Source organism: Euprymna scolopes, chromosome 3 (genome assembly GCF_053919585.1).
Source record: "Euprymna scolopes isolate OS-2025 chromosome 3, ASM5391958v1, whole genome shotgun sequence".
Lineage (NCBI taxonomy): Eukaryota > Metazoa > Mollusca > Cephalopoda > Sepiida > Sepiolidae > Euprymna > Euprymna scolopes.
The window spans coordinates 150388251-150522322 of record NC_136484.1 but is presented as its reverse complement, the minus strand read 5'-3'; the positions used below and the strand labels follow the sequence as shown (position 1 = coordinate 150522322).

General features: G+C 34.3%; 2 protein-coding genes across 2 annotated transcripts; both read right to left on the bottom strand.

Annotated features, from left to right (window-relative positions):
* Positions 1–21125: 21125 nt before the first annotated feature.
* Positions 21126–72213, bottom strand: LOC145259778 (phosphoglycerate kinase 1-like). The gene is made up of 12 exons (XM_080117531.1): positions 72033–72213; positions 61086–61136; positions 58551–58703; positions 49244–49388; positions 41645–41748; positions 39114–39233; positions 36952–37066; positions 35868–36047; positions 33616–33692; positions 32587–32687; positions 31837–31935; positions 21126–21390 (listed from the first exon to the last, which is right to left on the bottom strand). Exons 1-12 carry the CDS (start codon positions 72092–72094, stop codon positions 21350–21352), a joined length of 1248 nt encoding a protein of 415 aa, XP_079973657.1. The 5' UTR covers positions 72095–72213; the 3' UTR covers positions 21126–21349.
* Positions 72214–91690: 19477 nt separating this feature from the next.
* On the bottom strand, positions 91691–107416 carry LOC145259771 (A-kinase anchor protein 17A-like). Its single transcript, XM_080117518.1, has 4 exons — positions 105911–107416; positions 103970–104118; positions 95585–95825; positions 91691–92117 (listed from the first exon to the last, which is right to left on the bottom strand). Exons 1-4 carry the CDS (start codon positions 106682–106684, stop codon positions 91824–91826), a joined length of 1458 nt encoding a protein of 485 aa, XP_079973644.1. The 5' UTR covers positions 106685–107416; the 3' UTR covers positions 91691–91823.
* Between the last annotated feature and the right edge of the window lie 26656 nt (positions 107417–134072).

The following is a 134072-nucleotide window of genomic DNA, read 5'->3' as shown; positions in this document are numbered from 1 at the left end:
CTCTGGGCCTTGATAATGTGGTGATGCCTTTGTAAAAAAAAAAAAAAAAAAAAGGTAGGGTTTTAATCAAGGTGTAGCAATGACTTTAACAAAAGAATCGAACAATGGATGTAGATATATTTAGAGTTGGTTTGTAGGCACATTGGGGATGGTTTGCAACAGTCAACAAGTTTTTATGATGATGGGGGACAATTGGCAGACTAGTGTTTTGTTTTACAAGAGTTTAATTGACAACTGTCCAGTTGATTATGGTTAGGCAAGCAGTTGGACATTTGACAACAATGAGAGTTGGCAACAGCTTGTGGCTTGAAACAAATAGTGAAATGAATTGATCAATCGACTGACAAACACAGCCTCAATAGTAGACATAGATGTAAACATTTGAAGAGTCAGAGGTGCCACACACGTAGTCAGAGTTCAACGAATATGTGCAGAAAACATCAGAATCTGTGTTTTCCTTTGGAGTTGTGTTTTATTTTATTTTTATGCTTGTGAACCCATATGCACCGTTTCAGAATAGACTAGATAATTCTGAAGAACACATGCCATAATAGTATTTATAAAAAAGATATGAGAAAGATTAAATTAAAGATACGTTTCTGCACTTTATGAAGAGCCCTCAAATGGGACAAAGATTCATCAACCCAAATATGACCACAATACTCCATACATGATCTTATAGTAAATTTGTAGAGATAGAGATTAGCCTCGGGTGTGAGAAAATGTTTAGAGTAATAGAGAAAATCGATTTTATGAGACGTAGAAAGAGCAATGGATCTATTTATGAACTCCAAGGAAGATTTGATAAGAAAGAAAGGACAAGAAGTTTTGTGGAAATTATCTTCCACCATCTTTCTTTCCTTCTTTCTGCTGTTTCTGTTCTTCCTTCCTTTCTTCTTAACCCCTTTCCTGCCCCTTTCCCTAGCTTCCCCCTTTTTTTTTATGTCACCTGACTCCCTTATGCCCGTTGATTGGATGAGACGTTTTCATGCTAAATTGAAGCTCGTGTGTGACATTTTTGAGTTAATTCGACAGTTGTGGAAAAGGCGTCTATGAGACAACAAGTATTGAAAGTATTCCTTTAAGGTCTCGGATAAAAGGTGACGCCTGGAAATTTACTAAGGCGTTGTACAACTCTGTCCTGACGAGACATTAAAGTTGTTTAAAAAAGAACCAAGAGAAGAAAATTCGCCGCTGAAAGTTTTCCAAGACACTTGAAAACTGAATATAATTATTGAGATAAAGATAATTGAAGTTTGAGAAGAAAATTCGCCGCTGAAAGTTTTCTAAGACACTTGAAAACTGAATATAATTATCGAGATAAAGATAATTGAAGTTTGAAAAGAAAATTCGCCGCTGGGAAGTTTCTAAGATACTTGAAAACTCCAAAAATATTCTGCCTCCATGGAATTTTAACCTTTGCAAAAAGGACTACGGAAACGAATTTCCAGGAAAGGGACTGACAAAAAGAACTTTTAAACAACACAAACTCAGAAAGTAAAAGCCCCAACAAACGAACTTTCTAAATGTTCCATTCGAAAAAGGGCGCCCAGAAGCTTCCAGTAAGTGCTCCCCCCCCTTTTTTCTTTCTTTCTTCCTCCTTCTCTATCTCTCTTTCCTTCTCTATCCCTTCACTCTCTCCCCTTTTCGGTTACTACTACAAGATTACTTGTAAGCCAGATGGACATTTTTGGCAGCCCATAGAGGTCACAAACTTTTCCTTTTGATATCATATTTAATAAATTCTATTTCTCCTAGTTTTCTCTTTTTGTTTGTTTTCTTCCTTGATGTTTCAGAGTTAGTAGTAACGACTAATTGATTAAGAAGAATTACCTTCCACGGGAAGAAGTGGATAATAAAATTTCTTCACTCTGCCAAAAATTGGTACTCATAGAGTTAATAACTCTGCCAGTTTAGTAAGCTACTCTCTGCTGAACTGGTCTGGGCTTTATTTGGTGACCACTGCTGCCGTTCATTGCGTAGATAGTACCCCCCCTCCCTCCTTCCTTCTTCTTTGTTTCTGCGTCGGCCATCTTGGCTTCTTGTTCCTTTGTTTTACAGGCATTTTTGGCGCCAAGAGGGGTTGTTGGTGACTCGCGCGCCAAGAGGGGAGTGGTTTAGCATTTAGCCGTTGATAGGTTAGAAGGGGTGGGGTTTAGTATTCTAAAATGACTACCTCTCCTACTACCTCAATGTTACTTGAAAAAAGAAAGATTAGAGACAAAATCTTAACTGTGTTTGAGTTCTTAGACTCGTTAGATGAAATCAACGAAGCAGGTTATACGTTGTATAAAAAGCAGATAGATGATTACACTGCTTCAGAGGATTTGTTAGATGAGTAAATTATTAATGCTTATTTAATTGAGGGAACAGAAGATGAGGAGATTAAGGCATTTAATAGGGATTGCGCTCTTCATCGAGTGAAGGTTTTGGAAAAATTGTCAAGACTCAAGCCTTAGGTAGAAGTAAAGGATAGTGCGAATCACAAAGTCTCACTTATTAAGGAAAAACGTCTGGGGATAACGCCCAAAATCGAATGTCCCAAGTTTAGTGAAAAGGAAACATATCCTCGGAAGGTGGCTAGTATACCTAAGAAAACATTTTCTCCTAGGTTCAGGGGTTCGTCGGATGCTAAAAAACCTTCCACGCTGGAAAACTTTCATATCCAGTCTACTAAGATTGGATTTAAGTGTAATTTTTGTAGAACCAATACCATAACGGTTATTCCTGCAAGTATTTTCCTTCTCATGCAGATCGGTTGAAGAGGTGTAAGGAGATTGGCTTATGTAGCAAGTACTCGAGCCCTTCTCATGCAGAAGAGTCATGTCTTTGCAAGGGTAAGGAGTATGGAATGTGCTGGCTATGTAATAAGAGGGGCCACTGTAGAGTGCTGTGTCCTTCTGTTGGGGGTGAATCTACTGCTTCTAATGCTTGTTGGCACTTGAATAGCTCTTCGTTGCTGCCTGTTGTTGAGGTTGCCATCAGCAATGGATCTGGTGAAAGTGTATCTTTCAACTGCCTTATCGACACTGGTAGTGAGCGATCCTATTTGTCTGGAAAAATGTTGGATGCTTTTTCTGATATTAATACTCCCATGAGAGATCGTAAGTTTCTGATTAAGACCATTTTGGGAAAAGAAATTAAACACTTGAAGGAAGTTAATCTTCAAGTGAGGTTCCCAAATTCCTGCCATTCTGTGTCGTTCTTGGTGGATGATGATATGGACCTTTCGTTTCGTGTTCACGGATTGAATTCTGTGGTAGAAGACCTTAAGAAACATCAGGTCAAATTGGCTGCCAATTTGTCGGAGTTGAGAGATGACACATTACCTGTATATGGTTTACTGGGCGTGGACGTGCTTAGGTTTTTGGGACCCATGAATTTAAAGGAGTTTAGAGAGGGCCTTGTGTGGGAATTTCCCCAAGGAATGGTTTTGTTTGGTGATCTGGCGGATTTTGGGTCTCCTTCTCCCAAAGACCAGGCAAAGGGGTTGGAATTGAATTATTCTCAATTCGTCAAAGAACACTCTGTGTGCGACCTCACTCATGTATATTTTGTGTTAAACCCCAGGTCTGTGTATACTGATCCGTTCAGTTGTTTTAAGGAGTCTACTGTTGAGAGAACTGTGGAAAAAATGCTTAGTTTGGAAACCATAGGTATTGTTGAGGAGGAATTCAGTGATTTTGATAAGAATATGATTGAGTCCTTTCGCTCCTCCATTCGCTTCATAGATAACTGTTACTATGTCAGTTTGCCTTGGAATGAAGAAAAACTAAAGTCGGTGCCTGCTAATCATCAGGTGTCTTTGTCAGTTTTGAATCGCGTATCAAAGAAGCTGACGGAACAAGGTTTGTACGAAGATTATTGTCAGGTCTTATTAGACCAAGAAAAGGAAGGAATAATTGAAAGGATTGTGGTTGCTCCTTCCGATTTTAACAAATATGTATGGATTCCTCATCGACCGGTGATAAAACAGGATTTACAGTGCACCACCAAGATTAGACCGGTCTTCAATTGTTCTTTGAGAACCGGTGGGAAACCGTCTTTAAATGACTGCGCTTATTCTGGTGTCAATATGTACACTGACATGCTGGATTTGCTTTTGCGGTTTCGGATGGACCAGTATGTTCTACTGGCCGATATTCAGAAGGCCTTTTTAATGATTCGTTTGAATGACGAACGTGACAGAAATAGATTCTGCTTCTTTTTAAGATTGGGTGATGAGTTGATCTGCTTTAGATACAACACTCTTATATTTGGCTTTGTATCCAGTCCTTTCATACTGAGCTACATGGTTCGATATCATGTGGAGAAATACCCTCCTAGTCCTTGCAGGGAGATGCTTTTGAGCCACTTCTATGTGGACAATTTAGTGAAAACTCATAATTCTGCTGAAGTTCTGATGCAGCTGTATTTGGAGGCTGTTTCTGTCAAGGGGGAAGGTGGATTTTCCTTGAGGAATTGCTGTAGCAACAATGAAGTGCTTGCTAAGCGAATGTTGCAGGATAACAGTCTCTCCTTCCATGGTTCTGACACTGAGAAGGTATTGGGCTATTTGTATAACCCCTCCTCTGACAAAATGCGAGCAAGTTCTTGCATTGAAGGAAGATCAGTATCCTCTAAGAGGGATATTTTGTCTGTAAATTCCTCTGTATTTGACCCCCTTGGCTTAATGCTCCCTGTTACTATTAAAGGTAGGATCCTTCTTAGTAAACTGTGGAAGTTGAAAGTATCCTGGGACCAGCCGGTCCCACCCGACGTTATGGTTGACTGGGAGAGGTTGTATAAGGATCTGGTACGTATCGGGGAGCTTGAATTCGACCGTCACTCCGTGGCTTCCGATTCTTCAGCCACGTTGATAGTGTTTTGTGATGCCTCGAACCTGGCCTATGGAATCGCAGTATATTTACATCAGCATGGTGAAGCCAGACTGATATTCGCTAAAGCCAGGGTTGTTCCCTCTGTTAAGAGAACCTTACCCACCTTGGAGCTGTTAGCGGTATATTTATGCATGAAGCACATTTTTGTTCTGGTGAAAATACTCCCTTTGGAAGTGCTCAGTTCTGTGACTATCGCTGTAGATGCACAGGTAGTACTATCCTGGGTTTTATCTGACAATGTCAATACAAAATGTCAATTCACTCGTAACCGGTTAAAAGATGTAAAAGCGATGGTAAAAAATCTTAGTGATAAAGGTTTGACAGTGAAGTTTAAGTATGTGAAGACTGATGACAATCCTGCTGACTTTGTCACGAAGGGTTTGTCCCTGAACAAATTTAAAATGGTTTTTACTCGTTGGTTATTCGGGCCTGAATGGTTGAGAGGAGATAACTTGATCTGGCCTAGTTATGACCTGAATTGTCTTAATCCGGCTAGCCAGATGTTGATTAGTACAGTTACTGGGCAGTTATATAATTGAAGTAGAGAAATTCTCTTCGCTGAAGAAGCTCATTGGAGTTTTGACTGCAGTTTTCTGATTTATATAAAAAATGAGAGGTATTGTTCTCGACTCTGGTATTAAGGCGAGATTGTACTTGCTCAGAATGACACAAGGACTGTTCCTTTCTAAGGAAAAGGATTATTTGTCTAAGTCTGATGGCGGTGAAGACCTCCCTTTGGTTTCTAAATTTAATTTATTTTTGGACGATGAAGGATTGATTCGCTCACGAGGTAGAATTGGTAAATCTACTTATTTTTCTGATGCAGTCCTTCATCCTATTCTGCTTCCCAAGTCTTGTCATGTTACAAGTTTAATAATCATGGATTGTCATTTGAAGTGTAAGCATCTGGGAATTGCTGCTACGCTTAGCAAATTCAGAATGTTGGGATTTTGGATACCCAAAGCTAGACAAGCTATTAAAACGGTGATATCTTGTTGTGTCATTTGCAAAAAATATAACACTCTTTCCTTTAGATATCCCAAGGTTACAAATTTGCCTAAACATCGGGTTAATTTAGTTAAGCCATTCTTGCACACCGGAACCGATTTTACTGGCCATTTGTGGGTGCATGAAGGTGATGAAACTAAAAAGATGTATATTTTAATCTTCACCTGCTTTAGTGTGCGAGCTATACACTTGGAACTGTTGCCTGATATGACCACTCAGTCTGTGGTTTTGGCATTTGTGAGATTTTTCAATTTTTATGGAGTCCCTTCTCACATTTATTCAGATAATGCAAAGTCCTTTGTGGCGGGTTGTGACCTTGTCAAACAGGTTTATTTGTCTAACGAATTTAGAGGGACAGTTGATGCCCATCATATCAAACACCAAACGATACCTTTATATTCTGCTTGGCACGGTGCTGTGTGGGAAAGACTAATTTGAGCTGTAAAAGGTTATCTTTTCAAGGTTATAGGACGTAGGAAGTTATTTTCAACTTTTGACGGTTCTGTCAGATGTGCAGGGATCTGTTAACGATCGGCCCTTGACCTATCGTTGCTCTGATGATTCTGGCTTGGAAGTGATTACTCCTAATGCCTTTGTGCATCCCTTCCATAAAAACTCTGTGTTTTTGTCCTTAGAAGAAGATTGTTTCCTGGATAACCCCTCTAGTAAAGAAGATCTTATTGAGAGTCTGGGATGTAGAGATGAATTCTTGAATCGTTTTAAAAGGCTATGGTATGAACAATATCTCTTGGGTCTGAGAGAGTTCTCGCAAGATCTTTTTTGAAAATATGATTAAGCTGGGCGATGTCGTTTTGATAAAAAACCCTATGAAGCCTCGCCCTTATTGGTCCTTGGGAAGGGTGGTTAATCTAACTTCTGGATCGGATAGCTTAGTTCGGTCAGCTTTAATCAAAAGGAGTGATGGCAGCACTCAGGAACATTCCTTAAAGAACTTGTGTCCTTTAGAACTTTCCATAACCCACTCTCACCAAGCTTCTAACGATGGAGAGGGCAATTCTTTGAGCTCGGGGACTAGTCAGTATAGGGAAAACTTTCGGTCTAGGCCTGTAAGGTCTGTTAAATCTTTAAATGAAAGAAATCCAGAATACGTTTGGTATTAGATTGTTGTTTGAGGATTTTTCTTTTTGTCCTTTTTCTTTTAAGGGAGAGTGTGGAAATTATCTTCCACCATCTTTCTTTCCTTCTTTCTACTGTTTCTGTTCTTCCTTCCTTTCTTCTTAACCCCTTTCCTAGCTTCCCCCCTTTTTTTATGTCACCTGACTCCCTTATGCCCGTTGATTGGATGAGATGTTTTCGTGCTAAATTGAAGCTCGTGTGTGACATTTTTGAGTTAATTCGACAGTTGTGGAAAAGGCGTCTACGAGACAACTAGTATTGAAAGTATTCCTTTAAGGTCTCAGATAAAAGGTGACGCCTGAAAATTTACTAAGGCGTTATACAACTCTGTCCTGACGAGACATTAAAGTCGTTGAAAAAAGAACCAAGAGAAGAAAATTCGCCGCTGAAAGTTTTCTAAGACACTTGAAAACTGAATATAATTATCGAGATAAAGATAATTGAAATTTGAGAAGAAAATTCGCCGCTGAAAGTTTTCCAAGACACTTGAAAACTGAATATAATTATCGAGATAAAGATAACTGAAGTTTGAAAAGAAAATTCGCCGCTGAAGGTTTTCTAAGACACTTGAAAACTGGATATAATTATTGAGATAAAGATAATTGAAGTTTGAAAAGAAAATTCGCTGCTGGGAAGTTTCTAAGATACTTGAAAACTCCAAAAATATTCTGCCTCCATGGAATTTTAACCTTTGCAAAAAGGACTACGGAAACGAATTTCCAGGAAAGGGACTGACAAAAAGAACTTTTAAACAACACAAACTTAGAAAGTAAAAGCCCCAACAAACGAACTTTCTAAATGTTCCATTCGAAAAAGGGCGCCCAGAAGCTTCCAGTAAGTGCTCCCCCCCTATTTTCTTTCTTTCTTCCTCCTTCTCTATCTATCTTTCCTTCTCTTTCCCTTCACTCTCTCCCCTTTTTGGTTACTACTACAAGATTACTTGTAAGCCAGATGGACATTTTTGGCAGCCCATAGAGGTCACAAACTTTTCCTTTTGATATCATATTTAATAAATTCTATTTCTCCTAGTTTTCTCTTTTTGTTTGTTTTCTTCCTTGATGTTTCAGAGTTAGTAGTAACAACTAATTGATTAAGAAGAATTACCTTCCACGGGAAGAAGTGGATAATAAAATTTCTTCAGTTTCAGAGTTCATTTCTTCTCAAGAATATTATGTCTCTATATCTGACTGCGTTTTGATTTTTATTGCATTCTTTTGGTAGTTTATATAATACAAAATAATGTGATAAATAAATAGTTCACATTCCATAAAGTCTTTCATCCGCAAAAGTCAACAATGTTTTTTATGACTTTTTATACTGTCTGAACTTAAAAATCACTGAACGATTGAATATTATTGTTGTACTAGAAGAACGAATTCCTTGAACAAAACAGTTTTCCACCATTTTTATGTCATCTCACAAAGATTAAAATCAAGATTTAAATATACTGAACATTATGCCTAGAATCCTTATTCTGATTTTAAGCAAAATTCATTGATTCTAGAAAATGTCTAAAATTTATGGCATAAGGTTAAGGCTGCTTAAGAGGAAACGGAAATTCAGAGAATCTCGTTTAATTCATGTCTACTGACTATGCAAATCTGAAATATTTGAATTTTCAAATGAGAAGTGTTGCCCATTATGCTCCCTAGATACCTGTCAAAATACTTCAAAAAGGAGTCTAAGATGTCTAATACCTATTGCTAAATTTCACAAAATTTGGAAATATCTGACGTTCTATTTTTAATTTGTGTCCCTCCCCGTTGCATTAAACTAGATATAGTTCACATTACCCACCCTTAGGCCTAGCAGCTGTGCTTCAAAATTAAAAAATGAATTGTTGATTTCTTTTAGCCATGTTTTTTTTTTTAACTGATGAGTCACCACTTATCAAAGCTAAAAGCCACTCAGAAAGATGGATATATTGTCAGTCGAATGATGATGGATATTATGAGAGGTTTGAAAATAATGAATGGAATGTATAAAATTTGATGATGCAAAGATGGTTTTGACAAGTTTTTCTCCAGATTTTATTTGAAGCTCAGTCAAGCATCTTCTATGGAAATAACATCAGACTATTTTTCTTATCTTCACAACGTTTCAGTCGATGTAACCTCCAACCATCTTCAGGTGTATCTTGTCAAATTTGGGAATGTTTCTGCTGAAAGGGATCAACTGCCCAAGCGAAAAGAAGACACCAATCAGCCAAGTGTCTTGTTTTTATCAAATCAGTCGTTACTCCTTCCACCTTTTTGGAGTTATTCTTTCTTTTTTTTTCCTTTCCTCTCCCTCTCTTCTTTTATCCTATTAATTTGTACTCCCTTTCCTTTTTCTTCTTTTGAATTTCCTCCCTATCTCTGTTTCCCTAATTTCTACTCCTCCTCTCAGCTTTATCTATACCAATTTTTTACCCTCATTGCACTGAGGTGTTAACTTATCATCAAATTAGGAGTTATTAGTCACCTCAGGTCGAACAATGCTTGGCGGCGACCCCTCACCCCAAGCTCTTTCATATCGCTCAACAGAGGTTTTAAAAACAACCTTTTCGTTGTTAACAGATATATAGCATCAATAAGATAAAAACAATTATCATTTGTTTGTTTTCTTTCTGACAAAATCCCATAGACATTTCTGTTTAAGACAACATCAAACCATCATCATCATCATCATTAGAATTCAGTCGTGCAAATTCCTCTGAATTCGTGTCGACTAGCAAGGTCACTCAGCATCGTTCGGTCCCCATTGGGTCACATGGGTTATAGGGAGGGTGAGGAACTGTCTTGATGCCTATCTTGGTCAAATAATCAGTGATAAGGATGGAACGCCCTTGGGACAAATTTTGTGCGAATATTCTACATCTTCAGTTCCTTGCAAATAATTTTATGTACAATTCCCACACTGACTCCCTGCTAACTTTGAATCTCTTATACGACTCAAAAACTGATGCTAGATTCATGCAAGATGGCCCAAAAGCAGTCTGTAGCATTCCATATGTTTTCGTACTATTTTTTCCAAGTTTAAAACAGAATTTTATTGCATATCGATCTTCTAAAGTGTCCTCACATACAGATTGCATTTTTGAAATTCACCAGCTGTGACAATCAGGCTTTAGTAGGGTGTATTCCAATTCCTATTATAGCTGTTCATTTGAACCTGAAATCATAAAAATTGATCAGTCATCTAAAAAGATGCATCGCAATAACATTGAATTTTCAAGAGTCTATGACAATTTTAAATGCTTGTACAAAAAAGTTAGGAAACTTATTTAAAGCATCTTGTAAATTGCATTGAGTTGAAAAAAATAAAATTGGCAAACTTTTTACTCCATATTTGAAAAAGTTAGATAGAAAATCATTTCAGTTCATTGAGAAAAGAGTAGTCAACGCCATTGTTGTTTAACACAAAATATTTATTTAGACAATACTGGAAAAGGATTAAAAATGAACAATAGAACTCTTTACAAAAAGTAGGACGCTATGCATTCTGACAGATCCTCATTTGAGATTGATATGCTGGATAGGACCAACCTTAACATGTCCAATTCTTTATATAGTCAGACTAAAAAAACTAGTTCAACAAACTGTATTTATACACCAAGCCATTCTATTATTCGATGGGTCAATTACTTGACACTAAACTCTGTCGATTTACATCAAGAAAAAAATAGTGCATCAAACATATGACTGCTACAGTTAGTACAATTTATTACTAGTTATGATATATCTAATTGTTGCTTTTATCACATTGTTCATGGAGGATACACTCTTAATTATTTTTTGCTAAGTTGTAGCATGTTATTAAATATCTGATTATATTTGATGACGCACACCGGATCTACACTTGAAATGAGGTCAGCACTTACACAAAAGTTGAAGCAAGTGAGAATACTCTAGAGATAGTAAACTCCTTTTGTTACTGAGAAGATATACTGAGAGCTGGAGATGGTTGCAAAGTAAGTTCGACCATCATCATAGTCAAGACAGCTTGAAGAAAGTTCAGCGAACACCCAATCCTAACATGCTGACCAACTCCAATAATTACTAGGGATAAGACCTATGATATTTGCATAAGAAGCATGATATTGTATGGCAGTATGTGTTAAGCCGTTACTCAGGCTACACTTGTCCAACTCCAGAGAAATGACAAGGTAATGATTAGATGGATATGCAACATAAAGCCAGATCAGATGACAAAAGTCAGATCAGGTACTCTACTTGAGTAATTGGCCATCTTAAAGCTTGATGTTCTAATAATGGCACATTGTCTTCACTGGTTTGCACATGTTGAAAAAAACAAACAAACAAAAAAAACACAAGGAGTATATGATCACTTGCAGACTGGATAGCAAAAAGAACGTTGGTTGCCATAAGAAGACATAGAAAAAAAACCATCAGTGACATTGCATTTTTTGGGGGAGGGGGGATAACAGATTATATTATTTTTCTTGTATATTTATTCAAGTAAACTAAGTTTCCTTTTGTTAATTTTTTAAGCAAAAAAAAAAAAAAAAGAAAAAAAAGAAAGTTTTTTTCCATCCCAAAGAAGGTATATTGACACTGAAGCACTGGACACGACTGTAGGGGCCAGATTTATATAGAGAGAGGGTGCTAACTTGGCTGGAGAGTAAGATGCTTGTTCACTTTACATTTAAATTTCTATATTTTGGTAGTTATCGAAGCAGGGAGCAGAAAGAAAATTTCAAAGGAAAGAAGCGATTAGAGTAGAAAATCTTTCGGCATCTATGAACCTTTATAGTGAAGGGTGGAATTTAGCAACTAGTTAGGTGGATTGGAAGTATTTTCATTTATGGGGTCTCTCTCTCTTGGGCAGTCCGTCAATTTCAACGATGACGCGGAGGTCGGTTGGTGTCCGTGTCGAAGGTGTGATGTGAGTCTGATCGGAGCTCTTCAGCAAGAGCACGACCATCATACTCCAATCGCTTGAGTGCAGAGATCACGCTGCAGCTTCCAGTCTATCAAACCTGCCGGTACGCCCTCACTCCATCTCTCCCAGCCTAGGCAAAGTAGGAATAAGCAGCTTGCCCAGTACTGCTAGCACCTTCTCTGCTGAAAGCAAAAGTACAGAGGCAAGGACGGGCCAGGACAGTTTCACAATACAATCAGCCGCATCCGATGGCTGAGGCAGACCGGAGTTGAGTTGTACATCACCCTTGTTGATCGTGTTGGCACTGCGGTTTATTTATGAGGTACAATTTCATGAAAGTACTTATAAAACAAGCTCAAGAATGCAACTCTGTGGCATTGTGACAAGAACTGGAAGTTGGAAGACCTTGCAGGATATATTGTTAGAAACTATTTTTTGCATCTTAAGAATGAGGAAGAGGCTAGTGGTTGGTGCACTAGATGTGGCAACAAACACTATGCATGGGTGAATAGCGAATTTTGAGAACACATCAATTATTGAACAAGATATGAGGTTATCCTTTTTGAAAAATGTCAAATTTGTCGATTCCATTGTCTGCATCAGTAACCATCAAACAACTTTTTCAAAGAAAAGTATATTTGACTATCGTGTTATCATCAAGATTGCCTGCTCTTTTTGACTTTTGGTTTCTGCTGTCCATTTGGATAAATAATTAAACAGAAAAGAAAGCCATTCTTAACATGGGAAAGGGGTTAGACTTTCTTTGGTTTCCATATATAAAATAAATTTCTCAGAGTATAAGGATTATTTGATACTGGTGATATTCATAGTCACACCCTATTTCCAAAAGAGGGGAGATATAACATATGAGAAATATTTATCATTGATATATATCTGATATAAATATAAAAAAGAATAATATAAAGAAATTTAAAATAATATAATAGAAGTTTGGAATCAAGTCTCCTCTTGCTGATATTTCAGATCATTTAGAATTATATTAGCAAGTTTAGTACCCCTTTCATCAAGGCCAGAGGTTTTGGGGGAAATATCAGATATTTTGTAATTCATATGCAAAACTAGAAAAACAGATGACTATGATTGAAATATTTTATGACTGTGAAATGAGGTATATAACTGTTATAAAAAATTAGGAGAAAATGGGCGTTTCCCTTAACGTGTGACATGAAGGGAAAAGTTTACACTTACTATTACAGAAATTAAGCTAAAGGCTGTTCAAAAAATGTAGTTTGTAAAAATCTAATGATTGGTTGCTTATTTCAAGGCTAAAAAAATGCCAAAAATAGACTGAATGATGGATGATCCCCTTAAGTACAACCATAAGGGTAAATGTCACAAAGCGCACTACACAATTCAGGTCATTGCCTTTCCGACAAGCCTTCATTTGTTAAATTCTGACTAATAGTCACAGAGATTTGGAACTTATAAATTTGCACAAAAAAGATGGTATATCTATGGATGGAGATTATATATCTATACTGATAGCCAAATTGAATAGTGAAATGTTCATATCTTTGGTTCTATGGGACAAAGCTACATGAAAATTTGAAGGCTTTTTGAAGATTATAATACTATTCTATGGCTAATATTTTGACAATTGGTAAAAACCTGTATTTTCAAACCAATAAAGTATGCTCAAATTTGCCTACATTTGTATGTATGGTGTCTTGGCAGGCCAACTTTAGTTTTATTGCTTTGTGGTGAATTTTGGTTACGGTTTTTCTGCTTTGTTGTTTCCCTTGGCCTTACCAGACCACTAATATACTAGCAGACCGCCCATAGTTGCCCGGTTGTAAAATACACAAATATTATATTTTTATTCATACAGAAACTGAGATATGTGTATGCAAGTATTATGTTTTTTCTAAACAGTTCACTTTTTGTAAGTAAAAAAAAAAAAAACTTGAGCTGAGATCGAAACCAAAACCTAAAGACAGTGAGTCATGTACGATAATCATTAGGCTAGCTTGACGCTTGACACAATTTTTAAAAGGTGTTTTCAAAACTACTATTCTTAACATAACGAAGCTGTTATGTGAATGATCCGTGGATGCGCAGTCGTGAAACAGTTATCAAACAGATAAAAAATCAGATGATCCCCCATGTACCAATTTTTCCATTTTGACCCCTTAGCATCCCGTTTTTCTAAAAGAAAAACCAATTAAAAAGTTTTCCACATGTCTGAATACCCTATACCAAATTTCAAGTCTGTAGATAAAAAAACCTGTTGAGAATTGTCCTCACACACATTCTCACTTTTATATATATATATGTATATAATTTTTTTTCAGCAGCCTAGTAACTTTTGTTTCTCTATTTGTATTTTAATCATTGAATAAGATTTCAAGTTACTGACATGGTTTTATATTACTTTTATTAATAGAATATACTGTTATAACACATTTAATTATCTGCATTCAAATCAACCACACAGTCCTGCTTCATAAACAAGCTAAAAGAGTTTTCTAGTGAACCGGTGCTACTTATATAGTAATCCCTCATTAAAGACATTCCTACTAGGACCTCTACAGTTTTCATATTCCATGAGTGATGTTTCTGATAAAGGGGCAGTAATTATTGTTATCCATCTAACACTTATTGTTGGTTAGTTTTTGACCTTGAAGTAATATTTAAAAAAAATCTTTTAAAAAAACCTCCTTACATCCAGTGACTTCATTCCATGTATGGGATGATTTTAAAAAATAGAGCAATCACAGGAAATACTATCACATACCAAACCTCACTGTGCTATTTGGAAACGTATTTACCTTTTAAATAATAGACTATTAGAAAATATAAACTACTTCCAGTTCCAATAGGAATAATCGCATAATCACATATGCACACCAGTTTTCATTAGATCATAGAAGTTATAAAATGTTGAGCCTAGTTGATACCAGATGAGTGATAAGAGAATACCAGGTGCTATATGTAGGAGAACCTTAACACTTCCATGCAAGAACTACAAAAACCTAACATCATCATCTCCCTGATCAGGATATACATGTGAATGGAACCGTTTGTGAATTTGATGGTCTTATGAAACTTCCTCTTTTGAATGAACTCGGTTCAACCATCTAGGTTGAACACTGTTTCCTATAGGTGAAACCAAAGATACAATTAAATAACTTTCCAGAACTTAATAAATAACTATTTTACCTATACATTTTATGGAACAAAATGACTTATATGGTTGATGTGTGTAAAACACATAATTCCAATTCTGGCTCTAAATTTAATAAGAATGAATACGGTGGACAATATTTTAGAAAAGAAAAAAAAAACAATAAAACAGAAACCAATTCAACAAACAAGATTTATTTATGTAATATGAAATTGTATTTTTGCTTTGTGTGAATTCTAATTTTTTTTTTTTTTTTTTTTTTTACATAGGCATCACCACATTATCAAGGCCCAGAGGCCACTCAAGGATAAGGGTTAAAGAGTGTACAGTAGAAATTGGACATTATAGTAATCATTAGTAATGAAAATTTGGTAAATTTGATAACTTATATGGAACGGCTCATCAAGAACTTACTTACTTTAGACTTGAACACAACCATATTGTAGTCAGCCAGAAAGCAGGAAAACGGAAGACAATTCCACAGGCGTGCAGTTCTAAGAAAGAAGCTTTGTTCATGGAATCTACAATTAGGTTTAGGCACAGATAAAGAGTGGGGGGAATTATTGATAGTGTTTACAGCTAGACGAGTGTTTCTTGTGAAAGTTTGGCGAGGGGGGACCATAGATTGAAGCTCAGTCGAACACTTTCCATGAAAATAACGATACATCAGAGACAAACTCGCAACATCTCTTCTGTGAGATAGAGGTTGCAAGGAGGAGAAAAGGACATCTCCTACGAGGCTACGAAGTCTATTTTGAACTCTTTCAAGGCAGGACAAGTCCTTTCTAGCAGCTCCTGCCCAGATGTGGCAACAGTATTCCATCCTTGGACGTACCTGGCTCTTATATAGATAGAGAATAGCATCAGCAGTGAGATATTTACCGGATCGATAGAAAGATCCCACCATTTTTCCAGCGGCCTTGGCAACAGATTTGATGTACGTGTTCCATTTAAGATCAGGAGTAATGGTCAAGCCCAGAAGCTTGTCAAAACTTGAGGCCTCCTGAAGACGAGAGCCATTCATTTCAATTGATGCCAAATGTGGATTAGAATGTTGATGATATAAAGAGAGAAGCTTGGTTTTAGATGCATTAAAAGTAACTAGCCACTCCTTTCCCCATTGTACTACGTGCTCAAGATCAGAGGAGAGAGAATAGGAGAGAACTTGGTCGTTTACTGTCTTAGATGTGCTACCATAAATGGTAGTGTCGTCAGCATAAATGTCTACAAATGATGTAAGGATGTGATTTGGAAGATCATTAATGTAGATCAGGAAAAGAGTTGGGCCCAGGATGGACCCCTAAAGCAAGAAAAAAGATAAAGAATTCAATAATATTATATCTTAGCAGGGAGACCTGACATTGCTCAGGAATGAATGAGGATCAACGAATGCTTCACCCTCCCATATTTTATTGTTATTGACATCCGTAAAATCATCCATTTTTCAATCCGCCCCACAGTTACTTAGTCCACAATACATTGTAGTTTGCATTGCACTGTTGAGAACTTACTGTTGATTTTATAAAATTCATTTTATATAATGGCTTGAATTAAAGTTTAAAATACAAAAGTTCTGTATGATAGTAAAATCGTGCTCTAAACAGAAACATGTATTTCAAACACACCAGTCATATCAAAAAACCTACTATTGATTTTATATATCAGACCTTTCTGCTTGTGCAATAATACAATTTCTCAAACACACTTGTAATGTTAGGTTATATTAGGCATTAACTTTAGTCAAAATCGCCTGTTCCTCCTTTCATTGGATTTTTTTGATTATCAATAGTGATTGAAGACATTCTGATACAAACAAGACCTATCTAAAAACTGTCAGGCATATAAAGTACATTTGTGTTAAATTTCCAAAGAAAAAAAAAATCAGATAAGCCATTTAGGAATCCATAGGGAACGAACTCGCACACACACACACACACACATACACATACACACACACAAAGTTCCTTTTATATTATAGTAGATTGTTATTTTGTGTCCAAGATTATTTGCTGATATGCCCCTACTGAATGGAGACAGTCTGGCAGTTATCTTTAGTGGATATTTTGAGTGATCAACTCCTGGGTGGGTGAATGGTGACCACTAACAAAGATTAGAATCAGTCAAGGGTGAAAAGATTCCGGGAAATTAGGAAGAGGAGGCAGTCGGATCCAGTTTTCCAGACAAGGAGTGGGACTTGAATGTTCAACAGAAGCATATGTTTTTTTCTGAAAGCTGCCAGTCAGTTGAGCCAGTGTCCCCCTCCTGGCAAGTTGAGATGATGTACTCTTCTAAGGCTCTTGGCTGAAGGACTGTGTGTGTGGGACTTAGATATTTTGGTTTGATCAGGCAGAAATCTCATTCTACAAATCTGCCACTCAACCTAAGTAAACAGGTAGCACTTGTAATCTCCCCCAAAAATAAACATTTATTGTTTATAAACTGGACTTATGATTTCAGATGGGAACAATTCCTTTCTTGCAGCGCTGACTGAATTAAAAAACTTTTGACTGGCACAATAAGGAGGATGATCACAGCCTGTGCAGTGTATGTTTATATTATGTCAATGTCTAAAATACAGAGCAGTTTTGTTCTATGTTCCCTGACTGCCTCCCCTTCCCAATCTCCTGGAATCTTTTCACCTCTGACTAATTTTGATCTTTGTTAGTGGTCACCATTCAACCACCCAGGAGTTGATTACTGAAAATATCCACTGAAGATAACTGGGAGACAGTTTCCATTCATAGGGGCTTATCGGCAAATAATATTGGTCATTACTTTTTTTCAAACTGATCAGTCCCAGCATGATCCCCAGTTCAATAAGATACTTAACTTAAAATAGAGAAAACATCTCTTGGGTAGTAACACTCCAACCATAAATGCTTTCAACTCTCTGCACCCCTCTTCTTCTTCTCTGAGTCAAACATTTAACACCTGAAAAGTCTGCCACTCATATGTACCATCTAAGCATGCAGTGCATGTTTACAATAAGTCAAAGGTGGTAACGTTTTATGTCACTTCATTAATGATCGATAGTGTCTGGTTCAAAGGCAGCAGAGATTTCATGTTGCAACATCTCTGTCTAATCAGTATTGCTTTGTGGAGGTAGGGGAGGGGAAAGCGTGAAAAAAAAGTGTCTCCAAGACACTGTTGGCATATTAAGAATTGGGTGAGTTCAACCCACCTTTAAATTCGAATCAATACTTTCATAAAGCATATCAATAATCTGAATCTTTGCAATTTATTTTTTTCGTGTTTCAAGATACTTCCCTCCTTCAAAGCTGGACCTTCAGCAGGATTACTCGATGGCATCCACTATCTAAAACCTGTATAAACCTCTGTATAAACTTCACATCATTACTTCGGCAGCGAGGGCTTTTCTTGTTTGGCACACATATACATTTTTTGATTGTTCAATTATTATTTACGACAGCTTCATGCCTCTGAGGTCCAGATATATCTCTATGAGCCTCCACCAAACATATTTCAGAAGAATAAATTAGTTTTTTTCTTTTCTAATTAAACTTCTTCGGTTTCCGTGAAAATCCGAAATTGTCCAGACAGATTTTTCTTATTTCTCTTTCTCAAAAACTACTTGCCTTCTTGGTTCCAGACAAGAAAAAGATTTGGTTATTAAGAAAATATTACAATGCAAATTACAAATGCATATTACAGAATATTAATTTTTTAGAAACTCTTTTTAAAAAAAAGAATGCAAATTAGGAATAGCTAAGGCCGTTTGTGATTGTTTGCAAATTACTATATATACAGTATTACAAAATGTACCACGGTTTCTAAATCAAACCTTGAATTTGGACAAAGACAACGAGAAGATGATCATGACCAGTGCAATGAATGCGCGTGTGTGTGTGCGTGTGCATGATGAAAATTATGGAAATAATATTCTAACTTGATGGAAAAATGAACCTAGAAAAAACAAAATTATTTATACATTCTTCAAATGTTTCATCTATTTCAAGACTTCTTCGGGATGATTTTCAAATATTGTACTTCTATTTTATTTCTTTAAATCAATTATCCCAAGGAAGTTTTAGAATAGAGATGATAAATATATAAATTTAGGCTTTACCTTTTTTTTTTTTTTTTTTTTTTTTTTACATGGGAGTCACCACTTATCAAGGCCCGAAGGCCACTCAGGGATAAGGGTTATTGCGTGTACAGTAATCAATGAGATAGTATTGTAGTAATCATTAGTATTGGGGGTTTTGATAGAGTGACTTACTTAAGGGGGCGGTTTGTCAGGAGTTTGTTTATGTTGGACTTGAAGACGTCCACGTTGTAGTCAGGTGGGAAACAGGCAAGCGGCAGAGAGTTCCACTGGCGTGCAGTTCGAAGAAAGAATCTTTTCTCATGGAATCTACTTTGGATTTAGGCACAGATAGAGAGTAGGGAAAATTATTGACAGTATTTTCAGCCAGACGGGTGTTTATCATGAAAGATTAGCGAGGGGGGACGAGGGATTGGAGCTCAGACGAGTACTTGCCATGGAAATAACGATAAAACAAATACAGGCTCGCAACGTCTCTTCTGTGGGAGAGAGGTTGCAGGGAAGAGAAAAGGGCATCCCCCACTAAACAACGAGGTCTATTTTGTACTCTGTCAAGGCAGGATAGGCTGTTTTTAGCAGCTCCTGCCCAGATGTGGCAGCAGTACTCCATCCTTGGACGTACTTAGCTTTTATACAGATAGAGAATTGCATCAGTAGTGAGATATCTTCTGGAGCGGTAGAAGGATCCCACCATTTTCCCAGCGTCCCTGGCAACAGATTTGATGTATGTGTTCCATTTCAGATCAGGAGTAAAGGTCAAACCCAGAAGCTTGTCAAAACATGGAGCCTCCCCAAGACGACAACCATCCATTTCAATTGATGCCAGATGGGGATCAGAGCGTTGATGATGTAAAGATAGAAGCTTGGTTTTGGATGCATTAAAAGTGACCAGCCACCTCTTCCCCCATTTTACCACGTGCTCAAGATAAGAGGAGAGAGAATTAGAGAGAACTTTCTCATTTACGGCCTTTGATGTGTTGCCATAGATGGTCGTGTCATCAGCATAGATGTCAACGAATGATTTAAGTATGTGTTTTGGGAGATCATTGATGTAGATCAGGAAGAGAGTTGGGCCCAGGATTGACCCCTGAGGGACTCCAGCATTAATACTGTGGGCCTCTTATTTCTGCCCATCAACCATTACTCTTATGAACATATCAGAGAGAAATGATTTAATGATTGAGAAAACATTTCCAGTAATACCGTAGCTGGAAATCTTGTGAAGTAAGCCCTTATGCCATACCTTATCGAAGGCCTTCGATATGTCAAGAGCAATTGCCCTGGAAAGGAAACCTTTGTCAAGAGATTCACTAATCCTATGTGATATAACCGTTAGCACATCTGCTGTAGATCTTGCAGAGCGGAAACCATAAGGCGTACATGAAAAGCTTTAAACATTGTGTATTACTAGACCAGATTAAAAAATAAATTATTAAAAATCCTTTATGCCTTAGTTTTTCTTATGCTTGAGACGTTTCATGCATTCCTCATATCTATGCATATATATATGTATATATATATATATATATAGACAAATATTACATAGTCATTACACTGAACATGCTAAGGTTTCAAACAATTGGTCAGTAAGAACCAAAAGTTCTCGTCAGGCGACGTAATAAAATTTCAGGACCAGACTTTTGGTCCTTACCGACCAATTGGCTGAAACATTAGCATGTTCAGTGTAGCAACTATGTAATATTTGTCTATATAAATAAAAATATTATAGTTTTCTCTTTTTATTGAGCACTCTTAATAACTTTGTATTAATGCACAAGTTTTCCTTCTTGAATACCTTTAATTTGGTGTGTATATATATATATAATTATTACTAAATTTTATATATATATATATATATATATATATATATATATATATATATATATATATATATATATATATATATAATTATTACTAAATTTAATTATCCACAAACACATGTTTTGTTATTCACAACTCATCAGTGTGACCAAGCCTATATATAAGAGAAAAACAAATTACAAGCTGGATTATATATTATTTATTTTAATTATTATTTCTTAATTTACAGATTACAAAACCATCTGAAATGGATGAAATTTGTCCAGTTAAATAAAACAAAATGTCCTTTTGAAACTTGCCAATAAACTAACATTAACAACATTTTCTTTTCATAAGTGTTTGTACTTCTATTCCATCTCTGGTGTTCTGTACAGAAAAATTTGATGAGAAGAAAAAGAGAGATTGATCTTAAGCATCTGTAAGAGCAGCAACACCAGGGAGAACTTTGCCTGCAACAAAGAAAAGATTTATTTAGTTGAATAAACAAATAGAAACAATGAGATGAACTAATATTGAACAATTTTTGGTTCGTGTTCAGAATTCCCCTATATTAAAAACAAAAATTAAGACAAATATCATGTTCCAAAAATCATGTATATTGATCAAGTAGTATTATTTTTATAAAGATAGGATGTGCAAAAAATGGTGAAATATGACAAGGTGTATGGTTACAAAAACCAGCTTATAATTTTTTTAATAAGTTTCTGGTTACTTTTTGATTGTGTTTGAAAGATAAGTTTTAATTATTTTTTTAGTGGATCTATTTTTTTTCAATATCATGCTACAATTAGCCCCTAACCAAAAGGCCATGGAAAAGAACATTGTCATAAGTCTTCAATAGGTTTGCTAGTTATGGTGGTTTGATAGAGTGACTAACAAAACCCAATATTAGTTCAAATATGTTGAATGTATTAAACAAACTCTGAAAAAAGGGAGGCAAGGAGTCTAACTCAGAAGGCTTTTGACTGGAATTTCCAAAGAAAGTGAAAAAGATGATTTTACAGATGCTGTCTTCTGACTGATAAAACTGTGAAGCTACAAAGAAGGCTGAAGTGCACAGAAGAAATTGATAAAAAATGGTGGAAGCTCTGTTTCATCAAGAGAAAAGAGGATTAAGTCAAAGTTACAATCTAAAACAAAACACTTTTTTGTTGAAATTATGAATATTACATAAACATTCATGCATACAAGGAAAATATTAGAATATTATAATTTGAAATTTTCATAAAAATTGTTATGATGATAACAAGAAATATTTTTCCATTATATTTTTGTGAAACTATTGAATAAACAATGCTTAATTCAATCATTAGTTTAAGGGTTTTTTTTTTTTTTAAAGTTATATTGATTTCATTTACACAGACTTTCGGGATTTTTTTTTTTTTTCATAATATGAAATATTTTTTAAACATTTCTAATTGTTAACATTTACATTTTCATACAAATAGCAAAAATAAATTCAGGCGTTTTTTTAGTACTTAAAACTATAACTTTAGTAAAGATGTTTTTTGTTTACACATAATACATTTTAATTAAAATTTAAAAAAAAAAATTAATAGGTTTATTATATTCTGTGATCGTTAATAAATACTGAAAATTTCATTAAAATTAGTTAATTTCTTAAATTTTGGTGAATATTTAAGTGAAAGGAGAGGTTTAAATGCTTATACATTTTGGGAATCAATCATTCATTTTGCAAGTACCTATATAAAGAAAACCATTTTTAAGTGATTAATGCAAATTTGTAGGCATTATGACATAAACTTCATAAATTTGGAATTATTGTTATCTCCATTGTATTTTTGTTTTTTTTTTAACGACTGGTGAAACAGTTACACCTCTGATACTCATAAAATTTGATTTTCTTTATAAAAATAGAACTACTTGATCAATTTACATAATTTTTGGAATATGATATTTTCGTTTTACCATTAATACGTACATTACACAGATTTTTCTTTATTTTTGTTTTTTTAATATAGAGGGAATTCTGGACAAGAATTCAAGTATTTTTTTCAAATGACACAAGTGTATAAATTAAGGTGATTAAAGTTCCAAATGATTAGGGAATGCAAAAAGATGAGAGTATAATCTATAAAAGTCTCTCTGGTTCTGAAACCTGAAGAGTCCCTATTTACTTGTCTCAATACAAGGACAGAGTTAGACATAAGGTTGTTTGTTTTTTTTTATGTGGGGAAAATCCAGCTCCCCAAAATAAGGTACTTTGGATTGGGACAAAAGTAAAAATTGACAGTCTAAAAAGATTGCTACTTCATTGAAGGCAAAAAATATAAAGTATATCAAAATGAATACTACAATTTGCTCCTAACCAAAAGGCCATGGAAAAGAACAGTGTCATAATCACTACCATAAAAAAATCTAGATCTTCATAAAGAAGTCTTCAACAGATTTGCTAGCTATGGTGGTTTGATAGAGTAATTAACAAAACCCAATATTAGTTCAAATATTTTGAATGTATCAAAAAAAAAAAACTCTGAAAAAAGAGAAAGGGGGGACAAGAAGTCTAACTCAGAAGGCTTTTGACTGGAATTGCCAAAGAAAGTGAAAAAAAAAAGATCCTGCAGATACTGCCTTTTGACGGATTAAACTGTGAAGCTACAAAGAAGGCTGAAGTGCACAGAAGAAAGTGATAAAAAATGGTGGAAGCTCTGTTTCATCAAGACAAAAAGGATTAAGCCAAAGTTACAATTTAAGACAAAACAACTCACAAGAATCAATCCAAGTGTCTTTTATATTCTATTCTACAATAATGAAGTTTCATAAAAAATTGTAAAAAATGAGTAAATCAGAAGAATAGGTGACCCAAAAGAAGAAGTTTTATGGAGCTAGGCAATGATAACCAAAAAATAGTCACCTGTGTATTTTAAGTCAAAAATTAAAGAAAATCAGGAAAATTTTAGTTCTAAGTAATCATATGTATTTTTTTGCTTGTATATTTTTTAAGAAAATAAAATGTTTATTATTTATTTGAAATAATTTCTTTTACAAAAATAAGTAAACAAGTATGTGGTTTGATTTTTTTTTTGAAAACTATAATAGGTTTGTTTTGAGGTGTTTATTTTAAATACTTTTTTAAACAAAAAGTAATTTTACAATAGTAAATTTTTAGGGCTTAAAATACACAGATGACAATTTTTCCGTTATCACCGCCTGTCTCAATAAGACTTATCTTGAATCACCTATTCTTCTGGTTCATGAAAAAATATAATCTAATTTATAAAACTCACTATGTCTGTGTTTGTCTCCATATTTTCAAACTCTGTCTCTTCCAAAACTAAAAGTTGCAGAGCGGCGCTAGGGCCTCAAATGATTGGATTTTTTATGGACCGTTCTTTCATGAGCCTTTAATCGGTTAAAATAGTTTTTAAGGGGTCAAAAAGGAGTAAAAATTGGAAAAAAATCGTTATACATTTTGTACGTTCATCTTAGTTTATTTTTAATCAGTTCATATGCATGTCACGTTGGTCCAGTGGTAACGTCACCAGCTTTGAATGCTACAGTTTTGGTTTCGATTCTAGCTGATGGCACCTAAATACTTTTTCTTTTTACTTTTAAAATCATGACTATAATAATATCTATGAAATCTAGACAAATTAAAATTAGCTTTGATCAATATGGAGGAAACCCTTCATATCAGACAATTGCTATTCATTTGGACACTACCAAAGCTCCCTCTTTTTGGGGAGGCGCTGGTTTTCCCCAACATTGTGGGGAAACAAATACAGCAGAAAGCGGAAAGCTTAACTGACCTACTGCCAGACTTAAGTGCGTGATTTCATTTCGCTATCCACTATAGCATAATGGTTGACATTGCTAAATTTGAACGCTTTATACTTCCGCTCACTCATGGCATAGCGGTAAAATATCAGGTTTTCTTTCACCTTCTTTTCCGCCTTCATGTCGTGAGTTCGAGCCTGCCTGCCTACTACCACTTTTTTTTTTACTTTTTAATTTTTTTTCTGCTAAACACACACCTACAAATAACAGTGCCAGGTACTCAGGCTAGTCTATTATCTAAAGGGCAAAATGGGCGCAAGTGTTTGTGTATGTCCACAAAAGGTTTTTTGCGTCAGGGTTCTCGCGTCGGTTAGATTCCGGGAGAAGTTTTTGCGTACTTCCTAGATCGGAATATCTCAGATTTGCAAACAGACATTGTCTCTATTTTTATTTTGATCGAGTTTAAAAAAAATTCCCTCAGTTTCAGTATTTGTTTGCCTTTTTCGTATAAATAAAGCAAAACTAATCGAACACAAATGCCTGGCTTTCAAGCCGGGTAGTATCTGTTCTGTAATTGGTCCTTGGTCAATGTAGGGGAAACCCTTCATACCAAGACAATTACTATTTATTTAGATACTGCCAGAGTGCCCCCTTTTTAGGGGAGCTGGTCTTCCCCCATTAAAAACGATCTTGTGTTTAATTTGCTTTCCTGAGGAAGCAAATAAATACCAACACAGAAAGTGGGAAGCTTAACTGGCCCTAGGCCAGGCTTTAAAGCAATATTCATTTCTGCACATGCGTTGTGACTCCTTTGATTCTTAAGTTAATTACTAACTCATTGAATTCACTATCTTCTTTGGCCTAATGGTTAGCGAAGAAGACTAATTACCCTACGTTTTTTAGTTTTATCCCACCTCTCTATCTTTTTTTTTTTTTTTAATTTTTTTTCACATTATTTTCCTCCTTTGCTGTTCGGGTTCAAGCTTGCCTGCCTACTACCACATTTTTTTTTTTCTTTTCAAACATCTGGGTAATGCCAGGCACCCAGGCTAGTTTATGAATAAAAAGGAAGTCATCTATTTCTAAATATTGTGATAACTTTACTTAAAAAGTTGCATATATGGAAAGAAAAAAAACCTTTGACGTTAACTGGTTGATAATAAAAAGTGCTTTCCTCTCATTTCTTATGAGTCTTGATAGAGAAATCAAACGAGGGAACAGGACATTAAGAAATTGTAACTATCAGAGCAGAACATAAAAACAATTTGTATCAGTGACCTACATTCAAGACCGTTCTAGAACTTCTATTTTCAAACATTCCATCAGAGAAGAAGAAAAAAGGGAGAGAAAACATTTAGTGAGCTGTGAGTCGGATTACTTTTTTGTGAAATTTATCTTTAGCAATTGCAAGTCAGAGTGAAAACTCTTCTCTGATAGACTTTCAAACATTCTTTTTCAAATATTTCTTTTGCTAAGAGTGTTTTATTTGTTCCTTGTGAGGGATGGTTATTACTTTTGCAATTATTGGTTCCTAAGAAAATACAGCATCTCTGATTATCGCAGTACACTGAGTATTCTGTATACAAGGTTGTGTAAGTTCTGTTATTGTTATCTATTGAAATCTATATGTCATGTATATGTCTGTGTATACAAAATTTTTGGTTTAGATATCTAAAGATTTTGTTGAATGTTGATAATGGTCAACTGTTTCAAACAGATTTTTATTAAGTTGTTTTTTGACTCTGAACAAGACACAGTGCTACTTGGACATAAGGGCTACTATTTGGTCCCAAATCTACAGAGACTATGTAGGGAGTTAAACAGCGAGATGGCTGTTCACATTACACTTGAACTTCTGCGTGTCAGTACAGTCAGAGAAGCAGGAACTCGGGAGGGAATTCCAAAGTTTAGCAATTCAAGGGAAGAAACTATTTGCGTCATCTAACGATCTCTACAGCCTTAGATATGTATTCATTCATTTTCCCCTCATGTCTGTTATAGAGTGTGGCCCTGTCATCAGCAAATATACCCATTTCAGAAACAATTTTATAAGGGAAATCATTTATTAATGTCAAGAATGATAAAAGTCCCAAGATTGACCCATACTGCACACCTGCATTTATATCATGCTTTGACGTACAACCATCGAGGACAACCTGGATTTTTTTCTTTTCTAAGAATTTGATTATATTAAGTAATCATCCGGTAATACCATACAATTTCCTTTTCATAAGAAAACCTTCGTGCTTAAATGTCAAAGGCCTTAAATATATCCAGGACCACTGCCCTTGCCTCCTCTGCCTTATTCAGTGCATGGTACATACATTCAGAAATTACAATTAAGATATCTACAGTAGAATGAGTCTGTTGGAAAGAAGTTTAGTATCTATGGGTTAGTGGACTAGTACCTAATTAATTAAGGACTCAGAGATTTTAGTGAAGAGCAAAAGAAGGCTAATGGGGTGATAATTAAGTGGGTCAGTTCTACCACCAGAATTCTTGAAAACTGGTACCACAGAAGCAATTTTCCAGCAGTCATGGAAACAAGATTTGGTAAAACATTTGTTGAAGAGTTTGGAGAGAACTGTGGCAACTTAAGCGAAGCATTTTTTAATAGTGTAACAGGAATGAGATCAGGCCCACACATCTTCAAGGTATCTAGGTTTTTATGATATCACGAACATAAGAAGGGGTGATTTTCAGATTATTGAATGTGGTTTCTGAACACAAAGAGAAATTTGGCAGGGAGTGGTTCATTGGGTTTAAAGTTGAGGTGGAGGCAAACCGCCGGGCAAGCAGATTAGTTTTCTCAGTTGCCATGCAAACAACCTCATGTTTATTGGATAGTTACTCTTCCGAATCGTTCACTTCTACTTGTGCAGCTGCCTTCCCTCAAAGTTAGTATGCATTTCACAGATTCATCCAACATAAGAGATAAAAATATATAAAAAAATAATTGTAAGAGTAAATAGCCAAAGCCAAGAGAAGGCATACTAAAATCACCAGAAAACACATTGAATCATAGAAATTAGAAACTTGCAATTTTTAGAAAATTTATAACAATATAGTAAATAATGGGCAATTGGAGTTGGAGGCAAACCGCCGGGCAAGCAGATTAGTTTTCTCAGTTGCAAGTAGAAGTGAACCCTTTGGAAGAGTAATTTTGCTATAAAATTTCTGAGTAGGAAAGTGTGTTTAATTGAGTAGTCTCATTTGCACACTCTTCTGCAGGAATGTTGTATTGCGGAGTGTACACTTAACAGGGATGTAACAACATTTATAATAGAAGTAACTAAACACCGAGATTTGTCCCCTGCAATATACAACAAGAGAAAAAATGCAACTCTATGGGGCATCTCTGATGGTTTTCCAGTCAGTCTTCTTGATGTACTTTCTTGTTTTGATCAATAACTTTTCAATTTGAGGTTGAGAGACTTGCAAAATTTTCTCCAAATATGTGCAAAATTTCTAGATTCTATCAAGATGTATGTTACTGAGATATATATATATATATATATACACACACACACACACACTAGACTACCCATGACCCATTGTTATATTAGCTATGGAATTAATGTATGAGTGTGACACTTGTGACAAAAAAAATAGTTTTTTGTGACATAAAAACATTTCTATGAAAGTATATTAAAATGAAAAAAGAATATAAATAGATTCTATGAGTTGTTCTGTTTATAACTGTTTATTTTTGAAAAAAAAAAACAAAACTCAGAACCATTGAATTATAAGTGGTTTACCATACTTATAGGTAAATGTGCACTGAATAATACTTAAAGTTAAATTCAAATTTTGATATATCTTTTAATTTAAATACGAAAAAAAACAAAAAACAATTGGAACTCTGAAAACGTTAACAGTAAAACAATACATTTTATTGTCATGTTGATTATTCATTTGTAATGCAATTTAAAAAAAACATATTTTCGGGGTTATTTATTTATGTTGGTAGTGTAGAAGAAAATGTATGAATGTTTTTAAGAAAGGTGTATTAAAAAATGGCAAATAAATTTTTTTAAAAAATAGGAAGGCGGTGGGTAAATTGCCATTGTAAAATGCTCTTATGGTTGTCAACAAGTTAAAGTAGATTTATCTGTAAGAAAGTTGCGTTAAAATAACTTAAACGTAATACGGAAATAAACGATGTAAAAAAAAAAAAAAAAAAAAAGCAGAAAGTATTAACAATTGTTTATTTGGATAACTTAAACGCAAAAAAAAAAAATTGGGACGCTGAAAACGTACACAGTAAAACAATACATTTTATTGTTGCATTGATTATTTATTTGTAACGCAAATTAAAAAATATTTTCGGGATTATTTATTTATGTTGGTAGTATAGAAGAAAATGTATGAATGTTTTTAAGAAAGGTGTATTAAAAAAATGAAGAATGAATTTAAAAAAAAAGGAAGGCAGTGGGGAAATCGCCATTGGAAATTGTTCTTATGGTTGTCAACGGGTCAAAGTTGATTTATTTGTAAGAAAATTGCAACAGTATAGTTGTAATACAGAATAGTTGCAAAACATTCCCACCCTTCCCATGTTAAATAATAATTTCTAAATAATACTGTTAATATTTCAGTCTGCAGGTCAAATTTTTTAAAAGTAGCGATTTGTGTTTATTTATTTACGCTGTTATGGGTTTATGTTTATGTACGCATGCGCAACCTGACGTTGTAAACTGGATGTGGGTTACAACACCTGTTACAAAGTCATTTGAGTTATATATATGTGTGTGTGTGTTCCACATAAACATTTCAATTATTTCAATTGTAGTTCTGGTTTTAAAATAAAAAAAAAAGTTTGATATGATTTGTGTCTAGTCATCTCTTTTCTTACTGAAAGTTGATTTCCTTTCTTTTAATATAGGCTTTATTTGTTGGAATTTTGTTTTTATTAATAAGTTACCACATATCAAGGTTAAAAACCACTCAGAAATTACCATGTTGTAGCCTTAAGGAAATTTGGGACACTATGTTCTACAAATGGAAAGTTCTTGGAAATATACTGTTCATGGAAATTCCATTTGATTTTAGACACACAGAGTAAGAAAGGAAAGTTCTTTGCAGTGGTGGTAGAGAGAGGAGTTCTTGCTTTTAAAGTTTTACCAAGGAATCCAAAATTGAAGCTTAGTGGAGTACTTTCCGTGAAAATAATGATAGAGTATAGAAAAACTAGCAAAATCTTTTGTGAGAAAGAGGCTTACAAGAAAAGAAAAATCATACTAAATTGTGAAGATGATTTTGAACTTTGCTTTCAGCAGAACTTTATTATTTTATTTACCTCCTTTCCAGGTGGTTAAACATAAGGCAAAGTGTAGATTTGAGAAAAGCGTTTTTGTGGAACAAACTGGATTTGAACAGCACACACACATTTTTAGCCTGTGTCCTTAACCATTCAGTCACCATTACTCCTTTAGAACATACCCAACTTTTATATAGACAGATGCTTATCAATTTTTGTCAGTAATTTGTTGATTTTAGATTGGTGTATTGGACTGAGTTTTTGTTGGCTACTGAATCAGCTGTGTGGCATGATATCCAGTTGAATAACTTTTTTGGTGTAGCTTGTACAGTTTAATTTGTTTAGGATTTTGATATTTAGTGGAATATTTAATTTTCTATTTTTAATGGTTCCTAGGACACTATGGATATTTGAGTTATTGGTGTTGCTAATGAAAATAATATCAAAGACTAAATCTATTGTAAAAGTTTTTGCTGTAAATATGGAGGCTTCTTTGATAAGGCATTTTTTTTTTTAGCAATTATGCCGTTGTGGACTACTCCAAATCCAGTTTCGTTATTTAGCGCTACCTTTGTAAATGTGAGAATACTTACAATATTTTTCTTCAATATTCTCTTGATAACTTAGAGGGCAAGTGTTTTTTTAGTTTGTTTGAATTTAAAATTACCTTGTTGTTTAAGTAATCTGGGGGAAGGGGGAAGGATTGTTGTATGGCATCATGGATTTTTGCAAGTTAGATTCCTGCTTTTTTTAAGTATGGGTTCCATGCACAAGCCAACTAGTTTTATTGTCTATTTTTTTGTTGTTGAATAAAGGTTTGTATTTTGAATTGAAAATGCAGTCATAGGCCAGATTAGTTAGGTTAATTTTTAGTTTAATGCAATATTATCAAATTAGTTTTTCGAATATGGCTTGGAGAGGTGGCTCAGGAGTTTTGATGTATTAATTCTTCACTGGGATTGGGATTGTTTTATGACAGATCAACACAAGACATTTTGTATTCTAAATAATGTATTTCTAAAATTGTCATTTAATAAGGTATATAATCATATTTTTGGATTTTATCTTTTTCAGGTATTTGTGAGATAGGTGCATTTTCTAACAACATGCTGATGTTTGGTGCAATTGATTACTGTGAATAGTTGATCGCAGTTGGTGCAGCTTCCCCTTTAAAGATGTGTGTGTTAGAGATGTATGTCCAATTCTGACTACTTTATACTTTACTCGATCTGATAGCATTTCCACATTTTCTCTTCCAACTGTGAGCATAATGTTCAGAGAATTTGTTGTTGTGGAAGATATCTCCTATTGTTTGCAATTTCTTTTAATTGTATTGTATAATCCTAGTTTTGAAAATGAGTTTTCTGGTAGTAATGGCATCTAATGAACAACTTCACAATCCACAAAGCTCTCAAATTCAGTCTCACAAATGATTGTAGTTTAAGATCATATCCAGGACCACTTCTTTTCTTTGTGTTCTGGATCCAATATTTCAGTACATCTTCAATGGCAATGCGTGATTGCACTTTGTCAATCCTTAAAGCTTTGGTTTTATTTGATAGCATTTAACACTGTCTTATATGATAGCAGTTCAATCATAGAGATTAGATAGATTGAGAATTTCTTAGATTTTGTTCATTTCATTATTAACTTATGTTTAATTCCATCACAAAGTTGCAAACTTGCAGATGAGTAACAAACTTCAAAGAAACCATTTTGAATGTTGTTAAAAAAAGATTGATAACTTCAATTTAGGATCTTTAGATAAAGCTCTAAATTTTCCTCTCAATATGACCAACTGCTAATTCTACAGTTTTGTCTTCTATTCTCTAAGACACAAGAAAAAAATTCTTATATGTTTAAATAAAAAACATGAAATATAATTTAAATGACTCACCTTCCAACAATTCCAAACTTGCTCCACCTCCAGTGCTGACATGGCTGACTTTGTCTTCAGTGTTAAACTTAGCACAGCAAGTAGCTGTATCTCCCCCACCTAAAGCAACATTATTAGCATTAATAACCAATTCTTGGTTTCCAAATTGTATAATTATTTACATTGAAATTGAATTTGTATATCATTATATTCAAAATTTAATTATAAATCAAGTATTAAAGTTTGGTTTTAAATTCACAAAAACATTTTATAAAACTGATTTAGAATGCAATAAAAAATAGTTAATCAATGAGATGTTCTTTTTACAAAGTAATATTCAATTAGATAATCATAGAACAATTGCATACACATGATGAAAGTTATTGTTCTTTTATTGTAAACATGTTATTGTAATCTAGTATTATTGTGGTAAATGACTCAACTTTAAATATAGAGATAAATTGTACACCAAATAGTATAAACTATATATTTATTAAATAGGATGTTTTGATAAAAAATTATTGCAAATAGAGCAAGCCTTTCAAAACCTGTTTTTATAAAAATCCTTTTACTTTCCAAAAAATCTAAAAGGTAACTCAATTTGAATTTTACAATTTTAATCATAGCATAGTTTTTACCAAATTGATCCTTGGAAAATAATCTTATTTCAAATGAAACCAATTTTTTCCAAATTTATTTGATCTTTGTCAAAGTAAGTTTCCAAATTGTTTCCCTTCTCAATTATTATGAGAGAAAAAACAAATAACTCACCAATAATGCTTATGGTTCCACTTTGAGTAGCTTTAACAACAGCATCCATCATAGATTTGGTTCCCTGGGCAAAATTATCAAACTCAAAAACACCAGGAGGACTGAGAAAAAACAATCAAATTAAAATGATTTCAATTAATATTGTTAAACATGTTCAGTTGAAACACAAATGACAACAATGCAAATAATATTAACAATGCTTAAAAATATGAAATGAAGAAAAAGAATAAAGAAAGTTCAAAAGAAAATCTCAGTGTAGTTTCGGTTGGTTAAAAGTTTATTCATTTTATTGTAAAATGGTATAAAATATTTATTTGTTTTTTTTTGGGTGGGGGGTAAATCAGTTTCATTTTGGTTGCTTTTAACAAGAGAAGACTACAAATAAAGTTCATCATAATATGTGTCGCTGTTGAAATTTTGCTGGAAAATAGAGTTCTATTTCCATGTAATCATATTAATTCCTCTTGCTACTATTGTTCTTATTTGTTTGTTTTTTTTTGTATCGCCTATCACCCTGGTCAAGTTGAGCTGATTTCCCGCAGAGCAAATATAGCATCTCTGACCATCACAGTCCACCTTCACCAATCCTGAGCTAGGTCACATGATATTGCTAGCTAATCCAGATTCTTGCAGGCTTAAATGTTGCCAGATCATCTTTGATTATCATCGTCCAGGTCTTAAACTGCCCACCAGCACGTTTGCACCAACAAAGAAAGGGGAAGGACCTTTTAGATGAGCTCTCTATCTGGGTGCTGAGCTGCATGCTAGAATCATCTTATACATCATTAGAGAAGGACAGATGCCAATGGTCAGAGATTTAGTCATCAACAGAAAACTTTAGTTGGAATTCAATCTGTATAACAGCAGTGTAGAATGCAGCAAAGTGTGTGTGTGCATATAATTGTAGTAATAATAGTAGAGACAGTAGTTGGTACAAGTGTTTATTGAATCAACTGATCATAGTTTTATCTAGGAAAATATTCTCAACCATCATTAAAAAAAAAACATTGTATAATAAAAATCACTTACCCATTCCAGACAATAGTCTTCGCTTTAGCAATAACCTCAGCAAACTTTTTGCTAGATTCTGGACCAACATCCAAACCCTAAAATCGAGTATCGATCAAAATGTTGAGATAATATTCAATAAAATACATCTGATATAAAAACAGATTTTTTATTAATATAATTTATTAATGACATGCATGAACAAATGTATTTAAATATAAACCTTTCAAGTTTAAAACAAAATAAATGTACTTATTTAAATAATTAAAAAAATTTTTTTTTCTTTTCATTAAAAGCCTAAAAACTACTTATCATCTGGCGGCTATTAATCTAATTCTAAATATTGTTTTTAAATGTATAACTCGTGTGACAAATATGGACGTTCACCACCCTCACCCCCAAGCCAATACTCTGGACAATGTGAGGAAATGATTGGTTTCATATTTAACTATTACGTTCAATTCTATTTATATATATTTTTTACATTATGCATAAATGCGCAACATTTTAGATGAAAAAGTTCTAACAAATGCATATATATATATATATATATAGTAATTTATAAAATATATATGGCGATTAAGCTACACTGAATATTCCGCATTTCATCCACTCTAGGACTCCTCAGGCTTATGCACGAATTCTGTGGTTGTTTATTGTTTTTATATGCTCCTCTTCTATTGAGATTTTAGTTAACCAATCAGCTTTTTAGTATCCACCACGCCTTTCCTATCAGCCAATGGGAATGCATATTATCGGACAAAGGATCTGTTTTAAAACTAGGTTAGTGTTTTTTTTTTATTGTTAGTTTATATATAAATATATATATGTGTACACACATATATGCACATATATATACATACATATATGTGTGATCGTTTATGTATATTCATGTTTATTTAATTTATTTATTTTTTATTTTCTATTGTTTTTGTTAGTTTTAAAACTATTTTGTATCGCTATCCTAGAGTAAATTTTATCTTGTGAACACAGTTATTTGCTATTTCTCTTCTACAGTTTAATAGATGTTGGGGTTCTTTAAAGTACAGGATAGCAAATTTTTCATGAAGGCATAATCTACATGGGTCGTCTAGGTCTTATTATTTTCCATTTGACTACCGGCGAATGTCCGCTTTCTTTGAGTTACCAGTATTTATTTGCTAGTGTTGTTATATATGTAAATTTCCTCTCTTTTAGAAATAGGGCACAATTATGAATATCTTCAGTATCAAATAATCCTTATACACTGTGAAATTTACTTTATGTATGAAAACCAAAGAGGAGAGATATAACATACGAGAAATATTTGGAATCAAGGCTCCCTTTGCTGTTATTTTAGATCATTTGGAACCATAGTAGCAAGTTTTAGTCTCCTCACCATCAAGGCCAGAAGTTTGGGTAAATATCAGATATTCTGTAATTCATATGCAAAACTAGGAAAACAGAAACATTTTATGGCTGTAAAAAAGTGTCAAAAATAAGCTCTGGATGATGGATGATCCCCTTAATGTGCAACCTTAAGGGCAAATACCACATAGCCCACTACATAATTCAGGTCATTACCTTTCCAACAAGCCTTCATTAGTTAAATTCTGATCAATAGTTGCTGAGATTTGGAACTTATAAAATTGCCAAAAAAGGTGGTATATATATATATATATATATATATATATATATATATATATATATTATATATATTATATATACATACATACATATACATGCAGATATCTAATACAGCTATTACTCCTGCGCATGTGCAAGAAAGAAAAAAAAATTCATAGCTTAAAGTTGCTTAATTTTTAACTTTCTTATCCGTCTGTTTATAGCTCAAATGGTAACGACACTAAATGCTAAATAATGACTAAGGCTGGAGTGTTGAATGTTTTGGTTTCAATTCTACCTGATGGCACTCAGGTCATTTTTTTTTAAATAACTTTTTAAATCATTACTACATACAATATAACAATCAATATAAAATTGACTATAATAATCATGAATATGAAATCTGCATGAATTAAAATATTTGTGTTTATGTGTATTTTAAAGCAGCTTGCTAATAAAAATAATATTTTAAGAAAGATTCTGCTAATTTATTGATTTTTTTTATTAATTGATTTTAATTACTGTTAATAGTGACATTAAGTATTTGATAAAAACTGAGAAATGCAAACAAAAATAATTTTTGAAGAATAGATAAATAATGTTGATATAGAAATCAGAAGAGACCATTGCTAAAGTGAAAATTATAAATTAATATCATAGAAACTTACCATATGTCCAGCAGGAATGCCTCCAGATACAGTCGCCTGACCAACAGTGGCATTTTCAGCAAATTTATCTCCAGTGACAAAGTCAACAGGCAATACCAATTCAACGTTTTTACTTTTAGCTTTCTCTATCAAGCCCTCAACAATTTTGGAACCATCTTCATCAAACAAAGAGCTTCCAATCTGAAGAAAGAAAACAGTTTAAGGAGATTATTTGCACAATCATACAATTAATTAGCACAGATATTCCAATAAAATGGTTGTATACCACAAAAATGTAAATCAAATAATGATTTTTGTTTACAAAACATAAGATTAATTATTTTCAATAAAACTTAACTTTATGATCATATAAGTTCTATTCACAATAGATGGTTTCACTCTATCACAGCTCTTCAGTGTGGTTAAACAGGCAACTGTTTCAAACCAGGATTGAATTTATAGCTGTCTGGTTGATAGTCACTGATTCTAACCATTCAGCCATCAGACAGATATCATTGGCAAATCCAATTTAAATTCTATTATAAATATTCAAAACTACCAGAGAGTGCTCTATTTGTGTTTACAAAGAGCTTTGCACTATTGCTAACAGTATTTAGAATATTTTTTGTGATGTCACTTACCACAGTACTCAACCAAAGAATGGGGCATATATATATTATATATATATATTAGTAAACATTTTGTCCTCTTCCCCCACCCTTGATGCAAGAATTGTTCAAATTTTAATTGAAATTTGTAAGTTTAAAATGCCAGTACAACACAGAACATTTCTTTTTAGATAAATATTTATTTGTTTAAAATCAACTAAAAACACACATTACTTTTCTAGCGACAACATGCAAGCCACAAGAAAGAATGAACAAAAAAAAGCACAAACTAATTATCATTCTAATGATGCCATTATCATATATATAATTAAAAAAAAAAAAAACTTGTTATACACCAGCAAGATTTCTGCTAAACAGAAAGCAGACGTTAAAAAAAAAAACCTGTTATATCTAAAATAACCAAAGATTTTAATCCGAATGAAGATTAAATAAATCTGATTGAATTAAGAATATTTTAAAGATTAGCAGCAACAAACCTCCATTTTTTTTATCACTTTCAAGAAAGTGAAGGCCATTCCTCCTCCAATAATCATGGAGTTCACTTTGTCTAACAGGTTCTCAATTAGTTTGATTTTGTCAGCAACTTTTGCTCTGAAAGGAAAAATAAATATTTAAACCCAACCATTCAGTAAATGTTATAAAATATTTGAAACATTCTATCATTAATAAATTGGTATTCAAATATCAAGATATTCTGCGGGGGGATAATCTATATATCCATAAAAGTGAAACTGTGTGTGTGTGTGTGTGCGCGCATTTCCCTACTAAACTACTCCTGTCAATTTTCAATCTACAGACTCAAGATTTGACATAAGGAGTATTGAGATTTGGGAAAATCTTTAATTGGTTTTCGGCCAGAAATTTGGCTGTCAAAGGGTCCAAGTTCAATGATTTGACCTTTGAAAAATCTACCAAACTACTCCGTCAATTTTGGGTCTAAACACTTGAAATTTTAGATGTAGGTTACTTGGACATGGATCAAACTTTTTAATTTAATTTGAGCCCAAAACAATAAATGTTAAGGTGTAAAAATTTGGGTCAAAGTTTTTAAAAATTTGATCTCTGCGGTCTCTATCAAATTATTCAGCCAATTTTTGGTCTAAACATTTGAAATTTTACATAAAATGTATTCAGACATAAGACAAGTTTTTGAATCAGTTTTTGGCCCCAAATTTGACTGTCAAGCGGTTAAAGTTCAAAAGATTTGACCTTTGCGGTCTCTAGCAAACTATTTAACCAATTTTGAGTTAAACATTTTAAATTTTACATAAAGGGTATTCAGACATGCAGCAAGCTTTATAATCAGTTTTTGGGGCGAAAATTTGGCTGCCAAGAGGTCAAAGTTGAAAGAGTTGACCTTTGCAGACTCTACCAAACTCCTCTGCCAATTTTGGGTCTAAACACTTGAAACCTGGACATGAGTCAAACTTTTTAATATATATATGCATATGCACATAAAGATCTGAACAGTACATAAAGCTCGAGCAAAGATGAGCTGAACTGCTAGTTATATATAATCACTGTATATTCAGTTTTCATGTTATTTAGAATTAAATTAAATTATGAATCTCTTAGTTTGCAACAAAACCCAACAAAACTATTTTTTGCGATAACAATTCTGAAGCATAAATATTTTATGCTCAATTGAACCATAAAAGAAATTAAATAAACATTTACTGTTTCAGAATTTTTTAAATGAAGATTGATAATTTAGATTATTTGGACTATTTTCATCCTGCCTGTTATATTCACAACATTTCTACCAAAGTAATTTCTTAAACTTAAGAATCTTCTATTTTAATTTAGGTTTGGTTTGGTTGTTTTATGACATATCAACACTTTTCAGGTTATTTAATGCTGAATCTAGTAATTTTGGAACAAGTTTTTATGCTTCAAGTTTTTTATATATTCAAATATTTATTCATGGTGTTTGGTTTGGTTAATTTGTAAAAAGAAAATTTTTTTCTTTTTGACTTTGCAGAACATGACTGAGTTTTGCAAAGAGAAAAAAAAACAATAACATAAAAGTTTAATGCATTTACGGTCAGGAAGTCAGTATCTTCAGACAGTCTAATTTGGTAGCAGCAGGTTGAACTTAGGAATTCAGGGATCTGAATACATTTATACTTCAGAGCATGTTCAAGCATTGCTGGACCTTGTGAACACCATCTGTCTAGCTATACTGTTCACTATACAGAAATAACATAAATTGTTCTCCCTAGTAGTAGACCAATATATATGAAGAGGAGATGAACAACTGAGAAACCCTCTACCAAAATAACTATTAAGAAAGCACAACATCAGCTCTGAAAAATTTGAATCAAACATCAAAGAACATTATCCAAAAGTGCATGTCTATTGCATGTGAAGATAAAAATTAAGATGATATGCAATCCACATGAAATAATTGAGGAGCAACTCAATTCTTAAAAACATTTTGCTAGTTCCAAGCCTCTACAGAAAACATGACCAAGAACAGTGTATTTCATTCCAAGTAAATATGGAAAAATGTACAAAAGAGTAGCAAATAAAAGTGTGTTTTAAATAAATAAAAAATATAACATATGTAAGATCTCAAAACAAAAAATATATATATATATATATATATATTATATTAAAAAAATCTTAATAAGCTTACCCTCCCAAAATTGCCAAGAATGGCTGTTCAGGATTATCAAGCGCCTTGGCAAAATAGGTAAGTTCTTTTTTAAGAAGAAATCCAGCAACTTTCTGTGGCAAATCACAGCCAACCATAGAGCTGCAATAAATATGTTGATAAAATTATTAAATACATTTGAATAAATAATGTTTTTTATATATATATATATATATATATATATATATAAAAAAAATAAATTATGGCATAGCATTTACAAGTTTATTTAGAACAAACTAAATAAAATCCAAAAACTTCATCAAAAAATCAAAACAGTTATGAAAAAAAAAATATTTTTATTTTATTTCGTTATTGATTGAAAACAAAAAAAAATATAATATTCTGACATATATGGTTGGATTGATTATTGAAAAAGAGTTAACTTGAATGTGGTATTATGTGTAACCAAAAATAGCAAGATGATTGTACTGATAGAACTTAGATATGAGAATGTGTGAAATAGTAATGGGTCATAAACTTTGGTAGGACAACTAGACTGGGAAAAGGAAAACTTCAAAATAAAACCAGCTACTGGCAGTGGTACTGTGTCTTATTTGTTGTGTTTTACAGTACACCAAGCTTACTATTATGGCATGTGTTATTCAGAATATTCTATTCCCGGTTTCCTTTGTTTCAGCTCGTTTAATTCATGGATCCAATACTCCCCACCAATTTGCTGTTTTGATACCTTATTATAATACAGCTTCACACTTGAATAGCTTATTTCCAAAAACTGCAGGTTTGTGGAACTCTTTTCTTGTGAACTGTTTTTCTCCTTCCTCTAGCTTTAATCTTTTTATGACTAAGGTCAATAGGCATCTCCTGTCTTTGCGATAATTTTTCATTCTTGTTAGCTTCTTACATCAAGTGGCTTCATATTTTGCCCAGAGCAATTTTTATATAAAAGAAAAATCAATCTTTTCCAGGTTATTTGCTACTGAATTTGGTTATTTTGGTAAAAGATTTTAATATTGAATATTTATTTATTATGTTTGCTTTGATCTGTTATCCATGACACATATGCATGGGTATACCATTGTATGGATTTTCATGTCATACCCAGGATAACCATTGAACATATAGATAGAAAATTGACAGTTGCTACAACTCTATCACTATACTTAAGAATGAACTCAATTATTGGAGGAGGCCTTCACTTTCTTAAAAATGGTTAAATATATTGAAAGTAATAATAACAAAGATGATTACATTCTCCAACGTTCCCAAGTTGGGCTTCACCAGCAGATGTTATAGAGGCCAATACTCTCTAATCATCATTCAAGGTACATAAAATCTGGTTTTTAAATTTGCTGATAAAGCATGCTGAACACATACACACACTAGTATATGGTAAAAATGATGGCATAATTAAATAAATAGGTACAAAAAAAAAGTCACAAAAAGTGAACTTAGGTCACAATGAAATTTTAGGGATTTAAAAAAATTTTTTTTTTTTTTTTTATTACATTTTCACCCCAAACAAGGCACATTGCCACTTTGGTGTAGGGGGCTACTATCAGGGGCAACAACTACTGGGGTACTATGTAGGGATTTGGGCAGCAAGATGTTGGTTCACGTTGCACTTGAACTTCTGCACGTCAGTACAGTTGGAGAAGCAGGGACCTGGAATGGAATTCCAAAGTCTAGCGGTTCTGGGGAAGAAACTACTGGAGTAGAAAGATCTTTTACATCTAGGGATCTCTACAGTGTGGGGGTGGGATTTTGCAGCCTGTCGGGTCTGTCGAGGGTGTTCACGTCGTGGGGGCACAAGTGCTTGCAGTTCGTCAGAGCATTCACCATTAAAATACTTGTAGAACAGGCAGAGGGATGCAACGTTTCATCGATGGGACAGAGGCTGAAGCTTAGATGCCAGTTCAGAGCCTATCAGATTTGCGACTCTCTTTTGAACCTTGTCAAGGAGCAAGAGACTAGTTTAAATTATTTGCAAACATTCTGAAATACAAAGCAATACATACACAAAAAAAAAAAAACACTTCACAATTTACAGTGGGAAATCAGTTTCACTTATAAACTTTCTGACCACATAGCATTTAAAAAGGTTTTCTGAAGGATATAAGTTTAGCTGTTCAAGAGTGATAGACAACATTACAGTTGCTTTGTTTGAAAATTACTGTATAGTCAATGTTTATGGCAAAGTATTGTACCATTTTTTTTCTTTTTCAAAACAGAAATAAGTCCCATTAAGTGAGCTTCATTGCCATTATACATCTGATAATTTTGTTTGATTTTTGTTAAGAAACAAACATGATTTAATGACAGAATTGATCCAACAGACTTTAATTTTGCTTATTTTTCTTTTATAATAAAAGTTATCCTTCTAATCAAATTACAGAAGCTCATTTGAGCATTAAAATTTTGAATCGATCTGATAGGTTATTTCTTAAAACTAGAAGAATCCAGAACACGATTGAAAAAGAAAATTAGAAAGTGATCTTTGTTCTGGTAGTTCATAACCATGTTGACACAAAACAAAAAAGTAAAATATTCATTACCTATGAGCTCTGTGAGCAGTACCAAATGCATCATTCACATAAATATCACCAAGTTTTGAAAGGGAAGCACGGAATGATTTAACATCATCTTCTTTTGCTTTCACCTGGTTAAAACAAAAACGTTTTTTTTAATTAAAAATGATATTAATAGTATTAGTATAAGTATTTGTAGTAGTAGTAGTAGTAAAATACACTGATTATCAAACAATTTGATATTTTTCTCTGTATTTGTTTGTTTGCAGCCATAAAGTTCTTCTATGCAAGATAGAATATATGAACAGGTATCATAAACAAGTCAGTTTAGTGTGCAAAAAATGGTTATAGTGAAATTCCTTTCAATTTCAACTTGTCATAACTCATTTATTTTTGGGGTTATTTTTATAAAATATGAACGTAAATACAATCTTATTTTTTTCTTTTTATGAATGTACAATTCTTTCTCTCGCATCATTAACAGTTTTCCCAAGTACTTCAAGTTAGGTTACCATTTTCAGTAACAGGAATTTATTTTTTAATGTTGATGTTTCTAAACTTAATGCACACGATATTGTGTCTATGCACGTCTCAAATAAAAACAGACACCTATCAATATGGTTGAACTTTATATAGGATTTTAAGTTGTCTTCTTCATGCAATCCACGTCCCCAATCTTCATTAACCAGGTCTCACTTCAATACATTAATCAACCACATACACAAGCCTGATAGGCTTTTCCCTTGTTCGACAGCGACAATGCTATGTTGGTTAGTCATGGAAAAAGTTATTTAAACTTACTCCATCCACTCCTAATTTTTGAGATCATATTAGCACCTGATCCTCCCTGTGTTCAAGCAGTATCACCAAGATAACAAAATTTCTAAACAACCTCAATATTTCAGCATCCAAATATACTTTCTCCATATCTGAGTTCTAATCCATCTCATTGTCTTACACTTCTTGCATACAAACGGATTACCATTTCCTAACCTATCTGTAATTCCAATGAATTCATGTTCAAAAGTATTATAACAGCTATCCTAATATATAATTAGCAAAATAGAAAGAGTAAGTGTAAAAACAAATACAGTAGAACCCTGGAATATGGAGACTAGGATACAGTTTTTTCATGTTATGATGTGGAATACAATGTTTTTACGTCCTCTGGTTTACAGTATTATTTATAATGTTATGTGTATTATATACTGTACTGTGTTTTGTTACTAATTTTTAATGCTGTATCCTGGGATTCTACTGTAAATAAGTGAAAGGATAAGTATTTTAATGTTAATTTCTTTCTGATTTTTCACATAAAAACCCTGTGGGATTCAACGGAAGTTAATCAAAAAGTGAATTTTTTTTTTTTTTTTAAATCAAATTAAATAGACATTAACGGAATGAAAATTGAAAAATAACTCAAGAAATTTATGCAAATTTAAAATAATATCATAAAATGTACAAAGTAGAAGATTTGAGTAGAAATCTATGAATGTGATGAGAAAATGTGGTTTGTTAATATAATGGATATCAGGAGAAATAAAGAGTTGCTGTTTGACAACTTATATTTAAATTCAAGTGTTTATAGATATTTTTATTTACTTACTTCTCAACAGCAAACTTAAAACACAAGGTTGTTTTTTAATAGGAGAGACATTCCACTACCTAAAAAATGGCACTCTGGATAAGACTACAAATAAAAATTATTTCTCTTCTTCTGAGGACAGGACAGATTTTGAATTATTTATCTGTCAAACTAAAACAAGTAAAATCTTACAAGTTAGGCAGAAGAACCTCAAAAGTCAGTAATTATTCTTTTTTTTTTTTTCTCATTAGTTTAAGAACTGTTCCTTTCTCTCATCATTTGTCCATTACTTTCACTTCAACAGTCACCACTTTACCACATGTACCCCATGAACTACCCTACTTAAAATATCCTCAAGAGCTTAAAATTGGTTTTATTTAAACAATATTTACAATAGTGGGACAACAAAGAACACCCAAAAACAAAGAAAAACAAAATAAAATTGGAGCAGGTTTAGAGCAAGAATTTATTAACATTGGATCTGAAGACAACCCAGTTGTAATTAACAGGGAAGCAATTCCAGGATAATATGTTCTACAAGCAAGGAGCCCTTACAAAGAAGCTTTGTCATTAAAAATTTCATCAGACACTCGGCACATGGAGGAAGAAATGAAAGTCACTTTCAATTGGGGTAATAAGACGAGTTCTTGCTGTGAATGTCTTCCAAGGAAACACCAGAGACTAGAGCTCAGTCGATCACCTACCATAAAATGGATGAGATGGCGATTATGGTGCAACACATGTAAAGAAATTGTTGAATTGCGCAGAAAGTTGAGCTTGAGGGCAACAGACATTGAGAGTCACCGTGGTAGTATTTCTATAAAAAGATTGATTGTATGGTTGACAACAACATACCTGCACAGGTTTATTCCATTCATAAGTGATCGCCATCGATTGACAGAAACACAGAGTAAACTGTGATGGAGGAGCATAGAATTAGGAAAGCATACCAAAAGAGAAAATAGAACAAATATGGAAAATGCAGGTTGGAGTGCAAATAATAAAAGAATTTTGTTTAAAAAGAATGTATGTGTTATGTAAGAAATACTTTCGCAAGTGAGCTGACAAATACATCTATTTTAAAAAGTATTTTCAGATTATGTGAAGAGCAAAATTCACATTATACTGGGAGGAGGGACAACTTTGGAGACACTTGACAGAATCCTGACTACAACAGATGAGTGTGGCAAAAGTTCTTTGTTGGTATCTTCATTCAAGAAAGTAGGACACAATCAACAAATGTTTTCCTATAGACAATCCTTTAAAGAATCTATATAATAATTCACTAAGGCAATATTATGTTCTACACTATGCTATCACACACCACCCTTTTTTAAAAAGATTGAGATCATCAATGGAAAAATAGTCATTTTTTTTTTTTAATTTAGTTCAATGTAGCTGCCATGTCAAATGTGAACATAAAGTAAAATACACTTTCTTGATCTTAGAGCTCGGATCAAAGTGTAGAATCTGTTCTGTCAAAATATGTGGAACCTACATTCATTCTAGATGTCTATAGATGGAAATATGTCACAAACTCCTACAAGGGTTTTGGAAAAAGACCAACATAGCTATATATATTTTGAAAATACATTACAGAAGGATACAACTGCAAAATTTCTACAAGCATTGTTAGTAATTATAAATAGTAAATTAGAACACCAGTAAGAAAATTTCAATATGAGTAATGGTAAAAAAAAGAAAAGTAACTTTATAGTAATAAGTAGCAATATTACACATCTAGACAAAATTAGGCTTAAGGGTCTCAAAATTCATACTAGAATTATATACATGGACTCATAACCTAATAGTTTAAAATGTTGGTTAACAATCAGGGTGAAATGCTCGACCTTTACTCTAGATGATAATAACCAAGAATAACAAATTAACACTTTTTCTTAGTCATGATCAACAGAATGAGAACAATATACTATAGTGGATTAAATAAAGAGTTTAATTTGAAATTCCATACAAGTTCGCCAAATCCAACATTAAAATTCCCAAGTTTGAAAAGATTCACATCAAAAAGAGATCAAGATTGAGATTTTTTTATTTTATGGCGCATCAACCCTATACATCATTTTATGCTCTGCATGGAAGTTTCAGTGTTATACTCAGTCTCTGAATAATGCTGATATAGGATCTGTATGATAATTATTTTGTACAAAACTTTCAAGTGGTGAGGAGAAGAGACAAAACAAATAGCAAGTAACACAACCACCTCAAACTTATACTGCTACCTTAAATTCACAAATTCTTCATTCTATAATAAAATGGCAGGCATTTGTTTTTTCCTTTATGACATCAAAAATGATCATTTATATATGAAAAATAATATTACTGATATAATTTCTATGATAAATTGGTAGTGCAAACACTAGCAAAATCTTTTTCTCCCCTGTCATTTTTAATGGATGATGTACAGTGGTTTTATTAATAAATATGATCAATGACTATTGCTAAAGGATAAATTGAAAAAAAGATTACAAACTGAACATTCCTAGAAAATCCATAGAATAAATATTTACTTTAATTACTTGTACATAATTTGAAAAGCTTTTCTGTCTGATGCTGTTCAAAAATTTATAAAATAAGTACATTTGTTTCATAGTTGTTGAGCCAAAAGCAAAGGTATCCTGAAGTTGTGATACATTTTTGGGATTCAGAGGTCACAATTCAGTTAAAAATAATTGTTAGAATTAACTCAACAAAAATGGTGTTCTCCAATGAAATAGAAAAGCTAAAAAAAAACAAAAAAACTATGAATCATTTTTTAAAATAATATTTTTTTTTAAATCTACAAAATCTTTAGCTCTTAGCATTTACAATATAAAAAAGGGGACAACTTTTCTTTTAATAAAAATTGCTTAAGACAAGGCATGAAGCCACTTGATGTAAGGAGTTAACAACAATGAAAGCCGATTATCGCGAAGACAGGAGATGCCTATTTACATTAGTCTTGAAAAGACCAAGGCTGTAGAAGGAAAAGAGTGAGCAGGAAGAGAGTTCCATAACCTTGCAATCCTTGGAAAGAAGCTACTGGAATAGGAAGCTGCATTACTAGCAATACCACATCATTTTTTCTTTACATCAAATAAACTCAAATCAAGCATTATTGAAAAGAGCATAAAAACAAAGAAATATTATCTTTAGTTTTTTAAAATCGACCGATTAGAACTGGAGTTATGGCCTTTGAAAGTATCACAAAATGCATGGTTCTCTGGACATTTTGTCTGGTCAGCCTTATTCAAATGTAAGCTTGTGACTGAAAATGGTAGAAAATTTACACAACAGACTAAACCATCTTTAAAAAGCTGTATGTGAAAATCTTTTTAAGGTATTATGATGAAATTTTGAACATATAATACCATGAAGGTTCAGTTAGCTGTATTTATGACCATCTCACTGGGTAACTTACGGACTAATTAGCATACTTATAGTGGGGGGGGGGGCGACAGCTCTAAAACAGTCGCTCAAACTTCTGAAATGCTTTATTAGAAACTCATTCTTAGCATGGGAATAAGGTGTTTTGTAACTATTCTGTACTTTCACCTAACAATTTAATACAAAATTATAATTATATTGTATATTTAATATAGGGTGTTTTGTAACGATCCCCCCACCCCCGCCACTAAATGCTATGGTGTCTGGTATTGCTTGTATTACAACAGTGAATTGATGGAAATCTCTAGACCAATGAGTCAAACGAGCTGGAACAAAGGAAGCAGGGAATAGATCAGATAATTCTTAGGAAGACTTGCCATAATAGTATTTGTAGAAAAAACTGAAACTAGCAACAATTGTTAAGAAACATTTAGCTTTTAAAAAATTTCTATATTATATTTCTCTTAGTCTGTCTACCTATTCCATTTTTTATCAAAAACTAATGGGTCGATTTGGCTGAAATTTTGTATGGACCTTTGTTATAAGGTACAGTGAACCAGGTATTATGGTATTCTTCAATGCACAGTTAGGGATTAATAAAAATTAGTATTTCATGCAAAAATTAGCACAAATCTAACTACATTCAACCATCAATTTAGCATAAAGCACTTATTCTAAGCCAACATGCTAAAATGTCAAGTTTTTATAAAATAGAAAACTGACTTAGAAACGGTCAAGAATTTCAGATTCAATTTTCTATTTTTAATAGTTTTTTCTGATATCTGTTTACATCTTTAAACTTTCTAAACAATAGACATTTTTTTTGCACTTAATATATAAAATGCAATATGATTTAGAAAAAACTAAAAATCAACAAAGAAATGCCAAAAAGGTAATGTCTCATTCTAACTCCTGCAGTGTGCTGTCAGCACCAACCCTATTCAGTTTCATGGAAGTATGAAATTCACAAGCAGTCCCCAGTCGCATGTATATCCTCGTTAGGGGAGACGACAACGTTAGGTTTTTGCAACTTTTTACAGGGAGGTGCCGGCGTCCTCCTACATACAGCACCTGGACTTCCCAAATTGGTCAGCCATTTTAGTAATGACTAGGCTCAACGTTGCTTAACTTCGGTGATCTGATGGGAACCGGTGTGTCAACATGATTATGTCTGCAGAGAAATGAATAATGTCTTATTAATTATTATAATTATTATTCTTACTTTTATAACATCAATATCCAAAGGGCTTTTTCTGCCAATCATTTGAGTCTAGAAACTACTAAGACATAAATAAAAGGGATATATAAAAAAAAAATTTTAATTAAAAATTAAACATTCACAAATTGGAATTGGAAATTTTTGCTTCATAGCATGTCAACCCTTGAAGTTAGTTTGTGGCATACAATGTATTTATAAAATAGTCATCTGATAAGTCCTAGACAGTTATTTAATGGTATGTTTTTTCTTAGAGAAGCAATAACTCAGATAATGATGAAATAATTATCCCCTTAGGAAAATCACAGCATATACAAAGATATATATATATATATACGAAAGATAATGTTACGATCAAGCTAAATCATTCTCGTAATTATTTATTACAACAGAGTGTAAACTGATAGTCATTGACTACAGCATGCTTCTTTCTTTCCCTCTCTCTTCCTTTGAACAGAAAAATGATTAGACAGCTGATATCAATTTCCTTTCTTTCCTTTACCTCATTTGAAGATCATCAGTCTGGGAAGGGGGTATCGATATCCTAAAACAATAAGATAAAAGCACAAGAAGAAGACACTTAAATAATACAAATTCCTGGTCACAACACAGCATTAGGCATATTTTAAAAGAACCAAAATAAAGAAGCATAAGCGTTTTGAAAGGGTAACCTCATGAGACCTGCTGCGTAAAAAACTCAGATCTACTCATGAAAAATCAGAAGCTTATGAAGCCATCTTTCTTCTATTATACTGATCAACAACAAATTTGTTGTCTGCATTTTTTCAGCTGATTTAGGACGAATCTGATGTGCTGAATCCAAAAAGTATGTTGATTTTGCTCAATCACGTCAAGTTTTTGGGCTATAACAACATGTCATTTTCTATGTTTTTTTTGTTCATATGTACATGTGTGGAGCATTTAGAAGAAGTTGATGTGGGTAAAATGGCATGTTGAATAATTATTTTGATTAGAAATGATTATTTTAATGACAAGAAGTATTCAGGTCTGATAGTTTTAAGTGATTATGTTGAAAATGGATCAGTTTGAAGTCATAAAACCCTCAAAATCTTACAAAACTGAGTGCAGCAAAGTATAAAATTGTATCAAAAGTAAAGTTAATGGGCGCAGCCACCCCAGGAAGTGTATAGGAAACTTTACCCATGCATGTACAAGTGTTTTCACTTCATGCGTGTTGTGAAATATTTGCATTGTCGTGCTGATGGCACCAAATACGAAACACGGTGGGTTGTGGTGGCGCCAATTTACGACTAATTTATACCTATTTTTGTTTTGCAGGTGAACGAGATGGTTTTGGCCAGAAGATTCTGCAGAAATAAACCAGATGTGTTCTGCTACATATGTGGAGAATACTGTTGTTGTATAAAAGTGATAAGAATGAAGAAGACAACAAATAATGTCAGCCGAATTTGATACTGACCTTCTGACCATTTGCATCAACTCCTTTGCCTTCTTCTTCCAAATGGAATCGAAGATTCTCAAGTAAAAAGACAGTTCCAGCAGCAGGATTGGCACAGGCACTTTCTGTCTCAGCACCAACACAATTAGGTAGAAATTTTACAGATCTGATATGAAAAAAAAAAGGGAAAATTTATTAAAAACAAACAATTTACTATAAGATACAGTTTAGTAAATGGTTTCCCACAACTGACCAAAATTAAAAATAACCAGATTATATAAAAGCCAATCAAATTTGTTGGATCAAATGAAGTCCACTCAAAAAATTACTGATCAAAATTCAAACTCACAACATAAGGGCTACAAATCTAAATAAACACAATCATCCTTTCCATTTGGCATGGTTCACTATGTTTAATATGGCCGCATGTAGTGTGGCTGGTCTTCATCTCTGGGGAACAAAATAAAGGATAACAGAAGATTGAGGGTTTTATTTCTTCCAAACTCATGACAAGGAAGCTGATTACTTGCATTTTTATACACACACTAATGTGACACCTTATTTAAATGTGTTCTTGTCAAGATTAGCTACACCTATAATATATTGAGTGTTGAATATGTTAACTATTTTGAATAAATGTTATTTTCTGATTTGTTTCACTTTTAGAACTGCTCAAGAACATGTTTTTTTTTTGTTTGTTTTTTTTTACATGGGGGTCACCACTTATCAAGGCCCGAAGGCCACTCAGGGATAAGGGTTATTGCGTGTACAGTAATCAATGAGATAGTATTGTAGTAATCATTAGTATTGGGGGATTTGATAGAGTGTCTTACTTAAGGGGTCGGTTTGTCAGGAGTTTGTTTAAGTTGGACTTGAAGACGTCCAAGTTGCAGTCAGGTGGGAAACAGGCAAGCGGCAGAGAGTTCCACTGGCGTGCAGTTCGAAGAAAGAAGCTTTGCTCATGGAATCTACGTTTGGATTTAGGCACAGATAAAAAGTGGGAAAAATTATTGACAGTAGTTTCAGTCAGACGGGTGTTTCTCGTGAAAGATTAGCAAGGGGGGGATGAGAGATTGGAGCTCAGACGAGCACCTGCCATGGAAATAATGATAAAACAAAGACAGGCTCGCAACGTCTTTTCTGTGGGAGAGAGGTTGCAGGGAAGAGAAAAGGGCATCCCCCACTAAACCACAAAGTCTATTTTGTACTCTGTCAAGGCAGGATAGGCTGTTTTTAGCAGCTCCTGCCCAGATGTGGCAGCAGTACTCCATCCTTGGATGTACTTGGCTTTTATACAGATAGAGAATTGCATCAGTAGTGAGATATCTCCTGGTGCAGTAGAAGGATCCCACCATTTTCCCAGCGTCCCTGGCAACAGATTTGATGTATGTGTTCCATTTCAGATCAGGAGTAAAGGTCAAACCCAGAAGCTTGTCAAAACATGGAGCCTGGCAGGTTCAATGGTCAGATTGATAATAAATGTGAGAATACAGATATAGTAAATGAAAACGGGGTTAAGAATTATGTAATCAGAAAAAGGATTGTTGAAATCATATTTAGTTGACAGCAAGGTCAAACAGATATGAATGCAGAGACTTAGAACAGTATGTAAAAATCTACTGCTCTCTGTACTTTATAGTGTTTGTGCATAAACCAAAAGAAAAGACAACTGTTAAACTACTAAAAATATTAGAGTTTATTTCATTTATGGCAGAAAGTTTTTCTTGAGTTTAATTTTAACTTCCCCAGTAGTCTGCCTCAGCCATCACCACTGATGATGAAGATGAACAACCAGTATGAGAAGGTATGTAACAGCACTCCTCACAATATAACTCAAAATCCTACAAATTATATTAGCTTTATTTCTATATGGAGGGTTTTAGTATATTTTATTATTTGCTTCTTAAAAAATAAAGTTCTTGAAATAATTTGTTAGTTTCTGAAAGTTCTCACTCTTCTAAGATTGACTTTGTTTATTAATATTTTCAGCTCAAACCACTAAAAAATATTCTCCACAGTTGAAGGATAATCAAGCACAAATTCATAGGTACTTACTACATCAGTTATTCTTTTTGAATTTTACACTACTGTAAATATAATTTCATTAGCAAATGTTCTTTAAAAGAAATAGTTTGTAATTAAAAGATTTTTTTTTCCTCTTAGACTTAATACTTGTTATCTGCACTCGGGTAACTTTACCAGGAAAGTAAAAATAAATTCTAGTTGGAAAAGTTGCTTTTTTTTAATGACCAAGTTCTTTTAGAATGTCCTACAGCAATAGATATTAACACGTTAGAGAAATGGAAAAAAATATTTTGAGTGATTTACTGTCGTCTGTTTTAAAATATGTTATGAATCAATTGAGAAGACTTGCATAACTTTTACAAACGTCTATACACTATAAAAATATAAACATAAAATCATAATTCTGAAATTGTAAGTTCAATTATGAAATCACATTTTACTGCTTTCTCTTTTTCTTATTGTTTGACAATCCACAGAAAACTTTACTTATATCCATCATATATGCTTTTTAGTATTCTGCTATTATTACCATAGATATTGATAGTGGGAGTATTGCCTCTACCTCTTACAAAGATCTGAACTGGATAGTGTAAATGTGCTTCTGTGGGCTTATAGACTGTAACATTGCTTATATCTATGGGAGCTTAGTTCTCCACACGCAGACACAAACAGAGGTAAACACGATTATCGCTCTTTAACTTTGATAACACTATGCTTTGCCACCAGGGGGCATTGCAGCTATGTTCACTTCCGTTTAATATATATCATTCTCTTTTTTGGTGGACCTTAGGACAATGCAGATGTGACGGAAACAACCTCCCGGTTCTGGCAATAGCCAGGCCGTATTCGAACTCTAAAAGAATATTGAGACCTAAACACAAGTAATGTTACTCATTCATCTTTCACTACAAACTCTTACAACCTTGATTAGTAGTTAAATGTAAAAAAATATACATCTATTTGTTCTCCTATATCGGTGTACTTTGTGTCTTGATTACACGACCTTCGCTTCTTTCACCTACCTTACAACAACAGAGGATGGGATTGCCAATTACACAAGCAGGCCATCCTGTCCTCCACATATCTACTGAAAAAAATCCCACAAACAATGTAATGTTGTTTGAATGTATGCCCATGAAGGACAACCTGGATTTTTTACTTGTTTAAGAAGAATCTGATTAAAGTTTTCATCCAGTAATACCATACAATTTAATTTTTATGAGAAGACCTTTATGCCAGACACTGTCAAAGGCTTTGGATATATCCAAAGCTATGAAAGCGGGTTTCAGTGTTATAATTCACTAAAAGCCAGTGTAGGATTTAGGCTCCTTTCCTTAAAAATCTTAAATAAACTTTATTTATAATTAATACAATGCTCACTGGTACATGAGTGATTGGTCTTTAGCAGTGGAATTAAGTGTAGCTAGCCATCTCATGCATCTATGCCTAGGATAGCTGCACATGGGTTGCTAAGATTCAAGATGTAGTGTATATCAGGAAGAAAGTTAACTCAATTCAACCAGGAGTGAATGTTACCACAAGTACAAATAATCAGAAAGTTCATTTTGCAAATTTCTTTTCCATAATAAAAATAATCTAAATTTGTGCTATTTGGATTATTCAAACTATTGTTCTCATTTTTAGTGTTATTCTTACAACACGTCAGCCGATGTAACCTTTGACCTTCTCCAGATGTATCTTGTCTAACTTGGGAATTTTTCTGTTAAACTTAGGAATCTGCATGCAACCCTTTATTTAATCAATGGAATAACATGCTCTGGTTATAGTCATCTCATGTACTTCCTAACTTCTAGTTTGTCTTCTACTGGAAATGGTTACAAGACAAATCAGTTCGTTCGTTTTTTTTCTTTTACACCTATATCTCCCCTATGCATGTACTCATATTTTTATTTTATTACGTTTTTCCGATTGTTCTTTTTTTTTTTTTTATTTAATAATCATTGAAAAAGTTTTTTGGTTTTATTTTAATTAAGAATTATTGAAATTAGTTTTATTTTTTGGAAGAATTATTGAAAACAGGGTTAAAAATCTTTTTAGGTAACGAACTAGTTAGCGTTTTTATGATGTTTTAAATTTTGTTATTTTGATTTCAACAATTTCATTTGTTATTTTGATTACAATAATTTTATTTTTATACTTTCATAAATATATTTATTATATAAATTAACAGAAATGATTTTTATAATTTCATAAACATCTATTTCTTATAAAATTTCAAATAAAATAAAAACTTATTTTTTAAACTTTGTTATCAAAAGTGCAAATAAAGCCTAATTGTGTCATTTTTATCTTTTTACAATTTTGTTAATTTTTATTGTATATTTTTCAATAATGCCCTTTTCTTATATTGTATTTCAATAAATCACTTCACAATAAAAATATTGAAGAATAAAGAAGAATAAACGTGAACGAACTGATTTGCCTTGTTACGGCTTCCAGTAGCAGACACACCGGAAGTTAGAATATAGATTAGCTGACTATAACGCATGCTCTCGTTCCATCAACCACGACTGGGTAAAGCTTAAAGTAAAATTCATTTCAAAGTGACACTCTTTTGGAGGCTGAAGATTCAATTCTCAGTGTGAGTGATACTAAAAATACAATTGCAAATTACTTAAAGACAAACTAAACTACCCAGTCCAGATAGAATGAGAGCATGCTATCCCTGTAGATTAAACATACTATTAGGTTGATGAAAAAACAATATCGTTTTCTCACATATGTTAATTTTATATATTATTTCTGAATTAATTCATTGATATATATAGCCATGTTATATATCATTTTGAAACATGTTTTTCGCTCTATCGAATCATCTTATTCATTACCGTTCTCAATCTCTTCATTTGTTTTTTGCAGGCTTTCGACAGCATGGACAAAATTTAAATCTGCACAATTTTCTTTTTTTCCATTCAAACTAGGCCGAAAAGCTGCCGAGACAGCGTGTGATATCAATGATGCATTTGGCCCAGGAACCACTAATGAACATGTCGACTGCAGTTGATAACGAACATTTGAAAATCTTAATTGAAGCCGATCTTTGCAAACCACATAAAAAGTTGCTGTTGCACTCAAGGTCGACCACTCAACAGTTGTTTGCCATTCAAAGCAAATAGGGAAGTCAAAGAAGTTGGATAAATGGGTGCTGCATGAATTGAATGATAATAAAAAACATCATCGTTTTGCGGGGTCTTCTACGATCCTTCTGCGCAACAAAAACGACCCATTTCTTGATCAGATTGTGATGTATGATGAGAAGTGGATCTTCTATGACAACTGGCGACATTCGGCATAGTGGTTGGATGCCAGAGAAAGTCCACAACACTTCCTGAAGCTGAAATTGCACCAAAAAAAGGTTATGGTGACTGTTTGGTGGTCTGCGGCTGGTCTCATCCATCACAGCTTCTTGAATCCAGGCGAAACGATTACGGCGGAGAAGTACTGCTGACAAATTGACAAAATGCACCAGAAGCTCCAACGTATGTTCCCGAGATTGGTCAATTCTTCTCCATTAAAACGCTCGCTCACATGTTGCTCAATTGACCTTGCAAAAGCTGAACAAATTGGGCTACAAGATACTTCATTCGCCATATTTACCAGGCTTCTCGCACACCGATTATCACTCAACAACTTCCTGTGAGAAAAATGCTTCAAAAGTCGAGATGATGCCGAATCAGCCTTCAATGACTTCATCGCTTTCAGAACTCCGGATTTCTATGCTAATGGGATAAATAAAGTTGTTTCTCACTGGCAAGAATGTGTCGATTCTAATGGTTATTATTTCGATAAATAAAGTTTATTATGAAAGGAGTTATGATCTTTTGAAGTTGAACATCAAAAAACGACATTTTCTGCACCAACCTAATAAAAATACAATTGCAAATTATTTAAGACTTCTACCCGGTTCAGATGGAATGGGAGCATGCTATCCCTGTAGATTAAATAAAAGGTTCCATTTGAAATTCCATACAAATTTCCAAGCCCAAAGACTTGACAAGATACACCTCAAGGTCAGAGACTACATAGGCCAAAATGTTGTGAGAATAACATTAAAGATAAAAACAGTAGTCTGAATAATTCATATAGCAATACACATGAAAAAATTGAAATAGCTTGAAATATTTCAGTATTGGTATGCATAGAAAGAGCTTGATGAGCTAAGAAAGAATCTTTTTAAATTTTTTAAATCTGATTAAAATTAAGGAAGTTATGGCTATTTCTGTGCCTCACACGTTTGGATATTTTTCCCTCTTGCGTTTCGTCACATTTTTTACACTACTTTTTCAGTAGAAATGTCATATCTTTGTTAAAACACAAGACTAAGAAATGAAATTTACCATATAAGTGTATTTTTGTACAAGGAATCAGAATATGCAACTGAAAATCTCCCAAAGTTTATGGTTTCCAAATAATCTGCAGTAAATATGCATAAATATGCAGCAATTCCTTAAAAATGCCATGTATCCATAAACAGAAAAGAAGTTGGAGAACTCAAAGTTGAATTGTAATGTGCTTTATGTACAAAAAACTTAAATCTAAACATAAGACCATTTAAAAATGAATATATTGCAATATTTCTTTGGTATTATTGTAGATTAACACCTTCTGTTTAACTCCACTCAACTCCTTCTGACCACCCCTCCAAAATGTGATTCTACCTTTTTAGGAAATTATGTATAAAATGCCATGAAAAACTTTAATGAAAGATAAACAAATTATTTTAGAATTGAACGTAAAATAATTTCCTATTACAGGTCATTCTAGCATTTTAGGGCAGTTAACTGTTTTATTTTTCTATGGGAAAATATGCATGCTTTTTTTTTTTTTTTTTTTTAAGATGATTATGTGTAGTTTTAAGAGGGTTTCTATGCAATGAGAATATGGGGAGGGTCGCCATTCGGACTTTGAATTAATTGTAGGGCTAAGGAAAATTATGTGTGAACATACTGAAAACTTGACAGAGACAAAGCTAACAAAAACAATATTAGAGGGGGAGCGGTTAGTTTCACAAAAATTTAATGTAAAATAATTCACCATTTCCTGGCCATTCTAGCATTTTAGGACAGTTAACCAATTTATTTTTATGTGTATTTTTCTTTAAGGAAGGATCTATTTTTTTGTTTGTTTGTTTTAGATGCTTGTATGTGGCTTACAGAGGTATTTTGTTGGGGGGGGGGCTTGCGACTCGAACTTAGTGTTATTGTTAGGGTTAAAGAGTGTTTTAGGAGGAGACTTGCCACACATAATTTGGATTAGAGGTGAAGTTAAGAGAGCTTCTTTTCAAAGAGAGCGTTCATCACTCATATTTACTGTTAGCGGTTCATAATTATTGGCTTTTGAAAATGTTATGGATTAAATTTGGAATATCACATTACTATTAAATATGTAAACTTATGTAAATAAGGATGTGAAACTTTACAAGAATTAGGACAAACAGACAAAAATAATTTCTAACTGCTTTTAAAATTTCAAGAATATTGATATAGATTTTGAGGGTTTGTATTACTATACACATAGATTCGAAAAAGTTGTCAAAAAAACAAATATATAACAAATAAATGTTATCAAAAGCAAGTTACTTTTCTACCTAACTGGATAATTTTTTAGTGTTTTTATTTAATGTAAAATGTTTATTCAGCTTGAAAACAGTGTTTACCGATGTTTTGGAAAATTTAAAATGGCGCCCGACTCTCTTGAAACGGTAAGTTTGGGAAAAAGAGTTAAAAATAAAAAAGTAGACAAAATACTGCTAGAAACTCGCTCAATATATGTTACCGTGACATGGGCTGACATATATTCGGTGAGTTTTTAACGGTATTTTGTATAGTTTTTTTTATTTTTAACTCCTTTTCTCAAACTTACCGTGTCAAAGAGAGTCGGGCCGGGCGCCATTTTTAATTTTCCAATACATCGGTAAACACTGTACGTTTTTCGAGCTGAATAAACATGTTACATTAAATAAAAACACTAGAAAATTATTCAGTTAGGTAGAAAAGTAACTTATCTTGCCTTTGATGACATTTATTTGTTATATATTTGTTTTTTGACAACTTTTTCGAATCTATGTATAAACGAGATTTTGATACTTATTTTGGTTTTGAAAAAAAACATTTGTGGCTGTTCGCAGTAAAACATTGTTTTAATTCGCTGTTCAAAACTAATTTAAAGAATAAAAGTGCATGCAAGCTATATATCTACAAAAGTTTATTTTGTTTTTTTTAACCATGTTTTTAAATTTGACGAGAAATGTGAGAAATTGCAACAGATTCATAATGCCGAATTGGTTGGGATTGTTGTTATTATACATTCTGAAAACCGAATAGTTCTAAACTAATGTTATTCTGATAACAAAATAGCTCTAATTAAAACATATAAGAACGTTTATATTCATATTTTCATGTTTTTCTTAATTCGTTCTTGAATAAAAATTAAAGAACGCGTGTTGTTTAACACTGTGCTATCGCTGATTCTACAGGCTGGAGCTGCTGCTGCTGCTGCTGCTGCTTACTAACTTCATTTGACCAAATTCGAGAAATAGAAACAATTTTTTTTTCGGGTAGGTCCTTTTAAATTATCAATTACTGCGGTCCTACTCAACATAAAATAATACTTTTAATTGATAAAGATAGTAAAAAGATTGATTTACTTACTACTGGGTGTCCGAAGAATTTTTTTTTCAAAATGTTCGATACTCGTCATATTAAAGTCTTATTTTTAACACGACAAAAAAAGAAATGGTCAAAAATATTTCGGACACTTGACAGTATTAAGATTAACACCTCTTCTGATTGGTTTCCAAATTTCATGACGAAATTCTTCATACAATCACGGGGGGTCATTACAAAACCTTACCGAAAACGCCATTTTATGACGTTCACATTTTTATCACTTTATTTGCTTAAAACTCTTAAAATATATAATGTACATTCATATTCATTAATTCATTTGAAAGTATATTCATTTCCGAACAAAACAGTAGTAATTTGAAGACTTGAAATGCTTTGGTTTAAAAAATATGGCTATTTTAGTAGAACTACCTTGAAATCTGTGATTATCCAAAGCGTTTTTTCGTCCGTGTGTATTACTAATTCATATAATACAAATTATCAATATTCATTTAACAAATTCTGAAACATAATCTGAATTTGTGTTAAAAAAATACAAACTAAAACAAATTACATTAATTAAAATATAAATGAGAGACAAAGAAAAAAACAATTTAAATTTTGGCTGCAGATTCACAAGTACTTCAAAAACAAAGAATGTTAAAATGGGGACCTACACTCCCAAAAGTTTGTCAAGTTCTGCCACAACTGGTTTCAGTGTGTATTTTTCATTTGGCTTTCCATCAGGCCGACCAAGGTGACTCATAAGCACAACGCTTTTAGCTCCCTTCTGAAGGGCATGTTTCACTGTGGGGATGGCAGCCACAATTCTGAAAGTAAAATAGGAAAAGTAGAAATGAAGACTTCAGTTTCCTTCACAAATTTATAAACAAAATGCTTAACATTTCTTCAGCAAAAGAGTAGAACAGACGCAATTATTTATTCAATATTCAAAGCTAAAGAAGCAAGGAAAAAAAACATTAAAGTTTTCAATTTTATCTCACTGTGAAAAGTTATCTTGGTCACAAACCTAATGTAAGATGTTTACTGGTCACGGGACCAAATGTGAAATGGTCACTATGTAGCAGGACATGTCTTATCTATCTTGATACACAGCATCACATGTGAAAGGTCGATCCAGTGTTACTTCGCTGGGTGTTATGTCAGTCTACAATAAAGGTCGGATGTTCTCTCATTCACTTCTCAAACCAAGTGATATGCCATCCGTTCTGTAGCGCCGGTCGTTCGCTGAAAATTTAACAGCTAAAAGAGGTCACTACACAGACGACAAGAAACAAAAAAAAAACAAATTGTTCTTTTTTTCTACACTAATTATTAAATTAAAAAAAAACAGCGTAATATTTACAAATTCTTTTTATAATATTTTAATAAATTTCTTTCAGCAGTCTCTTAGTCGAAATCTGTTTTTCCCTTAGTTGACAGGTGGCGATGGATAATAGGCAGAGGGGAGGGGAGCGAACTTAGTTTGGCAATTCAAAACCCAAAAACTTCAGCCAGACTGACTTCAACTGGTTCTCACTATGTCTACCAAAATTTGCTTGCGCAACAGTTTTTATAAGGGGTGGTGTGGGGCTCGAGAAATGGTGGGCACCCCTTCAGCCAATCATCTTGCTTCATCCCTCAACGGGGTTTTCTCTAGTTGGTTAGTAATATTATGGTTAGTTCAAATATCCCTGCATATTAATTAGGGACTTTTTCCAAAAGAATTGCATGATTACTTGATCTTCAGGCCACATTCAGCCTTAGATAAAGACAAAACATAACTTGTTTTGTCTTTACTATTTCCTAAACCTGTGATCAGCAAGTTATTAAATTTGAACTTTTCATACTTGATGTATTAGAACCCCGTCAGGTCATCCACTGCTATCCGAGAGAGCTTATATAATAAAAGCTTCAATCTGGTGCCAATTTCAGTCTTTACTGATGTCATTTGCCCTCCCCCGCAAGGGGTTGGGTCACATCACAATCAACTCATATTATTTCATTAAACTGATTTAGACAAACAACTTTTGTTGACTAATATTTTATTTTTTATTGATATGAAAAAGTCGTTAATAAATAAAGTGCAACAGAGAAATAACAAATTCAATCATGAAACTTAAATACCTATTACTAAATTCTTTTACTAACAATATCTTTACATGAAGTAAAGAAATCATTTTGTATGAACTTGCATTTTAACAAGTTAACAACTCTATGAAGATCATTTCAACCTAAAAATAAATATTACTACATTTTGTATTAAAAGTAGAGAATGGGGTTACACTCTGTATACTAACATTTAAATCTTAAAAAGAAAGTAGAATCTTTGCACAATTTTTGAATTTTGTAAGGCAAAGAAAATTTTAGATAAAGAGGTCAAAATTGAAAGAGTTGACCGTTGCATACTCTACCAAATTCCTCTGCCAATTTTGGGTCTAAACACTTGAAATTTTAGATGGAGGTTACCTGGACATGAGTCAAACTTTTTAATATATATATACATATATGTACATAGGGCCCAGAGTAAAGCCGGGCTGAACTGCTAGTTAATTAATAAAATAACTCTTCTGGAAACCAACATGCAAGTATCAGAAAGTTCAGGTGGCGTAATGTTCGGGTGGCTTGTCAGGCCGAACTCATTTTGTCGGTGTGTGAATATAAAAGTGCACACGAAATGTAGTTAAAGAGAAAAGAGAAAACAATTCACACCAATTAAACAGAATGGTCTGCAAAAGAAATTCAATGGATACTTAAAAAAAACAAAAAAAAAACTTTGTTCTTGTTCTGAAATTGAAATCAGATAATTATAGATTGCTTTGTCAGTTTTGTGTATTCATAGACAAAACTAAAGAGTGAAACAGAAAGGAAAAAAATCTTTTTCAAATGAAGACAAGAGAAAGAAAACTCAATGTCAGAAATTAAGTTAGCACTTTTACCAAATACTTTTTGGTGTATATCTGCAATCGATCCTTCATGACTGAGACAATTTTAATTTTTGTTTCTATACAGACTGACCCTTTTTGGGAGTTGGATTTTCAGCACATTAAAACCAACCTTGTGTCTAACTCTGCCCTTGTGTGGAGGCAAGTAAATAGAAACATTAAAACATACTAGTTTCTTGAGAATATTTCAGGAATTTAACAAGAAATCAATTGAATTCTAATATTTTGTAGTAAATATAATAAATAATAAGAGAAGTAAAAACTTACCTTTGATTGTTTGTGATTTTCCCATCTTTCATCGGTACATTGAAGTCAACTCTGAAAAATTTAAAGGCAGATAAGGATTTCACAAAAAGAAAGGTAATTGATTCCAAGGCTTGAATAGAAATTAAATTGTTCAAGTTCATAGGAAAGAAAAATGATAAAAATCAGTAAAATCAAATCACATGATAAAGTAAAAAAAAGATGGAAAAATTCAACAGATTCAACTTTCGAGTCAACCATTTTTACTTTACAGACTTTTTAAAAACTTAACTGTTCTGACTGTTGTTTCAATTTATTAAATGCAGACATGCAATTTGCTGTTTTGAGTTAAGCACTTAATTTTTTTTTCTTTTTTAGTTTGTTGGAACTCTTTCAATTTGAAGCAATAAAAACTTTTCTACATTTCCCCACAACTCTTTTCTCACAGAAGTGACACTGCTAGTCTCTCTTTACTTTATCATTATTTCAACGGAGGTGCTCATCTAAGCTCCAATCTCTGGTTCATCCTTGTAAGACATTCACAGCGAGAACTCATTTTGCTACCACAATGAAGAAAAATTTCACTTCTACCTCAGTGTGACCAGCATCACAAAATTTTCACAAACAGAACTTCTTCACATCTGTGGAACACATTACTGCATAACTACTTCTCCACAGATTATAACTTGGCTGTTTGCAATGCCAACAAATTTTTATCACAGACCATCTAAAAGTAATCAAACGCAGTTTATACTATTATTAATCAATGTTAATACTTCTATAGTGCTTCTCATCTTTCAGATGGCATTCATTTCCATCTCATTAACATTTATCATTGAGTCGCTTTTTGCCTTGCTAAATGGTGATCCTAATAGTAAAAAAACAAAATCTATTGGATTAAATTGTTATAATGAATGAAGATGCCACTTCAGTTTTCAAAGAATCTTTTGCAAATGTATTTATTCCACTTGAGTAGGTTTTCTTTTCAGCTGATTCCCCATCTCTGCTTATTAATTTAATACTGAAGAATAGCAATAAATTATTTCCCTTCTAGCATTCAATTATTCATAATTGCTGAGCAGATGTTTTTCACCCCCTTTTTTTTCAATAACAAATCAAAACTAAGAAAGGTCACCTACTGGCTTAGTCCATTAAGATAAGTTGTTATCTTTGGCTACTCACTCTCTAATCTATGTACAAACAATGCATTCATCTTGCATACCATTAGATTCTAATCATATTATATGACCTTGGTTATATCAGAAAATACGTCAAACTTTTAATGAAATACTACAAGACAAATTTAGTCATATCTCTAAACATATTTTATACTTCATGAAAGTTTAATTCTTAATAATAAATAAAACTAATCATTGAATTTGGCATTAAATAACCCCAAAATGACTGATATGCAGAACAAACAAAACAACCAAATGATTTGGCTATAAAATTTGAAATAATTATTGATTACTATTTTTTTTTTTTAAAATGCATACAAGGCTGTCAACGCACAGAAAAAGCTAATATAATTCGATTTTTATCATATTAGGTTGGTGCAAAAATAATGTTTTTTGGCATGAAGTTGAACATCAAAAAACGACATTATTTTTGCACCAACTTAATGATTCATTTTTAACCAAAATTTAAAAAATAAACTTGACTTCATACTTTGCATTAAAATAACAATATTGTAAAATAAAAGATAACTGAATTTAATTTCACAGATATACTAAAAATATAAATGGATCATTTTTATAAAATATTTTTATTTAATATTAAACTAATATACTCATTTTGAATATTAGGAAAATACATTATGTCACAATTTCAATACACAGTGATATTTCACTTCATGATATCCAAGTGAAATCGCATGCTGGTATGCCAAGTTTATCGAACTAGACTCCTGTTATTCTTTTCACTTCATCATACCATACTGAAGCAGCATTCATCCTAAACAGATTGAACCAGCATCTTCTAAAAGAGGAAGCTTTATGGGAATATCAAACTCCAAACCGTCCCCAGTTACTTGTATATCCTTGTTAGGAGAGATGACAATGATATTTCCTTACTAGAACTCTTTGGAAATTGAAAACAAAAAACACTTTCAGTTAGTTAAAGTGCACTAGTTCAACATTTATTATTTTTCATGTAGGCTTCTTTTTCTCATTTTGTGTATGTATTGCTGACAGAATCAACTACTCAAGTAAGTTTCTGACTCAGTTTCATCAACACTCAAAGTTCTGTAAATCTTCTAAACATAAGCATAAAATGATTGGTAGGACAACTAATTGGGATACATGTGGTTCTTGCATATTGAATAACATATTTTGAAATGATTATAAAGCAAAATGATTACAAAAACGAAACAGTTTTTGTAGGGAGGTGTCAACATCCTCATACATAGTGTCTGGTATTCCCAAATAATCACCCACTGCTACATTTTTTTTTCACAGCTTTTGATTGGATAAATGTTTTGGTGGTTTCCTTCTGTTTACATAAATCTGTTTTGATAAAGATCAGTTTTGTTTGGTTCAGATTCTGTAGAAGCACTCGGTTATTAATATGTTTATATATAATGTGAAATATTAGAAAGCACCATGCGGCAATTAAATTGCAGTTTTAAAAATCTAAATAAATAAACTCATTAAAGAATTAATGTTTCATAGATAATAAAACTTTCTAAAATACTAGATTACCCATGACCTGTTGGTTTAGTATACATTACATATATATCAAACTCTCATATTGGTTAATACAGCAGCATCCATGACTGTTGCTGCTGCTTTCAAATAAATATATATCCACAGCTTTTAGCAACTACCATTCATCATTTATGATGTCATACTTGTTTTGGCAATTACCATTCATCAATTATGATGTCACACTGGTTTGGCAACTTCTTTATGAATGTCATCCATTTTCAAATAACTATATCTTATTTTTGTCCCCTTAAATATGCCTTCTTTTTGGGGAGCTGGATGTCACCTACATTAAATTTACCTTATGTCACATCCAACCCAACAATAAAACACAATCAGGCAAAAACATTTTAAAATAAAAAAATAACATTTTTGGTTTTTAATTAAAGAGTAAGAATATTTAAAGCACAATTAGAACAGCTGGATGGTAAATCTATATATCTATAAAAGTGAAAGTGTCTGTGTATCTGTCTGTCTGTGTGCCTATCTGTGTGTACATTTCCCTACACAATAACTTTGTCAATTTTCAGTCTACAGACTCGAAATTTGATATACAGGATACTGAGATTTGGGAAAATCTATGTGATCAGTTTTCGGCCAGAAATTTGTCTGTTAAGGAGTCAAAGTTCAATGATTTGACCTTTGAGAACTCTACCAAACTCCTCCAACAATTTTGGGTCTAAACACTTGAAATTTTAGATATAGGTTCCTTGGACATGGATCTAACTTAATAACTTGATTTGAGCCCAAAACAATAAATTTTAAGGGGTCATAACAGGCGTCAATGTTAAAAACAATTTGACCTCTGTGGTCTCTACCAAATTACTCAGACAATTTCTGGTCTAAACATTTGAAATTTTACATAAAGGGTATTCAGAGATAGGGCAAGCTTTTTCATCGATTTGGGTCGAAGATTTTTAGTTACCAATATATAAATGTATGTATGTATGTATGTTTGCATGTCTGCCCAACACTTTCAACAGAGGCGACGGATTTTCTCAAGATCAGTATCGTTTTGAAGTTCGACCTTTCAGACGACAAATAGCGAAAAATTGGCTAAAAATATTAATATCTTCACCTTAAACCGGGCACTTTTCTACAGGGGGGGGGGTCGCTTTTTTCGCTGATATTTTTGAAAGTCATCCTCTCCTTTCGATTGTCTAGCCTTAATTTTAAAAAAATGTCACTTCCAGTTTGGTGGTGGTCATAAAAGCATAGACGTCAGGGTTTTTCCCGTTCTTTTCGTCCTTTGCAGTACAGGTTCGAGCCTGTCTTCCTATTACCACTTTTTTTTTTTTTTTTTTTTTGCTCAGCATACACATCCAAACACCCGGGCAACGCCGGGTTGAAATGCTAGTATATAATAATTGAGAAATTAGGTAAACTAAATGGTGAAGAGTCAGGGTAAAAGTACAGAATAGTTAACACTTGATAACTCATACCCTCTCCAAAAACACATAATTCATATGAAATGCATTATAATGAAATTCTCTACCTACCTAGCTAAGTTTTCACATTTATAACATTTTATTTCACACTGTTTCCCCTATAAAATCTGTCTTTTCGGCACTCAATGTCTACATTTTGTTGGCAGCTATTTACAAATCAAGAAGACATATTTATAGTAAACAAGCGTTAAATAAAATATGTTGTAATCGTTAAAACTTAGGTAGAGAATTTAATTCTACAGCATCTGATATAAATCATGTGTCATTTTTTTGGAGGAAGCTAGGAGTTATTGGATGTTAACTATTCTGGACTTTTTTCTGAGGTCAGTAGTTTAAGAGGTTTACTGACAATAATCAAAAAATAATATTAAGATTTTTAAGCACGCACAATAACAGGTTATACAACTTTTAACAGAATGAAGAAATCCTCCAGATATGACAAAGATTTAGTTACTAAAAATTATAATCATACCTAAAGTGAAATAAAACAAATATCTTTTACTGAACTTAGAGAGATTTCTATTTGTTTATTAAAATTTCTAAAAGGTTAAAAATTGGTCAGAAACAATTGAATCTTCCAGCCTTCTGACTAGAAGCAAAGTGTAGTATCTGTTCTGATACTACACTTTCATCTTTGCTATTTTTGATCAGTGGAGAAATCCTTCAAGCCCGAAGTAATTTTACTTTTTGTACTAATCCAGAGTGTCGCTTTTTGGGGAACTGGATTTTCTACAAACATTAAAAATCAACTTTGAGTCTAACTCTGCCTGTGTGGAGAGGCAACCAGACAGCGACTGAATCTTCCAGTTAATTTAGATAATCTCAGAGTTCTAAAACTAATGACAAATTTGGTAAGAATCGCTTACAAATTAGTTTTTAGTTTGTAGGCCTGAGAGTTAAAAAAAGAAGGGGATTATGAAGAAGAAAAAAAACATTTGGCAGGGGTTAAGAATAGAGGTTTCATCATTTTTTGTTGGAGGGAGGGGGATCAATAAAAATTATTGTTGATTGCCACATTTAAACCATGATTATGAATAAAAAATAAAGGTAAAATTTACTTTAACTGATAAGAGAGGGGAGCATTTCACTAATATTCATATAAAATTGTCAGGCCAACTTTCTTTATGACTCAGGACTCCAAATAAAATCGCATGTTTAAATCCTTGAACACCTTAACTCATTTTTTTTTTCTCTCTATGCATTTCATTTATTTCAGGTGAATAATCCAATCTCATCAAAAAGTGTTTCTTCAGTCAGCTGTCCATTTGGGCTTTTGCCCTTGGCCTTCGAAATCTGATACTATTCGCTCTGTCCCTTATCTTGCCTCAGGGACGTTTGTCGGATATTACAGCACTCTTTTTTTTACTTCAACGATGGCAATCCAGCAGCAGTACCCTTCTCACTATCAACAGCAGTATGTCCACAATGAATGCCTTTCACCATCAATAGCATTATCATCACAACAATTACAGCAGTTATCAACCGATCCATACATCAGCATCTGTAGTTTGTTTCTGCTGATGGTTTTCATACATCTCCTGAACCTGCCAATATCCTCCTGCAGATCGTATTCCTGCCGACATCCTTCCTGATCCTGCTGATTACTTTCCTGTACATGGCAGCATCATGCCTTTTCCGTACCTGGTGACATTCTTAGTCATGTCTACCTACTTGAGGCACCCCATTATTATCTCAGAGATGCCCACATAAAACCTTGTGTAATGTCATCCCTGCTGTCCAGTTACCAAAGATGTCATTCTCATTCGTTTCCTGTTTTCAAGTGATGTCATTCCTGCCCCTCTAGCCTTTTCATGCATCGTTAGTACCAGTGATATCCTCCAATAGATTAAAGCACACTTTTTTCATTATGATGATGATGACAACCTAATATCAGCAAAAATAGCTTTCTGAATTTCTTCTACATCTTGTGAACAAAGACTGCCTGTCATCATCACAGCAACTATCAACTGATCCATGCATCATCAACATTTGCAGCTGGTTCCTGCTCATACATCTACTGTTCTTGTTGACGTCCTCCAGCAGCTCTGGTTCCATGTCAATGGTTTCCTTGCTCCTGCTTATATCCTTCCTGTACCTCTTATTCCTTCCTGCATCAGGTGACATTTATCTGCATCTTCTGTCCTTACCAACGTTCTGCCATTTCTAATTCCCATCAACATTCTCCAGACAATCCAGCTCTTAGCCATGTTTACATAGACTGGACCTACCCCTGCACCTCATTATTTCAGGAACATCTACATCAAACCTTATGTGACATTATTTATGACGTCTGGTTTCCAGTGATACCATTCTTGCACTCTTTAGTTACCAATGACGTCCTCAGTACTTTCAGCCTTTCCAATGGAATAAAAACAATATATTTCTACACTATTCAATGCGCTTATTTTTTTTTTTCTTTGCGATTGCCATATTTTTGTCTATGTCTTTCTTAGTTGCATCAAAATAATGTCTCAATTGTTGAACCTTCTTACATAAAGAAATAAGAAAATTTCTCAAACTGGAAAGTTTAAAAAAAGAAAAAAAAAAAACCGTATGAATTGGTACAGAATGAAGAAATGAAGGAAAAAGGGGGGAAAAAATTTCATTATGGAAAGTTGCTATGATCAGATGAAGCTACAAAACTGACCTAACCATCTATGAATGGAGAGAGAAGGACCATACGATGTAACACTGCTTTTTCTACCTTCTATTGTCCAACTAATGCAGCTTGAAAGATCTTGCAGAATACAACAATAATACAAAAGAATTACATAAAAAAATTGTTATATAACCACATTGCTATAATTTTCTCATAACTTTCTAATTAAAGTGACTTTCTCTTTATTTGCATATCTCCTCTCACGTGATCTTGCCGCTTGCTTTTTCTTTATTTTCTTATTTGAATACTTTTTTAAAAATTTTATTAGCACGCATTCCTGGTCAATTGCCGCATTTTTCATTGTAAAATTCAGTTGAATAAAGTCTTGGAAAAAGGTTTTTTGCTTGCGTCTTCATTACATTAAAATTTATTCAACTTAATTCTTTTTCAACCTAATTTTATCTCAAGGATAAAATTATTCGAATGAACAGATTCAACATATCTTCTGCAGACTCTCAGACTAGCAAACTTTAGAAAACTATGGTACCGAAACTTTACTTACTATCTGTCTACCATTAAGCATTTAAATCCAGACAAACTTTATCTAAACATTTCTGCTATGGTTGCTGACGTTATCAAGGATTGTTCTGAGTTTGAACATGCCATCATACTAAAATCTGCTTATGACAAGCCGGCCAACGTTATCCACACAAGACATCTACTTTCAACACGTTTACAACAGAACAAGGAGTCCTTAGATCAGTACCTTCAGGCTTTGAATAGTCTTGCCACTGACTTGTTTCAAAGATGTTACTGCTGCTACCTACAGGGATGAATCTGTGATGCCTTTATATGTGGCCTACGATCTTCTGTAATACATGCCAGACTTCTCAAAAATGATACATTAGATCTCATGCAGGCTACTCAATGTGCTAGGGCATTAAAATAAGCTTATTTTTGTGCGGAGTCATATGTCTTTCAAACTGGACCTGCTGCTGCCGCTGTTACTCCAACTCGAAATGATTCTATTAATGCTGTTACTGCTACTATGACTAAAAACGTACTCCTGACTCCACTGATTCTCGTATCACATTTGATTCTGTACTTTCTACTACCATTCTTACTCACAGTAGATGCTACAATTGTAGAGAGAAATGTCACCTTAAGGATGATCGTTGCCATTGTCCTGCTCGTGATAAAATATGCTGATATTGTGGCAAACTCCGTCATTTTTCTACTTTGTCTGTGATAGCAGCCCGTGCTAACAATGTTAATAATTCTCCTGTTACTAAAATGGTAAAATTAAAAGGTAAACCACTTACCGCCTTTATAGACACAGGCAACTCTGATAATTTTATTCTCATTGATACCTTCAACCTGTTTACTCGGAAACAGGACCCTAATTTCTATGGCATCATCTGCCCTTTCCCTCAAACTATTTGAATATTGCACTGAGAATATTACATTCAACGGTTTGGAGTATAAAGACATCGACTTCACGATACTCTCTAATTCATGCACGGATATTATACTCTGAATACCCTTTTTAAAAATGGACTGGAGTATTATTTCTTTTGCAGGATATTAGTATTTCTTTTTTACAGAATAGTCTAAAAATCTGCGCTGTTACTAAAATCAATTCATAATTTTTTTTTTCTGTTCGACTTTTAAGACTAATAAAAGTAACCAATGAAAAAAGAAACAAAAAGAAGCTTTGTTTCTAAAAAAAAAAATAAAAATAAATGAATGAACTGATAGATTTTTCTTTTTAGTTCATTTCTGTTAAGACATTTAAGATGGGGATGTGACTGAAAGACCGCAGGGATCAAAAAAGAGGAGGCTATGATGTGACACCGGTCAACTGATCCAACTTTTCCAAAATCAGAAAGAGGATGGAAATTTGAGACCCCTTTCATACACTAGTATCCTTTTTTATAGTTATTTATTGTAAGAAATTCTGCAGAAATAAACAAGCTTTTTATTGGACGGTTTCTCGACCCACGGAATTATTTTAACCAATCAAATTGCATGTTATAACTAACTGCCGAGAATGTTCTCGGTGCCAAATTCCCTTTTCAGATCAGAATCCAAAAAGACGTAGCATTGGAAACACGTGGATTCTCACTCGAATTGAGGCAGCAAAAATACTTTGCTGCTTCGAGACGTTTTAAATGCCTAAACGTGGAGCAGAAAATTATCATTGCAATTACCAATGCCCTTAAGTAGGGCGAATTTATATTTGCATGCTTGTGCTACAATTTAATGTCTGTCAAGACGAAATTAAGGTCTGCGGTTTGACCTGCCTTGTCCGCCATTTGAACTGATTCTACTCCTTGTCTCAAATGTCCATCCTTTTTCTGATTTTGGAAAAGTTGGATCAACGTCGTGTAGCTAGCAGTATCCATTGCGGAAGATACCTCTACATCACCAACCTGTGTATTTCTTCATCAGCAGGAATTTCAACCCAGCCTTTATCAAAGACAAACTATTATTCTCTTTGGGAACATTACCAGCCCATAGTGGCAGATAACTGAAGATGACACATCTTTTGCAACATGGATCTTTTTTACTTTAATAAAATTTACATGGAAGTTTTAAGGCGAGCTTGTTGTAATTTCTGTCTGGTTTTCTTCCATTCTGCTAGGGGCAAAAACCTTGTGAGAGAAATCTCACGTTATTTTGGAATCTAGCTTTCTCGTTTTGATGATATATAATAATAAGACAACTAAAAGTCTTGTAAAAATAATATTTCAATTATAGTGCTTATATTTGTTCGCTAAAATCCGATAATGACTGATGACAACCGAAAGTCGATCACACAAAATGAATCTCTGGTTTCTAAAGTGGAAAATGAAAAATATTGAGTTATGGACACAAAATCGTAAGGTGGGATTGAAAAACAAACGCCTAAGAAACAGAATACTTTGGCCTTCAATAAAAATGCATGAGCAGCCCCATCAACATTTTCCAGTACGGGCGCCTCGGGTGATTAGGAATAATCCCTGCAATAAACTGCACAGAAGCATACCTCAACCTGACAGAAAATTTGTAAAAAACACTAGAAAGCAATAATTATAAATTTTTTTTTCTTTTACTTTACTGCAATGTTAAATTGACGATGCCATCAGGTTTTCGGGTATGCTGAAAACGAATATCACATTAAATTTGGGACAGACAAGTAGTTTTATGAATATAAAGACCTTTATTATCCCTTATGTTTTCACTGGCGTCCATGTTTTTTTCAACTGAACAAGTACTACTGCATGTTATAAAACACCCCCTCCCATATTAAGAATGGCGACGGCTACTGAAATCCATTAATAGATCGGAAAATGTTTTATCATCCAGAAAATTACCTGTTTACCCAAATTTGAATGCGATATTCGTTTTCAGCACACCCGGAAAAAAAGGTGAGTGTGGAGTTGTAGTTAAAGCAAAAATTTACTCGATAAACAAATAAAATAAAAATTTACAATAAATTAATAAAATGCAAATATATCCGTATTTTTTTTTTTGTTTTCCATTTTAGGAAGCCGAGCTAAATGTTGTGCGTTTTGTGCGATAGTTGTTTCCGTATTTTGTTACCGGCAAGCCGATATCGGCAGCCGTGGGGGCTGATCTATATATAAATACCATAATTATATGTGCATAAAAGGGGTAATTAATTAGGTTTAAAATCGCAAACAAAAAATAACAATCAATTTTTGTAGGGGAACAATGAATTAGTCGTATATAATGTCGTATGGGCTTACGAGTTGAAATCTTACAAATATAGTTTTACAAATATAGATATATTTCTTTTTTCCGGTGGAAAATAAAGAAAACCCTCGTCATTTCGTTTTAAGTATTTCTCATTTAATTATTTTTTAATTAAAATATTCACGGACCAAAAGATTACTAAAGGAACTTGTTTTTTTTTTTGTTTTTTTGTTTTGTTTTTTTGTTTGACACTGTAATTGAAAATATATTTGTAAATCTTTTTAATCAATCTCAAGCTTAGAGATTAATAATATTAATTTCAAATTTTATTTTCCTAAACCAGTCAGGCGAAGTAAATTATATTTGAAATATTAACATTAAAAATTGGTAGTTACGTGATGACTGCAACCTTGACATAATAAAAAGGCAAGGTCGTTGCAAGGTGAAGGCTGTCATTAACAAATGCTTTCTTCTCAACAAACAAAAAACGTCGAAAAATAAAATATATAATTTATATACCAACCTAATGAGGACTCTTTTATCTTTCAGATCGACCTGATCAATTCCAAGTTTGTTAAAAGTCATGTTTGAATTTTAAAAAAATCTTAGTTTTAAAAATACAAAGACGATCTTGTTCAATGTACACGCGACCAGTCGGCAGCTGGAAGTAAACTCAACGTCAAAAAAAAACAAAAAAAACGGCAGTGACGTCACAATCTTTGTCACGTGACTCATTAGCTTTTAACTTGTCGCATAATTACTATTTGTAATTTTAGTTAAACTAACGAAACTTTATATGCATGACTTCACAACTACTTCAAGACAAATACTAAAATTTAGTATCTTTTTCTTTTTAGTTCCCGATGTTAACGGAAAAAAAAAAAAAAAGGATTTATCATAAGTCACTTCTGCATTTTGTCCGTTAAATCCAACTTCACTCGCTAAATGAGTTTTGGTATTACTCCCACACAACTTATTTTTACCTGTTTAAAATAAATACGCGGTGCAAATCCAGAATTCAACCTATTTAAAAATAAAAATACAAAAAAATCTTTACAATTTATGTACTCGTTACGGAACGAAAATGTCATATTCCCCAAATCATATAAATTGATAAAGTATTTTTTGGAACCAAGAAAGTAAAACTTTTTGAGAAACCGAGAATTATATTTCTCTCCGTCATTTTTTTAAATTTTATTTTATCATCAGGATAAGGGTTAATGAATGTAAGGTGGTAGTGTAATAACCGTTAATGGTATAAGTTGAGTACAGTTTGATTATTTAAGAAAACGGTTTATGCAGTTAAACACACCTAAAAAAAAAAAATGCATTCACTTCTTGTTCTAAAAATAACAAATAAATAAATTAAAACTCAATTACGCGCGCAAACAAAAAAAGATAAATTTCAGAGCCGCAAAGATTTTTAAAAAATACGCCCACACAAATTCTGTGGGGAACAAAACTTACAATGCATTTAGTTCGGCGGACATAGTTCAAAGCATACCACGTGACAAAAGAGTGCACTTCTACACTAGTCAATGCTCAAAAAAAGATTTAATTTTCAAAACATTTTTCTCACATCGCCTGGGAGCTGATCGACAAATACTTAAACGAATTCACTCACTCACTCATTCTCATTCGATGCTCTGCGTTCTGCGTTCCTCACTCTTTGCTCACCGCTCTTCACTCACTGCTCTATTCATGTCAACGACTCCGTTGCTACATATTTTTCTGCCAGCATGACAAAACACGATTATCCGCATACATGCACACACACACACGCACGCATACACAGAAGGGTTAGGGTCAAACAAATCCAAATTGCCTCCTCCCTTGAGGCTTGCATTCACAAATATCCGTGGGCTTAGAACTAATTTAGCTGATGTTGAAGCATTTCTCCTAACAAATACCCCGGATATCTTAGCACTAAGTGAGACTAACCTACACTCCTCCATCCCCTCTAACCACTTTAACATGCCCGGATATCTCCCACTCTGCCGTAAGGACTCTGACAGACATATGCACGGACTTGGAATTTACATTCGTAATACCCTTCCCTTGACTAGAGAAACAAACCTAGAAACGGATGATCAAGCCTTTATGTGCTTTAGACTAATCATGCAACACAACATTAGCTACTTTTACTTTCTCTACCGCTCTCCCTCGACCCAAGACTGCACCATAATAAACAAAGTATCTGACAGCATAGACACAGCACTCTCCTTCGACACTAGCGCCCAAGTACATGTATTTGGCGACTTTAATGTCCATCACAAAAACTGGCTTGGATTCTCTACTTACACAGATGCAGCAGGCAGCGCAACTCATAGCTTCTCTGTATCTCACTCCCTATTGCAAATTGTTACTTTTCCAACCCGCTTCCCTGATCAGGAAGAACAACACGCATCACTATTAGATCTGTTTTTGACCACAGTTCCTGATGATTGTGTAACGAAAGCCGACAGCCCACTTGGGAACGCTGATCATGCGGTGATAATGGTTGAAATCGCCCTAAACTCTAGACCCAAAACTGAAGAGCCAGTGCTCAAAACAACGAGATATTATAAAAAGGCTGACTGGGAAGCTATCAGAGATCTTATCAGAGACGCCCCATGGGGAAATATTTTTTCTCTTCCTGCTGAACAGTGCGCAACCGAGACCACTGAATGGTTCAAAACTGCAATCGAAGCGCATGTTCCCATGCGGAAATTCTATAGCAAGCCCCACTCTCCCCAATGGTTTACTTCGACTTGCGCAACTGCCATTGCTCAAAGGCAGCATGCATTCCGCAGGTTTAATCGACATAAGTCCAGTTCAAACAGACAGAAGTACATCCCTAGATGTAAAAGATCTTTTTACTCCAGTAGTTTCTTCCCCAGAACTGCTAGACTTTGGAATTCCATTCCAGGTCACTGCTTCCCCAACTGTACTGACATGCATAAGTTCAAGTGCAACGTGAACCAACATCTCACTGCCCTAATCCCTACATAGTACCCCAGTAGATGTTTCCCCTGATAGTAGCCCCCTACACCAAAGTGGCAATGTGCCTTGTTTGGGGTGAAAATGTAATAAAAAAATTAAAAAAAAAAAAAAAGCGCTTATCTACACGCATGCACACACACACACACGGCGAATAAAGCAGATATTAAGCCACATGCAAGGACAGTTACCTTCTTTTTTTTCTCCTAGCACACAAAAAAATTAAGCTGGTTTTCTTGCTGAGAAAACAAAGGACACTCTCTGCTTTTTCTTGTCAAAATAACGAACAGTCTCAATAACTTTCACATTTGCAAGAACTGTCTATCCAGATACACTTTTTGGACACAAAAAAATGATTCGTTTGTTACTTGTTATTTTTGTGTAAATAAACTGTTTATTTCACGTTTTATTTTATTTTGATTTATTTGTGGTGGAAAAGGGTATCTTATGAGACCTGCGCGAGCCTTTTCTAGTCTCACACGAAAACACGCGTTCACATTTCAAGCTATATTACTTGTCATATACATACGCGCACACAAACATACACGCCCACGTCCACACACGTACATATATTCACGTCCGCGTATATACACTCACATTCGTGTGTATACACACACACATGCTAACGTACGCACATTTACGCACACAAGGACAACGTCACTTCCCCTTTCAAAGGAAATCCACACATGCACAAAAGACCACCGGAAACACCTATAAAAGAAAGAGCAATAAGCGGCTTCTTCCTTTTCAGACTAGCCTCCGAGGTGAGTGGTCGACCCACCAGCCACCGTCGTTTCTGCAGGCGCACGCACGCGCGTACCTCACACCATTTGCTACTATGTGGGACAAAAAGCTATCAGACCGTACGTACACTTTATATGATTTCTATCTCCATGAACTGAATTGACATTCTCACTCTATCTCCCCTTCGCTTTGGTCCATCAAAACAGACAGGTGCGCGACGCTCTACTGAGCTTAACCCTCTCTTTCTACAGGCCAGCTTGCCACTTCGCGTTTCTCTATTGCATTCCCCTTTCCTTCCACGCACGTAGTCGTCAACGGCTGAATGAACACGTGTACACTCAAGACTTTCATTTCTCAACAGAAAATAAACAACATGTTTATTTTATTCCAGCATTTGAGTTCTTTGTTTCCTTCATTCAATTCGTTTCATTATTTTCTCTTGTAGCAAGTTAGGGTATATATATCCTAGTCTTCTACAGACCTGAGTACCACTACAGGTTCAACAAGAACTTGTTTACATTAGACTTGAAGGCTACCATACTGTAGTCGGCTGGGAAGCAGGCCAATGGAACTGTGTTCCACAGGCAGGTAGTTCTGGGAAAGAAGCTGTGTTCAAAGAACCTGCATTTTGTTTTAGGCACAGATAATGAGTGGGGAAAATTGTTCATTATAGTTATCACTGGTTACCTCCCTTAACAATCTCTCTAGAAATAGAGATCGAAATAAGTTGTGTAATGACTACAATTTGCTATTAATCACTAAAAATCATAAAAATGATTTTCTAAATATAAAGAAAATACTGATGAATTTACATGGTTTTTGGAATATGATTTTTTCGTTTTGTGACAGGTAACTACATTGTAAAGATTTATATATATATATATATATATATATATATATATATATATATATATATATATATATATATATATATATATAAGAACAAGTATTTAATAAAACATGTTAAAAAACACTTTGAAAAAGAGTTAAAAACATATTTAATTTTAAAAAGTAAGCACAAAATAAGTGGATAATCCTTAATCTGCAGAGTTTCGAAGAAATACTTTCCTTCTCATCAGAGGGTAGGATTTAGCAAAATGCAGGATCGGATTTTGCTTTTAAAAGTATTTGATGAAGCTACAAGTAAGTCATAGATCTTACTTGATAACAAATAGTGAATCAGAGGGAATATGGTAGAGAAGAAAGTGATTTCACGTGAATGGATAGTCTAGTGAAGGGTAAAATATCCAATAACGGTAAAATCCAAAAAAAGTTGGTTAATTTCCATTGCCAGAAGTAAGGGCAACAAATCTACCACTCCCTGAATAACCGTGGACTCATCTCCGAGGAGCAAAAAGGATGCCAAAAAGGAAAAAGAGGAGCACATGACCTGTTATATATAGATCAAAAGATTCAAAAGGAGGTAAAAAGGAGGAGAAAGAATTTAGCCATGGCATGGATCGACTACAAAAATCGTACGATAGGATCCCCCAAGCATGGATAACAGAATGCCTAAAAATGAATAAAATACCAAGTGGGATCACCAACGTAAAAGAAAATGCAATGAAAACATGGAGACTGGAATTGACAGCTGATGGACAACAGATAACAGAAATTTACATACAAAGAGGCATCTTCCAAGGAGACTCATTATCACCATTACTGTTGATCATAGCCATGATGTCCTTGAACAGTATTCCGAGAAAGTGCCAAGCCGGATACAAGCTCTCTAATACAGAGGAAAAAATGAACCACCTGATGTACATGGACGATCTGAAACTTTTTGCAAGGACCAAAAAGGAGCTAGAGATACTAATTAACACTACCAGGATCTTCAGCCAAGATATTCAAATGGAATTTGGAATGGAAAAGTGCGCACAACTAGTTATAAGAAAGGGAAAACTGGAAATGGCAGAAGGCATGGAACTACCCAACCAAACACAAATGAGGGCACTAGGGGAACAAGACGACTATAAATACTTGGGAATTCTGGAAGCGGACACTATCAGAGCAACAGAAATGAAAGAGAAAATTGGAAAGGAATACCTCAGGTGAACAAGAAAACTCCTGGAAACGAAATTATATAGCAGAAACCTAATAAAAGGTATAAATACATGGGCAGTATCACTAGTAAGATACTCTGGACCGTTTATAGGGTGGACAAAAGAAGAACTGAGACAACTCGACCAGAAAACCAGGAAACTCATGACTATGCATAATGCACTACATCCAAAGGACGATATTGACAGACTCTACGTGAAAAAGAAAGACGGCGGGAGAGGACTGATCTGTATAGAAGACTGTGTGAAGGACACGAAAAAAAAAACTAGAAAAATACATAATGCAAAACACTGAAAGGATAATTATGGCATCGAGAGACACTGAAAAAAACAACAAAACAGAAAACAGAGAGACAAATGACAAAACGAGAAATGGGAAAAGAAACAACTACACGGAAGATTCATAAGAATGACAAAAGATGAGAATAACGAAAACACCTGGACATGGATGCGAAAAGGACATATAAACCAAGAAACTGAATCTCTAATAACTGCAGCACAAGATAACTCAATAAGAACCAACCATATCAAAACAAGGATCAACAAAACACAAGAAAACAGCAAATGCAGACTGTGGACAAAGAGACGAAACGATAAACTATATAGTAAGTGAATGCAGCAAACTGGCCCAAAAGGAATACAAAAACAGGCATGACCAAGTGGGGAGGGTGGTGTACTGATAATTGTACAAACGACTGCATTTTGAGCGTACAGACAAGCATAAACCCGACTGCATTTTGAGTGTACGTACAAGCATAAACCCGCAACAGCACTCAAAAACGAGAACCACAAAATCCTATGGAACATGGACATACAGACGGACAAACCCATCCAAGCAAGAAGACCAGGTGTCATAATAATTAACAAGAAAGAAAAATCCTGTCAAATCGTAGGCTTTGCTGTTCCAGCTGACCACAGGGTGAGTATGAAAGAAAAGGAGAAACAAAGCACATACACAGAGCTAGCCAGAGAGTTAAAAGAGATTTGGATGATGAAGAAAATCAAAATAGTACCGATAATAATAGGAGCACTAGGAACAATTCCGAAAAACTTTGAAAAAAGAATGTCAGAAATTGGAATCAGAGGAATAACTGCAAAAGTATAATGACTAACGATAATGAAAACGACGGAAATATTAAGGAAAACCCTTGAATGCGGAGAATAATACAAGAAGACAATATAACGAATAACAGAGAATGAAGAACACCGAAGCTGCATATCTACAAGTTCTACATCCCCATCATGCATCCCCCTCCATTTTCATCACCGTTCCCCCCCCCCCAATAAAAAAGTGATACCAAAGAGCCGAGAAGGGTCAAGAAGGACTGAAAGACCGAGAAGAGAGCGCTAGCCAGACCTCGGCTGGACAAGCGCAAAGAGAATTGGGACCTTGGGTAGGCTGAGTGCCACTCAAATTCCAGTATAAACCAATGGCCACTGCTAGCGAGAAATCAATGGTAAGCGGCTGTTGCGATGATGCAAATTCATTTGCAAATGCTATCGAAGGAGGTGGAGAGAGCTGGACGTCTGGGGAGACTTGTCACTCAGCTTCCAGAGAACACCACAAGTTTCCAATCAGATCGTTTGTTGACTTGTGTGAAAGCTCCATGTGAGCCAATAATAATAGCAACCATAGGAAGAAGTATAAGAATAATAATAGTGATAATAATCATAGTAATAATCATAGTAATAATCATAGTAGTAATAATAATAATAACAATAGCGATAATAGGGAGAAGAATAAGAGTAATAATAGTGATGATAATAATAATGTTAAAATCATAGGAATGATTGTAGTAATGATAACAGCAACAGTACTAATAATAATAATAATAATAATAGTAGTAGTAGTAGTAGTAGTAGTAGTAGTAGTAAACCTAATCCCATATATCTTCATAGAAGGGTACTATGATATATAGGGTTTGGGGGGGGGGGATGGAGATCGCACCCGTATCTACACGTGTGCATTTGTGTGCACAAATATGCATGCTTAAGAAAATGGACTTCTGATATATGTCGGAAATTAAAATGTGTGGAATCTGAAAAAATAAAATAAAATGAAGTAAACGGCCTTACGTAAACAAAAACTAACTTCTAGTGGGGGATGCTAAGCCATTCTTCCACCGTGCATACTCACTCTGCCCTGTGCCCAGTGGGGAAATGTCTTTGGTAGGTTTCTACTTTTTTATGAAAAGAGTACTCATTTAGCGGTCCCAAATCTTTATTTAGACCGAAGATGTGGGTGTTAAGTCTCAGAATGAGTTTCTTTTCATGTTGTCTTCTGTGTCTCTGTGTCTGAAAGTTGGAGGCTGTAAGTACACATTGCATATTGTCTATGCTGTGTTACGGGAGGGTGTAGTGCATTGCTATTGTGTGCTGTGTTGTTTGTTTGTGATTGTTGAAACGTAAGCGGAACTCTCAGCCTGTTTCCCCCACATAATTACCCTTTGTGCATCTAGTGCAATATATTATCTAAACTACATTGGGACTATCGCAAGTGAGCGGAGGGAGTTTAAATTGAGTGTTTGTGCCTGGAGGTCGCTAGTATTAATATGTTTGCACACTTTGCACCTGGGTTTGTTGCATAATATGTTTCCTAGTGGTGCGGAAGTGCTGTGTCTTTTTGTGGATGTTAGAAGTGACCTTAGATTTGGGGGGGGGCTGTCTTCTTGCACTGAGTGGAGGCGTGTTGTATATTGTGTTGAGGGTGGGGTCATGCTGCAGTTACCTGAATATTTGTTTAAGGGGTTTGTGGAGTTTGTCTGTGTTATTGTTGTAATCAAATACCATTGGTATTTTTGAGGATGATGTGTTACGTTTATATGTGAGTAAATTTATCCTGCTTCTATGTTCTGCTTTCCATAATTGATTCTTTAATTATTCTGGGAGGGTAATTCCTATGAAGGAAGTAGTTAGCCAGAATTCCTACTTAATTCCTAATTCGTACTCGATCAGGTCTGAGCAGATTCGTTTGACATATATATTAATTAGGTTAAATTCTAGTCTTGCACTAAATATGCCCGTAAATAAGAATGTATTACACATTTCCCATTGAAGGTACGAAGAGATTTTATTCCCGAACATACAGACCCAAACAAACGTCAAAAAAAAAAAAAAAAAAAAGGAAGAAGCTCCACTGAGTAGACGAGAAGGGCAAATAACTCTGTCATAATTTAATGTGTGTGTGTGTGTGTGTGTGTGTGTGTGTGTGTGTGTGTGTGTGTTTGTGTGAATTTGTTTCCAATGGACTCGGAAATGACTGGGCCGATTTTTAAAAATTTCACATGAAGATACTTAATGTGTCTGGGAGTGTTTTTACATAGGTTTTATATCAGAATGTAGTATGAAAAATCGATAATAAAAAAAAAAAAACGATTAAAGAAGGAATAAAGGGCAATCAGTAATTCCCCCACTATCCAATAACCAGAACGTCCTATGCACGCCAACCGAGAAGGCAGAACTGGTTGCCCGGCGATTCACTTCCAACTCCACCTTAGACCCAACAAACAACTCCTTCCCAAATTTCCCAATGCGGACTGAAGCCACACTAGATGATGTGGAAATCACACATTCTCATGTCCGCAATATCATAAAAAACTTAAACACTTCTAAGGCATGTGGGCCGGATCTCATTTCTGGTATATTAATTAAGAAATGCTCAGCTGAGTTAGCCCCCATACTTTCCAAGCTGTACAATAAATACCTTTCTGAATTTTGCTTCCCTAATAGCTAAAAGATAGCCTCTGTGGTAACAGTGTACAAGAATTCTGGTGAAAGGACCGACCCTTTCAATTATCGCCCTCTCTGTCTCCTCCCCCTCTTTGCCAAAATCTTTGAGATGCTAATCAATCAAACACTAGTCCACCACCTTGCAATCTACTCTTCTTTCTGACAAACAGTACGGATTTAGGCAATGTCATTTTACTGCAGTAATCTTTGAATGCATGTACCATACACTGGATAAGGCAAATGAAGCCAGGGCTGTGGCTCTTCATATCCAAGGCCTTTGACAAAGTCTGGCATGAAGGATTGCTAATGAAAGTTAAATCGTATGGTATAACTGGACATATACTAAATATAATTAGAACCTTCTTAGATAATAGGGTCATCCAGGTTGTCATTGATGGACGTACATCCAAACAGCATAACATTAATGTGGGAGTGCCTCAGAGATCGATCCTTGGACTACTATTACTTCTGATATTTATTAACGACCTCTCTGATAATATTGTGTCTGAGATGAGTATATTTGCTGATGATATAATGCTCTATAACATGTACAAGGGAAGAACAGATGTACACAAATCTAAGACAATGGTTGAATCATTAGAAAATGACCTCTAGACCGTAGTGGAATGGGGTCATAAATTGATGGTAACATTTGATGCTAGTAAGACTAAGCTGCTTTCCTTTAACAATTATAAAACACCTCTACTACAACCACTAATATCTATGACAAATAACACCCTAGCTGAGAATTCTTCCTTCAAACTCCTCAGCTTAACATTCACGGGCAATATGAATTGGAACAAAAACATTGAGAACATTGCGAAGCCTGCTGCAAGGAAGGTGAGTTCCCTCTATCAAGCTAGAAGACTACTCATACCTGAAAGTATCTTGTACCTCTACAAGGCCACCATTTACCCATGCATGGAGTATTGTTGCTACATCTGGGATGATGGATTTATCACTAATCTCTCCCTCTTGGATAGGGTCCAAAAAAAAGTCTTCAATCTAATATATCCCACTTTCTCAACTAAGCTCCAACCCCTGTCCCATTGCTGCAACGTTGCATCTTTGTTTCCTGTTATACAAATATTTTAATGGAATTTGGTCCGATGGATTTGCTGCACTTGTGCTCCTCAACATACATATACCCGACAAACTTGCTTAGCAACAAAATCACACCCCATCACTGTTGAAATCCCTAAATGCCAAAAAACTTTCTACTTTTTTTTTTTACAAAGGCAACACCACTTATCAAGGCCTTGAGGCCACTCGCGGATAAGGGTTAAAGAGTGTACAGTAGAAATTGAACAATATAGTAATCGTTAGTAATGGAAATTTGGTAAATTTGTTAACTTATATGCAACGGCTCATCAAAAACTTGTTTACATTAGACTTGAAGACAACCATATTGTAATCAGCTGGAAAGCAGGAAAACGGAAGACAATTCCATAGGCGTGCAGTTCTAATAAAGAAGCTTTGCTCATGGAATCTACGTTTAGGTTTAGGTACAGATAAAGAGTGGGGGAAATTATTGATAGTGATTTCTGCTAGATGGGTGTTTCTTGTGAAAGTTTGGTGAGGGGGGACCATAGATTGGAGCTCAGCCGAGCACTTGCCATGAAAATAACGATAAAGCAGAAACAAACTCGCAACATTTCTGTGAGAAAGAGGTTGCAGGGAATAGAAAAGGACATCCCCTATGAGGCTACAAAGTCTATTTTGAACTCTATCAAGGCAGGATAAGTCCTTTCTAGCAGCTCCTGCCCAGATGTGGTAACAGTACTCCATCCTTGAACATACCTGGCTCTTATATAGATAGAGAATTGCATCAGCAGTGAGATAACTACTGGATCGATAGAAGGATCCCACCATTTTTCCAGCGGCCGTGGCAACAGATTTAATGTATGTGTTCCACTTAAGATCAGGAGTAAAAGTCAAGCCCAGAAGCTTGTCAAAACATGAGGCTTCCCCAAGATGAGAGCCATTCATTTCAATTGATGCCAGATGGAGATCAGAATGTTGATGATGTAAAGATAAAAGCTTGGTTTTAGATGCATTAAAAGTAACCAGCTACTCCTTTCCCCATTGTACCACATGCTCAAGATCAGAGGAGAATCAGAGAGAACTTGATACTTTAATAGTTTCTTCCTTCAAACAGCTACATTTTGGAATTCCCTTCCTGCTACCCTGACTGTACTGGGACACAGAAGTTTAAATGTAATGTAAACCAACATCCTGTTAATATTTCATAGGTATGGTCCCAATTAGTAGCTCCTTATGTCTAAGTGGTTATATGCGTTATAAGGGGTGAACATGAGTAAAAAAAAAAGTCCAATTTTGACCACAAATGCATTTTTATCACCACACAAGCAGAAAGACCCAGCCTATAAAATCAACTGTAGATTATTTTATAAAACATCACCTTAGAAATTAATGTTTCTTTTTAGAGCACAATTGAACCATATTTTACTGTTGTACATTTAATTTATTATGTAAAAATAAAATCAACAGTTGGTTCTTTGATAAGACAGGGGCGCATTCAAGATGAATGTTTCTGTTTAGAGCACAATTGAACCATGATACTTGACCTTTGGATTATAAATTAAGTAGAGCTATTATTTACAGATAATTTTATAAAATCAACAGTAGATTCTCTACAATGTAATGTAGACTAGAATGTATTGTGATCTAAGTCACTGCAGGGAGGCAGTGAAGCTTCTTCCTAGTACACTGTGGGGGGGGGGAGTCCCTAACTAGAGCAGGTAATCAATTAAAAATTGAGCGATTTAACCAATTTCAATTAGAATTATCCCATCACTAATATATATCAACTTCTTTAAATTGGAACCAATCAAATTGAAACAGCAGATCTTGCATACACACACAATGTGCTCAATATCAGTAATAGCTTTACAACAATAATAAATAATAAATAATAATAAACATATGCCGCTGTACGGGTTATTCAATTATCAGAAGTTCATTAATAAACTTTTGAACATCTTTTAATAATTGAATGAATCATGAAACAGCAGTAAAGTTTAAAGGTAAGTCACATTTATTACTAAAACAATAAAAACAAAAAATTAAAATTAAAAAAATCACACACAGAAACTCAAGGTAGAAAAAATAGATTCTTTTATTAAATATAAGAAATAGTCTTGACACAATTTTAAAATTTCAGGACATGTAGTTTTCAAAATTTTATTTTTATATTGGACCACTTTATCTAAACAAAAGAAATTGCTTAAAAATGTCTTTCATAAAGGGCAACCAGTTTTCTTTAAAGATTTTGGCAAAATAATATTCATTTTTTAAAAAGTCATCAAAAAAATACCCCCCACCCACCCAAAAAAAACCCCAATGAATTCAAATAATTTATGAAATACAAAATATATGCAAAAAAAAAGAAAATATGTTGCTAACAATATGTTTGGAAAGAAAAACAGCATACAATAACCAACATTAGTATGAATTTTTCAAACCATCTTAATCAAAAAGTACTCATTTAAATGTTTTTAATATTTATTCACTATTAGCTAAAAAAACTTATAAGAAATAAAATAAAGACAATATTTTAGATCTGAATCTAAAATATTTTAGATCTGAATCTAAAATCAATTGGTAATTGCCAACCAGTTTCTGGTTGGCACAGATCACAATAAATGCCTCTAGACTGTTCGTTGTTAGATTGATAAGCTGTCTTCAGGTTGCAAAGCCACTAGAACCGGGTTTTACATTCAGCATTATTCTTATCCATCTTAGTGCTAACCAAGCTAAACCTTGTTTAACTTTGGTGATACTACGAGTGATTATAGCTGCATATTTTGTATACCTTAAATAAAATTATTATTGCATTGGTCACCTTCTGTTCTCGAAGATAATGAATCAATGCATCATGGTTCTGTCGGTATCAGAGTTGGTTATGGCTATTTCTTGACACATATGTACAGAAAAAGAAAGAAAACAAAACAGACTTTAAAACTAAACACATACAAAACAGGTGTAAATTCCAGAAGTCTTTACTGTACTTATGCAGAATAGAACTATGCTATTTTAAGATAGAATTTTCAAGTTAAATTCAATTTTTATGGTATCTTTTATTTATTAAATTATTAAAAGTAAAAAACAGTAAAAAAAAAAGAAAAAAAAAAAAGAAAAGCTCTGTCTCCCCTCTCTGTTAAGATGTTTCTAAATAATAACATTATTTCAGCAGAACAGTCTATATTCTGGATAAGTATGCATAATTATATGGGTTGAGAAGAATTTTTGATTTGGTACAAAACTTTGTTGCATAAAAGAATCATTTGCTCTTAATGGTAATTCATGACAAGATGAATGTTCATATGTTCACTTTAAAAAAAGACAACAGTTTTCTTTGCCATTAGGTGGATAGATTTCGATGGACTGACTAGCACATTTAGGGAAAAAAAAAAAAATGAATGCTGCACAAAGTTGAAAACCTCTAGTTTTTTGACAAATAGCAAAATATAAATTATAATAACACTTGAGTTTTTATGTGTTACATATAAGGCAATTTATTTGTCAAATGTGAAGAAATTCATTATTTTTAGCTAATAAATACACACTATATATATATATACTCCTATAAATTTGTTTGTTTTATATATTCATATTAAAAACCCTTTTTTCTATTTATTTAAACAGAAAATACAACTTTGTTATATATGGCTCGTGGAATTGCATTCATCTTCAAAAGATCTACCTAATTTGCATAATCTTTTAAACAATCATTTTAATTAATTCCCTGTAAGTTTTCTCAGTTTTCTTATGGGATGATCATCTTTAGTTAACTATTACGTGTAATTATATTCATGCAGATATTCTACATGATTTATACTTGCGTAATATTTGTGTAAATAGATTATTGGTAAACACAATCCTCTTTTTATATATATTTATGTATGCGTATATATATTTGTTTAAAAATGTTGCCTACTAAACTTCCTCTGTCAGTTTTTTGTTTACAGACATGAAACTTAATATATAGGGCATTCGAACCCATACAAAACTTTATATTTGGGTTTTAGTCAGGGAAAATCAGTGCAAAAGTGAAATTTAAAAAAAAAATGGAATTTGCCAGGTGAAGGCTGAATGACATCATTACGAATATACATACGTAACGTAATAGCTATTGGTTCATGTTTTAAATTTTAGCCTTGTAGTAAACATGTCTTCATAGCTCAGGCATTAATGTCAAAGGAAAAAGTAAATCGTAAGCTAAAAATTTTGGTTTCAATTCTCGGTGGTGGCACATGAGTAATTTTTTTTTTAACATTTTAAATCATTACTATATATTGGGTCCAATAATAATAAATATAAAATCTGCATAAATCAAAATATCATATTTAAGTATATTTTACAACTAGGCTATGCCAGGCAGCCTGCTGGTATATATATATATATATATATAGAACACCTAACCCAAACAGTATATATGCTATGAAACTGTAAACATAACTTCATTGTGCTGTTTATTTGAAACAATTTGGAGGATATTATTATTGATACATGCCTTAAAAATACACATACAGTAGAACCTCATGTGATATGGCATTAAAAATTAGTAACAAAATACAGTACACTATATAGTACACATGTATGTAAATCAAATAACATTATAAATAACACTGTACGGCAAATACTGTAACCAGGGGTCGGAAAAACATTGTATTCCACATTGTAACTTGAAAAAACTGTATCCTAGGGTCACTGTATCCTGGGGTTCTATTGTATATAAGAAGAAAATAAAATTTGAATATATCAGTATTATCAAATTAATTTTATCTTGAAAGAAATGTTGAATATTTTAGAGCATTAATAAACTATCTCTCTATCTCTATATATATACCCCTCGTCTTTAGTTGAGCACTGTTGTAGATGAGATTACCAACTATCATGAGTGACAATGCATAGCTTTTTATAAACACAAATAGAATACTCTCCGATTAGCATTAATTTTCACTTGCTAATGGTGCCTGTCTGACAATGGAATAGTAAGAATTGCAGATTGTCAACTAACTAGATGGTTGAAACAGTTGTCTGTATAACCACATTGAAGAAATGTGTTACAGGTTTAGTTTTGTCAATTTTACATTAATCTTTTCGGTTTATTTAATGTAGTCAATATATATGATAAAAGGTTCATTGTGTATAATTCAATGAACATTAGTTATAATTACGTCGCTATTATAATCATATATAAAAAAATATTGGAATGATGAAATATAAAATTGGAAAATTTTAAAAAGTTTATTAAATCATGAAGTGTTCAAGCAAGGAATAGAAAAACTGGCCCTTAATCCATGGATTTTCAAAGATAATCCATGAATCATTTTATTTTTCATCAGTTCAATATTTCTCATATTAATGCTTTATTGAACATCTCCTTATCACAAAAGGATCTAATATAAAATTTGTTATCTTTATAATACTACACTTTTTATAATTTTTAACTGCTTTTGATACAAGAACAAAACTCATAAATTCATCAGTTATCCATTTTTTTATGAATTCATAGTGACTTTTCTTCTCTGTATTAAAAGTAGTTAAAAAATAAAGTATTTATAGCTCTCGTTCTGCACTATTGAGTTAGTAATATAATTTTGCAATTTGTAATTATATATATATATATATATATATATATATATATATATATATAATGGCTATTTTAATATAACTGGAAAGAAATGCCCTTCACACCATTCTCAATTGTATAAGTGAATGCAATGGATCCACTAGGATTTAAACAATATAACTCTTTTTATAGTTAGTGCTGGTATCGATTGAACTATTCAGTCCTCCCTCCTTCTCTCTATATATTATATTATCAAGACAACACATAATATTCCATTTGTTAAATCTTCTTTATTGGCTAATAAAGCCAACGTTTTCTTTGATGGTACTTTCCTTTGAGCAAATATAAAGATTAGTCATTTTAATGTTAGGTTTTTCTTTCAAGAATATTTATAAACTGTTGGGTATTTCATCCAATCTAATATACACGCTCACATGCACATATTGGGTTCCAGGCACAATATTAACCTGCTTCGAATGTTCTTGGACAAGGTGCTCAGCTGACATCCACCCCAAAATCTATCTTTCACAATACTTTCTATCTTTATTCAAAATATTTTTTTTTCAAACTACCCCATTTCCAAACCCTATCAACTACTCAAAATATGTACATTTTGTGTACATGCCTGATAGACTCTTCCATTTGTATTTGTTTTGGTAAGATAGGAGGAATTCTGGACAAGTACTGAATATTTACGAAAAATGAATCCTTTCCAGAGATCATTATTTTCATAGTAATAATAAATTTTCTCTTTCTACAAAAACAAAAATCTATTTTATGTGATAAATTTTATGGAACTGTACAAAAATGTTTTACATGGTCATTAAATCTAATACTAAAATTAACTTTTGACAAAAATTATAACTAATATTAGACACATATATGTAAATCTTTTCATCATACATCCAGAAATAAATAAAAACAATCATTATTATACATTTGTTATGTAACAAATATTTACTCATGGATTCAATCTGCTATAAAAACATAAATGAAATAACTGTACCATCATTTTGTGTTATCATCATTATATTTGACTTTACACTGTTTTACATGCTGGCAACTGTTAGAAATTGACTGCTAAAGTAACCTATCTCTGACCATGTCTTTATTTATCCCTCTTTCTCTTAAGTCCATTCTTTTCACTTCTCATGTTTTCCATGGCATTTCTCTCCCAGCTACCCCAACTGTTCTACATCTACTAACCCAAGAACTCTCATCTATTCTTTCATATCCATTGTATCATTTCTATATATATATCTTAATATATTTCACACAAATGTACTTTATGTATCTGGCAGTGATCTTAGATAGGTTTTGTATCGGAATGTCTTCAATATGTATTGATAGTCGATAATCGAAAAAAATCTGATGAAAGAAGGAACAGGAAATTTTGACCATAGTTAGCACCTTATACAGCCACAAGTGCATTTGAAAAGTTTTATTACCACACAAGCAGAAAGACCTGCCATATAAAATCAGCAGTAAGTTCTTTGATATGACAGGAGTGTGTTCAAAATGAATGTTTCTATTTAAAGTGCAATTGAACCATGATGCTTGATTTTGTCATTTAAAACTGAAATTCAAGCCACTATATATAAAAATAATTTTATAAAATCAACAGTAGGTTCTCTACAGTGCAATGTAGACTACAATTCATTGCATACTAAGTCACTGCAGGGAGGCATGTGAAACTTCTTTCCAGTACACCATGAGTCCCCAACTAGAATGAGCAATCAATCAATTCGAATAAAAAATGGGCGATTTCACTGATTCTGATGACAATAAAAATATGAGAGTGTGAAACATTCGTTGATCATCATTCAATCCCAGGCAACACTGAGCCTCCCTGCTAGTTTACCATAAACATAGTAAAATATTTTATTTATTGTAAATTATTATTGTTGCTATCTTATAAATGCCTTATATGATTATACGTTTTAAATTAAGACAATATTATTTTATATTAAATGAATATTATTTCATTTGTTTATTTATCTAATTTTTTAAACATTTTCATTTTAATATTCCAAACAAGTGAAATATATCTATTTATTAATTTAAATTAGTAAATTATGGTTTGGTATATATATTTTTACAATTAATTATTTAGTGGTTATTATTATTAATTCAATGCTTATATATGTGATTCACTGATTCTGATGACAATAAAAATATGAGAGTGTGAAACATTCGTTGATCATCATTCAATCCCAGGCAACACTGAGCCTCCCTGCTAGTTTACCATAAACATAGTGAAATATTTTATTTATTGTAAATTATTATTGTTGCTATCTTATAAATGCCTTATATGATTATACGTTTTAAATTAAGACAATATTATTTTATATTAAATGAATATTATTTCATTTGTTTATTTATCTAATTTTTTAAACATTTTCATTTTAATATTCCAAACAAGTGAAATATATCTATTTATTAATTTAAATTAGTAAATTATGGTTTGGTATATATATTTTTACAATTAATTATTTAGTGGTTATTATTATTAATTCAATGCTTATATATGTGTGTGTGTGTGTGTGTGTGTGTGTGTGTGTGTGTTAAATTTAAAATGTTGTAATGGGCTAAATTATAAATCAGTTTAAACAGGACATAACTAAAAGTCTTTAAAGATGTAAATAAAATCTCTTTAGTGACAACAAATTAAACTAGAAGAAAAATTCTTACATTGTAATTAGGTATAGGCAAAATGAATGGCTAATCGCTAAAAAAAGCCCTTAAATTCTGTGTATATAAAAATCAATATAACTCCAAGTAGAAATCATGTATGAATTAATGATATAATCATTTAATAAAGTATTATTTAATATTTTCTAAAGAAAAATAAAAGGATATCATAAATATTATATTTTTGAAATAGCATTTTACTTTAAATTTTACAACACAATTTTATAATAGATCCCTTATAAACATGAAAATATAGTCATCAGCTTAAATATTTTTTTAAATCTGGGCTAAATTTTACAAATTTACTTCAAATTCTACATGAGGACATTGTTATAATAAACAGATTGGATTTTCACCACCACTCCACATCATCCCTATCTTTTTTCTCAATTTTAGTTTACCTTTTTTTTTAATAATATCTGCAGAATTTTCAGTGTTCAAATTGGTTATATGATTTGAACCCAAGAACACAAGTCACCTTTGAACAGGCCTTTAATGGTTACTACATTTATAAGGAAAGAGTGCTCAATATCTGTGATAAATGTAGATCTAAGTTTAAAGAGTGTAGACATAAAATAAACAGCACATTGTGACTGCCTATTTCTTGCATTCATCCAATGAACACAAAGAGAAGACATTCACAGTTATCATGTACATTTTTTTTATGGTCATTACTCAGCATTTTTTTTATGGTCATTACTCGGCATCCATATTCAGCACAAACATTATTCAAAAATATATATTTAAAACTCATGTTATCATGGAGAAAAATTATCAAGGATATTTCCAGAGATCAAAAAAGTTCAATGTTTGATAGATACGATTATTTTTGGTTAAATGTAGAAATGAATGTTGTAAAATGCTTTGATCCATTTACAATGAGGTGAAAATGATTATGTTTCTGAAGTTTTGAGATGACGATTGATAATTTGTATTATTTGGACTACTGTTCTTATTTTGTGTGCTATTCGCACGTTTCAGACGATGTAACTTCCATAAGAGCCCATGTTATAACAAACAAAGTATTAAATAAAATTTACTTCTAATTAATACTCTTTTAGAGGTTGAAGGTTCAATTCTCAGTGCAGGCAATACTAAGTATACAATTGTGAATTACTTAAGATTTCTACCTGCTCTTGGCTGAGAGAATGAGAGCATGCTACCCCTGGAGCAAAATAAAGTGTTCCATTCCTAATTCTGAACAGATTTTCAAGTTCGACAGAAAGATGCTTCAGTCTGAAGAAGGTCGGAGGTTACATCGGCTAAAACGTTCTGAGAATTATACTGAAGATAAGAACAGTAGTCTGAATAATTCAGATAATCGAAAAAATGATTATGTACAGATTGATGCAAAAACTGAAACATATAATCTAAATGTTTAAACATTCACCCTTAACTTACACATTAAATTGTCACGCAAGTGTATCAATGGCAATTCTCTTTCATCCATATATGATATGAAATCTTGAAATAAAGTTTTTTAAATTTTCCGTAGTTCAACAAAAATAAGTTGCTATCTCTTCAAGACTACTGCACTTTTTAAGCGAACAGTTCCTTCTGTAAGTTTCTTGCGTAATTCTTCTCGGTTTTCTTCCATCTGACGTTCTTGCGCTGCTTTTCTCTTCTGAAGAAGACGTCCTCGAAGCACCCGCTCGCGTTCTTTCATTTCTTCTTGTTTCCTTAGTTCGGCTTCAACTTTTTTCTTTTCTTCTGCCAACTTATGCAGCCTTTCTTCTTCAGCTTTTAAACGCTTTTGCTCTGCAATTGCTGCCTGTCGACGATCCTCATCCTCTTTCAATTTAATAACCTTTTTAACAAAGAAAAAAAAAATTTTTTTAAAGTTCAATAAAGAGAAACTTTTATATTGTTTTATTTTAATAAGCTTAAGCTTTATTTGTGAAAACGTTTGGTTGATTTTTTTTACAGCACATCAATCCTTTCCAAGTAATTTTATGCCAAAGCCAGTTATTTCAGTAAAAGATTGTCTGCTTCAAGTTTAAGATTTTCGAATATATATTTATGGTTTAAATATCTGTTTTGTTTAATATCTTTAATTTTATCAAATTATGTTGTTATTTTCCTTTTCCATCATCATTCCCTCTGTAGTAGTAGCAATAATAATAATAATAATAATAATAATTAGTTTAACATCTGTTTTATATACTGGCATGTGATGGCCGGCTTTTAGAAATTGACTTCCAAGCTAACAAATCTCTAACCAGATCTTTATCCATAATTGCTCATATTAGTGTTTTATAAATCCTAATGTAACACCAAATATAATGTAAACACTCAAACACCATATAAACTTACCAGGAATGACAATTTAGTGCAGGATATCCACATTGGGCATCATAGGACAATTTTCTTAAATGGAACTATGACTGGTGAGAGTTACCTCAACTAGCTTCGGGAATTTGTCAATCTACAAATTTCAGAGATGACATTTGCAAATCCCTTGGTGCACATTATCAATATTGTCTAGAAACTAATGGTTATCAATTTGAACATTTGCAAAGATGATTCTTACATGATTACATTTGTCTTCTGTATTCTAAGCTATTCCATTTCACTCTATGTTCATAAGTAAAGGTATATCGTCATTGAAAGAGTACATTTTTTAGACATCCTATATTTTTGTATGCTATCAGATGCCAAAAAGGTGATTTCTGTCCCATTAGGCAAATACAAATAAAACACTTGTAAACTTGGAACTGTCTCAAATTCCATTAAATACAGAACATGCAATGAATGGTTTCACAAAAGATGTTTCATTCTGTCAGTACTACATGTAGCAAATGCAACTAACTTTATTTACAGGTTTATCGAAATCAGACTTTTATCTTTAACAAATATAAGAATTTCAATCAAAGAAACTGGAAAATCAACAAATTCACTGAATATCTTCGATTGAAATAAAAGCTACATAATCAATATTTGCATTCTATATATTATGCACTTTAATATTTATTCCTTCAATCATTATTATTCAGGCATATTTTATTTATCTAAGGTAAAAATTTAGCTGCAAAAATAAATTTCTATATGTTCAGACAGATAATCTCAGTAAACACCAAATAATTTAGGAAAAAAACAATCAGAGAATATTAAAAAAGCAATCTTGGGTGGCAAACTAACATAAATAGATAATAATAAACTTACAATAAAAAGAATCAAGTCTTTGGGATTCATTACGGTTTGCTTTAAAATTATCACCACAGCTGCTTAAATTAATTCGTTAATACATTTTACTTAGTTGCTCAAAATCAAATTATTATACCTATTATTATGATATATAAGTAAATTTAATAAATAATTTAATATTTCTTTTTTATAACCTAGTAGTAAACAAATATAATTGTTTATCTGAAAGCTGACAAGTTAGTTTTTATTTTGTTAATGCCATAAGCATCTTCTTTTTTTTTTTTTTTAAATGGTGAAGATAAAAAAAAATTATCGGCTATTAAATTTGTCTCCGGTTTTATGGCTGATAGTAATGAACATCTAAGTGCGAGAATAAAGGATCCTACCCCATTCCTTTATTCTTAACTAATCAAAAATAAAATATCGATAGGGTTTGAACATTAAAATTTATCAGTAATATAATTTTAATTTTTTTAGAAGATAGACAAATATTTCCATATATGAATGACAAAACAGATTTAAGTATGTATCTTGTATTAAGTTAGGTTTAGTTTGCCTTATTGCAACCAGCAACTATTTATTTAACGCTGATGCAAATTGCTAGATGGAATGCTAATGGTAGGGCAACTATTTATGTATTTAATTAGATTTTACTGAATTTCCTAAATTTAGTTTAATATGTTTGGGCTAGTGATTTTGAAAAGTTTATTATGACAGTCCACTAGTGTGTGCTTAACTGTATATGATCCTTGACATGAAACACATGGAGATTCTTCATCATCCAGCAAATGTTTATAAGTAGTATGTGTATGTCCTATGGCAGAGTCTGGTTAATAGAACCTCTTCTCTTCTAGCCTTTCTGTAGCCTGGATGTATCAAGAGACTCATGACAATAAATCTTGAGAACTCTTTAGCATTATTTTCATTGTCAGAAGAATCTGACTAATAAATGCGATTTGGATTTTATGTTTATTTGTTTGTTTTGTTTCTTCAATAATTCTTAGCTCTATCATGCATCACTTACCAGGATGAATATCCTATTCACCCTGGTTGGTTCAGTAATACTGTGAACATTATACTCATCTTGAGACAGAATAGTTTACCTCCTATTTTTTTCATATCAGTACCTCAAAACTGAATTGTTGAAATTTGGCAGTGGTAACCTTGATTCTCAACATGATTGACCCTTAGCAACCACCATCTTGTAGGTATTGTAGAAACAATGAAAGAAGAAAGTGGAGGTTTTGATTTCAGAATCAAACTGAATATGTTTCAGAAGGAGTTTTACAGATACTATTATGGCATGACGTGACTAACTAGTTTATTGGATTGGGCCGATCTTAGCTTTTGTTTAGCCAAAGCAGAATGTTATAAATTGTATGACCATTTAGGCAACCAGACCAGACTATAGACTGCTCAATCACAAGAATTCTGTTCTAAGTCAACACCCACGGCTGATAGGTGGCCCCATTTTCGACCACAGCTAATAGGGCAGTCTTCTAATAAAAAGCTATTAATAACAAAGATACAGTGAAATAATTGGCTCTATTTTATATCAAGGCAATACTTTATATTATTTGGATTATTCAAACTATTGTTTGTCTCTTAGATATTATTCTTGTGTTTTAGCTAATGTAACCTCTGACATCTTTCAGCTGAATCTTGTCGAACTTTTGAATCTATGGAACTTTGAATGAACCCTTTAATCCACAAGGATCGTTAAGAATACAATTATGAAGTACTTAAGACTTCTAACAAATCATGGCTGATGGAACAAAAGCAAACTACCCAGTGATATAATAAAGGGTTCTGTTTTAAATTCTGTACAGATTCCAAAATTCAACAGAAAGCTTAAAAAATTTGATAAGATGCGCCTGAAGAAGGTCAATGGTTTAAATCAACTGAAACATTGTGAAAATAACATCTAAATAAGGACAATGGTTTGAATAATCCAAATTATCAACTCTTATCTAAAAAATTCCGAAACGTAAAACAATACTTGTCATACATTAAAATAATCAGTTTTAATAAAACTACCATAAGGTTTATTTCATCTGCTCAATTGTTAGCAAACTGTAAAAAATAGTTGTATTATTAAAAAAATAAATAAACACATACAAAAGAAATTACCTTCACATTTTTAAAAAGTTCCGTCATAAGACGGAGCGAGTCCAATTTCCGTTGGGTGACTAATAATTTACGCTCATCCTTTGCCAGTTTTAGATTCATTTTCTCTTCCTCTTCACGTTTTCTTTTCGCTGCTTGTTTCTCACGACGTCTGTCCTCACGATCCCGCCGACGTTCTTCTTGCCGTTGCAATTTCTCTTCTTGTTTGCGTAACTTTATCTGCTCTTCAAGTTCTTGTTGGCGTCTACAAAAGACATGAACATAACAAAAAAAAAAAAAATAATAATCCCAGCAGATATTCAAAAAGAAATTATCTTTATTACAAAATGATTGATTTCTTTAAATACATTTATTTCTACTTTAATTCTTTTTAAACCTTTATTCGTTTAAACAAAGCATATTGTTACTAATGCCTAAGGGGCTACTGCAATAAAAGCAAAATTGGTGCAAGTCTTTAATTTCCACTCCACAAAAATACCAAAAATAAAGGAAAATGTTTATGGTATACATACCTGTAATGGAAAGAAAATACTGTATACCAAACATCACTATAATTAATCAAGTAGTTTTATTTAAAAAAAAAAAAAAAAAATTATGGCTGAACAACAATCGCAGAGTTTTCCATGACATTTTGCAGGACAAGGGAGATAATTCTAAATAATTTACACTTTCACAAGATTTTAGAAAGTCATTTTTAACAAGAGGTGTGGAGGGGAGCTATGAATTCTCATTAATCACTTAAAAATTATTTTCTTTATAAAAACAAAACTTGTTGATCAAATTATGTGATTTTTTAGTGTACAATATTTTATTTCTGTCATGGGTATGTACATCATGAAGATTTTTGTTTATTTTTGTTTTGTCAACCGGGAGGGGGGAGTATGGACTAACACTGCCAGATTTATAGAGGCCAACCTGGATATGGAAATTGGACAGTAAGGTGTTTGTTCACATTGCATTTAAATTTTTGCATGTTGGTACAGTCGAAGAAACAGTGAGCAAGAAATGAATTCGAAAGGTAAGCAGTCTGAGGAAAGAATTTTTGGCAACTAACACCCAATGACATAGTTTACTTACATAAATATATATAATTTGTTTATTTTAAAAAAGACATTGTTATGGTTTTCTATATAAAAATATTCTCATGAAACAATGTTTAAAAAATGTCTACACTTCTAATAAATAAATATTTATATTTCCATTTTTCTCACAAATTTGAAATTGTCAAAACAACCACAGCGTCATTCCAAATACGGCCTCAATCTGCATACCATTCCTGATCTAAATCTTATCATCATCTAGATTATGATTACTATTCACTATCTTGCTTCTCTGATCACTTGGGGTTGGGAAGCCTTTCGGTCACCGAAAAATAAGTCGTTGAAGAGCTGTTTAAATCTGGCCGGCTCCAATGTGTTTGTTCGTTCAAGAATGACTTGTTTCAGTATCTCGTATGAATCTTCACTGAGAGGTGATGCGAAAATATCCTTGACTTCCTTGGCAACCTCTGTAGGCAGAGCCTCCATGACATAGAAATATTTCTGGATCAAGGAAGAGATTTTCTAATTGGCAAAAATAGCCTCCATTTGAAAAAAAAACATATATGCGGTTTTTGGGTGCTGTAGATAGGCATCTTAAAAGAAATTAATGCAAGGGAAGGGTCCCAGTGTTGGTCCATCTGTCACTCTATAGGGCCCTTAAATTGACTTATCCTTTGGACGTCGGCGGCATTGTGAGAGAAGGTCAGGACATGAAAAACCTGACCACCTTGAGCATTGCATACAACGTCGGTGTCCTTTCCCCGGCTGACTTCGGAGCTGAGCATAACACATGTAGGTACCATGGCTTTGAATTTGGCTAGTCTGAATGCGAGGGGCTTGAGATCATCGGGCCGGGCGGCTCGCCTCCGGCACGACCTCTTGTCCCTGGGAGTGGATGTGGCTTCGATTCAGGAGACACATTTTGTTTCTTCTGTGGACTGTCAGGTGCTGGCTCGAGACTTTGAGGTTTTCTCAGCATATGGCAGCTCGCGGGGGAAGGGAGTCTCCCTGCTAGTTAAACGTACTCTGTCCGCGACGGTCGACATTGTCCATATGGATGCGGAGGGCAGGCTGGTCGTGGCAGATATTGCCGTTAAAGATTCTGTGTTTCGGGTGATTGCGGTTCATGTGCCTAGCACCGTTCGTGAGAGGGTCTCATTCTTCAGTCAGCTCGACCCATTTGTAGATTGTCGAAAGCGGGTAGTGCTAATGGGGGATTGGAATGCCATCTTAGACCCCGACATAGATAAGGTAGGAGGCGGAGCTAGAGGGTCGGAGAGGTGCGAGTCCATCCTGGCTGATCTGATGGCTAGATGCGGTCTGGTCGACAGGTTTCGGGTCGAGCATCCGGGGCGGGAGATGTGGACGTGGACCAATAGCGTTCCCTCCTATCCAAACACCTATTTGGACAGGATGTTAGTTAGGAGAGGCAAAGTAGACTTCCTATCTTGTCCCACATTCACTTGGCTAGGCCAGACGGACCATAAACTAGTTATGGCCCGGCTGAAGCTAGGAAATAGGCCTAAGTTAGCGGGGTACTGGAAGTTAAACACCTCCCTTCTGGAGATACAAGACTTCCAAGATCAGTTAAGAGAACTAATTAAAAAGGCACTAGTGGGAGCCATTACCGGAAGTAAGTGGTGGTTAGGTCTCAAAGCCAAGATCAGAAGCTTCTCCGTCAAGTATGCCCAGCGCCTCGCACTAGATAAGGCCAAGACAAAGAATAAGCTAGAGCAGAAACTAGCCCGGGCTACAGGGGAGGGTGATAAGGTTAGTCAGGAACTAGCTAAGCAGGACCTTCTAGGCGAGACTAGCGAGCGTTACGAAGGCCAAGTAGTTAGAGCTATGCTTAGAAAGATAGGCAATGAAGCATTCAATTTTGATGCAGACGTGCGCCATGAGGTTCTAGGCGTGGCTCGGACAAATACATTGCGAAAGTCAAACATCCGGATGGACGCACCCTGGAATCGACTCGGGAGATCTGCGAGGGGTTTCGAGAACATTTTGAGGAGCGTTTTACGCAGCAGCTCGATCTTCAGGTCCTTGGTTTTAGCGATTATTTGGCCGACTCTTCCCGCCTGGAGGTGACTAGAGCGGCTAGTTGCAAGGGCCGGGTGACGGAACGGGAGGTTTTTACTGCGCTGAAGAAGGTCAGCTGTGACAGATTGTCGGGACTCAATGGTCTGCCATACGAACTGTATTTGAGGCTGTCGCCCATGTTTCTGCCTCTTCTCACGGATGTGTTCAACCATTGGTTTGCTCAGGGATCCATCCCAGGGCAAGTCACCAATGGAGTGATCACATTGCTGAGGAAAGGTGACGGGCATGGTGGGGAAGAGTTAGACAACTACAGGCCCATAACTCTGCTAAACACAGAGTTGAAGATTTTGGCCAATGTCCTGTTGAATCGATTGCAGGTTGTTATCGACAAGTTGGTTGAACCGGAACAGAACTATGCTGTGAAGGGGAGATCGATTCAGAACAACTTGCACCTGATCCACACGATCCTAGAGGGGGGAATAGATGACGACACGGAAGCCGCGCTGATCAACTTAGATCAGTCCAAAGTTTTCAATAAGGTCAACCATCATTTCCTGGCATCTGTCTTAGAGGCCGCCGGTTTTAAACCGGACTTTTGCAAGTGAATCTCCGTAATGTATCGACAGCCCACGGCTGTCGTGCAAGTCAACGGAAAGCGCTCGAAACCCTTTGTTATCTCTCGGTCGGTTCGTCAGGGTTGTCCGCTGTCGCCCCTGCTTTATGTCCTGGCCTTGGAGCCTCTGCTCCGCAAGCTGAGACATATGGAGGCAAATTCGGCCTTGCGCGGAATGGCTCTGCCTGGCAGCTCAGCTGCCAAGGTATCCGCATTTGCCGATGATGTCACAGTCTTCGTGTCAGGCTTCAGAGACATTGAGATCGTGTCAGAGGCACTCGCACAGTATGAAAGAATCACGGGAGCCAAGATAAACCGCAGCAAGTCGGTAGGACTGCGGTTGGGCGCCTGGAGTGGCAACGCAAACCTCCCGGCGCCCTTCAGCTGGACAGATGGCCCGGTCCGGATCCTCGGCATGTGGTTCGGACCGGGTCTCCAGCTTGACAAGAATTGGTTGGAGGTACGGTCAAAGGTGGAGGCTGCAGTCAATTCGTGGCTTCCTAGTAAACTTTCCTTAAAGGGTAGAGCTGAGGCGTGCGCCACTTACGTCTTTCCTCTCATCCTTTACCGACTGGCCGTACTTCCCTGCCTGCACAACACCTAAAAGCTCTTATCAAACTCTTGTCCTTACTCCTTTGGGACAGAAGAAGACACTGGATGAGCAGACAGGTCTGTATTCAACATCCGTGTGAGGGAGGCTTAGGAATGCCGGACTTGAAGTGTCATTGAGATGCTGAGAGGCTGGCCTTCCTGAGCCACTATATGCAAGATGACCAACTGTGGCACCCCGTGGTTACTACCGCCTTCCCCGACCTCGTTCTCGACCCTTCTATCGAGAGCCATCACAGGTCGCGGGGAGAATCTGCCTACATGAAAGAGTGCCGAGCCGCGCTAAAACGACTACCAAGGTCCAGCAACCTTGTGACTGCTAACCCTAGAGAACTCCACAGGGATCTAGTGAAGAGGGCTGCCGACGACCCGTTATGCGCGCGTTTGGGTTGGCAGCAGAGTGAGATCCGCTGGGCGCCAGGTTCGAGTCATCTGAACAATTCGGTGTTCTCTCTGACCTGGCGATTGGCCTGAAATGCACTTCCACTCAACAACATACAATGCAGTTCCGGGTTTTTGGAGTCGCCTGATCGTCCCCGTTGTGGGACAATGGCCGTAGAAACTACTGATCACGCTTTCTTTGATTGCCGCGAACTCCGCCAGTACTGGTCGTATGTCAGCGGTGACGGCTCGCATCGATCCTGAGCATCCTCGCCCAATTACCGTATCCAATGTCGTGGACAACGTGAGGCGGCCGTGGGACCGGGAAAGACAAATGACCTACGTTCCGATCCTGGCTGTGGCGAGAATGGTGATTTGGACGTCGCGTCTGCAAGGTTGCCGGGGGGGGGGTTCTTTTTCTGATCAGGATCTGATCGCTTTCTTTAAACACCAACTACGGGTGAAGATCAGATGTGATAGAAGAAGGCTGCATCACGCGATATTTGACAGAAGATGGATACATTTAGTAAGTCTGTGTGTACGAAGAGGAGCCAGATTTGAATACGTGTTCCCCGCATAGGTGTGGAACGTGCAGTTCCGTAAAGTAAAATTAAACAAGTAGCCTCTCAACATGCTGAGTGTGTGTTCCATCCCTCCCCGATTAGGAAGCCTCCAAGATCCCCACCCCTCTTACTTGTAATTTTTGTTTTAATCCCTTCCTCTAAATTTTACGCATCTTGGAGAGAAAGAAATACAACTAACCCCCATCTCTTACCCACAAAATTTTCTTTTCTCCATTCACCCCCATCTAGAGGGCATCCCCACCTAGAGACTGACCCGCAGAAGCGAGGTTCCTTTTACAAACCTAGTGGAACGGGCAGTCTATCAGGTAGACAGGGTTGGGAGGGTCCTACTAATCACCTTTTGTTTTTTCTTCCCCCGCCCTCGACACAAATGAATTATTGTACCATTTAATTGTTATCTTTTTTGTTTTTACACGTCAATAAAAAATGTTTTAAAAACTGGGAGTTAAGTAGGACGTCCCCAAATATGAAAGGGTGAATGCGGTATTATGGTGAAAGAAGATACTAGCTGGGAGAAACTTTTTATTTTGTTTAGTTCTGGAGTGACAAGGATGACCAACGACCCCCAAAATCCCCCCTCCCTTTTTGAGTCGGCCATGTGCCTAAGTCTTTTGTTCATCGTTGATTTTGACTGTATTTTTAACACGAATAAAAGATTTAATATCTCAAAGTGTAGTATCTGTTCAGGTAGATACTGCAAGCAAAGACCATATGTGGGGGCAGCCCCACATATAAGACCTTGGTCAATGTAGGGGAAACCCTTCATACCAATTGTCACTATCCAGCTCTCCTACTCCCCGGGGAGTTGGTCCCCATTTCCCCTTCACTCCTCACATTAAAAATCGGCCTTGTGCCTAATTTGCTCAGTAGGGGGAGCAAATAAATACCTTGTCTTTTTTCTGTTGTTCTTGGCCTTCGGACCGGGATCAAAGTGTAGTATCTGTTCTGCAGATGCTGCACTTAAGATAATTTGTACCAGTCAATGGAGGGGAAACCCTCTATACTGGGACAATTATTATTTTTAGTAACCAGAGTGCCCCCTTTTTGCCTACTTTTAAGGGAGTTGGTTTTTACCCCACATTAAAAACGGCCTTGTGCCTAATTTGCTTTGGTGGGGAAGCAAATAAATACAATAAATAGAAAAGAGGCTTGCTTCTTTTCTGTTGTTCTTGACCTTTGGGCCGCGATCAAAGTGTAGTATCTGTTCTGCAAATGCTGCACTTAAGGTAATTTGTCGCAGTCAATGGAAGAGAAACACTTTACACTGGGACAATTGTTATTTTTGGTCCCAACCAGAGTGCCCCTTTTCCCTTTTTTTCGGGGAGCTAGTTTAACCCCACTTTAAAAACGACCCCATGTCACATTTTGCTTTGGTGGGAAAGCAAATAAATACTAATAGAAAAGAGGGGTTTTAATATGAATATCAATGCACACAAAAGAAAAACGAATTTATAGGAGTATAGATTATTATTATTATTATGGTGTGAAGTAAATATGGCAGACGTTGAATAAAAGCCTGTGGCACGTGGTTGGAACACATATGGGGTGGGTGTTTCTGTGCGTCGCCATCTCGGGAAGTTACAACAAAATATTTGTTTTTGTAACTTGGTAATGAAGGAATAGCCACCAATTCATTCGTGTTTAATTATTGGTGTGAATAATTGAAGTGTCCATTCCGATGTGTTAGTCGAAAGTCAAAGTTTACCAATTTAAACGACTTACAAATTAATGAAGATAGATGCCAAGTTTATATATGTACAACCTGTAGAATTTATTAAAGACAAGTAGAAAACATTTATACATTTTTAAGCAAACAATACTTTTTAGTAGAAAATGTACAAGAGCATGTGTATATTGTGTATGTGTATGTCATGTTGATCTTTGGCAATCATGTGTGGATTGAGATTAATTGTTCAGTTCATGTTGTTACCGAGGTAATTCATTGATCGTAGTGTTGACGTCTGTTTGTCAGAGATGAGGTCAAAAAGGGCGATAATTGCTTATTTTATTTTCTACAAATTGTGTCTGTGTGTTTGCTGTGCACGAAACTATTTGACTAGTTTTTAAACAAATGTATCTCTACAGATTATACAATGTTTAGCTTACCTCACTAAGACTGGATTTGTATGCAAAAGTTTGTTTAATTTGAGAGTCATGTTTCCGTGTGTGAACCAAGTTTTGGATCACGTCGTTCATTGTTCATCTCTGTCGTATGCAAGGGGAAAAGAGAAAGAGAGAGATGGAAAAGGAAAAGATATTTAAATGGAAGTTTAATGTTGACGCCTGTTTGTCAGAGGTGAGGTCAAAAAAGGCGATAATTGCTTATTCTTTTCTTTCTACAAATTATGTCTATGTGTTCACTGTGCACGAAACTATTTGACAGACTAGTTTTTAAACAAATGTATCTCTACAGATTTCATGAGGACTGAAAAATCATATTCCAACTTGCCATAAAGCTGCCTGACAATTTAAAAATGCTTCAATGAATTTCCAATCAGTTAATAGTCAATTCTTGGAGGTGCAAAATCTGTAATTTACCAAGCGCATTGAACTTCAGTCAATTTTTAAGAAGTAGGTCGGCTCTGCCTATCATCCAGCTTTTACACTCCTTTGTCTATTGTTCAGGTTCAGAGGTACAATCAGGGACATATTAGAGGTGCCTAGTGCTTGGCCTGTTTTCCTAACTAGGACAATGAACGCTGCCCTCCCATTCCTTTTTACACAATCCAAAATAGTAGTGCTTTATGTTCCAAGTGGAAAGATGCCTTGTCTGGGTTGAAAAAGAGTAATAAAATAAATAAAATTGATGGTTGATGATGGAAATGTTCAAAAGATGAATTTTGTCATTCAATATGAATAAAAACTTTTTTGAGCAAAACAAATTTTCCTTACAAACAATTATCTTTATAATTTATATGAAGAGTAAGGATTTCTTTCAATTTCAGTTTTTACATAAAACTCAAACTCAGCGGCCATTTTCTTTATAGGTTGCAGTGTCCACACATCGCCAAATAAAAGTTTAATCATATCACTCCTTTTTCCATTATTTTCTAAATTGATGCTGTATATTAATAAAGCAAAAATAAAGGCAACTGGTTGAGAACTCCATTAAAAAACTCACCTTTCTTCTTTTTTTCTTCTTTCTTCTTCTTCTTTTTCTTTTTTCTCTCTTTCAATCCTTTCTCTTTCAGCAACTTCAAGTTTTTCTCGCTCCAGTTTTCGTTTTCGAATTGATTTCTCAGACAAATGTTTTGTTTTGTCAAAATCAACCTAGAAAAATGAACACAGAATAAGTCAAAACAACACGATATTATGATACTAGCCGGATTACCTATCCCAGAGTGAGTTCATGATAATGCGACACATTCTGACCTTTTAATAACAGTACAAACAGACCCTTCAAAGCAATTTTAGACAAGTGATATAATTTTCTGTTACTTTTATTGTATATCTTGACTTGAGGCGACATTCACCCACAATGGGTTAAGCTGGTTCCTCCTATAGAACACACAGTATCCCGAATGAACATTGACTATGCATGATAGTTCATAGCAGTCAAGATAGTTAAGGGCAGTCAATTCTTAGGCAAGCAGTTTCGGCTATTTTTGTTTGTTTTGTAAATTGCAATCCAAAACATTCAAATCGATATGGGTCTCCTCCTATAGAAATATCAATTTTTTTCACAGTAGCGACTCGCAATAGACATTAGAGTGGCAGGACAAAGAGCATTCCAGTTGCATGTACATCTGTTATCTACACCCATGCAAATTATGCGGGTATAAAAACTGAAACTTTGTAATTGTAATTCCTGAGCAGTACCACGTGACAGGGTGTTTACTTTTCATCCAATTGGCATTCAAAGAAAGCGAATTTAAAAAATATTTTTCTAACAGCTTTCGCTGGTGACAGACTATCACCTATAAAAAAGGCACTGCACACGAAACACAACCAGTCAAGTCAGAGTTCCCTTTCAGTCCAGGCAGGACGCATTTCAACCACTCACTCCATCTCGTGACGTTAAACAATTAATATGATTTTGCGTATCTTGCACCTGAAACATATAAATCACCCTGGATTAATTACCAAAAGAAAAAATATATAACTTTGTGTTGCATCAGATATATTCATAGAACTGATTAAAAGAACAAACTTTATTTACCTTTTCATAAAAAAAGAAAGAAACATTTTTCTGCAAAAATGACATTCTGCCTCAGTCAGAGAAAGATTTCTCTCTCCTGCTTTTCATTACATGTTTTAATTCAAATCCTATCAGACTATTTTAAAAATATATAAAGTCTGAGCGACTATACATCAAGTTACAAACAGCATATAGGCCAGAACACTTCTTTCAAGAACATTTTCACATTTCTTACAAAACATGAACGATTTAATCGGCACACGCATATAAAAATACAACACAAAAAATGATTTTTCTTTCTATTGCTAAATAAAAATCATATTATGAACGTTTAAATTCGTCTTCACCTTAATGCTGATTCTGAAAATTTTTATTTTATTTTTTGTTAAAGGTTGGGAGACATTTACCTATGCTCACGCCATGGCTGCGATACCAGGCATCGGTGAATGTCGACCAAATCTCCTACACTCACATATAAAAAAAAAACAAAAAAAAACATGTTAAAAACGTAATTTAGCGGCCTGAACATAATGTGATAAATAATGTTTTATCTTGTTTTTTTTTTTTAAATATTAATAATTGAAGAACCATTTCGAGTTAAAATCTATTTAGTATTACGCTTGTAACACTAAAAATGTGCATATATACTAAGATAAATCACTAAAAAAGTCTTCATACAAACGGAAGTTAGCAATTACTTCAGTATATGTACACATTTGTAGTATATTCTTAAGATTATAAGCATAATTCTAAATATATTATAACTCGAAATGTTTGTTTGTTTATTAATATTTAACAAAAACAAGATAAAATATTGTTTATCGCCCGTCTATACACCACTTTTCTCTGTATTGTGTTTAGACCCCTAAATTGCAGTTTTACCAAATACACATCTTCAACAAAACCGATCGTAAAGTTACTTACTTTTATGTTAGCCGTCAGTGCTTTGTCACCTTCGCTTTTATACATAAGCTTCATCCCCCTCAAAGAATCCATCGCTTTTATAAAACCGACATATTCTTTATACTGGATGTATGCTTCGAACGTGAGATCTTGGCCAAAGGAAAATGTCTGTATGGTACCTGGTTTTGATTCTAACATCTGTTTTCTGTAAGGGTCAAGAATTGGAATGTCAATGCAGCGAATCTCACCAAAAACAGCGAAGACCCGATTCAAAACGGTTTGACTTGGTCGGTCTTTGTTCGGGTCGGCTCTACTAGAAAACCAACGTGTCGGAAGATCCTTGAAATACACGGTGTCGGGTCTTTCCCCTGGTTTCATTTCGTTGATGTTCTTGGCGTCTCGGAAGTACGATGCCATGTCGTGACGTGTTGGGAAATGGATTTTCGCTTCGGCTGATCTCACTCTGAGAATATCAGAGAAACCGCTAAGCTTGATCGACTTGGAATCTAATCTTGAAATCAGCGTCTTTATAATCGCCTTGTTTTCAGCTTCGCCCTCAAGCCGAATAAACTCTAGGGTACTCTTGGTTACTTTCAAAGAAGTGAAGATGTGAGGTTTGATCATATTTTTTATTTTCTCCATTACTTCCCAGTTAGAAATGGTCTTCCCTGGACACTTCAACTGCGGTAATTGAACGGAGACGTTAATACGGGCGATCGGCTTCAAGTAGAGTCCGTAATCCTCATTTAACTCCACGGCATCTGACACATCCATACATACTGTGGGGTTGGTCATGCTTATTAGATAATTATAAACTGATTGACAATAATAAAAATAAAAAAATATAAAACGTTTAGAGATACCGCCGAAAAATATGTTCAAATAGTTGTGTTACTCTTACGGTTTATGGATAAGCAAGCTCCAAAAAATGTGGCTTTTAGGGGCCATTTTGAACAATAGACTATTTTATATGAACAGATAAAATATTAACGATAAAAATAAAACGTTAATTTTTAACAAAATAAAAAAGTCACAAAAATACGATATTTAAATATATTCGGTTTCCGTCTTTCAAAATTCGCCAAACGCTATTTGCTGTGATTGTAATGTTTACATTATTATTAAACTATTATAATCACAAGCTTTACAAAAAGAAAAAACAAAACATGGTCCGTGCGGATCATTCCACTGTTATCATTTTCTCATGATCCTTGGTTTAAATTAATAATTAATTTTGTGAAATGTGTGAGACGTGATGACAATCAATTTGTGAGCGAGCTTATGTTATCACAACGGAAGCTGCCATCGTGGTTGATACAAAACACGAACTCGTACAGGCGAAACGGAAAAAAACTTTTTGTTTAATACATACAATAAAAACACAAACTTTTTAAATGGCACTAACACAAGGAAACTGTATTTAATTACATGAACCAATATATATAATCATAAAATGAATACAAATTAATGTTTACGGACGACAGAAAAAAAAAAAAAAATAATTAAGTAAAGTACATTTTTAAAAACGGAAAGTGGGGATAACTCTAAATTCTTAAATTCTCTAAAACATTGTAATAAGCATTTGTGGGCCTTCGGGCCAAGATCACAGTGTAGTATCTTTTACTTTTGTTGAATATATATATATTTTTTTAATCGATTTAATTTGGGAATAGTAAGTAGAACAGCCCCTGGTGTAATTGTTGTGAGTGAGAACTTAAGCTAGGGATACTAGCTAAAGTAAAAGGTACAGTGACAAGTACCCTCCTCCTAATTTTTTGAGTTGGCCTTGTTGTACCTAATTGTTTATTATTTGTAATTTTACATAAAATAAATGATAAAAACCTCACAGTGTAGTATCTGTTCAGATGCTACACTTCACTTTTTCTGTCCTCAGTCAGTGTAGAAAAAATCCTTCATGACTGAGACAATTTTTATTTTTGTTCCTATCCAGAGTGTTTCTTTTTGGGGAGTTGGATTTTACCCACATTAAAACGCGACGTTGGGTCTAACTCTGCCTTCATAGGGAGGCAAGTAAATTTGTTAAATTCTCTAACACTGACGCTCCTCCTTGATCTTTTGGTTAGGAGCGAAGAAGCGTGGTATCTGTTCTAATACTACACCTCCTCTATTTTGTCCTCATTTAGTAAGCGAGAAATCCTTGTAGACTGAGGTAATTGAAAATTTTGTACTAACTCATGGTTCTTGTTAAGATAAGAGTCGACAAATCGATTTTTTAAATATATCGTTTTAAGCAAAAACAATATTACATACTTAATTGTCATGTCGAAAATAGCAATATAACCCAAAATTATGAAATTCATAAGTAATAAGAAATTCCTGAGTAGAACAACTGCTATTGTGTTTTTAGTAAAAAAGAATCTATCGCTATAGACAACAAATATTGCAGGCCATGAACAAGTAATCTAAAATATTCGTTCCGAGTTATGTCCCCTGTGTGTGAACTTTTTTTTTTTTTACACAGTGATCACCACTTATCAAGGCCCGGAAGCCACTCAGGGATAAGGGTTATTGCAAGTACATTACGCTAGTGTGGAGATTTGATGAAGTGTTTACTTAAGGGGGCGGTTCATTAGGAATTTGTTAACATTGGACTTGAAGACATCCAAGTTGTAGTCCGGTGGGAAGCAGGCAGACGGAACAGAGTTCCACAGGCGTGCAGTTCTAAGAAAGAAGCTTTGTTCATGGAATCTGCGTTTTGATTTAGGCACAGATATAGAGTGGGGGAAATTTTCACAGTGGATTCAGCTAGACGGGTGTTTTTCGTGAAAGATTGGCGAGGGGGGACCAGAGATTGGAGTTCAGACGAGCACCTGCCATGGAAATAACGATAAAACAAGGATAGGCTCGCAACGTCTCTTCTGTGGGAGAGAGGTTGCAGGGTAGAGAAAAGGGCATCCTCCACTAAGCCACGAAGTCTATTTTGTACTCTGTCAAGACAGGATAGGTTGTTTTTAGCAGCTCCTGCCCAGATATGGCAACAGTATTCCATCCTTGGACGTACTTGGCTTTTATATAGATAGAGAATTGCATCAGTAGTGAGATATCTTCTGGAGCGGTAGAAGGATCCCACCATCTTTCCAGCGACCTTGGCAACAGACTTGACGTACGTGTTCCATTTCAGATCAGGAGTAAAAGTCAAACCCAGAAGCTTGTCAAAACACAGGGCCTCACCCAGACGAGAGCCATCCATCACAATTGATGCCAGATGGGGATCAGAGCGTTGATGATGTAAGGATAGGAGTTTGGTTTTGGATGCATTAAAGGTAACCAGCCACATCTTCCCCCATTGAACCATGCGCTCGAGATCAGAGGAGAGAGAATCAGAGAGAACTTTGTCATTTACAGCCTTTGATGTATTGCCGTAGATGATCGTGTCATCAGCATAGATTTCAATGAATGATTTAAGTATGTGTTTAGGGAGGTCATTGATGTAGATCAGGAAGAGAGTTGGGCCCAGGATTGACCCCTGAGGGACTCCAGCATTTATATTGCAGGCCTCCGATTTTTGTCCACTTTTCACTGTCTACTTTATAATGTCTTAGAAAATGCAATTTTATCCAATTTTCCGTAAAAATTATTTTTAACTATAAATAACTACTCGGTTAATTTTCGTAATTTTTGGATATATTACTATTTTCGACATAACAATTAAGTATGTAATATCGTTTTTTCTTCAAGCGACATTTAAAAAATCGATCTGTCTACTCTATCTTTACAAGCACCCAATCCATAGTGCCTTTTTTAAGAGAGCTGGATTTTCCTCACATCAAAAACCAACCTGCAGACTAGAAGAATCCATGTCTCAAAGTTCGCAGCAAATGGTTCCCGGTCAGATTCAGTTCCTGATATTAAAGATTTTTTGATTTGGTTCGCTTACTCTTGTAGTTTGTCAAATTTTTTACTAATTTTTATTTAATTATTTATGTTGTTTCTCATCTTCGTCAATGACTTGTCCGAAGTGATTTCTCAGCTGTCCCTCTTGTTTGCCAATGACATCAAAATTCTTGCTATCTGTAGCAACTATGAAGACTTCCGGCATTGCCTCCATGAAGTCTGGAGATGGTTACTTGACTGGGACCTGAGTTTAAAAATTGCCAATTGCAGCCACATGGCAGTAGGTCGGCATCCCCCAGCTCTTCCTTTCCCCTTGACTTCCAACCAGGTGACGAGCTGCTGGAGGCTGTCAGTCAGGCCAAGGATTTTGGAGTAGGGTATGGCATAAAGATCTACTCCACAAAATCTTCAGCTACGGTATAGCTGGAAATGTCTTTTCAATTATTAAATCATTTCTTTCTGATAGGTTCATAAGAGTAGTGGTTGATGGGTAGAAATCAGAAGCTCACAGTATTAATGCTTGAGTCCCTCAGAGGTCCATCCTGGACCCAACTCTTTTCCTGATCTACATTAATGATCTTACAAATCACATCCTAGGATCATTCATAGACATTTATGCAGATGACACTATCATCTATGACAACACTTCAATGTAAATGACGATGTTCTATCTGATTCTCTTTCCTCTGATCTTGAGCATGTGGTGCAATAGGGAAAGAGGTGGCTGGTTATTTTTAATGCATCTGAAACTAAGCTTCTATCTTTACATCATCAACGCTCTGATTCCCGTATGGCATCAATTAAAATGAATGGCTCTCATCTTGGGGAGGCCTCATGTTTTGACAAGCTTCTAGGTCTGAACTTTACTCTGTACTACTTATAAACGTACATCAAGTCTGTTGCCAAGGTTGCTAGACATATGATTGGATCTTGGATCTTTTTACTGCTGTAATAGATATCTTACTGCTGATGTAATTCTCTACCTGTATAAAATCCAAGTACGTCCAAGGATGGAATACTGTTGCCACATCTGCGCAGGAGCTGCTAGACGCATCTTATCCTGCCTTGACAGAGTTAAAAATAGATTTCGTAGCCTAGAGGGAGATGCCCTTTTCTCTTCCCTGCAACCCTTTTCCCACAGAAGAGACGTTGCGAACGTGTCTCTGTTTTATCATTATTTTCATAGCAAGTGCTCATCTGAGCTCCAATCTGTGGTCCCCCCTTACCTGACTTTCATGAAAAATACTCATTTATCTGAAACCATTATGAATAATTTCCCCCACTCTTTATCTGTGCCCAAACCTAAATGTAGATTCCATGAACAAAGATTCTTTCTTAGAACTGCACGCCTGTGGAACTCTGTTCTGTTTTCCTGTTTTCCAATTGACTACACTATGGTTGTCTTCAAGTCCAACGTAAACAAATTCTTGATGAGCCGTCCCCTTAAGTAATCCTATTTACCAAATTTCCACTATTAACGATTACTAAAATATTATCCCATTGAATACCATACACTCATTAACCCTTATCCCTGAGTTGATAAGTGGTGAGTCCTTTGTAAAAAAAAAAAAAAAAAAAAAAATGTTACTGTTAATACAAGGAAACAAAGTTTTTAATTATTATTTTATCAAATAAACACAACACACACACAAAAACGACTCCTACAAGCGTTGGTATTCTTAATAGCAACATACAGAGAAGAATGCTGGATCTTAAAGAAAGTTGACAAGAAGAAAATTGCTGCTTTTGAATTGTGGTACTCCTGTAAACTTCTTTGTGTAAGCTGGGTGAACAAACGTACAAACAAATGGGTTCTGGGGAAGATTTGACCATGCCAAAGAGTGCTGGGCAACATCAATGACAGGAAATTGCTATTTCGAGGACATATGGCTAGAACAGCTGGCTTAACAAAAGATTTTCTCTTTGATATATCCCCTGGCAAAAAGGGATGTAGAAGACACAAAAACAAGAATGTCAGACAGCGTAAAGGACATTGTGGACATTAGCATAGCTGAGTTGCTCAGAATAGCGCAGAACCAAAGTCAATGAAGTTGTAAAGAGTGCCACAGCTAGACAGTAATAACCATTCTGTCAAAGAGAGAAAAATAAATAAACTTAACAATTGGTTTCTGCTCATTTTAACCCCCAAAAGGCATCATAAGGTCACTTGAACATAAGGGGTTAATATTTGGGATTGTGTCTAACAGAGAACTGTGGAGAGTTGAGCAGTTTTTTTTGTTTTTTTTGTTTTTTTCAATTTTCACCCTAAACAAGGCACAGTGCCACTTTGAAGCAGGGGGCTACTATTAGGGACTTAATTAGCGGGGTCATTATGAAGGGAGATGAGTAGAAAGATGTTTGTTAACATTACACTTGAACTTCTGCATATCATTGCAGTTGGGAAAGCAGAATCCCGGAAGGGAGTTCCAAAGACCCGCAGTTCTGGGGAAGAAACTATTGGAGTAAAAGGCTTTCTTGCACCTAGGGATCTCTACTGTAAAAGGATGAGACTTAGTAGCTTGTCGGGTTTGTCGGGGGGTAGTTACGTCGGGGAGGTACAAGTGTTTGCAGTTCGTCAGAGCATTCACCATTAAAGTATTTGTAGAACAGGCAGAGGGATGCAACATCTCGTCGATGGGACAGAGACTGAAGCCTAGATGACAGTTCAGGACCTATCAGGTTGGCGACTCTCTTTTGAACCCTGTCCAGGAGCGAGAGACAAGCAGCAGATGCACCAACCCAGATGTGACAACAGTACTCCATACATGGGCGAATGGTTGCCTTATAGAGGTATAGGACACTGTCAGGCGTAAGTAGTTTTCTAGCACGATAGAGGGAGCCAACCTTCCTTGCAGCAGCCTTGGCAATGCTCTCAATGTATCTATTCCAGTTCATATTCCCTGTAAACGTTAGGCCGAGGAGTTTAAAAGAAGTACTTTCAGGCAATATGTTCTTGGCCATTGCTATTGGTGGCAGAGAAGGTTTCTTGTAGTTATTGAAGGAAACAAGCTTAGTTTTAGTTATATGTCTGTTCACATTACATTTAAACTTGTGTAGGTTAGTAGAGTCAAGCAAGCGGAAACGTGGATTGAATTCAAAAGTGCAGCAGTCCTAGAGAAGAAACTATTAGAGTAGAAGACTTTTCGGCATCTGGGGACTTCAACATTATAGAACTGAGATTTTGCTGCTTGTCAGATTAATCAGAGTATGTACATCAAGGTACGCAAGTGCTGCAAATTCATCAGAGAACATATCATTAAAGTACTTGTAAAATAGGCACAGGGATGCAACATTGTGGCGATGGAATAGGAGCTGGAGCTTGGCCGATAGTGTGGAACTTGTTAGATTTGAGACTCCTTTATGGACCCTGTTTAAGAGTGAGAAACTAGTGGCAAGAATACTCTATACATAAGCGAATTGTGCTTTTGTAAAGATATAGGATACAGTATGATGTGAGTACTTTTTTCATATGGTAGAGGGAGCCCACCTTCTTTGCAGCAGCTTGGCAACGTCCTCAATGTATTTGATTTAATTTATATTGCCTGTGAATGTTAGGCCAAGGAGTTTGAAAGATGTGCTCTAAGGTAGGGTGTTATTTGTAATGGTAATCAGTGGTTGAGAAGCTTTTTGTGGTTATTAGTGCTTATATCAATAAAGAAAAAAAGGCAGACCTCCTCATTACAAAACTACGAAACAGGATAAACATTCTAATAGTGAGTAAAGACAAAATCGTCTGTTGGATTCCAGGCGATACTGGTATATAGATGAATGAAAAAGTTGGTAGAGTTATAAATCATGGAAGTCCTGTTGTAACGTAATAATCTACTTCCCTCTAACAGACCCAACACGTTGTATGTAGACTCGGTCACAAAGGAAAGTGATAACAGTAATTCAACTTTTATTAGTGGAGGAAAAAAGTTATTTATTTTGTCATTTTATGTAACCAAAACAGCTACTCATAGCAGGGTACCAGTTTTACAAAGTTCGACTTGTCTAAGGAGTAGAGAGAGAGAGAGAATAGACTTTCACGTTTCTCGACCCTCACTGACCAACCAGCCAGTGGGGGTTTCTTTTCCTTCTCTTTCTCCTCTCTTTTGACTCCTTGTTTCTTTCTCAATATATATATATATATATATATATATATATATATATATATATATATATATAAAATTTTTAGTCATTCAATGAATTTAAAATTTATGACGTGAAATGTTTGAGTTTCAGATCAAAAGATTTTTTATTATTCTATGTAAGACAAAGAATACATTAGAAATATTTTAACTCCTTATCCTATAGGATTTCGATGCCTACCATCTCTTCAGAGGAGAAAATATTAGCAAATAGTTATAATGGTTTACACCTTATTTGCTAAAGTCAGTGAGGCATGGAAAATCACAATTAAAAATTGATTGAGTAATTAAAAGTCATAGAGTAAGGGAAGTTAAAGAAAAGGATAAAAAAGTTAACATCCAAATTGCATGGTAAAATCCGAAGTGAATGTCTTTGAAAGCAGTGTGGTAAAATGATCCAAACTGTATTTTGAGTAATCCACATCACAATGTAATGAACCGAATTAGGCATTTTCCTGGAGCAATTTTCCTTTGTTTATATAATGAGTCCGGTAAAAAAGTTTTTGTATATAGGTCCGGTGGATCTGTTTATTAATAAACACATAAATTGATATATTTAATATTTTTTGTACTCATAGAACATAAGCTTAATATTCCACTCTAAAATAACTTTCAAATTGTTAATAAAATTAAAAATTAAAAAATTAAAACCGCTTTAGCAGACAGGCCATGCAAAAATATGTTTATCAGTATGTGTCAGCTGACTGTCCAGTCCACGTAACCGTCTCCCCACCCTCACTCACAGTTGCTGTTTTTAAAGGAAACCGACACGATATGGCATGTGCACGCGCGCACACATACACACACACCAGATTCAACTATCAGTAATCAACACTGTAAATTTAGAAACCAGCGTAGAACAATGAGATTGAAGGAACACACCCTGCCAGCATTGAATTTAATAATCCATAACTACCACTATTTAAAATATGTTTCTCATCAGCCATCTAAATACCCCTAGAAATCTTCTTGTGAACTCCTGGGGGTTCGTGAACCCCAGTTTGAGAACCTCTGGTATAGACAATGAATTGTACCAAGTGGTTCAAACCATAGGAATTAGATTCAAGAAGAGAAGTGTTAACGACTAGACTTTGAACTTACTTAAATGGAAAGAAGTATCAGTCTGCATTATATGGCAAGAACCCTCCACAGTGTATCAAATACTGGCAAGCTGTATAGACTTTGAACAGATCCAACTGAGATATTGCCAAGAAAATAACCTAAAGAAGATCTTCAAGATTAGCCCAAATAAAACTTTTTAGATTTCTAAGAGCAACGAAGATATATAACAAAGTATAGTCAAAAGGTCCCTCTGAAATATTAATAACAATCTAACTTCCAACCATCATACTACAACTAATGTTTTGCTATTAAATGACCCATAAGGGGTTAATATACCATAAAACAAATTAAAGAAAGAAACAAAATTGCTATAGTGACATCACTCCATTATGTTATTCTCGGTTGGAGCATGTATTCAATGAAAGCTCAGGTTTACACTCAATTCATGTAGAAAAGTTCTGAACCTCTGCTGTGAAAGATTGTATCATTATCCATAAGTACCTCTTGCAGTGAACAATGCTTAAAATATAAGACTGCTTTTAACTAGCAAATTACACTTGCTGAAACCTGTTTTGCCAACTGATTTCAAATGAAAAAATACAACAGGAACAATCCATGAGTATCAGAAATACCACAGCGGTGATTCGATGTAATAAGCAGAGAAAATGCACAGGGTCCCTGATTGGTGATATCAACATAGCTAAGTTTGATGTGTGATGCCCATCCCTAAACTCTGCCAACTGCTTTTCACCTGCAGTTTTCATTCTCCTACTGGATTGGCACTGGATTTATTTATTGATATCCCTTGCATGCCTGCATAGCAGATTTTATAGCTGCTTTCACTATCATTGAATAAGCTCTCCTAACAAATCATGTGGTATGCTTACTTCACCTATGTGAATAGCAATAATTTGGACCACAATTAACCCAATGACAACAATTTTTGGAAAGTTTGACTTTTGAAAAGAGTAGCAGGAGAGAAAGAACTCATGTATTTACTGAATATAACTTGCCAATCGCCCCCGTGTTTTTTCCTTCTTCTCTTAGCTTCCTCTCTCTTTCTTCCAATCTTAATCCCTATATATGCATTTCAGTCCATGATGTCACACTCACACTTTGCCCTCAAATGTTGACATGAATATATTACACTATTTACTTGCCTCCTCATGAAAGCAAACTTAGACCCAAGTATACCAGCATCAACGACAGTAGCAGCCATACCACAACAATAGCAGCAGCAACAACAACTTGAGGTACCTGATTTTGAATCTGTGTTTAATTTCTAAATTCAGCATTGATTGGTGCAAGCATTTAACTTTCTGGCTTGCTCAATCAGAGGTGTACGAGCCTTTTTCAAGTCTCACACAAAAACACGCATTCACATTTCAAGCTATGTCATATACATACGCGCACACAAACATACGCGCCCACGTCCACACACACGTACATTTATTCACGTTTGCGTACATACACTCACATTCACATGTATATACACACGCGCTAACGCACACATATGTACTCACACATGCGCACACGAATGCACACATGGACGACGTCACTTCCGCTTTCTAAGGAAATATACACATGCACAAATGACCACCGGAAACAAGTATAAAACAAAGAGCAACAACCGGCTTCTTCCTTTTTCGAGACTAGCCTCCTAGGTGGCTGGTCGGTGCGCTAGCCGCCGCCGTTTCGGCGCGTGCACACGCGTACCTCACGCCCACTTACTACTATGTATGGGGCACAAGCTAACAGACCGTATGTACACATTCACACTCTTTCTCTCTCTATTTACTACTGGTGCTTGAGAACACCTTTGCGTAGCTGACTACTAACTGACGTCAACTCTCATATCCTCTTCTTTGTCTACACGCTGGACTATCATTCTCATTTCCACTACAACACTCACTTCAATTCCCATACGCGAACAAACGATAGTGACCCGAATTTGAGATGAACACACATTTCCTATTCTTGCTACAACACCAGTCCCGCAACGAACATTGGTTACACACGCGGGAACATGAACACATGTTTTAACTAAAACGTTCATTCTTTCAACAGCAAATAAACAACGTTTATCTTATCCATCAATTGAATCTTTGTTTCCTTCAATTCCATTCGTTTCATTATTTTCTTGTGGCGTGCTAGGGTATTATACTACTGGTTCGTTACATAATTTGGTGACCCCGTTATTTTAAAATGAAATGAATGAGGTTGAACGAAGCACTCATACACACACAGACTCTCTCTCTCTCTACAACAATAATCTTTTCCTCTTCACCAGCTAACAACGAGAGACGCAGAGCAAAGTATAGACTCTTTCTCACCAGCTAACGAGAGATGCACGCCAAAAAAATACACTTTTCTTCTCACCAGTTAACAGTGAAAGACGCATGCCAAACTAAACAAGTGTGGTACCCTTTTCTTTCACTTGTTTCTTTCACGAAAGAAATTCCTGTTCATTTAATTCAATTTAACACGTCGTTCGTTTCTTCCTCGAGACAATTCATTTTTCCCTATTTTTCACTGCCTCAACAAATTGGTGACACACAAACGCGCGAGGATCACGCATTTCCTCCTATGCCACAAGCCCACAACAAATTGGCGCCCGATTGATGCAAACCGAACAAGCATGGCGACCCTACCTTTTTCGAAATTAATTGTTTTGAGCGAGACGCGCGTTTTATTTGATAAAGAAAAAAAAGAACTTTTCAACAAGTTAACTGCTACCAACAAGGACAACTACGAACTACAATGACGGGACCCCTCGTCAGACTCGGCAAAAAAACAAAAAAAAAAACGAACTCGGAGCTGTCGACTTTCATACCGAATTTAAAAAAAAAAAAAAATTCGAGCTCGACAAACATTTTCACGGTTTCCTGACATTACCCTGCAACAAATGCGAGGAGCAAAACCACACAAAAACACACATTCACATTTCAAGCTATGTCATATACATACGCGCACACAAACATACGCGCCCACATCCACACACACGTACATTTATTCACGTTCGCGTACATACACTCACATTCACGTGTATATACACACGCGCTAACGCACACATATGTACTCACACATGCGCACACGAATGCACACATGGACGACGTCACTTCCGCTTTCTAAGGAAATATACACATGCGCAAATGACCATCGGAAACAAGTATAAAACAAAGAGCAACAACCGGCTTCTTCCTTTTTCGAGACTAGCCTCCATTTCGGCATGCGCACATGCGTACCTCACGGCCACTTACTACTATGTATGGGGCACAAGCTAACAGACCGTATGTACACATTCACACTCTTTCTCTCTCTATCTACTACTGGTGCCTGAGAAGAGAACACCTTCGTGTAGCTGACTACTAACTGACGTCAACTCTCATATCCTCTTCTTTGTCTACACGCTGGACTATCATTCTCATTTCCACTACAACACTCACTTCAATTCCAATGCGCGAACAAACGATAGTGACCCGAATTTGAGATGAACACACATTTCCTATTCTTGCTACAACACCAGTCCTGCAACGAACATTGGGCAATGAACATTGGTTACACACACAGGAACATGAACACATGTTATAACTAAAACGTTCATTCTTTCAACGTTCATTCTTTCAACGTTCATTCTTTCAACAGCAAATAAACAACGTTTATCTTATCCATCAATTGAATCTTTGTTTCCTTCAATTCCATTCGTTTCATTATTTTCTTGTGGCGAGCTAGGGTATTACACTACTGGTCCGTTACAGAGGCCATCTCTAAGGTGAGCTGAGTACATGAAGTTGATAAAAAGGAGTGCCAGCTAGACTCTTTTTCTTCCTTTCTATAAGATGGGACTGACAACATTATCCACATTTCTTGGACCAAACACCAAAACTTCTCTCTTAGAATGCAATAGAAACCATGCAGGCCTCTAACTTTGACAAAAAGACACTAGAACCTAACATGGTGATTGCGGACACATGTGGACTAAATAATATAACACAACCACACACACACACACACATACCTACATACACACATGGACACAGTTTAACTTCCACAGCTGTGTCAGTAAAAACATTTTCATCTTTCCTTTCTCAACTCTTTCTTTTCCCTACAAAGAGGACATTGATCTTATACTTCATGTATGAACATTTCTCTCTTCCCGGCTATCTTTTGTTTTCGTCCATAATCATGGATGTATTCCTTTACTAATAGCCTTTTCTTTCATTCTCCTTTTATTTACATTAACGAAGATGACTCAATAATATTGTTTTTAATATTAGAAAGAGACTTTGTCATCCTATTCTACACAAGTTTGTTTTTTTTAATATTGAGAAAATCCAGCTTCCTCAAAAGGAACATTCTGGACTAGAATAAAAATTAAAATTGCCTCTAGAAGAACTTCTCTTTCACAGGTCGAAAGCAAAATAAATTAAATCTTGCATTAAATCACACACTACACTTTGTTCCTAGCTAAAAGCACAAGGAAAATCTTTGTTGTTTTTGTAAATAAAAATTAATTGTGGAAAAATAACTTGAAATAAAAAAAATATATATTTTTGATACTTTCAACTAAAAAAGAGCCTATTATCTCCCTTGATATGACAAGTTGCCATTAGACTTGTACAAAAAACTTTAAAAAGTGCTTGTGTAGATTAATGATCTATAGGATTCTGATCACCAGTTTTAGGTATAGAGATTACCAGGTTTTGGGGAGGCAGTTTTAAGTTTTTAGGAATGTGTTCACGCCAGTTTTGGGGTTTTATTTTTGAGTGTTTTTGTAAGAAAAGAAGTATTTTGGTGATGAGCCAGATTCAGAGAAGTATTTTCACTGAAAAAGTTTTCAGGGCTTATAATCAAATGTGAGAAAAATGAGAGACATTTTCATACTGTAAACAAAACAAAATAATGAGTTAAGAAGGCATATATATCTTCACGAAAGAGATAATCTATATATGTTTAAAATGGAAGGTTTAGAATAATAGGAAAACAAAATGTTTGTGAATATTTATAGAGTTTTGTAAAAACAAGGGTGTTCATTAGCTGAGACATTAGAAGTAGTCTGGATGGATTAATTAAGATCCGTGAGTTTCAGGGGTCAGGAAAATCGTATTCAAAACTTCTCTGTTTATTTTTATGAATTATAATTCATTGAAAGTTCTTTTTAAGAGTCAGTGTTCTTTTGTTTATCATATTAGAAAATATTTCAGTGATAAGGTTTGGGAATATTTCAATGAATAAGGTTTAACAGATTCACAGACGATAACCTTAATGAGCTGTGTGTGTGTCTGTATGTTCGTTAATGTTTGTGTGCGTGTGAGTGGAGAGAGATGTTTCAGAAATAAGCGCCCGTAGTGCAGCACCAGTGACACCAATCCATAGACTTAGGTAAACTGGGTTCTACTAGTTTATTAAAAGAAAATCTAGCATTTATAGGGTTTAGGTAGCTTCCAGAAAAACCATCTATAAAATAAATCTCACCAGTCTGTTTAAATGTATCTATGTATGTATGAAGGTATCTCACTACTGATGCAATTCTCTATCTATATAAAAGCCAAGTACGTCCAAGGATGGAATACTGTTGCCATATCTGGGCAGGAGCTGCTAAAAACAGCCTATCCTGTCTTGACAGAGTACAAAGTAGACTTCGTGGCTTAGTGGGGGATGCCCTTTTCTCTTCCCTGCAACCTCTCTCCCACAGAAGAGACGTTGCGAGCCTATCCTTGTTTTATCGTTATTTCCATGGCAGGTGCTCGTCTGAACTCCAATCTCTGGTCCTCCCTCGCCAATCTTTCACGAAAAACACCCGTCTAGCTGAATCCACTGTGAAAATTTCCCCCACTCTATATCTGTGCCTAAATCAAAACGCGGATTCCATGAACAAAGCTTCTTTCTTAGAACTGCACGCCTGTGGAACTCTGTTCCGTCTGCCTGCTTCCCACCGGACTACAACTTGGATGTCTTCAAGTCCGATGTTAACAAATTCCTAATGAACCGCCCCCTTAAGTAAACACTTCAGCAAATCTCCACACTAACGTAATGTACTTGCAATAACCCTTATCCCTGAGTGACTTCTGGGCCTTGATAAGTGGTGATCACTGTGTAAAAAAAAAAAAAAAAAAAAAAATGTATGTATGTATGTATGTATGTATGCATGCATGTATGCATGCATGTATGTATGTATGTATGCCTAAAACTTTCGACAAAGGCGACGGATTTTCATGAGATGAGTATTGTTTTGAAGCTCGACCCTTCAGACGACAAATATCAAGAAATTGGCTAAAAACAGTAATTCCTTCACCCTCAACTAGGCATTTTTCTACAGGGGGGGGGTCGCTTTTTTCGCCGATATTTTCGAAAGTCATCCCCTCTTTTCAATTGACTAGCCTTTATTTAAACCTACGTCACTTCCAGTTTGGTGATGGACGCAACGGCAAAGATATCACTTTTTTTTCACATTCTTTTCCTCCTTTGCAGTACGGGTTAAAGCCTGCCTTCCTGCCTTCCTGCCTACTACCACATTTTTTTTTCTTTGCTCAGCACACACCTCCAAACACCCGGGCAACGCCGGGCACCCAGGCTAGTTACAAATAAATTCAGAAAGTTTTCTGATTGGTCCAAAATATAATTATTTGTTTTTATTCAGAATTATAAATGTGTGCACGACATGTGTACAAACGTGTTTATGCATTTTGATTTTGTATGTCGATGTGTAAACTACAGATCTTTTAAACCAATGCATTTCAGGTGAAAACATTATTACATACTTACTGTCATATGAGGACATCTCTTCCTCTTAAAATATGAAAAAATTACAATTTCGTACACAAAATAAAATACTTACCCAAAAATAACAATTAATAAATAATGTATAATGAAAATATTTATTGATATAATTAAATATTATAATAATATAATAATACTTGAAATATTATATAATAAAATGAAATATAAAATATAATACAAAAATAAATATAAATAATATATAAATTAAAATAATATATAAGATAACATAAAAATATTACTTTAATATTAGGAAATGTAAATATCCTTTTAAGCATTTCTGGAGACTTTTAAAATATAACTGAAAAAAGTATTCTATTTTCGTTGGTTTCAGAAGGTTCCAAAAACTAATTATTGGATTTTGGAACATTTTCCAGCGATTACTATAAATAGAAGAGTATGTATTTGTAAAACCAGTTATTGATTCCGTTATTGAAAGGGACCAGTTATTGATTCAGTTATTGAAAGGAACATTCTTCAGCGAGTACTATAAATAGAAGAGTATGTATTTGTAAAACCAGTTGTTGATTCAGTAATTGAAAGAGATGCGAAGTTGACGCAACCTTCTTGCTAGAATTTAACTCCAGCCAAATAACAGGAAATGAACGAAACTTGGTCATAAATAAGCACACTGAACGTCAAGCCTAATAAATCATTCTACAAACAAACCACAATGGAGAACATCTTGGTAAATATAGATTTTTCTGAATCTTGATATTGACCAAAGAAAATATATCTTTGAATGTTATTTAAGTACTTTTCACTTATGGTGTATTACTAGAACAAAAAACCTTGATTATCTCCCTTGGACCATTCTGTTTACTGTAAAATAGTTTTTGTTACATTTACTTTTGTTTACAATAAATTTATTTTCTTTTTAACTCTATTCTCTGTTTCTTTTTACTCTTTTTTTTTATTTATAATATATATGTTGCAGTGAATGTCAAAATTAGTATAAATATAAAAAATTACGAAAATGGCCCAGTAGATGTGCTAGATGTATTTTTACAACAAAAAAAAAAAGAACAACAACACTAACAATAAAAATAAACTACAATTACGTTCTGCCTCCAACTTTAACTTTTACAAGGACGACACTAGAACACAAGAGTTTTGATATTGATTTTCATCGAAAATGGAGTAAACTTAAACTTAAACTGAATAAATAGACAATCTTACTATTAATAATTTAAAAAAAAATGTTTTTAATCGATACCATTTTTGAATAGTGAATAATTAAAAAATATATTTAGAAATCGAATGTGAATAATTTTTTTCTATGAAAGGCAAATTACCCAATAATCTGTTCGCACATTGCTGATAAAAATCATAGTGTTACTCGTTTCTTTTGTAAGAACAAAAGTAATTTTTCTAAACCAAATAACTGAAACAATTATGATTTAAGAGTTAGTTAGATTTCTTTATGGACGGCATGTTTTACAATCTGTTAATATGAAATAAAAATGTGACTTTTAGTTTATAAGTCTATAGGAACTCCAGGTAGTGGGGTTACCACTTATAGTAGCTCCGGCTGGGAATTGCTGATTTGTAAGGGTGTGAGTCTGTTGATTAATTCATAATCAGGATCTATCAATCTTTAGTACCGAGGTTGCAGGTGCAGGAATCTCTTGAAGTTTATAGTAGAGTATCCGCAGGACCATTAATAAAAATATAGAGATAACTCTAGAAAATAACGACACTTGACAAAGAATTCAAAGTCACTGTATTAATATGAAATACCAACATTTATTTACGTGTTAGGAATATTAATTCAAATCATTCCAACATAAGCGTTTTCTTGTAACGAATGTTCATTATGCAGGATCACCTAGATGAGGATTTCGTGAGAATAGCATGGAGTTTAAGATTACTGATTTTCATGAAAAGAATGTTACATGTGGCTTGAAATGAATGGAATTATTTTCCAAGAGAAAAACAGTCATTAAATCATGTAAGCGAAATGTGTGTGTGTGTGTGTGTGTGTGTGTGTGTGTGTGTGTGTGTGTGTGTGTGTGTGTGTATTCATCACATAAGAAAACAGTGGTCTGAAGTAACATTGTTAAAAGAAGAACTAATTCTCGTTTGATGTGGTAATTTTCCATGAGAATTAAGGTACATATGCATGGGACGCAAATTCAAAATAGGGGATTTTAACACCTCCCAGTGGCAGAGTTTTATTGACATCCAGTCTTGGGGGAGACAAGAGAGAAACCGAAATAAAAATTGGAATGAACTGATTTGATTTTTGTTGCAAATCCTTATATAACGATATTCTTGAATGCTTCAGCCTGTTTGCCGTATCACTATGTGCGGAAACGTAACATAGTTCCTTTGTTCCATGTGTGCAGGTGGTCTGTTAAGTGTTGAGACATTATGTTGAAATTGCTACGTTGTGTGCTTATGCATTCTGATACACATGGGCATTAAAAACAGTGATTGCTATGAAAATGTCTCTGCCAAAGGTTTGTTCTGACCGTATGTAGTGGTCACTACAAGTCCATACAAAAATTTTGAATTGAAAATAAGTTTCCAAAAGTTAATTTAAGGATTGAGTTAAGATTAAAAAAAAACTCAGTTGTAGGAATTGAAAATTGATATTTCCTAGAATAAAGAGGAATTTAATAAAAATAATTTAAATATTACTTTTTGGGGGCTACAAGTTACGATATTGAATATTAATAATAAAGGAAATTTTGTCAGTTAGCGACCTTCATATAAACAAGAAACTAATTGTTTTAGCTGTTGTCTGCTCAAACATGACATTTTTTTTCTGGACCTACACATCTATATATGCCTTTTTCATAATATTTCAAGCCAAAAGCAAAACTTTTACTGTTATATTTCACTTGACTAATAATTGAACAACGTTAACAAGATACAGTGTAACCCGGACATAAGAGACTTCTGCGCAGGGCTAGACACTGTACATTAACACAGGCTATAATTTGGAACCAGAGAAAATCTCTCTTATATTCGGGTCTCTTATATCCGAATTACACTGTATGATGTATATTTGTAAGAAGTTTTTGTTCCTATATTTTTTGTCCCACGACAAATGGAGGGTGAACCTGTAAATTTACCCTTGTCTGTTCGTCCGTTTGTCCATTCATCTGTCCGTGCTTTTCTCAATAACTATGCCTTAAACTTTTTTTTTGATTTTGCACGAACATTAAACATGATATGAGTAAAAAAGTAACAGAATGGATTTTCCAGGAAAACTCTAGTTGCCCCCCCTACCTCCCCCCCAGGGATGCCTTTCGGGTTAAAATGGCTAAAATTGACACTTTTGTGCTTATTAAAAAAAAGTTGATACCTTGGATTTTTATAAAACTTTCTGAAAAGTTGTAACTAACTGATTTCTATATAATTTTGTTTGTCTATACTTCGTGATAAGTCTTCGGTGTGCCCCAGGGGCTCTTTTAGGGTTAATAAAAACACTCCATTTTTGGGACTATTTTACCATAGGTGCCCAAAATTTTCTGTGTATGTCTATTCAGCAGTTTTGCATGGTGCTGAACTACAAATTTAAATATGTTAAGGCCTTGGGGACATTTGCGACTAAATGGGGGGGGGCAGAGCAAATGATGGACTTAGTGATTTCTTTTTTTGCATGGTGCAGAATTCAAATTTACATATGTTAAGGCATAAAACTGCACCATTTGTTCATTTTCACCAGGATTTGACGTCCCCTGGAGATTTTGGGGGCTAAATGGGGAGGGGGAAAATGCTGAACTTAGTCATTTTTTATGTCTCGTTCACTGTGCACTCGCGGGGGACCATATATGCTTCACTTGTTTTTGCATGTATTGCCCCATAATCGCCATTTCATCCATTTTATGGAAGGTGATCGACTGAGCGCCTGTCTCTGGTTTTTCCTTGTAAGACATTCACAGCAAGAACTCGTCTTATTATCACAATCGAAAGTGACTTTCCTTTTTTCCTCCATGTGCCGAGTGTCTGGTGAAATTTCTAATGACAAAGCTTCTTTGTAAGGCCTCTCTGCTTGTGGAACACATTATCCTGGGATTGCTTCCCTGTTAATTACAACTTGATTGCCTTCAAATCCAATGTTAATAAATTCTTGCTCTAAACCTGCTCCAATTTTTTTTTTTTTTCATATCAAAATTCGCTTCCGCCATTATATTTTCCTCATTAAAAAAAAAAAAAAAAAATTGGTTTTCTGCAACCTTAAAAATCAATTTTCGTCGGTTTTATATAGTGTAAAATAAATAATATTTATATGCGATTTAAATCCTGATCCTTCTTCTTCAATACAAAGTAAAACTTACGGTGAGTTAATTTCATTTTACTAGTTTTTACTTCGAAAATTAATGTCATAAATAGGCAATAATGTTTTCACATGAGATGCGTTAAATTAAAAGCTCATAAATTTACACAAGTAACCCCCTTCCAGTGTTGCCAACTGAGATTTTCAAAACCCGCTAGATTCGGGACATAAAATCTCCAGAAAATCGCTAGATTTTTTACTTTTCGTAACCGAGATTTTGAAAACCCGCTAGATTAACAAAAAAAAATCTCCAAATAAAGAAACATTAGATTTTAACTTTGTACCTTAATATATAAATTTAGTCGTTAAGAAGAGTACGGAGCGTGCTTTTTTAGGCATGAATTTCAAGTTAAATTCAATTTTTACGGTAGCTTTTATTTATTAAATTGTTAGGTAAAAGTTCAAAATAATTAACAAAAAAGCCCATCCTCCCACGTTAAGGATAGGTTTCTAAATAATAAATAATAACGTTATTATTTCAATGCAATCAGTATTCTGCATAAGTACCATACATTTTTTTGTTTTTTTCATAGGCATCACCATTTATCAAGGCCCAGGGGCCACTCGAGGATAAGGGTTAAGTAGTGTACAGTAGTCAATTGGACAATATAGTAATTGTCAGTAATGGAAATTCAGTAAATTTGTTAACTTAAGGTGAACGGCTTATCAAGAACTTGTTTACATTGGACTTGAAGACAACCATATTGTAGTCAGCTGGAAAGCAGGAAAACAGAAGACAGTTTCACAGGCGTGCAGTTCTAAGAAAAGATTTGTTCATGGAATCTACGTTTAGGTTTAGACACAGATAAAGAGTGGGGGGAATTATTGATAGTGTTTTCAGGTAGACAAGTCTTTCTTGTGAAAGTTTGACGAGGGGGGACCATAGATTGAAATTCAGTCGAGCACTTGCCATGAAAATAACGATAAAGCAAAGACAAACTTGCTAAATCTCTTCTGTGAGAAAGAGGTTGCAAGCATTAAAAAGGACATCTCTTATGAGGCTACAAAGTATATTTTGAACTCTATCAAGGCAGGATAAGTCCTTTCTAGCAGCTCCTGCCCAGATGTGGCAACAGTACTCCATCCTTGGACGAAGTTGGCTCTTATATAGATAGAGAATTGCATCAGCAGTGAGATATCTACTGGATCGATAAAAGGATCCCACCATTTTTCCAGCGGCCTTGGCAACAGATTTGATGTACATATTCCATTTAAGATCAGGAGTAAAGGTCAAGCCCAGAAGCTTGTCAAAACATGAGGCTTCCCCAAGACGAGACCCATTCATTTCAACTGATGCCAGATGGGGATCAGAGCATTGATGATGTAAAGATAGAAGTTTGGTTTTAGATGCATTAAAAGTAACTAGCCACTCATTTCCCCATTGTACCAAGATCAGAGGAGAAAGAATCGGAGAGAACTTGGTCGTTTACTGTCTTAGATGTGCTACCATAGATGGTAGTGTCATCAGTATAAATGTCTACGAATGATGTAAGGATGTGATTTGGAAGATTATTAATGTAAATCAGGAAGAGAGTTGGGCCCAGGATGGAACCCTGAGGGACTCCAGCATTAATACTATGAGCTTCTGGTTTCTGCCCATCAACTACTACTCTTATGAACCTAACAGAGAGAAATGATTTGATAATGCAGAAGACATTTCTAGCTATACCATAGCTGGAGATCTTGTGAAGTAAACTTTTATGCCATACCCTATCAAAGGTTTTTTGATATGTCAGGAGCAATTTCCCTAGAAAGGTTGCCTCCGTCAAGAGATTTGCTAATCCTATGAGATATAACTCTAAGCACATCTGCTGTAGATCAAGCAGAACGGAAACTATATTATGTGTCACTAAGAAGGTTATTTTTGCTGATATGGTTGATTACTTCTCTATTTAACACAGATTCCAGCAACTTACTCATGATGCACAGGAGATTTATTGGCCTGTACTGAGAGGGGGATGAGAGATCACCTGAATTCTTAAATACAGGGCAAACTGATGAGATTTCCAGGGTGATGGGAAGCAATTCTCCTTAAGACAACGTTTAAACAGTTTTGTATATATGGATGCTAGTTCCGGTTGAAGTTTTTTGAGTACTATAATTGGAATACCTGTAGCGAGCTACTACTACGATGCTATGCTGTATTCTCACCTTAGTTCTCTCTTTCTCCCTACTCTTTTCTCTTTTCCTTCCTTTCTTCTTATACGTCATCAGAGGTTCCAGCCAATGAAAAGCGAGAACTGTGTACGTGGGACATTCAAGTGAAGGAAACGTTCTTACTTCAACGACGACTAGAGACAGCATCACACGCTACTCCTTAGCTTCCGTCAGGTAGCGAAAAGGAAACATTGAACATTAAACAAAGACTCTACAAAATGCGTCTCTTCTTTGTAACCCGAATTTCGGGAACACATATATATACAGATATATAAAAAAACACATAATTCATTGCAAAGTCGCGTCACACATCCTCATTATTATTTGGAGACGATGTCTTCTTTAATCAGCATTCTTTTAAATTTCAGCGCTCCAGTTCTCTCTGGTATCGGAGGCGCCCCGAAATGAGGGCCTACCGAAATGATGACCCTAATTAATACCCCTTGTTAATGTATGGTAATATACTATATACCGTCAGGGCCAGCTGCTTTACTGTAATCAAGGTTTTTGATTAGCTTGGTAACATCACATACTGATATTTTTATATCACATAGCGTGTTTTCTGATACAGGAGGAAATATTGGGGGTTGGCAGCAATTGTCGCAAAGGGTAGAATTAGCTGCAAAGTTCTTGGCAAAGAGTTTGGCTTTGTATGATGCTGACGAGATTACTTCAGGTCCATTGATAATAGTTGGGATAGAGCACACGTTTCTGTTCAGGATTCTGTTTGCTATTTGCCAAAACTAGTGGGAACCAAGCAACTGCTCAGCTTCTTTGGACTTGACGGATGAGCATACAACTCTTTGCATACTTTATTACTTTTTTTACAATGGTTGCTGGCAGTTCTGAAAGCAGCTTTAGTCTCAGTACATCTATTACGTTTGAAACAATGGAAAAAGTGATTTCTGTGCGCAATGGCAGCAGCACATTCTGGACAGAAACACGGCTGGCTGTTAGGTTTTTGTTGGAACTTTTTCGAGGGTATGAAACGGTCAATACCTACAATTAACCATTCTCTCAGGACTGATACTATAGAGGACACATCCTTTTTAAACATGGAACGCAGAGGTAGATCTGATATAAATGTACGGAAGCCATCCCAGTCTGGCATAGAGTAGCGATATACTATACGATGGAAAGGTACGTCTGAAGATTTTTTACATTTCATTTTTATTTTAATTGATACAACAGAGTGGTCGGATGATCCAAGTGGAGACAGAATGGAAACTCCCTAACACACACACACACACACACACACACACACACACACACACACACACACACACACACACACACACACTCAATAAATTATAAGTTTCAAATTATATTCCTTGTTGAATAATAAATTGTAAATTCTAATTTACAGAGTTTAGATAAAAAAAAAATTCAATTTTTTAATTAGCTCCCAAAATGATGGTCAGATTTTATCAATGACTTTTTTTCGCATCACTAACAGGATAAAATATTAATTATGGAAATATGTGCAGATATGAATTTGTCTGTTTTATTTATGATTTTGCGAATATTAATGTATCTGACTTTTGCAAATAAATATTACTTTTTCACAAATAGGAATGTGTTGCTATTTGGTTAGTGGGAGGTTTTGCTTGTGTAAGAAACAAATTATGAAATCACAATTTTTATAAAAAATTAAATTACAAATTTAAGATCATAATATCACCGAAGAAATTGTCGCAAAATACAATTCAAATAAATATTTGCATAATAAAAATAACAACAAAAAAAAATCAATGAATAAAACTCAAAAATACATTTTAAGTAAAAACATTATTACCTAATTACATGTCATGTCGAAATTAGTAAAAATTAAAAAAAAAAAAAGAAATGTTTAAAAAGAAGATCTAAAAGTTTTAGACCTTCTATCTGAGCATTTTTTTTTTACTAAAACAAACAAACAAACAAACAAACAAAAAAACAAACAAACAAAAAACATGCAGTTTTATGTTTCTTTTATTGCAGTCAGTATTGACTGCAATAAAAGAAACATAAAACTGCATTTTTCGACAGATTTTTTTTCTTGTAATTGTAATGTTCTACTCGATTATTTTTCAGACTTGTTGAATTTATTTTTATTAATTTCAACAGGCAATTACACAATAGTGATCTTTTTACTTAAAATGCATTTTTATATCCAATTATAATGCACAAGGATCACATCCACAAACCCCCAGAAAACAAATTAACATTTGAAAAATAAACAGTTTTAAGAAATTGCAAAAATCAGACAACAAAATAATAAGTCGATTAATTCGCTGTATCACGACTGAAAAAAGAGACAAAATTAGTTGGTAATATTGGTCAGTAAACCGTTTCAAAATACCTACCCTTAATTAATGTTATTTAAATTATTTGTCACATAATTATTTATATTAAAGAATTCAAATGTTAAAAACAATGTAATTCATGAACGATTTATTTTAATCATTTGTTTTCTTCTTTTTTTTCCAAATGATTAGAACAAGTTAATCACAGTATTAATAAATTACTTTTTACCATTAAAATTTAAGATATTCTGATAAGTCGTAAGAATGATTTTCAGTTTCAACAGGACTAAGACTTGTCCCTATAAGTAGAAAAGTAACTTATCTTGCCTTTGATAACATTTATTTGTTATGTTTGTTTTTTTTAACAACTTTTATGAATTTATGTGTATAGTAAAACAAACCTAATTTAACTTTTAAAATCCTATTTAAAAAAATAATTTTGCTAAAAATAAAGAATAAAAAATGCTAGTTAAAAAATGATATAAGCCTGAAAGTTAAATTAGGTTTGTTTTACTACGTATCTTGGTGATAAAAAATGAAACAAACAGGGCCACAAGACCGCAAGTTAGGCATCCTATTTCCAGATTTTAATCATTGACTCTTCCAGTTTAATTTGTATTTTCTCTTATTGGTACGTCCTGAACCCTTATCTATTTGGAAGTGTTCACTTCACACCTACTTGGCAAAATTTACAGTTGAATATTAAAACACTGAACTTTTTTAGACTTGTTTTGACCTGGTCGCTGTTAGCTGTGTATATCTTACTAATTAATGTTTGCGGGGTTTTTTTTTTTTTCGGTTTCAATTTCTTCAAAACGAAATCTCCAGATTTTAGAGGAAAAAACCGCTAGCCGCTAGGTCCAAAATTTACCCGCTAGATTTCAAACGAACTCTCCAGATCTAGCGGGAAACCCGCTAAATTGGCAACCCTGCTCCCTTCCCATTAGTAAGAGGAGATAACGCTAATTTCCTCAGTAGACGGAAGTCAGTTTGGAATGCGCTCTCTAGTTAAATGGGGGAAGACTTGAAGCCGACGGGACTTCGTCTCTTTTCAAGTTATATTCGTCGATATTGTATGGTCGTTGGTTTACCAATTGTTGTTTCTTTCCTTATTTACAAGGACTACACCCGAACACAAGAATTTAAAAAGAAACAGGAAAAGTGAGTTCTGCTCAGCAGTCAAAAAGCTTGATTAAAAACGAGGAGACCGTGACCTCCGTATATAAGCAGAAGGACAAACAAAAACTTTTCGGAGTATTATCCCCCCATTACTCAACGGAGAATGAATGGTTTGGCATTTATGTTACAGCGCCGATGGTGGTCAGTATACCAGGCGTTTGCCTTTGTGGGAGCTCTATGTGCCTACGGCAATTACGAAAGTAGTCGTTACGAACAGCAGTATATGACCAGCATGAGGAATAAGAGCAAATTGTTTGGGGGTCGAGAGCTACCCCCTGGTACAACCGCATGGTAGAAACTTTTGGTCAACCTCGAGGACTTGATTCTATAGAAAATGAATATAAACCTGATGTTTTATAATGATTGTAGAAAGAACAAAGGTAACCTTAAAAACCTTCCCATCATTAAAAACGATGGTGTTTTTTTTTTTTTTTATATACCTAAAGATGGAAGTCCTCTAGAATAAAAGTTGTTTTTTGTCATGTAGATTATTTTTGTTTTTTGTCATGCAGATTATTTTTGTTTTCTGCACATGATTGCTTCTTTGTTCTCTATTATTGTTTTCCTTTAAGTCTAGGAGCACCAATGAACCATAATACGGGACCTTTTCCATTTAAATTTTAAATGTATTTACTTTTTGTTTCATGCTTATGGACTTATATGGGGATTGTTTTACGGTAAAATTTTACATTAAGGCCCGTCTCACGTACGTATATAACTATAATTTTTTTTTTTTTTTTTTTTTTTTTTTTTTTTTTTTTTTTTTTTTTTTTTTATTTCGGTGTGGCCACCCGTGATAACATAAAATCACATGGTTTAATATTTGGAAAACTACTTGTTTTTCGTCTAATTTTAATTTTTCGATAATATTACACTGTGACAAGGTAGTTTGGTACACATTTAACAGCCTTCGTTTTTTGCTCACGCTGTAAAAAAAAAAAAAAAAAAAAAAAAAAAAAAAAAAAAAATACTCGATCAGATTAAATTCAATTTTTTCCTGAGATCTTCAGTCCAAAACGGATACGTACAATATAACCTTTTTTTTTTTTTTTTTTTTTTTTTTTTTCGATATTTTCATTTTTTTAATGTCTTGATTAAACTGTACAAGTACCTTTTTTTTGTAATGAGTATCCAGATAAATTTCGTACTTTCACGGAGAATCCCCTAAATACGTCCTCATAAAAAAAAGGTGGTTTTCACACTGTAAACTGCTTCGGCCATTTCCGGGATTGACTCTGTAAGTACTGAAATCCTTTGGATATTCATTACAAGTTTCTTTACTGATTATATTATATATTTAATTCAATCCTGCTGACAGTTAAATTTGATTTTGTTTCGCACACACGAGATAAAATATTATGTAAGTCTGCGGTCTGCGCTCTTTTCTGTTTTCCCTTTTTGCCTTTCGTTACCGGATTTTACCGATTCAATGTGCAGCCATGGGAATCGGTCTGTAAAAGCACTGACTCCAGAAATTACTTTCTAATTCGCTACGTTTAAAATCTTTAAAATCACTGTCGCATTTTTAAAGAGCACAAATTATTCATTTTCAATGAATTAAAATGGTCGCCTTGTTTATTATATAATAAAGAAGGCGGCCATTTTATTAAACGTAATATTCCGAAAGTACTAACAAATGTAAAACAATTTCTGGCTAGAATTAAATCAACGGTTGAGTATTATGGTTCATTTGTGCTACTGCTAAATCAGAAAACAAGTCTGTACTCTATGTAGAATGCGGATTATGCTATTTTATTTTTATTTTTTTTAGATAGGATTTTCAAATTCTGGTATACCCAAATTTTTAAATTACGCTATCTTTTGTTTATTAAATTGAAAGTATAGAATAATTACAAAACACTTTCTTCGTTAAGAATGGGTTTCTATATAATAACGTTATTTCAGTACGGTCCGTATCCTGTATAAGTACCAAAAACTTCATGAAATAGATAATACGTTGTTTACGTAACAATGAACTTGTCACACTGACATCTTCTCAGTTGCGAACTATATTCTTGTTCCTCTTATTCTTGTTCCTCTTATTGCTGAATGCTGCAGTGCTGCTGCACGTTTAATTCAACTTTATCGCCGAAACTAGAGACGCCAGTTTATTTCGCGCACCTGTCGTTGAAATCTAAGGGAGAAATCAGTATTTTAAACTATGACCGAAGTTAGAAATAACAAAAAAATTAAACTAGATATTACTTCCGGAAAGAACTATGAAAAAGTAAAAGTGAAAGAGAATACATATCCGTAAACGTTTAATTGGAAATGTTTCGATTTAATTAATGAAAACGGGAAAGTTGGGTTTGTATTACTGTACACATAGATTCGAAAAAGTTGTCAAAAAACAAATATATAACAAATAAATGTTATCAAAGGCAAGATAAGTTACTTTTCTACCTAACTGGATATATTTTTTGTGTTTTTATTCAATGTAACAGGTTTAT

What these genes read in the sequence shown, in the direction of transcription:
- LOC145259771 (XM_080117518.1), bottom strand. Translation starts at nt 106,684, where the DNA reads ATGACCAACCCCACAGTATGTATGGATGTGTCAGATGCCGTGGAGTTA. An exon ending in AGAAGAAAAAAAGAAGAAAG is followed by an intron (nt 95,826 to 103,969) that starts GTGAGTTTTTTA and finishes TGTCTTTTGTAG; the next exon opens with ACGCCAACAAGAACTTGAAG. An exon ending in AACTTTTTAAAAATGTGAAG is followed by an intron (nt 92,118 to 95,584) that starts GTAATTTCTTTT and finishes TTTGTTAAAAAG; the next exon opens with GTTATTAAATTGAAAGAGGA.
- LOC145259778 (XM_080117531.1), bottom strand. Translation starts at nt 72,094, where the DNA reads ATGACTTTTAACAAACTTGGAATTGATCAGGTCGATCTGAAAGATAAA. An exon ending in TTCTTGGCAATTTTGGGAGG is followed by an intron (nt 37,067 to 39,113) that starts GTAAGCTTATTA and finishes TTTTCCTTTCAG; the next exon opens with AGCAAAAGTTGCTGACAAAA. An exon ending in TGGAACCATAAGCATTATTG is followed by an intron (nt 31,936 to 32,586) that starts GTGAGTTATTTG and finishes ATGTTGCTTTAG; the next exon opens with GTGGGGGAGATACAGCTACT.